Source organism: Tympanuchus pallidicinctus, unplaced genomic scaffold (assembly GCF_026119805.1).
Source record: "Tympanuchus pallidicinctus isolate F22 unplaced genomic scaffold, pur_lepc_1.0 scaffold6, whole genome shotgun sequence".
NCBI classification, from domain to species: Eukaryota; Metazoa; Chordata; class Aves; order Galliformes; family Phasianidae; genus Tympanuchus; species Tympanuchus pallidicinctus.
The window spans coordinates 17,930,943-18,075,121 of record NW_026294780.1 but is presented as its reverse complement, the minus strand read 5'-3'; positions in this window follow the sequence as shown (position 1 = coordinate 18,075,121).

Here is a 144,179-nt window from a genome sequence, read left to right as displayed (position 1 = left end):
CATCACTAAACCATGTCCCGTAGTGTCACATCCACACATCTCTTAAACATCTCCACAGAGATAGCAACTCTACCACTTTGTTGGGCAGCCAGTTCCAATAACAGGCCACCTCTTTTATGACAAAATTCTTTCTTATGTCCAAACTAAACCTATCCTTGCACAATTTCAGGTTTATTTTCCTTGATTTCTATAATTTCCCACCTGAGAAAAGAGACTGACACCATACTGCCTGCAGACTTGATTCAGCTATTTGTTGAGTGCTGAGATCTTCCCACAGCCTTCTTCTCTCTAGACTAAACAAATTCAGTTCCCTCAGTTGCTCCTCACAAGTCATGTTTCCCTTCAACAGTTTCTATGTTCTTCTCTGCACAAGCTCAAGAAACTCAACATCATTTTTTCAGTCAGTAGTCCAAAACAGAACATAATATTCAAAGTGCGGTCTCACTATTGCTGCAAACAGAGGAACTATCACCTCCCTAATCCTGCTGGCAACATTATTTCTGATTGTTGTGGTTTAACACAGCAGGCAGATAAGCATCACACAGCTAGTTGCTCACTCCCCCAACTCCCAGTGGAATGGAGTAGAGAACTAAAAAGAAAATAAAGTTGGGGGTTGAGGTAAAAACTATTTACTAAGACAGTAGAGGAAAGGAGAAATAACAGTAATAAAGATTACATGTACATATATTTACAAAGCAAATGATGCATAACACAGCTTCTCACCATCAGCCATCTGATGCTCATCCAGTCCCCTAGAAGTGGATGCCTCCCTTCCAACTTCCCAAAGCATTATAGATTTTACATGATGTCATAAGGCTTTGAATATCCTTCTGGCCAATTTAGGTCAGGTATCCTGGTTCTATCCACTCCCAGTTCTGAATATCTCTAGCCTCCTCACTTGCAGGACAGGACAAGAAACTGAAACATCCTTGGCTCTGTGCAGTATTGTTCAATAACAACTAAAATGTAGGTGTGCTGTCAATATTGTTTTTCTCCTAAAGTGAAAACATAACATCACACCAGACACTATGAGGAAAATCAGCTCTGACGCAGATGAAGCCATCATAGTGGTGCAAGAGTGGCCTTCTTGTCCATTTGGGCACACTGGTATCTTGAGTTGGCTGTCGAACAACACCTCAAGTTCTTTTCTTCTGGGAAATTTTCCACTGACTCTTCCACAGTCCTATACCATTGTATGAGGTTGTTATGAATCAAGAGCAGGACCTGACATTAACCCTTGTTGAATATCATACAATTGGATTTGGCCCATTGATCTATCCAGACCCCTCAGCAAAGCTTCTCAAGCCTCAAGAAAATCAACAGTCCCATTTAATTTAGTCCGCAAGTTTACTGAGGGTGCACTTGGTCTTCTCATCCAGATAACTGATAAATATTTGAAATAAAGCTGTCTCTAAGATCAAGACCAGGGGGATGGCACTAATGACTGGCCATCAACTGTATTTAACTCCATTCAATGTGACACTTTGAGATCAGCTTTCTAGCCAGCTCTTCAGTTTGCAAACTGCTTAAGCCATGAGCAAGCAGCTTTTCCAGGAGAATACAATAGACAACAGTACTAAAAATTTGCTAAAATCAAGGTACATAATATCCACAGACTACCCCTCATCTATACATAGAATCATAGAATGGCTTGGGTTAGAAGGGAACTTAAAGATTATCTAGTCTCAAACATGCTGCTATGGGAGGGTTGCCATCCACTAGATCAGGTGGCCCAGGGCCCCATCCAGTCTAGCCTGGAACTTACCCAGGGATGGGGCATCCACAGCTTCTCTGGGAAACCTGTTCCAGTGTTTCGCCCTCAGAGTAAAGATCTTCCACCTAACACTTAACATAAATCTCTTCTTTTAATTTTAAGTTTCTCCTTGTTCTATCACTGTCTCCTCATGTAAAATGTTGTCTCCCTCCTGTTTATAAGCCCCTCTTTGATACTGAAAGGTACGTCATCTTGTCATAAAAGGAAATCAGTCTAGTCAGGTAGAATCTAACCTTCATAAACTCATGCTGGCTGCATATGATTACTTAGCTGTCTCATATGTGCCATGTGGTGGGACCACTCAATAAGACCTGATCCAATAACCTTCCCTGGGACAGTTTTCATACTGAAAAGCTCATAATTCATAATTCAGTACTGCTGGTAAATTACTGAAAGCGGCCTGACGAGCACTCCCACTAACTCCTTCAATAAATACCCTCCAGTGAATCCTACCCAGCTCCGTAGATTTGTGAACATCCAAAGCATGAAGGAGCTCACCGTTTCCCACTGCATTATAAGAGTTTCATCTTGTTCCTGGATCGAGGTCCCCTGAGAGCAAATGATCATGCTAATAAAGAATTAAACAAAAAATGGCATTAAGTGCCTAAGCCTAATCCTCAATTTTTCTTATTATATTGAACCTCACATAAAATTTAGTCTTCAGCTTTTAGAAAAAAAAAGAATAGAGGAAACAAAAGGATTGTAATTACCATTTCCTCTTTTTCTTAGGTACATACTTTTATATATATACATTATATAAAATTAAAATGGGTTATAACCAAGTGAAGAGTATTGAATATACGCATTCCTAAAGGGGGTAAGTTAGTAGTTTAAAAATTGAAAATATTTAAGTTAGTTTAGGATTATTTTTTAAAAATAGTTAATAATATTTTTTAATATCTTGAACAGAATAATCAGAAATCATAGAATTGTACAGATTTAACTCTGCTAGTGATAATATTGGAATAAATATTAATGTCATATTTTTATATGTTATTAAGGTATTTCATAATGTCTTTTCCTAGAAAATAAGTATACTGTAACTATGATACATGGAAGATTTGCTTAAAACTTCTGTACTCGATGATTCAGTATCTTCTTCTAAGCACCCTTAAACACATGGGTCTGGAATATGCTTAAGTGAACATTCAAAATATTCTGATCCCAAGACTGCAAGAAAAAAACAAAGTCTGAATATACATTAAAATTCCATGTTGGCTAAATTTCATCAAACTCCTGTTGATTTGCTGCTTTCCTGATACATCTGCTTATCTTTTTTGCTTTGTCTTTTTGGAAGGATGTAAGGATGAATACTAGATACACTGAGAAATTAGTTCAAATTGAAGAGTTTCTCTTCAAGAGCTCAAATAGGCACCAGGCAATTTTTCATGCATCAGTGAGAAAGATTTGTGGTGTTTCCCAGTATGACACACAGTCACATGTTCCTTTGCTATAACTACACACTATGTTATGTAATAATATGTTGCTTTAACATTATGTTGCAACATTAGATATGGGCACTGCAATCAGTAGCAACCTTAGCTATGACACTGTAATATTCATGCTATCTCTAGACAGTCGTTGCAGTGTATATCTGGCCAGAAACAATTTTATTTCAGAACACAAAAATATAAATAAAATTTCAAATATTTTTTTTCCTTTTTAGCAAAACTAGGTTCTTAATTTAATTTTCTATACACACACATTACAAGATTATATATAAAAGTTGCTCTTTAATTCCATGGAAACAAAAACAGATACCAAAAGCAAAATAACACTATTTGATTGTTGCCTTTACTTCGGCAACCTCTGATTAATGTCCCGTCGTAAAGTGCTCAGACAGCCCCGGCCAAATCACACGCTTTATGACACCAATGTGGTGAGCGGCAAATGGCACTCATTGCAAGCAACACACTCTTCTTATAGTTGTCCCTTACATCACAGTGCTACCAATCACCCTTGCTACGGTTATCTATGCCCAATAGACATGTGGCATGTCTTGTCTTGCCATGTCTCATCATGGTTTCTCATGAGTCAAGGAGCCCCCGCAGAGCCTGATGACTGTTACAGCCCCCCTTTCACGTATTCGCTAACCATGCAAGGGGCCCACACAGATTACGCCTGGTGACCTTGACAGCCCCCGCTCTACGTATTTCATTGACTGCATCTCTAACTTGTGTATTTTGTTAACTACATTTGATACAGCAAAACTCAGCCACAAAATATTATTTTCCCACATAGTCACCACCATTACCTATGCATGTTTGTCAGTCATTAACAAGAGGCCACACTCAAAAACGCGCATGGCCATGTGGAATGTGACTTCTCTTTCACATCTCTGACACCACTGCTGAAATGCGCAACCCACCACCTCACTGTGTTCACATCTACTCTTTGGGCTCCATAAATGTTCAACAAGCATCAATGAAAGTCAAAGGATGTAATTTTTTCTCTTCATAATATGCACTTCTATGATAGGTGCTATTTCATCAGATTGACTTATTCAGTTCCTGTGAAACTGAAGTTGCTGGTTTCAATTAATCACCCTTTTCAAACAAAGAAACACTCATAAGACTATGTTAATAAAAATTCATGGATATTGTAACATAGAAAATTTTGTACCTTTAAGAATCGAATATTCATTAATAATCTCTAATAATAAGTCAAACTACTCATCCAAAACTAATTATAAAATCAACTATTTCATTATAGTTAGAATAATGAGGATAGGCATGATGACTATTGACTTTGCATTTGAAAACTAGTGACAGTAATCCTATTCATAAAATTTCAAATTAATAAAATATTTTGTAAAATATATATAGAAAATGTTTTGGTACCCTCAGGGAGATGACATACAATAAAAAAAGACTTTTTTTTTTTTTTTCCTGTGTCTTTTAACTTGAAATGTAAGAAGTGCCAGTTATATCAGTTTTTATTTAATTTCTCAATTTAAGATCAGTTATATATATATTTATGTTGCCTGCTGTTGTGGTTGATGCCCTGTCCCAGGAGAATTTCAAGGTGAGGCTAAATAAGGCCCTGGACAACTTGATTTCACTGTGGATATCCCTATTCATTGTAGGGAAGTTGGACAATGTGACCTTCAACTGCCTCTTCCAAGTTTAGTATTCTATGATTCTATAGAACTTCTCAGTTTTGACTAAGAAGTCAACTGACTGTTGAACTAGTTTACCAAATTTTTAGCTTGTAAAGTGAAAATCAGGTGCTGATTAATTTATAATTAAACCAGAAGAGAATTTTTTTTTAAAAAAGCACAAAAAATAACAACAATTTTATTTGTTGGTTAACCACATTCTTGTGATTAGTGAAAAACACACTTCTTTTTTTTTCCATTTTAATAAAGTAAAATAAAATAAAAAGTAAAATAAAATAAAATTAAAAATTTGAGAGTAGTTTTCAAGATTTCCGAAAAAATGATCAACTCTGTGTGTGTGTGTGTGTAATTGCATCTCCAATTATGGTTGACATAAATATGTTATCTGCAGATTTTCAAATGGAATGTATAGACTTGTAGTCAGACATTCAATTTAAAGGAAAATTTGATCATGCCTCTTTATTAGATTTTCATAGGACCTATCTTATCAGAGAAAGATATCCCTTGATTCACAATCATGCCTAATTCTTATTGTCACTTTTTTGGCAGTATGTACCTCTGTGGAAATTTTTTTCAAGGATGAAGCAGAGTAAGCAGAGAAAAGTAATAATAGATTAAAAAATATATCTGATGTGCATTTTGAGAACTCACTAAGAATTACAGCCAATTCCAAAGAAGACACTGAGGTTTCACAGAAACAAGGTCAAATATCCCACTACTTTTTATATTCGTTTTTGTTGTCCATATTTTTATGAGCATGTATTAAAAAATAAGTTTTGTTACTTATATACATTAACTATATTTTTTATGTTATACGTGGCCCATAACAATTCCTTTTGTTATCAACTCAATGCAGCCCAGGCAAGACAAAAGGTTAGACATCCATGGTCTTGAGAGCTACATGGATGCTCAATAAATACAATAGGAGAATTCAATACTTAGGAGAATGAAGAGTGGAATTTTAACTTCCTTTTAGAAAAGAGAGCTTAAGCCACAGTTCTTCCACTAAGGCTAATACGTACTAGATCTTCTAATCACTTAGGAGCTGTATAAAGGAAATCCCATCCCTTCCAGTAATTCATATATCTTGTTATGAGTCTTGTTAGGAGTCTGTGTTAGGAATCTGGCTAGAATATTCTGGACAAGCTGGTTGTTCTCTCTGTTGCGTTAATGCTCTTCAGAGATGTAGACTGCCCCTTCTGCCACCTGTCTCAACAAAATATAATGGAATATTGGTGGGTAGGTTCAGTTTCTTCTGCCATACTACCATCTGCCTCTGGCACTATGGACATGCACAGTCATTACACCACAAAATGAAGAGCATCTCAATAAGCTCATCTGAGCAAGTCACCTAATAGTGGTGACTATGTTGAAAAAGAGTGTTTTGTAGCTGAGAATATACTCTATGAGATCATGTTACTTTTTACATCTGTTGTACTTTCCATAGAAATAAATAGGAGGCATTATTTTTATAGCAAACTTCTTATAGCATGCTTCTATTAAGTGTAAGAATCTACTTTAAAATCAGCTCATTATCAGTCAGAATTTTTTTTTCAGTAAAATGATAAGAAAAATAATTTTTTGTCAAAATTACTCACAGCTTATGACCAAAAAACTGAAATTCACTGGGCAATTTATTAATATTCTCTTATGTTTATACTTGATTTAAATAATCCTTTCTTGTTCAGTCTCCCCATTCTAATTGCTATTTTCTCATTCAGATTACAAATATTTTGTAGACAAGTGTTTTGTAAAAGATATGTATGCATGTATTATAATACACTCTATAACAATAATAATGAGTATCTATTTTCTGTAGTTAATTACCTTGCCAAGCTTGCTTATCCAAAGAGAAGATATTATCTTCACAGTGGCAAAGAAAATGGTCAAGGAAAGTAACTGCAAGTCCTGTAGGGAAAGGAGCATCACTATTAAAGGACAATGCAGTTGCTTTGTAGACAAATATTTAAGAAGCTAGGACTTCCTTCCTTTCATACACCTTCTGAAATGTATCCTTTACTTTTTTTTTGCACTCTATTATTCAGTCAATGAGACTACTGCTATTTTGTACAATAAATGAATCAAGTACTCTTGTGCAAACAATATATCATCAAAACAATGTTGTCAGTTTTTATTACTATTTTTGAAAAGAAATCTATCTGCCTTATAATTTAAATCAATTGACATATTTTTCATTTTTTCATGTCTATGCTTATCACTTTCAATAAATATTAATCAAAATTATTTTGTGGGGCTTTTTTTCTGTGAAACACTTTCCCCATAAGAGTGGATGTAGTCTACCACATGAGCTGGACAGCGTTGTCCAACATTTAATTTAGATCAATTTTGTGATACCTTATCACCAACTGTTCAAGAACTATTAATATTTTTATTATGATTTTAGTTGCCGCACAGCAAGTGCCCTATAATCATTTAGCCACAATTTTTTAGCAATTCCCCTGAGTTTCATTTGATTAATTTTTGGAAAACTCGTTAGATACATATCTCTCTTCTGTACGTAGACCAATAAATCCATACTAGCTGGCAAAAATGTAGTCCAGAAGTATTCCCGTGTTCTATCCATTAATCAAAACTGTACACCATAACTATAGTATATAATTTAAAGGAGAATGTGTGAAAGATGCAGAAAGCAGTGCAGAACAAAAAATAAATGACTGAAACTGCTGCCAAAGAAATAGAGCAATGAATGTAATAGGAGTAGTGCTATATCATATCCTAAATCAGCTTGAATATGTTGCATAATTAACCAGATACTTATAACACAGTCCATTTTTTTTGTGTGTGTCCATTGAGTTGTGTCATACTTCTTGCTTTTATAAATGGTATATATTGGAAAAGGAAGACAACTATTCCCTTCTGACGTGATTTGTCAAATGGTAGTAGACAGCAGAATATTTCCAATTTATGATCCAAATTGTTATCAAATTTAATCTGTAAAGCTCAAATCACCTAGGAAATAAAGAATATAAAATGTTTGTCTTTAAAATATCCAATAAATAATATTTACAACAATGTTCTTTTCCAAGGTGTAAATAATTTGATTATTTATTACAGAAAATTCTTTTATATATTTGAAATTGTACTACATGTCCATACCATGGTTTTATAGGTGCAACCCGTTGCTCATGAAATGCAAAGTTTTAGCTTAGCCTACTGTCAGGAAAAGTCTGGAAAGAGTACATAGTGAAAAGTATCACAGTGTTTTATTATATTATATCATGACATATCTTTAAGATTACACTTCAAATTATTACTAAAATAGTAAAATGTTCCCTGATAAAAGTAGTTCTTACTCAGAAATACCATTTTTACTGCACATATTTAGCTTGAAATATCAATTAGCTTCTTAGAAGAGTTTGTTGTTTCATGTAGTCATTCATTTCATTTCATGATAATGTTTTATTGATGCAACTATTTACTGCAGGCTACCTATATTCATTTTTCAAATAACCAAGTAAGTCCATGAAATTATCATAGTTTTACATCTTACAGTTTAGTCATTTATATAGAACAAAATAACAGAATGATTAGAAGGAATCTTTAGAGACTGTCTAGTCCAATGTCTGGCTCAACAATACCAGATACGACAGGTTGTTCATGACCATGTAGACATGTTTTTTGGAGCTTTTGAAGTCACCCAGGAAGGGAAAAACCAAAACCTCTCTAGGAAACCACTGAAAGGGCTATCATCCTTATGATACAGAATTGCTTTCTGATGTTCGGAGGGATCCTTTCATGTTTTTATGTGTGCTCACTGATTCTTGTTCTGTAATTAAGAATTTCTGAAAAGAGCCTAATTCCAATTTCTTTACCCCCTTATCAGGTTTTTATGTGCACTGATAAAGTCCCTCTGAGCCTCCCTTTCTCCAGGTACCCAGCTCTCTCAACCTCCCCTCATACAGCAGGTGCACCAGTCCCTTCATCATTTTTGTGTCACTTCTTTGGAGTCTGTCCAGTAATTCCATATTTATCGCACTGGAGCCCTGAACTGAACTGAGCAATACAGATGTGACATCACCAATACTGCCTAAGTAAGGAGGTAAAAATCACCTCCCTTAACCTGCTACCAAAACTCCTAATGCAGCCTAGGATGTTGTAAGCTTTCATTGTCTCAAAGACACATTGCTGCCTTATAATCTACTTTTCTCCATCGGGACAAAAGAGGTCCTTCTCTGAAAATCTGTTTTCCATCCAATTGGGATCCTGTGCTTGTAAATGAGATTATTCCTCCTCATGTCCAGGACTTCAGACTTCCCCTTGCTTAAATTTACGAGATCCTGTAAGGCCTATCCAGGACCTTATCCAGTTTGTTGAAGTATCTCCAAGCAGCAGCACAGTCTTCTGGTATATTAATCACTCCTCATAGCTTCATCATTTGTAAGTTTTTTTTGAGGGTGCACTCTGTTCCATATTCTAGGACTTCCATGAAGAAAGGTTTTATCCAGTATTAATTATTACTCCTGAAAAGAAATCTTACTAGTAAAAACAGAGGAAAATAAGACATCAAGTATCTTGACCTTTTCCATACATTTTTCTCCAGGTCCTCTGTCCAGCTTAGCTGTAGACCTATATTTTTCCTTAGGCTTCCTTTTGATGATAATGCAAATGCCTGTACATGCCTTTTCTGTTGGCCTTCACATTCCTTGCCATATCCAACTCCAGGTAGATTTGACTTTCCTAATCCTATTCCTACATACTTTGAATACTATCTCTCTATTCATCCAGAGACACCTGCCTCTGCTTCCACATCTTGTACATTTCTTTTTTTATGTCTGAGTTTAGTAAGGAGTTCTTTGCTCATGCATGCAGGATTCCTGATGCCTTTGTTTGTTGTAAACTGATTGGGATTGATCATTCTTGAGCTTGGTGCATGAGACTCTTGAAAATCAACCATCTTTCTTCTCTTCAGGGCCATATACCATGTGGTTCTTAGAAGCAAATCAGTAGACAGACCAATGTGCTCCCTTAGAACCATAGAATCATAGAATCACAAGGTTGGAAATGACCTATAAGATCATCTAGCCCAATCATCTTCTCATCACCATTGCTACCACAAGCTACTAAACCATATCGTGCAGCTCCTCATCCAGACACCTATTGAACACTGCCAGGGATGGCAACTCCACCACCTCCCTGGGCAGCCATTCCAGTGCCTCACCACTCTCTGAGAGAAAAGTTCTTCCTCATGTGCAATCTAAACCTCCTCTGGTACAACTTGCAACCATTTCCCTGGGTCCTGTTTGTTGCCTGGGAGAAGAGGCCAAACCCTTCCTCACCACAGCCTCCCTTCAGGAGGTTGTAGAATGCAATGAGGTCTCCTCTGAGCCTCCTCTTCTCCAGACTGAACAATCCCAGCTCCCTCAGCTGCTCCTCATAAGACTTGTGCTCCCGACTCCTCACAGCTTTGTTGCCCTTCTCTGGACACGCCCCAGGGCCTCAGTCTTTCCTGTAGTGAGGGGCCCAAAACTGAATACAAGCCTCAAGGTGCGGCCTCACCAGTGCTGAGTAGAGGGGGATGATCACCTCCCTGCTCCTGCTGCCACACTATTTCTAATTCAGGCCAGGATGCTGCTGGCCCTCTTGGCCACTTGGGCACACTGTCGGCTCATGTTCAGCCGAGCATCAACCAACACCCCCAGGTCCTTCTCTTCTTCAGACTCATCCAACCACTCATCCCCAAGCCTATAACGCTGCATGGGGTTGTTGTGCCTGTGCCCAAAGTGCAGGACCCAACACTTGGCCTTGTTGAACCTCATCCCATTCACCTCAGCCCAGTGATCCAGCTTATCTAGATCCCTCTGAAGGGCCTCCCTACTCTCAGGCAAATTGACACCACCTCCCAGCTTGGTATCATCTGCAAACTTACTGAGGGTGCACTCTATCCCCTCGTCTAGGTCATCAATAAAGATATTAAACAAGATAGGCCTCAGTACAGACCCCTGGGGGACACCACTTGAAACGAGTTGCCAGCTGGCCTTAACTCCATTCACCACTACCCGCTGGGCATGGCCCTCTAGCCAGTTTCTTATGTATACCTGTCCAGACCATGGGCAGCCAATTTCTCCAGAAGAAGCCTGTAAGAGACCGTGTCAAAGGCTTTGCGGAAGTCTAGGAAGACTACATCAACAGCCCTTCCCTCATCTACCAGTCTGGTCACCCAGTCATAGAAGGAGATGAGGTTGGCCAAGCACAACCTGCCTTTCACAAACCTGTGCTGGCTGGGCCTGATCCCCTGGACACCATGCAAGTGCCATGTGATGTCACCCAAGATGATTTGCTCCATAACCTTCCCTGGTACTGAGGTCAGGCTAACAGGCCTTTAGTTCCCTGGATCCTCCTTATGGCCCTTCTTGAAGATAGGAGTCACATCAGCAAGCCTCCAGTCCCCTGGGACCTCTCCAGTTAACCAGGAGCATTGATAGATGGCCAAGAGCAGCTTGGCAATCACCCCCGCCAGCTCCCTCAGCACCCGAAGGTGTAGCCCACCCGATCCCATGGACTTGTGACAGTCCAGATGGAGGAGGAGCTCTCTGACTGTCTCCACCTGAATCACTGGGGGCATATTCTGAGCAGCATCCCAGACTTCCAGATCGGGGCATAAAAAGCCCAGAGGATAACTGGTCTGGATATTAAATGCAGATGTTAAGAAGACATTGAGGACCTCAGCCCTCTCCTTGTCCTCAGTGGTCACATTCCCTGCTGCATCAAGTATAGGATGAAAATTATCCTTGATTCTTCTTTTGCTGTTGATATATTTGTAAAAGGATTTTTTATTGTCTTTTACTGCAGTGGCCAAATGGAGTTCAAGTTGGGCTTTTGCCTTCCTAACTTCCTCCCTGCATATCTTAGCTACTTCTTTGTAATCTCCCCAAATAGCCTGTCCTTTCTTCCAGAGGACGTAGCCTCTTTTTCTCCCTGAGTCTCAACAGTAGTTCCCAGCTCATCCACACCGGTTGTCTACCCCTAAGGCTCACCTTACGGCACTCAGGGACAGCCTGTGCTTGTGCCTTTAAGATTTCTGTCTTGAGGAGCATCCAGACTTCCTGGGCCCCCTTTACCCTTGAGAAGTGATTCCCAGGGGACCCGCGCTATATGTGCCCTGAACAGATCAAAGTTCGCCCTCTGGAAGTTCAAGAAGGTAGTTTTGCTGACCACTCTTTTGACATCTCCCAGAATAGAGAATTCTACAATTCCATGGCCACTCCGCCCAAGACGGTCCCCAGCCTTCACTTCTGCCACCAATCCTTCTCTGTCAGTGAAGACCAGGTCCAGCGGGGCACTGCCCCTCGTAGGCTCTCCTACCAGATGCTTAAGGAATCTATCTTCCACATAGTCTAGAAACCTCCTGGACTGCTTCCTCTAGGCTATATTATATTTCCCACATATATCAGGGAAGTTGAAGTCTCCCATGAGAACAAGTGCTGGCGATCTCATGACTTCCGCGAGCTGCTCATAGAATGCCTCATCCAACTCTTCGTCCTGATTAACAGACCCCCCACCAAGATGCTGCCCCTACAGGCCTTCCCCCTGATCCTTACCCATAGACACTCCACTCCATCATTCCCAACCCCAAGCTCTTCAACATCGAGACAGTCTTTAATATAAAGGGCCACACCACTGCCCTTCTTTCCCCGTCTATCCCTTCTGAAGAGCTTGTGGCCATCTATCACAGCACTCCAGTCATGGGAGTGGTCCCACCATGTTTTGGTAATAGCAACAAGGTCATAATTAGCCTGACTCACAATCGCTTCCAACTCTTCCTGCTTGTTGCTCACGCTGCGTGCATTGGTATAGATGCACTTCAGTCGAGTCATCTGCCTCACCACGAGCTTAAGTATTGTTCCCCTAGGCTCATCTCTTGTGAGGCCTGTTGTGTCCTCTTTCCCCTTTAAAGCTAGTTTAAAGCTCTTTCAATAATCCCTGCTAACTCCTGTGCTAGTATTTGTTGACTCCTTTGAGATAGGTGGGTTCCATGGACAGACAATAGGCCAGGGGCCAAGTAAACTGCCCTATGATCAAAGAACCCAAAGTTTCTGGCTCGACACCAGCCTCCGAGCCAATTATTCATTACTTGTGCTTTCAGATCCCACTCAGAATCCCTCACTGCTCCCCCTGAAGGTATAGAGCAGAAGATCACTTGAGCTCCTTGAACTGCTCCTTGAACTAAATGCCCTAAACCCCTGAAATGTTTTTTCATAGTTCGTAGGCTTGTCTGAGCAATTTCATCACTGCCCCCCTGAACTATGAGTAATGGAAAGTAGTCAGATGATCTAACCAGCTTTGGGAGTTTCCTGGTTATGTCCCTGACCCAAACCCCAGGAAGGCAGCACACTTTCTGACGTCCCAGGTCATGTCTGCACATGGGGTCCTCTGTTCCTCTGAGAAGAGAGTCACCCACCACGACCATCCTTCTTTCTTTCCTGTCAGAGGCAGTCTCAAGGCGTAGGGGTGACCGCCTCGCCCTAGGCTCTCTCCTAAGCAGATCCTCCATCACCTCTCCAGTTACCTCCCCTTCAACTTCCATCATCTGGAACCTGTTGCTTAGAGGGAGCTGGGGAAGTGGCTAGGCAGGCAGGGGTGTCTCCTGTGCCACCAAGTAGGGACTCTCTTCCAACCTTCCTCATCAGTCAGGTCTGTCCGATTGTGACAGGGCAGGGGGTCCACCACCTTTCTGGGGGTATTTTCACAGAACCCTTCCCTCTGGTAAGCCAGTGAGTCACTCCACCTGTTGATCTCCCACCAGGCTGAGCAGCTTGTCCACCTGCTCACACAGGTGGAGTCCCTGCCACTCTCCCCGGGCAGTAGCAGGCTCAGGTACTCCCTGCAGCCAGAGACCTGAACAGTGACATTTCTCAGCAAGCTCTCTGTCTGGGTTGCCCCGGTCTTCTTAGAATGAGCCCACTGTCTAGCGGAGACCATGTCTCAGCCTGTAGTCTCAGAGACTGCCAAGGAAAGCCAGTCTCCTGAGCAAGGAGGGACTAACGCTTACAATTCTCACCACTAGAGGGAGCTGGGGAATGTCCCACATGCACAGATGTAGCACCCTATAGGAAGTGTGGGCTATGCTCACTCACTGAACATTCCCTTTCTCAGTGAGCAGAAACAATGGTTACTCATCTGGTGTGTTTCGTGAAATTGAAGGTATTTGAAGCTTATTATCAGGTATGAAGGTTAAGGGCAGGTGTTTAAACCATGCCACCAATGTGCCAGCTCCACCCCTGGTGACTCAGGAGCCTGCCCACAAGCTGCCAGCTCCCAGCACGAACGCAGTGCTGTTGCTAGCCTCAAAAACACCTTAAAAAGAGCTTTTTGATTGGCCTTTTTACACCAGATCCCTTGCCAGCACAGACTTACCTGCTCAGAAGCTCCACAGCAAAATAATGCTTCTGAAGAGCAGAGTTGTACTCTTGCTTTAGCCCAGGTTTCTCTTTGCAGAGCTTAATAATATGAGCAGTCAGTGCTGCCAAACGTGCTCCTGATATTCACATTCCTTCCTGTCCGTTCTTGTTTGTAAATATGGATTACAAAACACCTCTTCTCATTTGTTTCTCAGTCAATTCCATTACCAAGTTTTTGACAATGCTCTCCTGTAACTTCCTCTCTTGCTTCTGCCCTACTTTGTGGAGATTCATGCAGCTGTCTGAAAAATGAATTATTTACTTTTTCCTGATCAGGAACTTAACACATTGTCATCCATGTTAGTCTTCTTGATTTCAGTTGTCTAATAACCTATTCCTACATGGAGCTTCAGCAATCTCTGCTGCTCTTTTATATAAAAAGCAGCTTTGCCTTCTCACCTGTCAATATCTTCTATATCATTGCTTTCATTCATCAAATGCCCTGGTGATTACACTATATATACTAATCACATTCATCAAAGATTTTTCCTCAGGAAAAAATATTTTCCTCTGATTTTTACATAAATGAAAACATCTTAGATATATCTACTTAATTCAAAAATACCATATTGCCTACAGATCATGAGCAAGAAAATTATTAACTTCATTAATTAATTAAATTACACTAATTAAAAATATAAGCCATATAAATCTCAGAACGAATTTTGAATTAATAGAATTCCTAATTATTCATAATACATGTCATTTTAGTTCAAAGTCCTAGCTGTAAAAACCAAAATAGTAACAATGCAACAATTACCGAACAGAACTACTCCTGTTCTTATCTTCCTCCTAATTCTTTGTTCTGAAATTAGTAGTTGTTTCTAATTGTTATTAGTTTTGTTTCTCATTTATTTTGTTTCATTTTTCCAAAATACTTTCATAATGTGAAAGAACAACATTCTTTTGCTCCATACTGCATATACACTGTTATATGTATGTATTTTGTCTCATTTTCCATGTGTTTTCATTCTCTACGGCTAGAAGCAACCCTGCTGTTCTTGTTACCTCTCAGATTACAAGAGCATTTTAGATACAATAGCATTTTAGTTATTCAGATCGGTAAATGAAATGTCTGATACTGAGGCCTTAGCAGAAGCAATGTAATTTAGAGCCATTCAACCTTTCCTCTGATATAGCATAATCTTGAGAAGAAAATGTAGGGCCAAGTTCCACAGATTTACAACATCTTTGCTGCTTTCAAGACTGAAGATATTTTTATGTTATCAGGCAGCTACTTTGTACTGTCCCAGTTCAGCACATTAAACTCTTCCAAAAGTGTCCATAATGCACAGGGCTATTGAGCATAAATTGCATATGCTACTTTAAGAATGCATTAACTTTTCTTCTCATCTGACAAATGCAGATCTTATACAACTAAAAATTTATCTGGTACCTAGAGCATGAAGTAATAACTATTTAAATAAGAAATTTCTTTGACTTTTGGGAAAAATTCATAATCTCTCATTCATGGTTAAAAATATTTGAATATAATCAGAATATTTGTATCAACCTACACTTGATTTTGATTGTTTAAAATTGAAAAACGCTGCTCCTAGCACAGGGCCTGTTAATGTGAATATTCAAATGGTATTATTTTCTTCTACCAGAACTCAATGATTTTGTGAATTTTTCCCTACTTGGAAATAAAATGGTGTAACACAAGAAACCTTTAAGTGGAGATAATAGAAATTATCAGTTGAACTGTTTTTTTTTTGTGGTTTTTTTTTCCGTTTGTTGTTGTTGTTGTTGTTTTGTTTCTTAAGCCTTGAACTACAGGAGTTTGTAGCTTTACATCTGTTAGGTTTTGCATTTTAAAGTTCTTGCCTAAGAAACTTCCTTTTACAGTGATTCAGCCTTTGCTATGTAATGCAGTAGCAGTGTGGAGAAATAAGCTGGAACAAGAACTGGTAGAATTTTTGGTGAACAGAAAAATAAAGAAGAAATGAAAGAAAAAATGTAATTGAATCAACTCTGCTTTTTTTCACATATTTCTAGTTTTTTTTAGCAAAGATGAATCACATACATTTGGCTACTTTTTGAATGCAGTATCAAAATACCATATCTCTGTTATAAGAAACTTGTAACACAGTGATAAATGCATGATCAAAGAAAAAACACAGTAGAGATATTACTTGCTAAATATTACACAGCTGTCTGCTGGCAGAAACCTCCAACAGAACTTTTTTCCAGGCTTCCAGAATGCTGTTCCATGTTTCCAATTAGACATTGCTGTATTCTCTATGAAGAAAAGTTATATACTTACAAAATGACACACTCCATAGCATCTTTTTGGATGCTTTCTATTAGTATGAGGAAAATCCATTGACTGAATTTAGTGGTTTTTTTTTTAGTATAAATGCAGATAATCTAAATCACCCCACCCATTCACCAGCTTGCTTTAGAAATACATTGTAGTAGCTGGAATGATACTTTTTTCTTTGCTAAATCTCTTATATTTTTGCATAGAAAAAAATTGTTGAAGTATAGAATGCAAACCATATATTTTATTATTTTTATAGAATTTATTGTGGATAATGGAAAGCATCTTGAATAAGTAATGCTACCTTATGTCCTACAAACTACTTCTGGAAACTGAAATAATAAATCTCAGAAATTGTATATTAAAATAGTAAACTGCACATTTCTAAGATATTCTCATTTATTTCCATAAAAATCTCCCAAGAAACAGGAGACTGTTTGCTAAGGAGTCAAGCATGTGAGCCCATAAGTTATTGATTTGTCTACTGCTCACCTAGTTTGAAAATAGCATCAAACCTATAAAGAATAAAGCCTTGTACTTTAATGTGTTTTAAGGTTTACATTTAATTCATCCTCAACTACTGAGGCAAAAAGGCGTGTGAAGTCAGCTTGGCGCATTCAATTTTATAGGCGAGTATCTGAAATCCTGTTCTAATGTTCTGATGACATTATCTACTCAAAACTGGGTCATTTTCTGCTAGTAATTAACAAGGCTATGTATTCACAACGGATTTGTATAAAGGAAATAATAAACTATAAAATAGATGGTAATTAAAGAGAGAAATGGAGTCTGCTTGTCATAGCTACTGATTTGTCATAGACCAAAGCAGCAATATTGACCACACAAGCCACTTATGCATCTCTTGTATTTACTTTGTAGTAGAGCAAACTTACAGGCATAATGGATGGGAGGAGGGTGTGGAATTCAGATTTTGAAATGCATTATCCCACATCTCCAATTGCAAGAATGACAGCCCTATATATGTGATGTCTTACCCCATGAATATTACTGGCCATTGCAGTTGTCATACTATTAATATTGGACAGAAAATTTGGTTTCAGGTCCTTTCCCTGAGACATATATGAAATTTGAATCCATATTCCTCAAAGGAGTTTGGTAAATGTTGCAGATATGCCATAGGAAGCTTCTTGAGACTTATATCTCAGTAACAAGAATAGTTTCTTTACTACTCAATTAACTTCAACTACTTCTTAACGTGGACTCGTTAAGGTTGAAGCAAGAACCTCTAAAATGGAGAAAAATACATAGCTTCAGGTTTACATTTTGCTTTTACATCACGAGACTCAAGTTAGATGACATTGACAGCTGTAGTACTCTGTATTTTGGAATAATACCTATAAGTTGCATATGATATGCAATACTAAAAATTCCAGATTCCATGGACTACTGAAAATCAAGCAAACTTGATGTTCTATAATAAACAAAACCAGTTATCTTTGGTTTCTCATCTGGCCAAAGTTGTGTTAGTTACAGTAGCTTTTTCTTTCAGAAAAACAAAAAAAAAAAAAAAAAAAAAAAAAAAATTAAGTTGATCACAAAACAAAACCATCGGTTACTCTGTATTTAAAGCCCTCCAAGTGTAAAATTCATTTCAGTGTTTTTTGTACTTTAACAGTTTTGTGCAATGTAGAGATAAATATTTCATAACTACTTTATATAATTTTACACTTTTTAGAATTTATTGGGTTTGAAATTAGAAAAATTAGAATATTTGGTTTATTTTCTGCCAAGATTTTCCAGAGGTAATAGATTCAATGTCATAAGGATCAGTGAAAATCAAAGAGAGACTTAATATGAGCTACAACATGGTCATCTAAATCATGTTCTTGTGAGGATTTTGGCCCTTATTACAAAAAATTAATTTATACAATGAATTGTGATAGAAGCCATTCTTTGAGCACAAATCTTGGATAAAAACTTGCTAAATAAATATTTGCATCACTTTGTATTTAAGAAAACCAAAATCTTGAGGTTTAAAATGTACATGTAGGTATGTACAACACATACTCATGCAGATACATGTATATTGTACGTTTATATATAAACATGTAAATGAGATCTTAACTAACTGTTGAGTTATGGATTCCAAGTAAAATCATTCCTGTTGATGACCTAAGCCATGTCTATAAATTTGAAAGGAAGTGAAACAGAGTTGATGAAAAAGTAATCTCTTACACATTTTTACACTCCTTCAATAATTTTATTGACATGACAGTTAAGTAAACCATTTTCAGCAAAGCTTTCCAGACTTCCTCTATGAATGCCCACACACTATGGGAAATGTTGTATTGTGAGGAAGCATCGCAGATGGAAATCTGCTGTGTGGAGCCCCACACAAGTTGCAGAGGCTACTGAAGGGAAGGGAGAATCAAGCCAATTTGCAGAGGTAAAGGTTGTCCATCTGTCCTTAGATGTTGCTGAGCGGGAGAGGTGGCCAATGCTCTATCTTTACACTGACTCATGGATGGTAGCAAATGCCTTATGGGGGTGGTTACAGCAGTGGGAGCAAAATAATTGGCAAAGAAAGGGCAAGCCTATTTGGGCTGCTGACCTATGGAAAGATTTTCTGCCCAAATAAAGCATATGGTTGTAAAGGTGCACCATGCAGATGCTCATGTACCCAAGAGTCGGGCTACTGAAGAACAGCAAAATAACCATCAGATAGACTGAGTTGCCAAAATTGAGGCTCAAATAGACCTGAATTGGCAGAAAAAGGGTGAATTATTTCTAGCTCGGTGTGCCCACGAGACCTTGGGCCATCGAGGAAGAGATGCAACATACAAATGGGCTAGAGACTGAGGGATGGACTTAACCATGGATGATATTGCACAGGTTATTCATGACTGTGTAACATGTGCCTTAATTAAATAAGCCAAGAGGATGAAACCTCTCTGGGAGGAAGGGCAATGGCAAAAGTATAAATACAGGGAGGCATGGCAGGTTGATTATATCACCTTGCCACGATCTCGCAATGGTAAGCATTATGTGCTTATTATGGTGGAGGCAACTACTGGGGTGGCTTGAAACATATGCAGTACCCCATGCTACCACCCGAAACACCATACTAGGTCTCGAGAAACAAGTCCTGTGGTGACATGGCACCCCAGAAAGAATTGAATCAGATAATAGGACTCATTTCAAAAATTCTCTTGTAAGTACTTGGGCCAAAGATCATGGCATCGAGTGGATTTACCATATCCCCTATCATGCACCAGCTTCTGATAAAATTGAACGCTACAGTGGGTTGTTAAAAACCGTGTTGAAAGCAACAGGTGGTGGAACACTTAAGCACTGGGAGAAGCATTTGGCAGAAGCCACCTGGTTGGTCAGTACTAGAGGATTGATCAATCGCGATGGTCCTGCTAGCTCCCTACATACTGTCAAGGGAGATAAGGTTCCTGTAGTACATGTAAAGAAAATGTTGGGGAAAGTGGTTTGGGTCTTTCCAGATTTTGGGAAGGGCAAACCTCTTTGTGGAACTGTTTTTGCTCAGGGACCTGGGTCCACTTGGTGGGTGATGCAGGGAAACAGGGATGTTCAACGTGTACCACAAGGGAATTTGATGTTGGGAGAGTGTAGCCAGTAATTTCATGTATATATATAGGTTTGTGTGTGTGCATGTTCAATATTTGGTAATTATTGTTTGTATATATTAAGCATGATGTAGTGATGTAGAATAAGAGGCTGAATGTCATCATTTTGTGATTTTTGGTTTCCGGTATTCCACATCATAACATCATGTGGGGAATTGGGAGTTTAACTGTTAATGCTCAAGTTCTGGGTACCTGCCCGGAAGAGAAAAACTACATTCCCCAGAGACTTTGCGGTCACAGAGAGGAGATAGAACTCCTGGCAAGGTCACTTGATGGGCTCTTTTTCATCTGCTCTTCTTCATCAGCTCTCCTCCTGTCTCCCTGCTGCTCAACTGGACTGCACATCTCACCTTAGCTTCAAGGTGAGTCCTATCCACCTTTTGGACATTCTCTCTCTAATTAGATTTGATTTATTAGCTTCAATTCTAATTATATTGCATTAAGGTGTGTTATCTTGCATTCTGATACTATATTTAGTGAATTAGTTTGTTTCTCCTCAGATCATTGCCACTGTTTTTAATTATTTGGGATCCCCTGTTCCCTTTTCTGGAGGAGCGGATTTTGTGAAATCCCTCCACCCCGCTGGTCATGGAATCAGCCTGTAAACCATTGACAATATTTTTACATTGTTTGCTAATGTTCTCAGCTAAAGAGATAAAATAAGTAAATTGCTATCTGTTTGTTATAAAGGTTAGGTGGAAATGCCCATATCAATACAACTTCGTAGCTGAAGATTACGTTCCTTTAGAAATATCTTTTCAGATACATTATCTCTCATGGTTCAATTACAGAGAAGGATCATCAGAAATGCAGTCTCTGACATTGTTGAGTCTTGATCATGTGCACTTGCAATGGAGTAAAAAGAAACAGATTATTAATCAGCTTTTTGTTATCAATAAAAACAGAGAAGTTTCTAGAGCAGAGAAGATATTTGTCACATTCGACATGACTGATGATAAAGAAATGTGAGAACGTGAGCAAAGGACGAGCAGAAAATCTAATTGTTGGATTACTTTCAAGAAATAATCGGCCAGTTCTTTCCATGCACTGCAATAACTATGTAGGACTGTTCTTTATATACAAGCTATAAATGATATCTTATATTTCATGTTATTTGTTTATGAGTACCAAAAAATATTAGAGTATTTGTTCTGAGCCATACCCATGACCCCTCTGTCTTAGAGTTACATTTCTAAAAGTGGTCAGTAATGGTAGAGTGACAGGGCTCATTTCCCAGTAAACTATTTCAGCTTGTAGAAAATAGAAACAGAATTAGAGCTGAAAGACTACAGCTCATTTCAGATTTTGAACAAAATCCCTTTGGCTCTGTATCCTGCAAGAAAATGCCTGAGGATTTACACTTCAGATAAGAATTTAAAAGGTGCATTTAAAAGCTTGTACTCGACTATATATTGCAATAATTGTACTACTGTACATTTCCACTAATTTTGGCTATCTATTGATCCAGTCAGGTGATATAAGCAATTGTGTCTGATTTTTTTGACCAGTCACAAATATTATGAATGATATATCCTTGGGACAATTAAATCCAGCCATTTTAAGAATGTAAATGAATATTAGTAGAATTAATTTGCATAATGAATACATTCAGGAAAGTTGTGATCACGAGGATGTAGCAAAAAAAAAAAAAAATTAAATTCATTTAATAAATTATTCATTACTTTTTTTCTCCTAATTATTCATTCAATTCTGAATGTAACAAGTAAGAAGACACATGTTCAGCAATTTTATTTGTGCTGTTAAGTCGGTGAATCTCTTTCTCACTTCTGTGTATAGTTGCCTTTGCAATTCATTGTGGGTAGCTCATGCATTTTACTTAAATCCATTCTCAGTGTTTCCTGATGAGTCCTATTTCAGCCTCCAAAACAATGTTTACAAAGGAAGAAATTAGTTCTTTTTCAGGGAAGCCTGAACACTTTCACTAAAATATATGTAACAGAATCACATATCAAGTTTGTTCTTATGACTAAAATTGTTTAATTTCAGATTATTCCATTAGATTTTTTTATAGTGATATCTTGTGTGTCTTTGAATCTAGTTTTGCCCTTAGAGTTATACTATGTGTTTTGTTATGTGCCTTTGTAACAAACATATATATATGTGTATATTTACATTTGTTACAAAACATTGTAATTAGGAAGAAAGGAAGAAATAGAACACAAATATTGTAATATTTTGTGGGATCCAAATTCCACATCCAAATTCCTCTACTTTTTATGCCTTTTCAGCATTAACTTCTATTGAAAAGTTTCCTCAGGTATTATTCTAACAGTTGGTTATGAGATTCTGATAAAGTGAGTTGTTTAAGCAAAAGATAGACATTGAAAACATTTCCAGAAATACATCCGTGTGACATTTGCTGCCATGGTACATACCAGCCTGTTTTAACTTATTGTAGCTTAGTTCTAAGGATATAAAATTTTATATATATTTCATCTCTTTTGCAACAGTCTTCATCTAATTTAGATTATGATCATTTCTAGACTGTTCACTTGCTACAGTGCACATCCACAAATAATGATGTCTATTCACAGCACTCTAGAATTTATTTCACGTTACAATACATATTGTATTGTATAAATCATGAAGTGCTTCCATTATTCCTCTGGAAGTAGCTGCAAGGAGTGGGTCACAGATGCCCAACCTTGTTCGGGCTGCATTGAGTGAAAAGAAATTATTGTTGGCTGTGTATAAATGCATAACATAGTTAAAGTATATAAGTATCAAAACATCATTTTTTATATTTTTATTAAAAGTAATAAAAGAGAGAGCAATAAAACATAAAACTAGTGAGATATCTGACCTTATTTTTGTAAAACATCGATGTACTGCTTGATGGAAGTGATTACAATTCTTAGTAAGTTCTCACAGTGCTTGTGAGAGATTTTTGATGAAATTTTATTCTTCCTGTACTTCAACCTTGAAAACAGCTGTTCACAAATGTACCTACTGCCAAAAAACGATGAGAGGAATAAGGTATGATTGTGAAGTGAGGGTTATTTTTCTCTGTTAAGATAGGTCTTATGAAAGTCTAGTAGAGAGTCACAATCATTTTTTTCTTTGGATGGAATGTCTGAATGCAACTCTACATTCCATTTGAAAATGTACAGATAATGTATTTATGTTAACTGAAAATGGAGGTGCAAATACACACACACACACACACACAAAAAAAAAAAAAAAAAAAAAATCTTGAAAACTATTCTCAAGTTTTTTTTTTTATCAAAGTAGAAAGTAACATTGCATACCTTGAGTTAGCACTGCACTGCACCCTCCCCTTTTCTTCCTTTCAGCCCAGACAATGCTAATCACACACTGATTATCTGGTTATTATGATGAGTGTGTACCTGGGGCTGGGCAGAGCACCTTGAGAAGAACTAGTGCCAGGATGATGTAGGGCAGGCTGTAGTATGAGCTGTGCTTAGATGCATTCCTGCACTTTATCAAATCTTCTGAGGATCACTAATAAGCAATACTTCGAACTTTTTTCCCAGACACCTGAGAAAATAATATACTGACTGGGCTATGAGCTTTCTGTATTTATCTCCAAAAGATAAATAAAGTGGCTTAGCAAAACATGAAAATTTATTGGATAAAGAAAGTAAATAGATAACATAAATAAAATCAAAGTTATATAGAATGAACTAAAATGTTCCTTTTTTAAAAAATATAATCACTTGTATGGTCTCTTTCTAACTTCCAGATAAGAAATTTATTTAGTTATTTCTTGCTACCAACATCCTATCTAGTTTCATAGAATTCTAGTTTCAAGAATTTGTCATCCCTCTTGCTGAATACCAAGGAAGCCAGGGCTAATTCTTAAGTATCTAATGATCACCATGCACTCTAGATATCCTTTCCTTCCTATTAGCTACTCCTGTTATTTATCAATTTCTGCTTGATAATGAAATTACAGTACTGTGTAAGCCTACATACAATGCTTGCGTCCGAAGAAACTTTTTATTTCTTCCACCTCTGCATTTGATTTGCTACTTTTGAATAAGCATTCGTCACAGAATTGAATTGATTTGCACAAGCCTTTAAAATTTTTGCAGATGTTATACTGTATTTATAATTTTCTCTCAACCATTTTAACATGAATACACAAGATATCATAAAACATAAATTCAGATTTAGGGAGTTGCAAAAATCCACCTTGCTTTTTTTCTGTCAAATACCTCCCTTCCTTCTGAGTGCCAGATTCTTTCAGAGTGGGATGACAGAAATATGGAAATTGAATTTAGCATAATAGATGCTTCAAGATGTCTCTCAAAACCACTGTGAGCGTCTTTATCACTGGTGTTATTGGTTTAGAAGAGAGAAGGAGTAGTGTCAAAGTTGCAGGTATTTTGCATTCTTTCCTTTAGATTTTAATGAGATCTGGAAGGACTTTTAGGTTTTTTGTTGTTTTGTTTTGTTTTGTTTTGTTTTCCTGTACTGTCTGTATTTCTACTTATACCTTCCTCATAGGATAGTTTTCTTTGTAATCGGAAATATGACAGACAAAATATATGTTAATGTCTGGCTTGCACTGAAACTGTGAAAAATAAAATTATGCTGAAAGTACAGCAATTTGAATAAAATCCTTAGAGGCTGCAGAGTCAAAATGGCAGTTGGAAGTTGCAAAATCAGCCCCAAGTATCAGACTGAAACTGAATTTGAAAATTAACTGTAATAAGTATATAACATTTGGAAAGGCTGCATAGCTTTATTTAAGAAAAAGAAATCTATTATTCTATACAAGTTACAGATTCATTTCAAAATGATAACACCAGCTCACAAGCAACACAAAGTAGAGTAGAGATTCAAACTGTGGTAATGTTACAAAACTCAGATAAAAAGATACAGTTACAAAAACAACTTCTTGAATCTCAGTTCCTCTGTAAGTTCTTTTTCAATTGACAGTAAAATTCACAGAAGATTCCCATCCGTCTTCAAATTGGTATTTTGATTTTCAAGAAATTTGTTTTTGCTTTGGCAATAGCAGTCTCCTTTTGACCAGTATCAGTGAAAGGCCTGTCTTAGCCTTCAGTTTGGAAGAAATTAATGTCATTGTAGTCTTACAAGATACTCCTGAATACACACTTCTCATCATACAAATTTATTTAAACATGTGATCATACACACTGACAGCAATTCATCTTACTTGCATTTAAAAGCAATAAAGTCCAATATGCTCAAACAGCCTAAGGACCTGCAAATCTGCAGTTGTTCCATAATGTACTGCATATAAGAAAAGAATCTGAATAGTAGTGAAGATGAAGTTTTGTCTTAGTGAAGAAAAAAAAAAAATAAATAGAAACACAGATCAGTGCCTATTTCCTCCCTGTGAGGCTTAGCTACATAAATAAACATCCCAAATATAGGGTAACCACTTAGGAATTTGAAAACTAATGAAATGTTACGCTGAAGGGCAATAAACAGTTCTCTGAAAGATAAGTTGATTATCAAAATTAGATATCCTTTCCTTAGGTAAACTGGAAGCAGACTATGTCAAGCAATGAGTCTTAGCATTTCTGAAGAGAAGTCAAATGCCATTTTTCCTTACTTGTCAAAAGGAAGAAATTATCCTCCCCAGCTACACATTACTATCCACCATCTGTGTGACAGCTTCTCATAATTACTTACATACAGAGTCTTTGCAGAGTCTTTGATAAGCCTTATTCCTAATAAACAGAAAATAAAATTAACTCTCATATTTGATCAGTCACTGCAAAGACTTGGAATAAATATAGTTGAGTTTTATTTTTCTTTTTTCAGAAACCTGACAAGACATCTGCTGAAACACACACTTAGAAATCTTTCTTTAGAAAGAAATTCTAAATGAAGATACAGTCCTTGAAGACTGAATGTGCTACATGGTCAATTGAAAGGAATTGTTCATTTTTTGCTTTATGAAATTGATCAACATCTAAAAGAATATAAGAAAAAGCAGAATTACATGATAGTCAGGAATGTTTTCTTGCATTTTTTTGTCACTGAAATTAAAATCAACACCTTGAATAGGCACTAATAATGCATTCAGAGACTTTATTTAAAAAAAAAAAAAAAAAAAAAAAAAAAGATAGAAGGGAATGAAATAGATTTGAATAAAAAAAATAATTATATGTCCATCAACGCTTATCTGGAATGCTTTTATAGCTCTAATTATTGACTTTTGGTATGCATGTATATCATTTACTGTGACAAGAAATGAATGTTTTCCCCTCCCCAAAGGAAAAAAAGAGAAAAACTATAACATATGTGTATTTGTATATGTTATAGGCATTAAATATTTTACTGAGGACTAACCAATTAGATTAATAGTTACTATTCAGTCTTCAGTTTTGGACCTGAAGATTAAGTCCCTTCATCATTCATTTTAAATAAGTCTTTAGAAAATTTATGATATATAATTATGACATTTATTTTTCATTGAGTGAAATTTTTTTCCACTGAAACTTTCCTGTTGATTTCCAATATCATTTTTCCAGCAATATAATTTAAGCAATTAGAATAATAATTGGTTTAAAACACACAAGGCCATGGGCCAGAAGTGTGTTCTTGTGGCCAATAAGGCCACTGTTATATCCTAGCGTGCATTAAAAAGAGCAAGACCAGCAGGTTGAGGGAGGTGATCTTCCCCCTCAGCCCATTGAGGCCACGTCTGGAGTGCTTTGTCCAGTCTTGGTTTCTTCACTTCAAAAAAGCCAAACCAAACCAAAAACAGAAACAAAACAAACCAAATAAACAAACAAGCAAAAACAACAAAAAAACAGGGACTTCTAGAAAGAGTCCAGCAAAGAGCCACAGAGATGATTAGTGATTAGGAACATCTCCCTTATGAGAAAAGGCTGAGAGGTCTGTTCAGCCTGGAGAAGACTGAGAGGGAATCTTATCAACACTTATCTTAAGGGTGGATGTCAAAATATGGAGCCAAGCTCTTTTTTGGTGGTGCTCAGCAGTATCTCCTCCAATGTAGAGAAGATATTTGAAGATATTAAGAAAAGAAGCAGCCTGGGCTGCAATGACAAGCCCTGGTTGGGTTTGTGATCTTGACGAACTTGGGCCTGGCAAAGGGTGGAGTCAGAACCCCTCATAAAAGAAAGTCATTGGAGACTCTGGAGTGTGTTCAGAGAAGGGCAACTAAACTGGTGAGGAGTCTGAAGCACAATCTCATAAGTAGTTGCTGTGGGATCTGGGACTGTTCAGTCCAGAGAAAAGGAGGCTCAGGGCTGACCTTATAGTTCTCTACAACTATCTGAAGGAAGGTTGTGATGAAGTAGGAGTCAGCCTCTTTCCCCATGTGACAAGCAATAGGACAAGAAGGAGTGGCTTCAAATTACACCAGGGGAGATTCAGGTTGGGTGTTAGGAAAGAATTCTTCTCCAAAAGAGTGGCCAGGCTCTGGAATATTTACTAATTTTGCCTTTATTTGTTAAATACATTAATTTCTTTTTTAATCTCTAATGTAATTTTTAGTACCTTTTGGAGTTTATTTCTATATTTTCTGCCTTATTCTATGTCTAGAGAAAAAAATATATCAATCAATCAAACAAACAAATCAACAAAACAGGCTCTTATAAAATATTCTTAAAGACTTACCTGTTTTTACATTCAGAACTTTACATGTAAACATTTCTCAGCTTGAGAAGATTCTCATACCTTACGACTGTCAGGTTATTCTGCAAGTAGTTTTCTGAAATAAATGTAATTACTTCTAAAGAGAAATACTACTTTTAGTATTATGAAATTATAAATATTTATTCAGAAGTAGATGTTTGCAAACATGAGAATTCCTTATTTTCCTACTGTGTTATGGTCAGTACAATCTTTAATCTTTCAATTTCTTCATAGAAGGCCACCAGATTGGTCAGACATATCATGCCTTGGTGCCCTTGGTGAAGGTTTTTCAGATCACCTCATCTCTCATGTGTCTTAACATCTCTTCCAGGATGATCTGCTTAGTGATCTTTACAGGCATAGAAATGAGGCTCACCTGGGTTTTCCTTTCTACCTTTCTTAAAAATAGGAATGATGCTTCCTTTTTCTCAGTCACTGGGGACTTCACTTGACAGCCATGACTTTGAAAATATGATGGAGAGCAGCTTGGCAGCCACGTCAGCCATTTCCTTCAGAACTATAAGATGCAAGTTGCCTAGCCCGATAGACTTGTATGTATCTGGCCTCATGAGGTGCTCTTTGACTTGCTCCAGTTTTACAGTTGCTGGGATTTTTTTCCCCTAGTTGTCACCTAGAAGCTAAGAGAGGCATAAGATGCTGACTTTCATTTAAGACCACTCTCCTTAAGATCAAGGTTGTAACTCTATTCTTCGCTAATCTCTCATTCTTCAAGATAAGAAGGCATAGTCACTACAGCCCAAACCACCTCCAATCTCAACTTCTTTAATAATATCCTCTGCACTGGTGAGCACCAGGTCCAACAGTGCTTCACTTCTGGTTGGTCTGTCTAATACCCGGACCAGAAAGTTGTTATCAATGAAGTCCAGGAGTCTCCTGGATCTTTTGCAGCTTGCCAAATCACTTTTCCAGCAGATATCAGGTGTTGAAATTTCCCATGAAGATGAGAACCTATGAGAGTGACACCTCTTGTAACTGAAGCAAAAAGGCCTTGCCTATAGGTTCCACTAGATTAGGCAGTCTATAGTAGACTCCAACCACCAGAAAAAACGACTCATGATTATACTGTATACATTTATCTCCCAAACAGGGGATATTAATCTCAGACTACAACAATTAATACCCATTCTGATAAGATGTATTCTCAAATAGGCCCTGAAAACATTTAGTTCCAGTTTTCTTATCTACTCTGAAATACGAAACAAACCAAAAATTCCTAAATGTTTAATAGATTTAATAAGGGAGAGAAAAAGAAAGTATTGATTTTCAGATTCCTTGTCTTTTTCGTATCTAGTACACTTTCTTATGTTGACTGTATGTTTTTGTCCAATCTCATATGGAATATTTATTTTGTGCAAAAGATTATCATGATGCCAATTTGGTGTTTAGGCATTATGTACACATGAAAATATGTCAATCTAGATAACAGTTCTAAAATCTGTACAAAAAAAAAGTATATTTTTGATCCCCTTTCTCTCACAGTTTTCAGATAAAATTCCTTTTCAGTAATTCATTCAAGTGAAAATAAAACTTTAAAAAGTCAGTTGAAAGTTTTAGCAGAACAACTACAAGAAGTAAAGCTTGATTTTAACTAATATAAGATTAAAATGTCCTCATCAAGACAAGAAATACAAATTATTGGGTAAAAGCAACCAACATTTGTGTAAATTTACCAAGATAAAGAAGTTCTTCTATATGACTTTTCTATTTTAGAACATTTGACTTAAAGACAAAACTGCGTAAAATTTGAAACTTATTTGTCCACTTAGCAGTAGAGTCCATGAAAGATATTGAATGGAAATCTGTTTTTAGAAAAGTGTACTATATTTAAAGAAAAATACTAGATTAAATTTCATGAATTAGTTTATCTGAGGAGCTAAAAAAAAGTCCCTAGATATTAGATGTTATTGGTAATTACTTTTGACTTCTGTTTTGAGTTGTGTGACAAAGGTTAGTCAAGTTTGAGTTCAGCTGAATCTGAAGGGGTTAAACTTTTCGCTTTTCATAAAAGGTGGTTTGCATATGATTGCAAGATACTTGTCAGAGAGGTCCTGTGATTATTTCTCCTACGACGTTCTTTCTGCTTCATTCAAGATACTTCACTGTATTCGCTGAGAAAAGTTCTGATCTGCCTGATCGCTCACCGGCAACTTTCAAGTCATTCATTTGTGATGCTATTGTTTTTGCTCAGTGATCAATTTTTTTCCAAAGCAGAATCAAAATTAATAGGAAAGAATAAGGAACAGAGTCAATAATTATACAATGGCCACAGGAGTCATGAGATGAAATTATCTAATGTATGTAAGACTTTGATCTCAACTTTCTAGTCTCCTTTACCTGGTGACTTGTACACCACCATGTCCAAGACATGAGTAACCAGTTTCTCTAGGATAATAGTGTGGACAACAGTGTCAAAAATTCTTAGTAAAATCAAGGTATAAAACATCCAGAGGCTGTTCTTCATCCATTCTGCAAGTCATCTTGTAATAGAAGGAGACAAATTTAGTTGGGCAGGATCTACCCTTCATAAGCCCATGTGAGCTGCATCGTGCACTGGATAGGATTTATTTACACCCTTGCAACAAACTTCTTACGCTATCTCTTTTTACCTTCTGCATTAACTTCTAGACTGGGAGAATTGGCTGTACAGTTTGCATCTTTTATTATCTAAATTTTCTTGAAACATAAGAATAGTGTTTTGCTACCCAAGATAACTCAGGCTACAGGAAGGTTATTCAAAGAAACATAGTCCAGTGCCTTTGGCGATCATTTTTCAGTAATAGAAATCAATCTGGGTTTCTTTATCATGAGTAGCTTTTTCCTCTATTTCTAGCTAGCTAGATAACTCTCAGTCAGATGCAGTTTTTTTCTAGACTGGAAGAATAGTCACTGGTTATGTCTACAGCATTTTTTGTTGTTGTTGTTGTTTTTTGTTGCAGTACGATTGTTTGAATTGGAACACGTGGAGTTTTAGAAAGAAATCATACTGGGGATGGATTAAGTAAGGAACAGCCCTTGGGCCATACTAGCAATGAGTTGGGCAGGAATGATCAGCAAGCCCCAGAAGAAGAGGTGGCCAGCAGTATCTAGAGTAGCATCAGCAGAAGTGCCTCCAAGAGATTGAGGAAAATTTTTATCTCCTTCTACGCAGCACTCATAAGTAGTGTATCCAGTTTTGTGTCCTTTGGTACAGAAAAGACATAAACACACTGTAGAAAGCACAACATACAGGCATTAAGATGATCAGGGCTGGAGTAGCTGCCCTATCCGGAGAGGCTGAGAGACCAGGACATGTACAAATAGGAGCGAAGAAGTCTTTGGGACATCTCAAATCCACCTCCATTTGTAGAGAGGTGACTGTGAGAACGCAGTTTTTCTCTTCACAGTAGTGCATGGAAACAGGGATAAGAGGCCCTCGCCTAATTTTCAATAACATGAATAAAATGAAAGAAGTTCATATTGAATACAATTAGAAAGTTTTCTTGTGAGGGCAGTCAGGCAATGAGATACATAGAGAGGTCATGCATCCTTGAAGATTTTGAAGACTCAGCTGGATAAAACCTTCAGGATCTAGACTGACACTGCTGTAAGCAAAAGGTTGCAGAGGGATGCTCTGAAAGTAATGCCTCCTATTTTATTATGTTGATTCACAAAATCAGAGGTGGATGTTGGTGGTATGGCACTAAAGGCTGAACCTTCCTGCCAATATTCAATTACATTTTTTTGCTGTACAACAGATGGCAGCAGAGGAGCAGCCTAACAAAATGATGTCTGGAATGGAAGTATGTATGAAGCCAAGCGTGCCGCTGATTTTCTCCATGCAGAAAAAAATTCCACATGTTGTCATTCATTGATGCCTTCTGAATGTTTCTGGAGACAAAACAGTGGATGTGAGCATAGCAGGGCAATGGAAGATGCATTTAATCTGTGGCAAAAGGAACACGAAAGACAAGCCACATTCTGGATGGCCATGCACGAGTGATCACAACTCAAAATGAAGAGCTTCTTGATCAGCTCATCTTTGCAAATCAGTTAATGATGATGACTATGTTGAAAATATTTTATGTAGCTGAGAATTTGCTCTACTAGTTTTGTTGTGCTCTTTCCATCTACTGTAGTTCCCATGGAAATAAATAAGATGCACTGCTTTTGGAGTGACCTTCAAATGTTAACCTATGCTGATAATGAAGAGAATACAATTGTGGGCACTGACTCTTGTAGAATAGATGAGAGTCTATTATACTATGTCCGTATAGACAACCTGTAGATTGAGCTGTACTGTCTTTATCATTATTGTAGAATTTCAATTACTTCTATTCACAAGTTAAAAGGAATCCATATTCCAACAGTGGTTACATTCTTTGAATTTCTTCTTGTAAGAACATTTTCATACCTTAAGCTGTGAGTCTTTAATGAAAACTGTAAAAGCCGTCTATACAGTTCCTGATTTGACAGCCAGCAGCTGCTGTATGAGCTAGTACTATCTAAAGTATTTTCTCTCTTGCTTGTTTTGCCTTTGGCATCATCAGTTCTTCATCTTGTCCTGGAGTCAAACTATGCAAAATTACTGCTTATTATAGAAAGCTCTAAAATTTAAATGTTTTGCAACTGGACTTAGGTAATTAAACATATTAAACATTCTTAACATACTATTATATCTATATAAGAGCAAAAGCCCAGAATGAGTATTATCCAGTGACAGTTACAAAGAAAAGTATTTTACAGATGCCTACAAATAATTTATAGGCAAGTTTTATGAAACTTTTAATGTTGTCTTTAAATCTAACTTTACTGTCTTCTTCCTAACAGATGTTGCCTTTTTAAAAGGTTAGAATTAGCATAACCATGTGCAATTTTAAACAAACAACAGCAGCAACAACAAAAAATAAAAACAAGATACAAAAAATATATTTAATATTGTTAAATTACTGTATCAAATTTGGTATAAAAGTATGCATAAAACTTTAAGATCTAGAAATCTCACAATATAGTACTAACTTTAAGACCATTATTTGGTTCTAGAACTACTCATCAGTAGCAACCTAGTTTTAAAATTAAAATTAAAAATTATAATTAAAATTAAATTAATTCCAGGTAAGATTAGACAGGTCAGATAAAATATAGCTATATAAGCTTCCTATTTAAGGAATCTTTTGTAAGGATATTGATCTACCAAAACACATTTTGTGATAGACTTATTTGAGCCATCTATTAATACATGACACAAAGTAAGGGGCCTTCAAAACAATATTGTTCTTCTTTTTCACTTTGGATTGTTAAGACATGAAATGTAACAGGAAGATTGTTAAGTTTTCAAAAGAAAAATCCATTCTGTAGTACTGCAGCAAAATTTAAATTAGCTGTAAATTTTGCTTAGGGGCAAGGAGTTTAAGGAACATCTGGAGATTCTGAAATAACCTGTGTTCATTTATGTTATTCAAGTTGTAAAATCATATTCAATCTTGACCCACTCAGGAAATCTAACATAAACGTCCTGCTGATTTTGACAGTCATACAGCAAAAACACCCTCTAATGAGCATTTAATAGTCACCAAAAGTTCTGCATTAAGTACAAAGCCCTTTTGATTACTTATTCCACTAATTTAAAGTAAATGCTTTTACAGATGGCATCTGTTAGGATGCAGAGCGTGTGCTGCATTTATATGTAGCCATTGAAAATAAATTCCAGCTTTGGTATAAGGATTGTACAAAAAAGATCAAACACGAAACACTGAGTAAACATTTACTGGTGATATTTTTAAAGCTCTTCATGAAATCCTTTCCAATACCTGAATACAATAGTCAAAGTATATGATGTAATTGAGAAATATTTTGGCAAATTAGCACCTAAAGAAAAGTGAATGAGCAAAAGAAATTGAGCTCTTCAGTTTTATTTATCTTCTCCCCTGAGGTGCAAAAAAATATTATATTTCAGTGTTCCTTCAAACTATATTGGGATTACAGGGGAAAAAAAAAAAAAAAGAGAGAGGCAGGAAGACTGTTAGTTACCGTATGTTAATTAGAGAACAAAAGTAGATCAGATTTAAATGACCAAAAAACAGAAAGAAAACAGCAGTTAACTGCTGTTTTTGAAGAAAAAGGACTATCAATTATTCTTGTGTCAGTATCAAGAACATAATCAACAAAAGTTTGTTATTTAAAAGTATGCAAATTAACACCAATTTTTATGAAACATGTCCCAGATGACCAAACGTTAAAGAGCTTACTGTATTTTGACAGAAACACCTCCTGCATATTTTCAAATAATGAGAAATTGAGGGCCTACAGATAAATAGCAAAACACTATTTTTAAAGAGAATATCAATATATTTAAATGCAAAGTATGTCGTTTCTTTTTTTTTTTTTTCCCAGTAGTTGCTGTTCAGAGCTTTATTACTACTTACAAGCTATTACAATTATCATAGTGTTTTTTCTCGTACAAAACATATAGAAAGTATATTAATTAAAGAACCAGATTAGAAACTTCAGCGAAAAACTGTCTGATAAAATATCAAGGTCTACTACTGCCTGGAAGAGAGAAAAAATATTTATTCTTATTTAGTGAAACAAGAGTAATAGTCCCAAACTCCGAAATTTTTAAGTTTTGCTTGATCCTCTGTTCCAACACCTAGAGCTGTTTCTTGGCCTTATCTCAACTCAGAGGCAAGTATGCTATGTGCTACATTCCAGGGCCTTTTTCACCTGCTAATGAAGATTGAAGATTATCCTACTTTTATTCCTTAATGAACAACTAAAATTTCTTCCAATAAAAATGTAAGCAAGAAGAAGAGTGCTTTTTTTTTTTTTTTTTTTTGCTTACAGATGTGCGTGCACAGAGAGGTGGTGGGTGATGCATTTCAGCAGTGGAAACAAAAACATGAAAGACAAGCCATGTTCCAGACTGCTGTGCAGATTTTTACAAGTATGGCATGCTTCAGCGAAAAATGCATTGGTAATGGTATGTTGAAAAATAATTTTTTTGCAGCTAATAATGTTTTTTATCAAATAGTGCTATTGTGATCTTTGTCACCGGTGCCATGACTAATGGGGCAGGGGAATCCTGGGAAACTGAAATCAGTGGATGAGCCTAAAAAGAAAACAGTGGCAGTGATCCGAGGAGAAACAAACTAATTTACTAAATAAGATAACAGAATGCAAGTTAACACAATCTAATACAATATAATTGGAATCAAGGCTAATAAATCAAATAAAATGAGAGAGAAAGAGTGTCCAAAAATCAAAAGCCTTACTCTAATGCTGAAGGTGAGATGGAAATTAATAGGTAGCATTACTTACAGAGCAACCTACGTACAGTTGTAACATTGGAGAAGTTCTCAGGGAAAGCAATACAATGCAGAAAATAAATTAATGTTTGCTAACCAGAAAAACAGAAGACTATGAGAAGACATACAAACATTAAGGCTCAAGATCATAAAATTTTCTGAAAGGCAAGAAGAAATAATTTTTTTTATTATTCCACAAAAGATAACAATGGTGATGAAATCAGATTAAAACAAAATTTAAACCAAAAAGCCTTGAACTGGGAGATGTTTTTTTAATTTTTTGCACACCGGGGTGTATTAGAACACATTGCCCACAGATGTAAAGAAATTTTTAGGAATAAACTGGAAAAATAGCTAACATAGCAGCTCAGAAAGACTGACTCAGAAAACTAGACTATGCATGTCTCTTGAAATTTCATTTAATAAAATAATTATTGAAAAATATATATATTTTTTAATGTTAGTAGCATGTACATGATTATAAGCTTCTTAAAAGAAGTTATGGTATTTTTTGTGAAAGGTGACAAGGGCCCCATAAAAGAAAGTGAAAAGGCAAGAAGGCTTCACAGTGAGTAAGAATAGGGGGGTGAAGGAGGATAGTTAGAGATAGTTATAGAAGTAAGAATGTAGAGGCTGTTAGAAAATAAGGGATGGCAGACACTGGGTCTGAGATAGTGAGGGGGATGAAGGCCATGCCGATAAGGTTTGAAAACAACCCAGAGACAATTGGCAGGGGAGTGATTAAATGTCCACAGGGTGAGAAGAAACTGGTTTGGGAGGATGCCCCCTGGAAAGGTCAGAAGTTTATAGCGAGAAAGGTCAGAAGCCTTAGCAAGGAAAACAACAAATCATTCCATGACCCATTACGCATGTGCAAGAGGGGAGGGTCTGCATGCTGATGAACTCTCTGGGGTGTAACAAATATATATCTGAATTCTGGGAAAACTATTTATTATGTATTAGTTTGGCCTATATCTGTAGCAAATTTTTTCAGATGGTGTGCAAGTTACGAGGAACGATCCCCTTGCATCCAGTGTCTGCACAGCACTGATAAAACATGCCTGCTTTTATGACTACTTTGCAGTTATAGAGTTTGATTCCGCACATCATTTGCAATAGTCAAAATCATAAATTATAATTTGATAATAAGGTTTTTTCAATTCTGATATGATATTATGTTGTGCTGAAAAATTATCACAATATTTCTTTCATTAGTGTGGCCATATAACATTTCTTAAACAATTTCAGTAGGAGTGATGGTTTATATATTAATGAAGATTTTTATGAACCTTAAGAAAAAAAAAATAAAAATCTGACACATTATAGCACACATACATGTTCAACACTACATTAAATTAAATCTATAAAAGGAACAACAAATAGATTTTCTGAGCAGAACATTTCACTGGAAAATATTTAAATGAACCTCATTCTTGCTTGTAAAATAATCATGTATTGCAAGTTGCTGATGTAATTTCATTTAGTTTTATTAACAAAATTGTCAGTCTTTTTGAGGAATCATGTCCTGTTATAGTCAGAAAGAGTCTCTCTCAAAAAAAAAAAAAAAAAAAAAAATCATAGTGAAAAAAATTTATCTCAGATTCAAATTCAATAACAATTTCTCTTAAATTTAAAAAGAAAAAAAGTACAAAAAAAAAAAAATAAAAAAAAAGATAGGAGGAATATTGTGTGGGGATAAAAAAAATTTCCAGTGAAGAAAGGGTTCTTCAAATAAGTTTGAAACAAGGTGGAAATATGGCTGTGTAGGAATACATAAGGAAAAGGAACCACAGGAGGGTATTTGTAATCAGGAAGTAATATTAGTTTTAATGAGGGGAAGCAGCAGACAAGATAGCTTTTTAAGTCACCACCTGGAGGACTTTGAAGGAAGAGGAGAGATCAGAAAAGACATAACATTTTAATTTCTTAATGGATTAAAGGTTCTTGAGAAAACAGTGAGTCTGTGCACTAATCTGAGGGACATTCCTATTTAAAGTATCTACTGTGAAATCCAGAAGAAGGTGTAATTGAAGAAATAAAGACTGTAATCAGAAGTATTCTTTCTCCAGCTTAGACTGAGAGGTTACTAGTCAAGGAATGTAAGGAAGATAGAATACTAATGACCATTATACTAATGACCATTATATTAATCTCTAATTTACATTTCCCCCCTCCCCTCATCCCACTCCCCCGCTAAATCCATTGTTGTTAGACATAGCACTGTGGGAATGGAATGTTGTTTCTGCATTTGATATTAAAAAGAGCAATTGGTTTGAAGAAGTAGAACATAACGCATTTGTATTCTGTTACTTATCCTTAGAAATAGTTGATCTAAGAAGTAAAAATACTGTATATGCTAGCATGTTTTAGAAACATTATTACTGAATTATGTGATTAATTCTTTCTTGCAAAACTGTAATAGTTGTTAAATGTTTTCAAGCAATGCAAGTCTAATGTTAGGGATTAAAAAACATACTGTAGAGTTGTTCTGTTAGTATAAGAAACTCCCAGCAATAGAAAAACAGATTTAGCAAACATCAAAGAAGCTAGGGCCTCTACACAACACCGAACTGTCTCACTCCATGGGAAGGTTGGGATATGACAGGCAGGCATCAAGATACTCCCATCTGTCCTTCTCCCGAGCTTATGTTTGTGGAAGGGAGGACAAGCAGATATCTGCAAAACAATGATCAAGTGTGGAATAAGTTAATTGACTAACTACAGATTTATGCTTAGGCAGCAAAGATATATGTTTATCCAGTGTTTGCATGTTTAGTGAAGTGTCAAGACAATTGTGAACCTAAAGTACTCAGCCAATGAGGAAATAGGGAAGAAAGAGATAAGTGTTGGGCAGTAGGGAATAAAAGATGTAATGCTGTTTTCTGCATGCTCTCCTGCTTGCAGGAGGCCCACCATTGCATTTGCAAATAAAATCTGCTTTATCAGAGATACGGTCCTAGAAAATTATTTGCATATTTCCAACAGCACTATTAAGCAAATACTGTAACATTCATATCAGATCAAAGTAAGGGGAGTATATAGTGTAAAAGTGACATGACTTCTAAAAACAGCAATGGCGAAAATGTGGGAGCAGGAATAGTGACTACAGAATATATTGAAATGTTCAGAAAAGTAAAATTTATGTGTTTTATACCTATTGTTTTATATACTTACACACTTCACCTTTTAGCAGCATTTAACTCTAGCCTGAGATTTTACACAAGAACCCAGGTGTACATTGAGCGTAAGCCTTACTAAATCAGGGTTCTAACCCTTTCTTCTGGAAAGAACTTAATTTCACATTAACTGCTCTTTGAATAAATTCTTTGTTTTCTACTAAACTGTACACAATTTTCTGAGCTTTTCCTTGCCATGCATTTTGGAATTATAATGACAATATAAATTATGCCCTGAGGAGCAGCTCACTTGCCTCATACATGAATAAATTAATGTTTTAATGCACTTGATTTTATTATTAAAATAAATAAATAAATAAATAAATAAATAAATTTCAATCATTTTACCTTTCAAAGTGATTTTCTTTCTTTTTACATCCATAACCTCCTGACACTGCATGTATTTTCTTACCAATAATATCATTGAAATTAATAGATCTATAGGGAATGAAAAACCCGTCCGTAAAGTTACCATTTGAATAAATTCTTAAATCCAGAAATAAAAAATAAGCATGTACATACTCTGTTATTTATTAATATACTGAATTTCGATAGTATTAGATTACCAGTTTAAATCCTAACCTCTCAACAGTATTCAGTAAATGGTTCAAGGAGATGCATTCATCTTGAAAACACTAGAAGGAAGTTTACTATAGAAAAGAATGCTATTGGAACTTAGATTTGATTAATATTAACGTTTTCATGTTCTCGTCTTTTAAAATAATAAGACTTCTCTAAAATATTGAGCAACCAGCAAAGAAAAATTCTCCTTATAAATTTTGGTTTTGGATGGAACATCTGAGTTATATCTTTCTGGATGTATCATCCTTGCCACACCACTGGAAATGACAAGATCAAATAAGTTTGTACTTCTGTCAGAGAACAGATTAGATGTAAACAGTTGATGCTGTTTCTAAATAAAACTAATGAAAAAAAATCTAATAGAAAAAAGGTTTACAACTATAAATACAGAAGCTCTCAGTCCAGAATTATTCTCTGGATGTAAACTCAAACTAAGTTACTGTGATGTAATACTATTTGAATGAGAAAATTCTATTTTAACTTTAATTCTGAAATAAGGATTAAAGCACCTTGATGGCACACATGCACATTGCCAATTAAAGTACACATTAAAGTATGGCACTTTAAAACATTAATTTCTCTTAGACAATTTGGTCTTATCCACTGATTTTCCATCAGAATTTGAACTTGATTGTCAATTTCCTTTTTTTCTTATACAAAGAGAAAGTAACTCTGAGCTTCAGTATTTCCTTCAGTACCTCTTGCAAAGGAAATTGCATTTTTATTCACGTTATTGTAAGGTTGTGAAACTGAAAGCAATCAATTTCCTAACTACTCTTTGTTCTGTCAACCTAAATAACAAGAGTCTATTTGGATCACCCTACAAAACAATCATCCCATAAATGTCATCATCTGATAATTTAAACTACTTAAGTGACCAATAATCAGAGACTAAATGACTAAATACAATCATAAGTGTATCGTTTGTTTCCTTCAGTTGCTTCTTCTGCAAGAAGAGTCTAAATGAAAATCTGAAGCACCACATGAAGTTCAAAATAATCTATCAAACATCTGCAAAGTGGTTTACTTTACTGTCTTTTGGTTCTTCTTTTAGGGTAAGCAAAACAGCAGAATAGATCTCTGTGGAATGCTTCTAAAGGAAAAGCATTATCCATTAAGGCAACTGGATTTCACTCAGAGAGCACTGGAGACTTTCTAAGACATTGTATTGCATTCCCTGGATCATCATTATCAACATTATCAACACCAGCCTCAGAGGACCAATTTTGTACATCATTCACACCAAATAATCTTATCAAATGTTACCTGCAGAGGCTTCTAGGATTTCAGTTCTGTACGGAAACTTGTAATGTTCTTCACAAACCATGTGAACTTACAGATTTGTTTTACTTAGTTGTTATAACCTACTTTTTGTATATATATATATTATAAATATATATATACATAGTCTCCTCTACATATATATATTCTCATCTACTAACTGACATATGACTGGAAAGACCTTGAGAGAAACATGCTATCATAGACATGAATATTTCAGGACATTCTATTATCCTTATGCTTCTTTATACTTCATTTTTGTCAAAGCAAATGTACATCTCATAAACAGAAGTTACTAATCCTTATAGTGCATGGGGAAGATCAAAGGAAACTACTTTTGAAGCAAAGTCACTAAAACAGCATTTCCAGGATTAAACTGAATATTGGAGCTCTGGATGTCTTAATAGATACATTAATACTCCTTCAGTAAATGAAAAGACAGGTTAGGTCTCTTAAGAATTCGCTATCAGGGTTCCAAATATTACTTAAATATCCAAAGAATATTCATATTCTTTACGTTCTGTCGGATGCAATGCCTTTCTTTTTAATTCTAAGGTGTGAAATATGATAAACTGAAGGAAGCCTTGATCTACAGCAGTAAAATACTATGAAGTCATCAAAATAACAGTGAATTATTTGTTCATCATTTTCTGCTCATAATTTGACATTTTCCAGGAGAAAGGAAAGACTATATTACAAAAAGAGATTTATTTTCTTCTAAATAAGGATAGCTTCTCCTGGTGTCTCTTCCCTGGTGAATCCTTCAGCCTAATACTTTCGGAATAGTCTTATATAATATGAGAATTCAAATTTTATAACCCTTTTGTAGTGTGTATCTGTGCAATAGTTCTATGGTATGTTCTGTGGAGATTTTAAAGCAGTATAATGTTTCTTGTTAGTGAAGTGTAAATCTTTTTAAGTAAATAAGTCCTTTCAATTACTGTGCTTTAGTTTTATTCTGATTTTCTGAGCAATGCTACAATCAGCCCTGGATAGATTATTTCTTTACTCAGGTCTTTTTTTGGACTGAATATCATATGCGCTTCTTCTGTTCAATGATGCTATCGCACCATCATAGATAGCCAGCAGATTGCTCAGGCAAGATCTGCCCTTGGTGAAGCCATGCTTGTTGTCTCCTCAAGTTCAAGACTTTGTTTTTGCCAGGCCCATATTCCTTGATATCACAAATTTAGCCCCAGGGCATGGTCACTACATCCCAAACTGTCTCCACTCTTAACTATCTCATCCAAATTAGTGAGTACCAGGTCCAGTAATGCTTCTTCAGTCAGTTTTTCTAATACCTAGACCAGAAATTTATCATCAGCTCACTCTAGGAGTCTTCTGGATTGCTTGCAGCCCATCAGGTTCATTTCTCAGCAGTGAAATCCCCTATCAGGACAAAAGGAGACTCCCCTTGATCAGACGGCACATAGTAAACCATAAAAACTAGACGTCCTGAGTTGTTACTTCCTACTATATTCCTATCTTATGAAGATCACATTTTCTTAAATTAAATATTCTTCACATACAGCAATAAAGTAAGTGAAATAAATCAACAAGTTGTAAATAATTTATTTTAATATTTTCTTTCACTTCTAACATCAAATAATAAATACATTTTGGACATCAAAATGTCAGATAATGAATACGTAGATCTTATTCTATGTGCTAATCTGTATACCATATTGAATACTTTTCTAACTTAACTTTAATCATTAAAGACATAAATTTCTTTTCATCAGTATTTCCTTCTTGATTCTTTAATCTTTTGTCCATATAATCCAGCCATATCATACCATAATGATCTTTTCTTAACTTTGTGTAGCTATGATAAAATCAAAGAACAACAAATCTAACAGCAAAATAACATTGTTATTTTGAAAGCATCATTATTTGTGATTCTTTGATGATATTTAAATTTATTTATTAATTATTACTTTTAGGCTTCATACACCTTCCAACACTCCCCTTCTGTTCCCATTTAACATGCATCTGCATTTGTAACAGAAATAGCATTTCTCTTAGGAAAGATTGTTGCATTTGATGTTGGGCTCTCCTAGTAGCCTGGCAGCTCAGCTGCATGAGAAAAAGTAACTGAATCCTAACTTTGAGAAAACGTTCCAGTTATTTTCTGAACTAACTGACTCATCTTAAACCTATAGAGCAGAATAGCCTAAATGATATTGTGAAGCCACAGTAACCTTATTGCCATGAAGATTCACAAGGGAAACCCATAATTGTTACCTCCCCGAGGCAGCTGAGTATAGTGGTATAACACAAAGCAGAGCAATCAAATACAGAAAACAGTAACTTTTTCAACTAGAAAATGTGAAAAACAAGTTATGTCTATAGCATAATCATCACTGTCACTGTATTTGTGTCACCACTGTTTCTGTCATCTGTATTTGTCATCACTGTCACTCCACTGTTGTGGAGTCTCCTTCTCTGGAGATGTTCAAGACCTGCCTGAATGCCTGCCTGTGCGACCTGCTGTAGGGAACCTGCTTTGGCAGGGGGGTTGGACTCGATGATCTCTGGAGGTCCCTTACAACCCCTACAATTCTGTGATTCTGTGATTTTTAGGACAAAAAGCAGTCTAATGAAGATTTGTTTACAAAATAAACAAATAAATAAATAAACAAAAATAATTAATAAAATAAAAATTAATAAAAATAAAAATTTAAATTATTTTCAACCAAAATGATGAAAAACAGCCGGAGGAATAAGAATGCTGCTTCAAAAATGGATTATAATTATAATTTTCTATAATTAACTATTCTTGATTTTTTAACAAATTTATCTTTTATCAAAACTCTCATTCTTCATAGAACCCCTCTCTGATTCTTCTGCTCACCTTCTGTGTAAAGCTAAAAGAAAATTAAAAGTTGGCTGTTAAAATAGCTACATAAGTATGGCAAACATCCAAAATTTATGCAGTCAGATCTAGAGTCATCTTTACACTTGTGAAAATGTATGAAAAAGTATTTAGCACTCCAGAAATTCTACTTGGATAAGAGTTTACTTGGTTGAAGCTGATTGACAGTAGCTTTTATCTTTCAAGCTTTTAAAGGAGAATATGTGGTATCTGATCAATGGTGCTCCTCACATTATCCAGCCTAATACTTCTGTCAATGCCTGAGTCTCTAGCAATGCTACCCAGTTGGCGAGTTTCTCTACTACCTAGCCACACACTGTTAGCCTCATTGTCTCAACACTGAAGTAACCAGATGACAATAGGCTCATTTGGGTGGCGTGAGAAGTCATTTCTCAGACTTCCAATTTCATTCCTTTTCAGAGATCAATCAACAACAGTAACAATATCTTGCTCACCTCTTACTCTTTCAGGACTTCTTGTTGCCCTCCTGGGCATTGGTCCTTATTGAGGGCCCCTCCCCTGGACTCAGGGGCATTTCCCTGGATCTTGGATCCACTCCTCTGGACCTCTTTCCTCCTCTTCTCTTACAGGGACTGCTTCCTCTACTCTACCCTCCTCCTCCTTCTTCTGTTCTGAGTCCAGATTTGTTTCATTTTCCATCCTCTTACAGGGGCAAATGACATCAATTCTGGTGCCTCCTATTGTTGATCAAGTTGGTCAGTTTTGATGTTCTCACTCTCCAGCTCGGCTCGAGGTCTGTCTTGTTCGATTATGAGAGTATTTAGTTCAGATTGGAGGGTGTTTTGTTCTGTTTGAAGGCTGTCAAGTTTGGACTGAGGGGAATCTTGCTCAGATTTGAAGGTGTCTTCCTTGGAGATCTTCTCCTTTGGCTTGGAGACTTTCTTTTTCTGCTCAGAGACACTCTTTCCAGGTTTTCAGATTCTCTCTCCTGACTACAAGACTCTCTTTCTCAACATGGAGATTCTTCATCTTGGCTTGGAGACTCTCTCTTTGGATTGGCAGACTCTGTTTCTTCACTAGGAGATTCTCTTTCTAGACCTGAAGATTCTCCCTCTTGGCTTAGAGTCTCTCCTGGAAACTCCCCTTTTTGGCTTGGAGACTTTCACTCGTTTTGTATCAAGAGACTCTTCCTTTCAGCTCAGAGCCTCTCCTGGAAACTCTTTCAGCCTGGAAATTCTGTTTCTTGACAAGAAGACTCTCTCTCTGGAACTGGAGATTTTCCCTTATCAACTCTGAGACACTCAGCTTGGAGACTCAATTTCAGAAACTCTCCCTACTCTGGGATAGTACTGAGTAAGGCCTGACAAGCATTAGCCAGGCCCCAAATCATTTGTGCCTCCTCAGATCTGCCTGAGCCACAGCATCCCTTTCTCAAATATCTGTTTAAGCTCTCAGGGTCTTTCAGGTGTTCAGGAGTAAAGTTCCATGACACCGAAGATGTCCATCGCTTCCAAGTCTCTCCCAAGCCTCTGCACATTGCATGCCACTCAATATCCTCTGGCTCTGAGGAAGTGTAGCTTTACAGGCTGGTCTGGCCCAGTTCTGTGACCAGCGGGGTGGAGGGATTTCACAAAATCAGCTCCTTTGGAAAAGAGAAACAGGGGACCCCAAAATAATTAAAAACAGGCAACGATCTGAGGAGAAACAAACTAATTTACTAAATATTGTGTCAGAATGCATGATAACACACCATAATACAGTATAATTAGAACTGAAGCCAATAAATCAAATAAAATAAGAGAGAGAATGTCCGAAAGGTGGATAGGCTTCACCATAACACTGAGTTGAGATGCGCAATCTGGTTGAGCAGCAAGGAGACAGGAGGAGAGCCAACAAAGAAGTGTGGATGAAAAAGAGCCCATCAGGTGACTTTGCCAGGAGTTATATCTCCTCTCTGACCTCAAAGTCCCCTAGGGAATGTAGTTCTTCTTCTCTTCTGGACAGGTACCTGGAAGTTGAACATTAACAGTTAAACTCCCAGTGCACTACATGATGTTATGATGTGGAATACCAAAAACCAAAAATCACAAAACCATGACAGGAAGGCTTCCTCAGAATATTATAAATCCAGATACTGAATGAAATAAGTAAAATAATGAACAGTACGTTCAGGAAGATTAACGACACGATGAGTATTCAAAAAATGCATAAAGGATTCAAAGGAGAGACTGGGAGCCTGCTTAAAAATCACAAGTTCTGTAAAATTAGCTGCAAACAGGTTTAAAAGAGAATCTTTTTTTTCCTCTCTTTTACAGAAGCAAGATAGTAGTGCTCAAAGTTTACAAGTATCCCAGAATACTGGCAGTCCTACCGGACTTTCAAGGCCAAGTTTTTCAGCACAGAAACCTGAAGTGCTGATGAAGTTCCCTAACGAAGCTCTCTAAATGCAGAGAGGGATTCGTTCTAAAAGCTAAAAAGCAGTTTTTGCCCGCATTCTCCACCAAGAATGTCAGTGGTTTACAGGCTGGTTTGGCCCGATTCCATGACTTGTGGCCTGGAGGGATTTCGCGGATCTGCACCCCTGGAAAAGGGAAACAGGGGACCCCAAAATAATTAAAAACAGCTGTAATGATCTGAGGAGAAACAAACTAATTTACTAAATATGGTACTGGAATGCAAGATAACACACTATAATACAATATAATTAGAACTGAAGCTAATAAATCAAATATAATGAGAAAAATTGTCCAAAAGGTGGATAAGCTTCACCATAACACTGATGTGAGATGCACAGTCTGGTTGAACAGAAGGGAGAAGAGCCTGATGAAGAAGAGCCATTAGATGACCTAACAAAGCCTTATATCTGTTCCCCCTGAGCAGAAATGATAACAACACAGCAAATAGTCTTCTGGGGAATGTAGTTCTTTTTCTCTGCTGGGACAGTTACCTGGAACCAGCACATGAATAGTTTAACTCCCAGTGCAGTACATGATGTTATAATGTAGAATACCGATAACCAAAAATCTTAAAACCATGACAATTTTTTTTTTCTTATTTTTTTTGCTTTTTTCTTTTTTTTTTTTTGGTAAAAATGTATTCATGATCATTCTAGGTCAGATGTTGGGGAAATTTTTTATTTTTTTTTTTGTCTTATATAGGTAAGGCTGTCCTTTTGCACAGGCATATCCCCTACTATGGATTTTCTTAAGCATGCACTGGTATGTATCTTTTCCTAGGGTGTAGTTTATATAATTCACTCAAATATAACTCACTGCATTTTCAGATTTATTTGAGCTCCTAATTAATATTTCCTCGTAACTCACTGAAATCTGCATCAGGAATTTAGATCTCAAGAATAGTTTTATAAGGTTAACGAATCAGACTACAGATATTTTAAAAGGACTCTCTATAAACTCTACCACTTTGGGATAATGTGCTGCTGTGAAATGTTTTCAGAGTAGAGGTTGCTTTTTTGTGAGAATCCTTCTTTGTTGTTTTTTTTTTTTTTTTTTTTTTTGGCTCAAAGCTTGCTTCCTGAGGTATTTCTTGTGATAAGATTCTGACTGATTTGTTGAGGAGGCAAGTGATGGGTGATACCATGTGACAATCAACATCACTTTGGGAACGTTTGAAAACACATTCTTCCAGAGCTGCTTGCCTCTGGAAGAGAGTGCTCAGGAGTGTTTACTGGTGGAAGATCTGGCCTGAGACTAAACAGCTCCAGCTTGGTATGGGAAAACTGGGAATTATACCATCTTGTTCTGTAAAAAACTGGATGCAGATTGGTATACCTGCTCTCTCCTATCTGCTGGTAAAGCCCAGAAGATAAGAACAAAGCAGTTTCTGTTGAGATCCCAGAGCCAGAAGCTGATACTCCAAGGAGAGCTGACTCAACCACTTTGGATTTGAGCAGTCACTCCAAAGACAGCCGACTTCACCACTTTGGCACTACTGAAAAGTGGCCATCATCACCATGGTCACCGTCGTCCTCGACAGAAAACACTGCCCAGTGACCCACCACTACTGAAGATCAGTGGCTGAACTATGAACCACGCTGGATCCATGGTGGTGACTATCTCCCTCTTGCTTCCTATAAGGACTCCTTGCTTCTTCTTTTCTGTTTTTTCTATCACCCTCCTTCCCTTCCCCATTACCCTGATTCATGATAGTGTCCATCCTCCCCTTCCCCATCTCCCTAATTAAGATTTGTAATAAACTGGTTGGACCAACATTTGAACCATTGTTTCTTAATCTCAAGCCGGGTATACAGATATTAAAAGAACCTCCTCTCCCTCCTATAAATTGGAGAGAGAGAGACCTTTACAGTAATATCAGTCAAGATCAGAACTTCTGAAGGCCTTGTAATTATTCTTGATTGAAATCCATATATCTGAAATTGCACAGTAGTTCCATTCTCTCCATAAAGTAACTACGGTTAGATCATGCACTCTTTGTGCATTCAAACATATATTCAGGTAAATATATAGAAGTCTTTGCCTGGGGCAAAAAAATCAAGAACTGGCCTATAATAACACAAATAACTCTAGCTGGAATTAATTCCCTCTGACACTCCCCAGTGTGCACATAAATACAGGTTCACACAAGCACTGTTCTCCTGTGAGAAGATCTAAGGATACAGGCTTTGTTCAAGGAGTGCCATCAAGCATAGATGGCAAAAAAGCCATTTTCTAAGCCACAGATAAACAAAGAAATCATACTTAGCACTGAGCCTGTGACTTACAATAATGATCACAACTCCATGTCCATCCAAAGACCTTACGCTAAGCAGTACAGAAAATCTAGTACTTGAATGAATTTTATCAACATTTTACATTTGTTGTAAGTCTAGTATGAAATCACATCATAAGAAAAAATAGAATAAAATCTTATGAAATATATGCATCATTAAAAAATAATAAGGAAGTTCACTTTTTTATAGTAAATAATAATAACTTAAACATTTATATTTAGAATTCAAAGATTTAATCTAATTCATCACTTTATTGTTGTTATTATTTCTAAGCACACAGGAAAGTAATTCAAAAGCAATGGAGCACTTTTCTGACTGGATTAAAATTGCTTTCCAGTATAAATCCAATGTTCCAACAATTCAAGAGTAATTTTATCTCCCGTTTTTCTGTCATTTCACAATATCATTTTATTGTCCACCTTCCCCTTCTATTTTTAAAGCCGTTGCTTATATAAAACATTACGTGTAAGAAATCACTCATAGCAGAAATAACAGTAATAATGATCCCAAATAGCTATTCATCATTGTATTTGCCATTGCACTTTTTCTCTTCCTGCCCTGCACAAACATCTCAATGTGCCTGTGAGACACAAGGAGAGCATAAAAGTTGTGTGCCATCACCAAAAGGATTTCTACAGTAGACCTAGCAGACATAAAAACATAAAAAATGGTTTGTCTTGAGAGAAAAGACCTCGTGTAACTCTTCCGCACGTTTTTTGTGTAGGTCTGGAGAAAAGGTGAAAGGGAAAAATCAGTAAAACAAATGCATTGAAATGTAGCTTTTCACTTAAAAGAGTGAACAGCTCTGGCTTCAGTAGTACGTCAGATGAACACACACTCCATGATTTGAGTAATTTTAATAATTGATAAATGTATTCTATGTTGTATCTTTTTAATTTGTAAGGAGTTCATAATTTATTTTTTATTTTTTTATTTTTTTATTTTTTTTAGATTGGGTATCCCTGGTCAAAACTATGTAGTGCATGATGACAGCTCAGCTGTTCTATGTATTCACACAATGGTGTTTCAGTGGGCCTTCTCATCATTCTTGTGATGATAACCTTTTAGTTGATTGGAGCAATGCCAGGCTATAACTTAACATTTTTGTATTTCTGAGAGTTTACACTACTGAAGATGTCATAGAAAAAAATACTTACTTTCTTAATCTTTGCAGAAAATTTGTCAGTGTATTTGCTGATCTTACAAAGGATTATAAATTTGTTAAATGATAAAAATACAGATATGGAAATGTGTTATTTTGTGTGATAGAAGACACATGCTCTAACTCCCCAAACTCTTTATTTGTAATTCTGATGAGAGTGTTTCTAAGTCTTTTAAAATTATTCTCCATCCCATTACAAATGAATCCAGTTATCAAACAAACAGGATCAGACTTGGATGTTGATTTTAAGTAAAGATTTTTATTTATTTGTTTGTTTGTTTGTTTTTCTGTGACACATTTTCATAAACTAACTTCAAAGAAACTACAAAAAACCTGACAAGTTTGAGATTTTATTTCTTTTTTTAATAAAAATATTCTTTTTTAATAAAAAAATTTAATAAAATTATTTTTTAATAAAATGAGTTACTCAAAGAACAAATAATTTGCTTACTTGTCTGCCTGAATGACAAAAAATGTTTGTCTCACAAACTGCTACTCTTGAAAATTAAGTATTGGATAATATTTGGTAAGTCAAAAAATATTATTCTCATTGAAAAATAACTTAATTTGAAAGTTTTCTGTACATGTTAATATTATATTGCAGCAATACATACTATATCAAGTTGGAAAAGAGTATCCGGTGACAAAATAAGCACTACAAAACCAAAAGCTGTTTGAAAGTACAGTTGTTCTTAGCCTTTACTACAAAAACACATACACTCTTTGAATTATACATTCCTCACAGGTTCCAGCTGATCCACAGACCTATACTCTACAGTGGTTTGCAACTTTTTGTTTCAGTAACATCAGCATCTATTTTATATGCAAGTCGTAGATCTGTGACTTTATCGTAATTGTGCCCTGCCACCAGATACAGAAGCACTTTGTTCTGCCTCTTTTCATGCTAGAGGAGTTTTTCCTAGGGGTTGCTCCTTGTTCTGAAACATGAAAATGTGTGAAGCATAAAACTCCAGCTGTGAATACTTACCTCCCTGCAGTGTTAAAAAGTTCAATATACAAAACACCTGGTTTCAAGCAAAATGTACACTAAGATATATGGCAGTGAGACAGATTTAATATACCCCATAGGGCCCTCAAGCAGTTTTTAAATTAAAGAAACAACATAGCTTGTTTTTTTTCTTTTTCTTTTTCTTTTTCTTTTTCTTTTTTCTTTTTCTTTTTCTTTTTCTTTTTCTTTTTCTTTTTCTTTTTCTTTTTCTTTTTCTTTTTCTTTTTCTTTTTCTTTTTCTTTTTCTTTTTCTTTTTTTTCTTCTTCTTCTTTTTCTTCTTTTTCTTTTTCTTCTTTTTTTTCTTTTTCTTCTTTCTCTTTCTCTTTCTCTTTCTCTTTCTCTTTCTCTTTCTCTTTCTCTTTCTCTTTTGCTTTCTCTTTCTCTTTCTCTTTTGCTTTCTCTCTCTCTTTCCCTTTCCCTTTCCCTTTCCCTTTCCCTTTCCCTTTCTCTTTCCCTTTCCCTTTCCCTTTCCCTTTCCCTTTCCCTTTCCCTTTCCCTTTCCCTTTCCCTTTCCTTTTCCCTTTCCCTTTCCCTTTCCCTCTTCCTCTTTTTCCTTTTTGTCTTTTTTTCCCTTGTTCTCCTTGTTCTCTTTTTTTTTCTCATTTTTTTCCCCCTGGGCATGCCTTCCAGCTCTTTTACTAGCTTTGCAGACTTTTTGTGGATGCATTCAAGTAAGCCAGTATACTTTATATCACAAAGACCAGAATTGCATGCAACACTTAAGGTGTAGCTGCACCTACATTAAATACACAAGAGAATCTCCTCTTTTAGCTGAATGACTATGCTGTGCTTAATGCACCTCAAAACATGATTTGTCCTCTTCACTACTAGGCACAATGCTGGCTCATACTGGTTCCAGATCACTTTCTTTTGAGGTTCTCTCTAGCTACCCAACTCCTCATCTGTACTTGTGTCTGGCACATTACTCAATCCCAGATGTAGAACCCAGCATTTACCTTTGTTTAATTTCATGCCACAGGATGTCCATTATTCTAGATCTAATGTCCAATATATCTAGACCACTCTGCAAGGCCTCTTGTCCTTCTGGAGTCAACGGCACCTCACAACTTAGTATTATTGATAAACATACTAAGGATTCATTTCACTTTGCATCCAGATAATAGATGAAAATACTGAACGGAAGAGGATCTATGAGAACACCAATAGTGACCAGACACCAGTCAAATGCAGCTCCAGCTAGATGATAAATTTTGAAGCATGTAGGTGAAAATGACTGCCAGGAGACCAGTTAAACTTCATCCAGAAGCAGGGATTCCTCTCTTTGTTGTCCATACATGGACCAAAGCCAGAATCAGAACTCTCAGAATGCACAGCCTCTGTAGGGAAGTGCAATCACAGCTCAAATGTTTTTTTTTTTTTTTTTTTTTTTTCCTAACACATCACCATGAATTTAATTATCACATAACTCCTGTGATAGAAGATAGCCTGTCAGATGCCACTTCTGAACTGTAATGAAACACAGGTATGAATATGGTTAAAGAAAATAATGCAACCAGGAAGCTTAAATAATTCCCACTCATATCGTAAAGAAACTGGTAACAGAGTCAAGAGTAAAATTCATGCAGATATTTAAATAACAAGTTAAAAATTTTATATTGTCTATCCATAGTTTCTATTTTCAGTTTTCAACTTCAGTTTTCAAAAGCAGATTCCAATGTCATCTATATTTGGTAGATTTTTGCACTCTGTTTCTGCTAACACTTGGGATTTGCTAAATGATAGCCATTAAATATTATCATTTCAGTGGTCATCACAAAGAAAAATCAATCAATTAATTTAAAGCTTGTTAATGAATGCATTACCTTTATGTATCTCTTGAGATGGATAAAGAAAGAGTTATTGAAATAGATAAGGAATAGCTGGTGTAAATTTACCAATCCACATAAAAGAACATTTTATATTCCACAATAAATTTTTGCAGTCTTTCACACCGCTTTAAAACCATTCATACAGCTGCCTCAGAACTGCATTCTTTCTTTGTTGTGGTTGCATAAAATATTGTTTGAATTAATGTTTAGAAAATAATATTTTCCCACAAAATAGTATTTAAACCATTTTTTTTGTTATTAACAAGAACACAGTGATTTTGTTGATCATGTTAATATCAGAAAGTTCCAATCAAATTTTATGTAATAGCTACATTTGCAACTTCCTCAAAAGAGAACAGGATCCTGTAGCCTCTCCCTTCTTTCCCCTTCCCATTTTTGTTAATATCAGGTGCACATTTTGAAGGCAATATCAAGTACGGAACATGACAAAAAAACTCCATATGGTAATGTTGTCTTATTTTTCACAGTTTTACTTCCTAAACAACAAAATTATCTGAATTCTTACATGTTTATAAGCAATCAGAACTTTTTCCCCCATAAGATTAACAATTGATTTTCTATCTCAAGTTTGAATCATCACAACTTATACATATACATGCATCTATACATGTGCTAATGGAAGAGTCATTTTATTTTGATTGCAAGATTTCCCAGTGCTACTAAAATTTTAATTAAACAAAACAGCTTTCTAGGTTATTTTTAATCTTTTCTGATTCTAAATTAGGAATTTTTCCAAAGAGAATAATTGCTTTCATTTCAAGTTGTTGTGGTCTGCAGCTTGCCTTAGTGCTCTGTTGATCTATAAGCATTCCATAGGAATCCTATGTTCTGTGCAGTCCATTTGATTAAGCAATGTTTAGAAGAAAAGAGAAATAATAAAAACATTTTTTCTCATTTACAATGTGTTTAACAGAAAGAAAAAGTACTTAGTGTAGCAAGTACAAGAAGCTAAATTAATGCCAAGAAATATTAAGTTTAAAAGCAATAATCTCCCAAAGATAACAGGAAAATAAGAATTTGTAACATACCAAAATTATAAAAAGTAAAATAAAGAATAATGTTCTTTTCACTGGACATTATACTCTAGTAAACCTCTAAAAGGTTTAACCAGGCTGAGCAGTACTTATCTGATTAAAGTTATATCCTGATCTAGATAAATTAGAATTTTTTTGGTATTACAGCTTACTGAAATAATCATCATCAGTTATAATTACATTAAATAATTTCCTTATATGTCTGAATGGTGTTTGCAAGCTGATACTGATTTCAATGAATGTATTGAAATGTCTGTAAAGCTTAATCAAATCACTGACAAAAAAAAATTTTGACAGTGGAATAACTTTGAATACATACACTAATATATCACACATACTTCCAATTAATTATTTAAATAATTATCACTGATCTTTATATGATTACAGATTTTAAAAAGAAAATGTGAGACGAATGCCCAAGAAATAGCAAATTAGAACAGAAGTACTATGTTACACATGCATGACAGTTCATTCAAATAACAGAATCCTTATGGGATTTTAAAATATTTCAATAAATTCAGTGCTTTCCAAATATACACAAATGACATGCTCCCAAAAATAATCCATTTATTACTTGCACATTAAAAGTTCTTGAAAAGGTGGGGGGGTTTTATTTGGTTGGTTTTGTCTCTATTATGCTTTGCTTTTTTTTTTTTTTTTCTTTAAATACAGATTTTTGAGGATATTATTGAGGATACCTTCTCACAAAATTGCTACCTAACATAAATGATCAGACATATTTCAAGGTCCCATTGAATGGGAATGATGTTTTAAAATTATTTATATTTTTAGGTGTTTAAATGAAAAATCACATTCCTTGCTCCTAGCGAAAATTTTTATAAAAAATGTATCATTTGCTTAAGTGTTTGTTAATAAAAGTAAACTTTTCAGTCAGTTCAAATCCTAAATTGACCTTGGGAACAGGATAATTCAACTCAGAATTTCTCGTTCTTATATGCTTGATATGGTAATTTTATTACTTGTATTTCACAGTGACCAGTATATTAAAAAAAAAAAAAAAAAAAAAAAAAAAAAGTTTTTTATTTGGTAGCTACATCGTTATCTTATTTCTTTTGTTTGTTTTGTTGTGTTGTGGTTTTTTTTTTTCAAGTTACACAGTATTTTGCTGAAGGAGAAATTCTCATGCATTTTATTTTGGCACTCCCAGAAAACAAATTATCATTTCTCTATCAAGGAATTTTTTCTTCTTTTCTTCTAAGAATGTCCACATGGAACCTGCAGGAGATGATGCTTTTGTTTCTGTCATGTGAATTATTAGGATGATGTTGAAGAGAAATAAATCTGCATTTCTAAAAAAATTACATAAGATTAGGGAAGAATGATATTACATGTATCCTTTAGGAAAGTATGTTAACACTAATTCTTGATCTTGTCTATCTGTAACAGTCTATCATTTGGTGATAAACTTTTCAAGACATACTGCTTCCTTTGAAAGACTGAAAATGACCTCTGATCTTAGGGTAGCACTGAAAAACAATAGATCTGCAATCATTCTCATCTTTGCAACTTTTTTTTTGTGTGTGCATATTCAGAGGAAAAAAAAATGAATTAAAAAAGCAGTCATATCAACCAACCACACAAATAATAATAACAAAAAATACAACACAACTCCTGTAGATGTCAACACAATTAAATAGCATATTGAGAGTCCTAAGCATTATATGAAGATCACTTATTTAATAATCAAATTTTAGTAGAGCATACTATTTTTTACTACCATATATATATATGAAATATTTTAATTGTCTTCTTAGATATTTATTTCCGTGGCAGCTGAATTCTATAGTAACACATACTTTCTGAGGCAATATCTGAGAAGTGTTGGCATACAGATATCAAGAGTTGTTCTTACCAGAAGTGTGAATAAGCTCTTTTTGTTTTTGGATGTAGAGTGGTATTCACATATAGATACGAGCTATGTCACGGCACCCGATTTGTCCCATTGTACTGACATAATTATTTATGATATCAGAAATATTTTGATCAGCTTCCTGTAGAATACATTTAGAAAAATTAAAATATTATACATTCCTTTCCTTATAATCTCATTCTGCATATTTTTATTATTATTACTGTTCTTTACCACTTCCATTCTGCATCTTTACATTAGCTTGGTGTCTTCCTCCTACAGAGGTTTTTTTCTGAAGTTGTATTCTAATTAAGTCTGGCTTTTCTACATTTTTTATCTAAGCACTGACACAAAATACTAGCAATAACAATTTTTTTTTACTATTTCCTCACAACTTTACTTATAGTATCAATCTGGTTTACTGTCAACCAGACTCCAGTATTTGACATTACTTCTCATGAAAATCAAAAGGAGTCTAGGCATCCACTCTTTTCCTTTCCCTCCCTGGAAAATTAGGGAATGTATAAACAAATACCTTTATTGTCTTTGCTCAAGTACCTCAAACCTTTTTGTCTAGGGACTAGTTTACCCCTACTGTATCATCATGCTTACTTTCACAGACTACCTTCAAACTCTGCTGCAATCAATGGAGGTAATAAGAAGATAACTAAGTCAAATTTCTGATGAAGTTCATAACCTGCTTGTTTCCAGAGAGAAGAAAAAAGTTCATCAATTACTGTTAAGAATTTACAGAATATCATTTCTGCTTTAAGTTGCTTTTAAGGCATCATTGCTCGATGTCAAAATCTGATTCATGCTTGATACTCTGTGCATTTCTCTACATCCGAAAATATGTAGCAAAAATATTTAAATAGCATTTGTCATTTTTCCTAAAACGTTTAGTTTTAGTTCCCAAACAATTTGGGATGATTTCCACTTCTCCTTTCCTCCTCCAAATGTTTTCTGTAATAGTGGGAAAAAGTTCTAAGTTAAATATTTTTGAAATTCGAATTCTGAAAACAAGACAAATATTACTTTCTTATTCAGTAGTCATTACGCCTACAAGCAAAGTGTAATGACCAGAAATAATAATTTGAAATAATCTTTACAGAATCTATTTATCAAAACCTAAGATTTTTCTATTAAAAATGAAATAACATTTTTTTTAAACCTAAATTATATTACTGAATCTTCTTGAAAACTTAAAAAGTTTTCAAGCAGATCTGAACTGATTACCTATATCTTCTAGTTAAGATATATCCATGTCAACTCATTATGTGACATTTTTCTACTTCACATTATATAATTACATGTTGTATTTGTATAGGTAGTGTGTAGATTTATGTCCAGACAAGTAATTCTTTTTATAGATTTCGCCATGTTCAATGTCTTCAAATTTGCCAATAATAAATGATCATTAACTGTAACACATACAGTGATAAAGTAATGCGACATTTGCTGTAAAGAAAGTAGTAGGATGAAGAGAATGTATGACTCAGAATCACACAAGGATACTTACTGATCATTTTTAGGGTATATTTTTTGCACCACCTTAATTTAGGACTCTTAATAAAACATGTGGTATAGTCCTTTTACAAAACCTAAATGGCAAAATTAATTTCTGAATGCAGTAATGAGCTGATATAAACCATTTTCCAGTCTCTTAGAATAGAAATAATGTGTTTGGAGAAGAAATAAGAAGTACTGTATTATCTGAGTAACTAATGAAAGTGCTGAGAGAAAAATAGTCATGGAAGGTATGCTGCTTCTCTTAATGTACTGATGAATAAGCGCAAAAGTAAGTGAATGGAAATTCTGGATAAATGCATTAACCTGATTTTCTAAGGTGGGCAAAATTGGAGTACTTTCCTCTAGTGGTTCTGGTTGACAGCAAGTTGTACATGAATCAGTGGCGCTCCCTGTCAACCAAAAGGACCAACCATGCCATCATGTGCATCAGCCTCTGCACTGACAGCCGATCAAGGGGAAGGATTGTCCTCTGTGTCCTCTGTGCTACTGTGGCCTGACTTCAAGAACTGTGCACAGATTTGGAACAATATAATCTAAGAACCATTGGAGAGCATCCATAGGAGGGCTATAAAGACGGTGAAGGGTTTACACGGCAAAATGCGTGAGGAGCAGCTGAGATCCCTTGGTCCATTCAGCACAGAGCAGAGAAACTAAGGGGAGGCTTCATGACAGCTGTAACTACTCATAGGGAGCAGAGGGGCAGCGCTGACCTCTGCTCTCTGTGACAGCAATAGGATCCGAGATAACAGTATGGAGCTGTCAGGGGAGGAGCAGCTGGGGTTTAGGAAAAGAGTCTGCACTAGAAGGCATGGAACAGGTTGCCCAGGGCAGTGATCATAACCTCAAGCTGCCAATGTTCAAGAATTTGGAAAACACTCCATAGTTGGACTTGTTGATCCTTGTGAATATGTTCCAACTTTGGACATTCTATGATTATATGATTCTGTATGTCAGGTGGCTAACCTTAATATTAACTTGTTTTCCACCATATGTTAGCTAAATAAATATCTCTCAAACTTTTGATCTATCTCTTTTTGCCTTATATTTATGCCTCTTGTCAAACATTTAAAGATGAAAGTTGTTGACTGAAGGTAAAAATGGCATTCAATCTTTTCTGAGGTTACAGAGGTCACAAGGGCAACCAAGCTGTAATGGTCGTCTGTACTATTCAGTTTGTTCTTTGGTTTTGAGGCAAAACATATATGGTGTTTATTTCTCTGAAAACACATAAATTTTAGAAAAAAATCTAGAATAAAGTCTAGATGAGTAAAAGAACTCCTAAATACATAATCACAAAATCAATGGCTTACAAAGGTACCTTAGAATATTATTGTCTTATTTTTGAGGATACTTAGTGTTTGCAACATGAAGTTTTGTTTCTATCCAGCTTTGTAGAAGATAATGAATACTTTATTCTTCTAAAAACAACCTTCTGTCCCTTCCCACATTAACTGATAATGATATTAATTAACTGATAATTCTGACATTCCTGTACAAAATTCTGCCAAACACTATAAATTATTTTGAATTTAAAACTAGCACTAAGGAAAATAAGATGAATCCTCTGTATGCTCAAATAGCAAATAAACACAAAGTTATGGCAGACTGGAAAGTGAATGAATATATTTAAAGAAGAAAAAGTAAAATTAACATTTTTCTTTTAGTACATGGGAAATGATACCGTCCTCAGTGATAGAAAATTAATTCAACATACTGTTACACATATTATTGAATGATTTTCCAGGAACTTTTTTTTTTTTAATAAATATGAATTTTAATGTCACTGACATTTACATTAGAAGGAGGAATGCTTTAGCCACCCAGTTAAGATAAGTATAATAAGTATTTTTCCTCAGATTTTTATCACGGTTCTAAGTCTTTGAGAACAGTTTAGTACTTTCCATCTGAGTGTCAGCTCAGGATACTCTCTTTCCTAGCTCCATCATGAACTTGCTACTCTACCTTAGGTAGGCATATCCATCTTTGTCATTTTGAATGTTAACAGAATTTTTCAGGGTGTGTTTATGCTGTGAAAGCTCATTCTGTGTTACAGATAATTCAGATAGTCCTTGATTGCTGGCTACATATGTACCAAATAATCAGGGTTGTGTACTGATATCTGAATATCACTTTAGATTGGCCAAATTTGTCCCTTGTTCCCTCATCCTGTACGAGCTGAACTACAAAAATAAACACTGTATTTAGCGTGACAAAAATGTTTGATCTTTAAAAATAACTGCCAAATATGAAAAGGATTGTAACATTTCATACACTGCACAGTTGTTGTATTCTCCTTTCAAATAGTGAAGATAATTAGCCTTGGCACAACAACATATTGACACTGGTACATTGCTTGAGTTGTGTCAAAGTAACTCAGGTATCTCCACAAAATTGTCCTTTTCAATGCAAGCATACACAACAGGAATAAAATTTTCCCTTCCCATATTCTGCTGCTTAGATAAACTGCAATAGTAAGTCACTAATTAAAAAAAAAAAAAAAAAAAAAAAAAAGAAAAATTCATACTAGAAGACTGCACTTTAGTAGAGAGGAGAAAGAAAACATGAAGACACTAATCTAAAAAATAAAAAGAGGAAAATCATATACCAAAGTCATACTAATAATTTACTGTTCTATAATAAAATTCAATATAATAATTTAAAACAGAAAATGCAAATTTTTTAGATAAGATAGTAAACTATAAAGCAACCATGAGATTGAACAGCATTCCAGATGACTAAGACATAGGAGCATTCACAACCTAAAATAGCACATCTAATAAAAAAATTAATCATTTTTCCAAAAATACTTCAGAAAAAGTAATATGGAAAAATATTTTTCCCATGTAACATTCTCTTATTTTCCAAAGTTTCCTCTTACTATAAAACGGGCAGAGAAAAAATAATGCAGAGGTATGAAAACTTTTTAGTATAAATCATTTATAATTATATCACATACATATATATATTATATTTGTTTTACCTGTTTTTATTTTAAGTCTAAACAACTAAATATTGCTACAGTGATACTATCCCTGATAATGTCTGTATTACTACTAATATTGTATTTATATAATATATGTATACTAATATATGTATCACATACATACATATATATATTATATTTGTTTTACCTGTATTTATTTTAAGTCTAAACTTATAATTATATCACATACATATATATATTATATTTGTTTTACCTGTATTTATTTTAAGTCTAAACAACTAAATATTGCTACAGTGATACTATCCCTGATAATGTCTGTATTACTACTAATATTGTAAATGGACTTGATAATCTAAACATTAGCTTTACATGGTCCCTTTAGTTCCAAGTATACACAGGTATGTTAACATTAAGATTGAAAAATGAGATTTTATTGCTTTCACTTCAAATCAAGTAGTACATTTTTCCTAGCATTTTGAGTGGATTTCAATGGCACGTGGAAAACATTGAAACTGGAAGAAGTTATTCATTTGATATTTCCTTTCCTTTTTTCCAAGTGGGATTTTAGCAGGTCCAACTGGCAATGTGCTGTCTGGATCCAACACATAGAATAGTTATGCCCAATTTGTCTCAAAACACTTGTAAAACAGCTGTCAAAGTAATCTGAAAAGCTCCACAATAAAGACTTTTTGCTCTTCCTGTGGACAGGCTGTTAGTAACAGCTGGTGAGTTGCCACCAGTGAGTAATATGACCCTAAGCTTGGGGTTTGGCCTGTATCCCAGGTGATACTTGACCATCAATAAATGATTCTCGGGTAGATAAAGGGCTCAGCAAAACTCCCTATCAGAAAACAAAATTGAAGTGGCAGAATCAGATGTGACACAGAATGCTTACCTTTCCTCAGTATTTTCTACTCCCAGGCACAGTTTATGGCTAATGTTGTGACAAATTGTGTTGCAAGATCCTCTGTGTAGCTGAAGAAAGGTCTCTGTTTAATGCTTTGGCTATACTGATAGATTTGTACTGTGGAATTGGTTGCAAAATCTGTGTTTTGTCCTTTCAGGTAACAGGGAAAGAAATAAAATATTTTCAGTGGAGCATTGCATCAAAATCCCTTCCTGTCTTTTATCTCAATCCTTTGGGCTTTATTGTTGTAAGAAATTCACTTCTGCATTCTTTGTAAGTGATGTGTCACAGTGATTCTGGCAACATTATACCCGCCTTTTTGTTACAATCAAAATACATCAAGCCCTTCAGGTAGCAATCGTTATCAGTTTGAGAAAGGAATCAGGAAAGCTGGAGTAACAACATTACAATAATGGGAAAGATTAAGCAGCGCTAGTCATTTTAACACAACCCAGCTTCCACTTCACTGTGGGAAAGTAGCAATGAAAGGAGGGAAAAAAAATCTAAACCAATTAACGTATAAGTTTTTTAGTAGTGAAACAAACCAAAATCGATGACTATTAGAAGTGCAATATATGGTTAATCCTAAACCATTACATGGAGGGGGATGCTATATCTCCATCAACAAATTGTGTTATATATTCCTCTTTCTTCACATTACAGTAATTGACAAAAGTCACTGCTGCTAGAGGATTATTTTTAGGAAATGATTATGTGTCTGAGCATAGAGCGGGAAAAGCTTTTAAGCTCTCGCTGTGTGTGTGGCTGTTTGAAAGGTGGTTATCAGTATGTCAGGGTGTGTTGCTTTGGCGTCGTCTGGCTGTGAAGACACACAATGCCTCTTATGTATGAGATGCAAGGTGATCTCAGGTTTAACCAAAACCTTCTTACCTACCATTATGGGTGACATGTAGAGGGAAATTTCGACTAACTCATGTCTTTCTGTGTGCAATTCAAACAAATCATAACAACAAAGTCCTGTATCAAGTTGCCTGAACTCAATTTCTCTTTTACCAAGAATTCTTTTTAAATTGAAGAATGCTGGAGAATATTTCTAAATAATTTCTTTTACCCACAAATGTAACAGAAGTCAGAATCATGGATTTCTTAGTATTCATAAATATCAGTAAACACTTAAGCTAAAAGTCTGAGTAAGTAAGAGCAAACGTTCTTGAGTTAAAATAAGAATCACCTTTCTAAATGAGTTATCTACGTGACTGATACTACTTATTTACATACTTGAATGTAGATTTTGTGGAAGTAAAATGCAAGGTGCTGTTCTGTCTTTTGTGTGTGTGTGTATGTGTGTGTGTGTGGGGGGGGGGGGGGGGCTCATAACTTCTCTTGCCTTGAGGGAAGATACTCTTAAAATATTTATTTTATAAAGTGCCCAGAATATCAAGTTCCTTAAAAAGGGAAAGATGAGAATGTGCACAACTTTATTTAGATAAAAGGTTAATAATTTACTCCCTTTTTCCCCAGAGAAAATATTTTGTGTGTTCAATGAAGGCAAATTCTGCCTGAAATGGAAACTTCAGCGAACCTCTAGGATTTTCAATGAGACATGATTTTCTTATTTTCCTTGACAGCTGAATATTTTCATCTGTATTATGGGTATACTGACACCTCCTGAGGATATTGCAGCCTATTCTATACCAGTGAATTGAACTGAATCAGTGCCATAGGATCCATGTTATGCAAATGGACTACAACACAGTGATACCCAGATATGGTTCAGAGGATAGAAGACAGACTGTTCTGAAGGCAAGAAGAGAAAGCTGAGAGTTTGACCATATGAGTGTAATATATGCTAGTACATTTGCGCTCTGGGACAGAAGAAAGAAAAAGGCTTTGATCTGTTTTATCTCCTTCTGTATACTTTATAACTTTTCCAAAAGACATAACATATTAATTGTCTTATTTTTATAGATTTTTAAATTTAGTTTCCCCAAGAAAAGCTTTAAAAATTACTTTTAATTTGATTTAAGAGAATGTCCACATTATTTTTGTCAAGATCTATTTAGCTTTGTAATTTTCAAATATTGAAATGCAAATTTTTTTTTTTTTTTTACTGTAAAGATTGTAATTCACTAGAGAAAAAGTTACAGAAGAATTCAAAATGATAATAAAATATGAATGTCATTCTATATTATTACTGACAGTTTTCTCTACTGAATGTCATTTTCCTACAAAAATTTCTATTCAGTTGTGCTAAACATGTAAATGGATTGTTTTATTTTTAACAGCAGAATTTCTGTAAAAGCCTATCCGACTGCCTTTCCACAAGGGCTGCTTGGAATGTAATACCTCCTATTTTATTATGTTAGCGCACAATGTCAGAAGGGGATTGTTGGAGGTATTCCAGTAGATGTTGAATTTTCTTGCCAGTGTTCTGTTACATTTTGTTGCTTTGATACAGATGGCAGCAGAGAAGCAGTCTGACAAAATGGCATCTGACATGGAAGTGAGTATGAAGGAAAGGGATGACACCAAATTACTCCATGCTCAAAAAATTGCACCCACTGATATTCATCGACACCTGCTGAACATTTACGGAGACAAAACAGTGGACATGAGCACAATGAGGATGTGGGTGGTGCATTTCAACAGTGTCAACATTGAAATGAAAGACAGGGCACCTCACATGGCCTTGCACAGCTGTCATACCATTAATTTAAGAATGTCCTGATCAGTTCACTCACAAGAATTGGTTGATTATGATCAATCTAGGTTTGTGTACACAGCTGAACATTAACTTAATATGTTGGAAATAATAGTGGTGACACTAGAATATCACAAAGTTTGTGCCAAATGGGGCCCATGAATGCTCACATAGGACAGGTAAAAACATTGTAGATAAGTTTTTAAGGACAGATCAAATACAAGGCTGAAGGCTACAGTTTCCTGGATTGAATCATTTCCTGTGACAAGACTTGGTGTCATTAATATGAGCTAGAATCAAAACAGCAGTCTGTGGAATGGTAGCATTTGAATTCACCAACAAAGAAACAATACCAGATATAGCCCTTGATATGCATAGTCCTTTGGGATAGGAAAAGGGGGATCCTTCTGGATTTCCTGAAATCCAGACAAATCATCAGTTCTGAAACCACAGCAAGATTCTGTCTAAGCTGAAGGCTCACACTTCCAGAATCAGGCCAGAGAGGAAGACAACCTTTCTCTTGCAACACAATAATGCTGAGTTCCATACCAGCTTAAAGATGGTATAGCACACTGCAAATGTTGGTTAGACTGTCCTAGTACATTCACTGTATAGTCTCGATTCGGTGTCTTCTGACTTCTTTCTGTTTGGCCTGATGAAAGACAGACCACATGGGCAAAATTTTCCTAGCAATTGTGTAATCATAGCAGCTGAGAAATAGTGGGTCACCTCCACTGGTGAAGATATGTCTGAGTTCAACATGCAGGCTGTTGTTCATCGCTGGGGGTAATGCATACTTAATGGTCATGATTTTGTTGAAAAAGAGTGTTTAGAGAATTTTCTCAACCAAATAATGTTATTGTGCTTTTTACATCTGTTGTAGTTTCCAGGGAAATAAATAGGAGGTATTATTTTCAGAGTTACTTACATATTTTAATGGATTATCTTAATACTCTCACAAAGTGAGAATTTCACTGGGATGATTTATTCTAAAAGAAAAAATGTTCAAAATGAATACATTTAAAATCAGATTTAATAGAAAGATGAATATAATTTGATAACATTAATATGAAATTAATTAAAAAAGAAAAGATTCCCAAGAGAAACAGATAAAAAAATGAATCCTACTTAGTCTGTCATACACTTTAATTTTTCTCATTTCAATATGATGAAGTGGTAACAAAGAGGAACCCCTTTTGTATGTGGTATTTAAATTATGTTTGGAAGAAAGTTCTGTGTAAAATATAGCATGTATATAATAAGAATTGTATGATTTGTACTGTTTGTTGGTAGCAAAATTATGACATTTTCATGAGTACAGAGACATATCTCAAGAATTCTAGTTAAAACATGCACTGAGGAAATAAGAGTTAGCTGCTACTAACTAAGTATGACGTATAGACAAAGACTGTGAAAGTGATACTTTTTTTTGGTCTCTACTGTGAAATCACAGACATTAGGTTCAGTGAATGATATCTTTTACTTAGAATGGATTTAATAATATGAAGTAATTTAGAAGCCTGAGGTCACTATTTGTCTGTTTTTGAGAAGTTTGTTGCCTTTCACCTTTAATAATCCATTACTTTAACATAACCTGCATTTCATTATGTATAACTATGTCCAGCAATTCCAAATAGCAGTGAATTTCTGCAGGGTTCCATTATGAATCCAATTTTCTGCACCATGTATAATTTAACAGCCATTTTAAATTGCATTGACCAGAAACTTTGCAAGTGCATTTTAGAGACTAACATCCTGGCCCATCCATGAATCCTAGTTCTGTCACAGTGTAGACTAACAAAAACATTTGGAAGTACAGAGAAGTGTTCATCACTGCTCATTGGAATCAAGCTTTCTATACCTATTTTCAGATACAAATGCTTGTGTGTGACACACTCATCATCTATGGCCACTCAGTGATGTCACACCAAGTTCTGAATATCACTAAGTACTCATGCCATATTATTCACGCATTCTTATCACATCATTAAGAGGTGCTATTCTATTTAGTCTGTTTCTTTTTTTCTACTAAGCAGTTTCCTAACCTTGAGAAAAAAAAAAAAATCTTTTGTTTTAATAAATAGTGCTATTAATACAATACCCTGAAAAGCTACTCATAAGCAATGTTTGTCTTCATCTTTCTTCTTCAGTTAGTAAACATATTAATACAAAAAAACCTCAGTATTACTTCATCTAAGAGAAGTAACCTGTAGGATGAAGATACTGGTAGCGTGCAGAAAGATGATTCTCCTATCTGAACCACATGGGTAGTGATGGAAGAAGGAAATAAGTAAAATTTGCAAAATTAAAAAAAAATTGGGTTAGTAGCATGAGTAGCATTCTGCATTTGGAGAGTAGAGTTGCATAGGAACTAGTTTATTTGCATTCCTGATCTGTGCAAGATGTCATGCTACTGCATAGATTTTCTTATTCCATAGAAAATTTGAGTATCTCTACAATGTCCTTTCATACTGTGTTAAAACTAAAATATAGACATCCCAAAATATAGGTTTGGCTTTTTGTTTGTTTGTTTTTTTTGTTTTTTACATTTAAATGATCAAGGATTTTGTTGTTGTTGTTGTTATTAATTTGTTGATTTTTCCAGAAAGGAAAATGTAGTTTGGAATTGTATTTTTATGACTCGTCCTTAGTGTATCAATAGGACTTATAATAGTGAGTAAATGGAGAACTATGAGAAAATATATATATATATATGAGATTAGCAACTATCTTACTTTTTTTTCTCTCTTCTTTTTTTTTAATACAATAGGAGAAAATGAAATAAAAATATGTTAATTCTAAAAAGTAAGTTTCCTGATTATCATGTCTGCATCCATGTTATTTATTCTATCTAATTCATCAAGACAGAAGTATCCACTCAGAATAGACTACAAGGATGCTGTTTGCCTTTGTAAGGAAAAAAATTGTTCAGCAAAAGCTCAGTCAGAGTTGAAGCTGTAGGAGACAATAAAAAGCCTTTTAAAAAATATGTTAACAACAAAAGAAGGATCAAAGAGGATCAGGAACATTGATTCACTAGTTGATGAACATGGTCACCTTACATGATAACATGTCTACATGTTACCATTTTCTGATAACACATTAAACAAATCATCATATAGGTAGCTTTCAAAAAAAAAAAAAAAAAAAAGAAGATTACATATCTAGTTTCACTTCAGCTTCTGACAGATGATGTTCAAACTGAAGAGTATCTCATCATTGTACAAAGCAGTGTCAACAACTGTATTTACAACAGAAATTCCCAGAATTTATATAACATGAAATATGAATTTATATAATATGAAAACATATTTTCCTTCTCACATTTACAGTAAACACTTATCTCAAAAGTTCATTTCAGTTTTTGAAATGACTGAAAACATTGGTATGTGGTGTAAGCAATAAATAAGACAGTTTCCTATATTTGCTTAACTTACCTTTCATGCCTGCATTCCTATATGATGATACTTAAAATTAGAAATAATTTGTAATGTCAATAACTATAAAGCTATTAATAAATATTTAAAAATCATGAAGAACTGTAGATAGCTGTGAGAGACATTTCTACAAGAAAAGAAAACATTTGTGTAAGAATCCAATAAATAGCATATTTCCAACTTTTGCTCATGTTCCCCATAAAGATATTTATTGTAAAAAACAGAACATTGCTTACTTTTCAAAGACTGATTCTGAAAATAATTTTTACTCTTGACATCTGAGGGTAGTCCTGATGATAATTTTAAGAATGTGCATTTTCTAAACATACTCGTGTTTAAAAGCCCAAGCAGGACTGAACTGTAATAGTAATATAAACCATTATAAGCCCTCCAAAAGGCAAGGGATTTATCTTGGCATGAAACCTGTTTTGATAGGAGAATTAGGTCCTTACTGCTTATCTCTTATGATGTCATCTCTTACACATCATTGCTTTAAGAGATGACATCAACTCCAAAAAAAACCAACCAACCAATTAAACAAACAAAAACTAATTATTTCTCATTTTCTGATAACACTAACAATGCACAAAGAAAAACAGTTATACAAATTATTAGCATGAAAAACCAAGTGATAAATACAATTAAAATTGTCTGTGTTGGCTGAATCCTGGAATGATGCTGATCAACCTTGCCTATCACTTAGAAATTAGTGTTTAATTTTATTTATTTATTTTCTTCAGCTCTAAATCACAGGTCATATACTTAACCACTCAACTCCTTTTGTGTTTGTTTGTTTGTTGTTTTTTTTTTTAAATAAACAATATGTTCATGTGCCATTATTGCATTTTGTGGTCCAATTGAAAGGTGAAGGGGGGATGAAAGAACATGGTAAAGTTCTGTGTATTTACCCAGCTGCAAAACAATACACAGCTGTTAGCTCAGTGCAGACACATGGCTATTTCATGTTCATAAGTAGCGATCAGGCAGATAAGCATTATTCTGTGCCTCTTTCTATTGTTATTGAGCTAAATGTAATCTTATAACTTAAAGATCCTAAATTTTGAGTCTAGAATATTATAAAGAGGGATTTCTGTTAGCGCTCCTAAGCTCTGGCAATAGGCTGCACAAGTAGAGTGGGAAAACAAGTGGGCAGACATTTTCTTCAAGTTCCAGACTAGCAGTTTTCTTCCATTGCATCAGTCATTATTTTCTTTTATACTGTGCAAAGTGGTACACAGAAAACAGTTCCAAACTTGTATAGCTATCTCTACGGTTGAGACCGAAACACGAAAAGCTATGGACAATCTGACACTTCCAGTGACAGGTCTCAAATAACAAATATGTTTTTTAATAATTGCTCAGTATCAGATGGAGAACTGAAAAATTAATTATCATTTCATTATTTATCAAGAACATGAATACAGCTTTTTTAGTAAAAGAACTTGATGACTTCTATAAAATATTGTCTCTGCCCAATAAGATGAGGCTACAGTCTATCTCTACGAGCTATTTTTAAAATAACTGTGCCTTGTAAAAGTGAAGGAATAGCAAGATGAAAGCCCCTAAACACATGGAAAATAAAGACAAGGTGATTGGTGGTATCCAGCATGGCTTCACCAAGGACGAGTCATGCCTGACAAACTTGAAGGCCTTTTATGATGGAGTTACAGCAACAGTGGATAAAGAAAGATCAACTCACTCATTTACCTGGACTTGTGCAAAGCATTTGATACTGTCCCACATGACATCCTAGTCACTAAACTGGAGAAAAATTAATTTGATGAATGGGCCACTCCCTGGATAAGGAATTGGATGGATGGATGGTCACACTCAGAGAGTTGCGGTCAGTAGTTCAGTGTTCAAGTAGACACTGGTGACAGTGGCATTCCTCAGGGATTGGTGCTGGGACTGGTGTTATTAAATGTCTTTGCAGATGACATGGACAATGGAATTGAGTGCACCCTCAGCAAGCTTGCAGATGACACCAGGCTGAGTGGTGCAGTTGACACAGTAGAGAGAAAGAATGCTATCCAGAGGGACCTGGACAGGCTTGAGAGGTGAGCCTATGTCAACCTCACAAAGTTCCATTAGGTAACATACAAGGTCTTGCACCCGGGTTGGGGCAATCTCGAGCATAGATACAGGTTGGATGGAGAATGGCTTGAGAGCAGTACTGAGAAGCAGGATTTGGGACTGATAACAAGCTGGCAATATGGGCTTACACCTCAGAAGGCCAACAGTATACTGAGCTGCATTAAGAGAAGTGGGACCAGCAAATCAAGAGAGGTGATTCTGCTCTTCTACTCTGCTCTCATGAGACCCCACCTGAAGTACTGAATCCAGCTCTGGGGCCCCCAACATAAGAAGAACATTGAGCTGCTGCAGTAGGTGCCATTCTTCATCACTTTGTACTTTGGTATTATATATAGTTTATTCAAAATAAACTTAGTAGTGTCATTTGATTTTATAAAATAATAAAAATCATTTAAACATGTTTCTGTACATACAGAACATGAGTTGTCAGACTATCAGTGAATGTATTTCATATACTTTATTTAGAGAAAGATACATCTAGGATGGTTTTTATACACAAATGTAAAATAAAGTAATAATTTAAAAAAATAGTGAGGTGCACATAGAGTGAACACAACAGCTTCAGACTGGCTCCTGAGCTTTGTAGTAGCCTTATATATTCAGGGGCTAACAGCACACATGATGATTCTTCAAGTAGTTTTGCACATCTTAAATGAGCAGATAGCATTTTAGAATTTATTTGTAGTATCTTGTAATATATATTCTTTCTGTACTGTTCATATGCTTGAAGTCAATATATTAATGCAGTTAATACAGTAGTTAATATATTCAAAAAAAAAAACGAAACCCATGGGTTGATGAGAAATTATAATTGTCAAATTAATTTGTATATAGAAGTTAGCATTAGCCTAATATTAATCTGTAGGGGAAGCAAAAATATAGCACATGATAGTCAAAGACCATTCAAATTAAACTTACTAATAGTGAAACAGGAAAGCAGTTCCGCAGTGAAACACAGGTTTACCTATAACACAGCCTATTTCATCCTGGAGCTAAAAAGTTTTAGAAAGATGTAGATTTACTACACAGAATTAATACAGTCCCAGGAACAGGCTTAATTATACATAACTATGTTTTTTTTTTCCTTGATAAAAAACTGTTAGTCTGATTTTTTCCCTGGATTAATTTCCCATGAATTTTTCTATGTTAGCATTCTTAACATAGTTTAAATGCAATATATGACTGCTCTGAGATAGTTCAAAGTGAGTGTTCTCAAAATAGAGGTTGAATAGCTGTAAAAATAGTTTTCATTTTTAATTAAAATTTTAAAAGTGGAAAAAATATTAAAAATGGCAATGGAACCCTCGTCAAATTTATATGTTGAGGCTTGTGAAATTAAGACTACTCTTCAGATACATTATAGCCATTAGCTTGAATTCAGCTGTTTTTAATTTAAATCTAGTTCATGTGGAATCTTGGTGTCAGTAGCAATGGCAATAAAATGCTTGAAGAAATATGTCTTCATGAGTTTTCATTTCTACATGTGTATGTGCTCTGAACATAGATTTGAACACAGTTAAAATATTTATTGATCCGTCCAAAGAAAGTAAAGATACTAAAAACTTGAAGGAATATATATATACATTTTTTCAAACCATAATGTAAGGATGTGTAATTATTATGCATTAAAATAAAATAAAATAAAATAAAATAAAATAAAATAAAATAAAATAAAATAAAATAAACAAACCAACTTCAATAAAGTTTTTAGACATTATAACAGTAGGATCAGAATTTGTTTTGGTAAAGTGTATAAAGGAAATATGATCAATCTTCTGGAAAGCATGCTGCTTTGTGTGTGTTTTTGTTTATTTGGCTGGTTATTGCTTTCTTGAATTTTGTTTTGTTTTGTTTTGTTTACTCCCACAGAGTATTTGAGTATCTTAGGATACCACACATTTCTGGAATATATGGGGACATCATTAAAGTCTTGGATTCAAATGTGGTATTTTTATTAGAGTACCTCATACGACAACATAGTGTAATTTTTTACCAATCTTCTAACACAGGTTTATTTTGTCCTTATTTATTAGTTGCTATAACAGATCAAGATTTGTAGTGAAAGTTGACATAATAGAAGAGTAGTAGCATTAAAGGCTAAAGACAAAAGGAGGGAAAATCAATCACAAAGCTCAATAAAAACAAAAAGAATGACAAGTATTATAATCAGGAGCTGAATGATAAATCAAGCAGCATTTAGAATACCAAAACTGCTAAAGCTTTTGTGACCTTGACATTCTTCTTTGGATAAATTCACAAAGAGATATTTACCATAAAGTGTGCAGTGTAAGCACTTCTTGCAAACTCACAGCTATATAATTTCTAATAGCTACTGGTGAACTGAAATAAAATCTCATATTTTATTACATAATGAAGAATAATGTTCATAGATTTATTTATGTTATTTATATGTGTTAGATTGTACTAGGATTTCACAAATCAAAGAACATATTAAGATAGAAAAGCAATTTCATCTTTATGTGAGTCAATTCAGTTACTACACAGTAAAGCTATTGGCATGGACAAATATCCACACACACACGAAAATATTCAAAAGAAAAAATTTAATGTGAATACATATTATGTGCTATTAAATATCTAGAGTTCAGCCTTCCTAATTATAGATGGTTTCATTGAAATGGTGAAGTTCAATCATTTTTGCTTGCCTTTTTTTTTTTCTTTCCCCTTTAGTAGATTGAGATTTATACATTCTCAAACACTTTCATGAAATATACTTCACTGTTAAATTTGTAGCACAATTCCTGACCTAGTCTGATTTTGCCAGGCAGCATGGTCAGAAATAAGGATTCATTTAAACACTAGTGATCAATAGTGAATCATCTGAATACCATCACTTTTGTTTGTGGGTAAGAGAATGCTCTGCCTCAAGCAGTGTTTATACCATTTCATAAGCCTATGTGGCAACAGAACAGTCATTACTTTGTTTACTGGGGATCTCAGGGACAGAGGAAAATACTGAATAATTGTTATGACTTTCAGTATCACACTCAGTCACTTTATTTTGTGGCATTTCACTTATAATCTTATTAAAAAAATACGTATATTATTATAACAAATGTTCAACAGTACAACCTGTCAAACTTACAGCAAAAAGAGCTTATTAGTTTTATTTGGTGAGTCTACAATACACTTTGTTTAATAATATTAATTTATAATAATATACATCTTCTGACTCTTTTAATATATATCACATGTATTATCTAGCATTCCAAGTTTCTGATATGGTTTTCAATTGTTGTAATTACACAATGAGTTGGCATATATTATTTGAGAAATGTGATATTTAAAATATTTATCCCATTGTATACTTAACACCTGAATCCAAATTCACTTAGGAATTTATGATGATTTCTTATCAAAATCAGAACTTATGAGATAGGAAGATCTGATACACGAAGGCAGGAAGGTGAAATAAATTATTACTTTCAAAGTTCGATAACTAAAGCACAGAAAGGGCAAGGAAAATAGATGGGTGACATGAAATACTGAGGACCTTCAAGAGAAACATATATAGTCCAGAAGTCTATTTGTCTTCTTTGAATGATATTGACAGTAGGTCAACTTGGGTGAACTCATACATTTTTACAAGGTTGACATTCAATAGAGTTTGGCTTATGCAAAAAGTATTTTGGTGCTATATTTGCTGATACTATTATATTCCTTTCCTACTTGTTCTATGGCTTAGATTTAAGAATGTCTAAGAGTCTATCCAAGGACATATTTTTATTCATAGTCATTGTCAGAGAACCTGTGAAGCACAAATGCAGTGAACATACTCTCAGAATTGAAGTGAACAAGCTAATTAAAAGTTGATAAAAACAGAGAATCAATGTATGTCAAAAGTTATATTTCACTGTTTTGTAATCATTCTTTGATCTAATAAGAAAAAGTGTGGAAGCAGCAAAATGACTTACGTAAAATTGGGAAAACATGAAACAAGCAAGAAGCTACACATGACATACAGATCTCTAGCAGTGGGAACATATGAGAAAAAATATAAGGTATGCAACAAATACAATTTCCTACAAAAGACAATAAGCATTGTAAAATTCAACAAATGTTGCAGTGTAGAATGTAGTTTTGTTAACAGATGGTGACTGACTTACAACGTCTGAAGACATTTACACAGACACTACCAAAACTACCTGAAGAACTACACTATGGTGTGTTCAAATATTTCTACAATGGGCTGTTTTACTACTGCTTTGACATTAGCTGAAATTTAGAAACAAGGTTTTAAATATGTATAGTACAAATTACAAGTTACAGTATGTCATAAATATTCCTTTTTAAAATGCTTTCTCCCAGTATAATATCTAAACACAGTAAAAGACATCAGAGACAGTATAGAGTATTAATGAAATATCATCTATACTTTTTACTCTGCTAACAAATGCAACATATTGTGTTTTTTATCTCACTCCGTTTCTGATGTACCTAGACAACTATTAACTTATTTTTTATCAGCAAACTAAGTTAAAAGAATGAACTAGGCATAGTCTACCTCTGTTATTAATAAAAAAACTAGGAGATTTAATTGCCTTGAGGAGGCCTTCCCTCAGGAGGGAAAATTTTCCTAGAAAGTATTGATATGTCCAGTTTTTCTAGTACTTTCTAACCTGTGTCCAATCTGCTTTTAACTTTATTTATTTTACTGACAAATAAATAAATAAATAAAACGAAGACATTAAGCATTTCAGAATTTGTCTTAATACAAAGTGAAAGTTGAAGTTCTTCAGCCATAGATAAAAAAAATACTGAAAGCATGAGTCAAATTATTTGTTACGAATGCATTCTCCACTCAGGTACATTTATATATATATGTGTATAAGGTCACAGTTACATACTACTTATACTTTATTTTGAATGTCTAAGTTTGATTGAAAAGATGAAGTGGCCTGTGGCATATCTGCTTAGAAAGAAATTTCAGCCTAGCAAAAGACCATCTGTAACAGAAGATCATGACAAACAGATCTCATACACAGAGTCATATAAACTATTTTGTTTGAGGTATATATATATATATATGATATATATATGTGTGATATATATATACATGATAAATATATATATATGTGCCTATATATATATGATATATATATGTGTGATATATATATACATGATAAATATATATATATGTGCCTCATCTATGTTAATATATATATGTGTGTTATAAGTAACGATTTTAACAGATGTAGTTATGCCACTCCTTGTTGGTTTTTTTTTTATTATTTTATGAAAAGTAAGACCACAGAATTAATCAGCCCCATCTGCATGCACAAAAGACATGACACACAGAACAATAAACGTCTGAAACAAAACTATGCTTCCTTTCACAAGCAATAGGGGAAATTAATGTCATCACTAGGCTGAAGACATAAAGAGATTCAAAATTAAAAATTCTTTGAAAGCTTCCAACAAGATTCCTATAATCAGCTGGAAGATAAGTAATGATCAAAGCTTTTTAAAATAATATTGCTCATCCCATTAGAACTGCTTAAATGTACCCTATTATTCAACAGAAATTATACAAGATTACTGCACAAACTATGCCATTGTTTCAATAAGAAGCCCAGATGTTTTAAGGGTAGACTTCCCAATTTACAAAAGGTTAAAAGCCAAGACTAAAGAATAAACCAAATGAAACAAAAACAAGAGAAGAGAAAAAAAAAAAGAAAAGAAAAAGAAAAGAAAAAGAAAAGAAAAGGAAAAGAAAAAGAAAAAGGAAAGGAAAAGAAAAAAAAAAAGGAAAAGAAAAAAGGAAAGGAAAGGAAAGGAAAGGAAAGGAAAGGAAAGAAAAGAAAAGAAAAGAAAAGAAAAGAAAAGAAAAGAAAAGAAAAGAAAAGAAAAGAAAAGAAAAGAAAAGAAAAGAAAAGAAAAGAAAAGAAAAGAAAAGAAAAGAAAAGAAAAGAAAAGAAAAGAAAAGAAAAGAAAAGAAAAGAAAAGAAAAGAAAAGAAAAGAAAAGAAAAGAAAAGAAAAGAAAAGAAAAGAAAAGAAAAGAAAAGAAAAGAAAAGAAAAGAAAAGAAAAAAAAGGGAAGGGAAAGGAAGGGAAGGGAAGGGAAGGGAAGGGAAGGGAAGGGAAGGGAAGGGAAGGGAAGGGAAGGGAAGGGAAGGGAAGGGAAGGGAAGGGAAGGGAAGGGAAGGGAAAAACAACTACAAAAAGGAAATAGAAAGAAGAAAAGAATTTAAATTCTTCTCCTCAAATTCTCAGTTTCAGATTGGTATCTGAGGATATTCCTAAGCAGAAGTCCAGAATAATTTATGCTATAAAATTTTGCTAGGTATTTCAGATTTATTATCTGATACTCTACGTAATCTTACATTTCAGATGTAAACATCACATTTACATGTAATTTTACATTTTATATTACAGTAACATTATTATCGGTTTACATTACAGTAGCATTATTATCAGTAAGAGAATTCTTAACACTTTTGTTACTAGAATCTTGAAGTGGTCAACTTGTCTTCTATTTTAAGCACTCAGAGCTAGCTCATATGGCATTATTTATTAGCCTCACTTGTAGACTGTGGAAGTTTGCAGTGTTTCAGAAACTGCTTCATGTAAGCTGTTTCAAAAGGAATGTCAATTTTCATTACATGAAGTATGTAAACTCAATTTGATTGTCACATCTATTTATGTAGATTTAGAGATACACATGTATAAGAACATCTATTCTGTGCCTTGGATATCCTTGTCAATGAAAGTGCCATGCAAAATTTCATATAAACTCAGAGCAGCACTATACTCCCCTCAAATACTCCTACCCAAACAAGAATAACACTGTTCAAATCAAATCAACACTTCTCCATTTTACAGATATCCGAAATACATTGAAATTGCTATCACCACCAATTTTCATGATCTTGAAACGCCTTTTAACAGTTCTGAAACAGCAAACCCTAATATTTTGTCTCATAGCAGATTGTTGCATAATCCCCACAAAAAAAGGGAGATATATGTGGACCAACTTGGTCATGTTAATAGAAAATAAATATTTCCTTTAACAGAAGTGGCAATGGTAAGAACCCACCTGAAGTACTGTGTTCAGTTTTGAGCACCTCAATACAGAAGGGACATTCAAGTGCTGGAGCAGGTCCAAAGAAGAGAAACAAGGCTTGTGAAGGGCTTGGAGAATATGCATTATTAGGAGTGACTGAAGGAACTGGGGCCATTTAGTCTGGGGAAAAGGAGGCTGAGGGAAGACGTTATTGCTGTTTTCAAATACCTGAAAGAGCTGGTGTCTTCTCATTGGTGACTAGTGACAGGACAAGGGGAAATATCCTCAAGTTGTTCCAGGAGAGGTTTAGGTTGGATATCAGGAAAAACTTTACGAAAGGATGTTTAAGCACTAGAATAGTCTCCCCAGGCAGGGGGAGTCAACATCCCTGGATATGCTTAAAAACTGTTTGGATGTGGTACTCAGGGACATGATTAGAGGAGGGTTGTTGGAGTTAAGGTAGTGTCATTGTTTTATGATTTTTGGTTGCTAATATTCCACATGATAACATTATGCAGTGCACTGGGAGTTTAAATATTAATGCTCCAGTTGCAGACACCTGTCTGGAAGAGAAGAACTACATTCCCCAGGGTACTTTGCAGTCACAGAGAGGAGATATAACTCCTGGCAAGGTCACCTGATGTGCTCTTTTTCATCAGGCTCACCTCCCTGCTGCTCAACCAGACCGTGCATCTCTCCTCAGCATTATGGTGAGGCCTATCCACCTTTTGGACACTCTCATTATATTTGATTTATTAGCTTCAGTTCTAATCATATTGTATTATAGTGTGTTATCTTGCGATCCGACACTATATTTAGTAAATTAGTTTGTTTCTCCTCAGACCATTGCCACTGTTTTTAATTTTTTTGGGGTCCCTCTTTTCCTTTTCCAGAGGTGCAGATTTGCAAAATCTCTCCACCCCACTAATCATGGAACCAGGCTGAACCAGCCCATAAACTGTTGAGATAGAGCTGTATTTCCATTCTGGGAGCAGTCAATTCAATGTGTACTGGACATCTCTGCAAATGAAAGCAAACTGTGGCCTGCATTCTGCTGACATAGGGGTTTAGAAAAATTAATTGAAATCATTGAGTAAAATATCAGTTGTGGTATACCAATTTGCCTGTTTGGCTCCAGTTCGTTTTGCAGTTCTAACTGACATGGCAGCACCCGGTGGTTACATGACTTATCAGAGCACTATAGTTCACTGTCAGTCTCCAGTATCCACTGGACTATTGCACAGGCTGTCTGCCACATTATTACTAACCTCTGTCAGCTTCCTGCATAGTTATGAGTCATGTACACCAGTTTCTTCTGACACATTTCTGGTAGCTCCTCACATTCAGCTTTGTGTATTGACCCCAAGCAAGCAGCAGATCAACAGTCCAGTCATCTCCTGGTAGAACTACCTGAAGATCTTTTGGGATGTCTTTTGTGCACTGCATAATTTTTACTTTTTCTTTGTACAGTTGATGGTGGCAAACTGGAGGAAGGATTATACAAATGTTGGAAATAGTTCTAATTTCAAGATGAATTAAAAATTTCTTTTTTCCAACTTAAAATATTTCAGTGGAGAAAAGTAATTTTTAAAATTGCTAACTCACTCTACTCACCCTTGACTGTACATTAAAGTATTATTAAAAACCACTTGTATTTAGTTTCTACTTACTTTAAGGAATGCATCTGAAATATGGAAGCGAAAGCAATTTAATAGCAAAATGTTACCCTCAGGTCACTTTTGCAATTATACATTTGTTAAGAAGGAATTATAATTTTATGTTTCTAATATGAAAACCTCGAATATGAAACCACAAGGCAGTAATGTTAACTATAATTAAAATCTGGGCAGAAAATATACATCTTTATTTGGACTTTAGACTTACTTTATTTCTATCTTGCTATTTTGTCTCTGAAAGACATTCAAAGGCATTAATTTGAATTCCTTTATGCTGATGAGTATTTCAACATCTAAACACCTAAAAGTGTCTTAGGTGGATATATCTGCATGGTGCTTGCACACACAAAATGGTCTCTATCAATCATTAATCAATAAGTGAGTTTTCAATGTAAAAAAATTGTACCCCAAAATCTTCAGCTAATGCAGAATTTGCTACTGTCACCATAGACATTTTTAGAACAAGAGGGCTAAAAATAAACAAGGTATAATTACCACTTACCACATGAATTTCAAGTATACCTTTCTTGGCATAAAATCTTCTAAAACACTGTAGATATTCAGCTAAAAATCTGTTGTTGTTGTCCTAAATATATTCCTTTGTTAAAATTATACTGCTAGCCCTTTTGGGTATTGACAGCCTATTATTTTTCATATGTGCCATCTTTATCCAGGAAACTGAAAGAACAACTAATTATATACTTTGCAAATGAATGTAGCAGAATAGCTTTTGTTCATCAAAATTCTTAAGACTATTCATCATGAATGTAGAATTCACTGGGATTTTTGTTGTTGTTTTTAATGTACAGCCACTTAAGTGACATGTGAAGTTTGGCATTTGAAACTAATTTTGTACTTTGCTTTGGAGACTATAAATTCAGCCAGTCTGTTTAGATGCATTACATTTGTACTTAGGCTGTAATTGGTAATCTTGCAGAAGCTTTTTGTGTATTGTTTTGAGGTGATTGACATGGGCACTATTATTTTTAAATGTTGCTTGCATAGTTTTTAAAAGCTATGGTAGTAAGAAATTAAAATGAACTTCAGTAAAATAACTCCATTAACAAAATCTTAATATTCGGGAAGGATTGTTTTATACCTAAAAATTCACAATGATTTTGCAAAAATAACTGCACGTAAAATACTTTCTAACTCATTTTTCAATGTTACTGAGAAAATAAAAATGAAATTAAATAGAAGACATCTGAGACAAAAACATTCATAACCATAGATCTTCAGCAGGAATAATCATTATGCATATAGGACTGGTCAGTCTGTTTAAGAGGGTATACATTTTAAATTAGCATACATCAGTAAAATTTTTCAGAAAAAAAAGTTAAGTTTCAACAATGTCTTCATTAAAAATCTAGTTGGTAGGATATAGTACATGACCAGAAAGTCTTCTGATGACTGTGGGAGGAGTAGAGGATAAAGAAGAGTATTTCAGAATGACCTCAATTTCTCATTTGGAGAAACTGGCTGACAGAAAACCTCATGAAGTTAAAAAACAGGAAGTGCTAAGTCCTGAACAACGACAAGCACAGATTAGTACATGCTGGGTGGAAAACAGCTTTGCAGAAAGGTCCTAGGGGTCATCAGCAAGTTGTGCATGAATTGACAGTGCTTCACAGATAGCAAATACCCTCCTGGCTGCCTTAGGAAGTATGTTGCTAGCAAGTGGAGGAAGGTGATTCTTCCTTTCTACTCAGCATTTGTGAGGCTGCAACTGGAGTCCTGTGCTCAATTCTGAGCTCTCAAGAGAGTCCAATGAAGGACTACAGATATGATGAAGGGAATGATGCATCAGTTCTAGAAGGAAAAGGAGGGAGAACTAAGGATGTTCAGGCTGGAAAAGAGAATCTCTTCCAAAAGGAATCTCTTCCAAGTACCTGAAGCTTCAAATTGGATAGAGTCAGTCTCTTTTCAGTAAGTGCCAAGTGAGAGGACAAGATAAAAAATGGACACAAAATGAAACACAGAAACTTCTGCATGAATATCAGGAAGTTTTTTTCCTTCTAGGTGGTTGGACATTGGCACAATTTGCCAAGTGAAGTTGTGAAATTTCCCTTCTTGGAGACCTTTAATAGCTAACCAGATATAGTCCTGTAGTTGTCCATTCAGTCTCCCAACAGGGAGACTGGCCTCCAGAGGTCCCTTTCAACCTCAGGCATTCTGTGATTTCTGTATTTTATGTAAAGCATTCAGAAGAAATAAGTACAGTTTTCTGATCATGCTCATCATTATATAATGAATCTAAATTTTTCTTTTTTTAATTTTCATGAGCATTTTTATCTCTCATGAGCTACTTAAATCTTTTCCTTTAATTAGCAACTCTTGAAAAGGTATATTTTTTATATTTGTCTGGGACCACATAAAGGTTGGTCAGTTTGATCTGTACTTGATCTGAACAAGTATATGCTTGAAGGTACAGATTTCCTACCTTACTTAAACCAGAAAAAAGATATCTCATACAGTTTATAATATTATTCCACAACTGTAAAATTCAGTGTATAATTACTGTTTCTTTTCTTATTTTGAATGTGTTCTTTTTTTTTCCTGTTTGTAAAGTGATTTTCATTGGCATTCATATCATTAATCTTCACAAAGCTTTGCACTGCGAAAATTACAAATCTATTACTTTATTATACGGCTTGGAAGATACTGTAGGCTGACATTCTGACAGGTTGCTTGCATACAAGTGACTGAAATATTACTAGCAGCCTTCTTGATTTTATATTTTCTCTGCCTTACTTATTTTCTTTCAATAGTACTGATGTTCATTATATACTGAACTGCTTGATTTGAAAGCCTGTGATGTACATGATGTCACTTGTCCTATGCAACTACTTCTAGCTATATAAATCAAGTTGTTTATCAAACCTAGAGGAACTGGGTCAAAACCTGTGTTGAAACTTAGGCAGTGTGCTGAAATTTTTCTGTAAAGAAACTGCCTTGTAAGTATTGCCAGTGAAATGTAAGTTTTCCTGTGCTATTTATATTCAAGTGTAATTCTTCTGCAGAGATTTGTATACCTCTCTCTAAACAGTCTGAAAAATCTGTTGATTGTAATTATCAGGATCAAGATACTAAAACAGACAGAAAGTGGATCTTAGCCTGTTGGAAGAATCATGAGTTCTTCAGTTGCTAACTGCACTGTGCTACTGCAGTTTGTAAGGAAGACAACACGTAGTGCCATTCTTATCAAGAAGAAAATCTTCTTTTGCTCAGCTGGATGGTTATCTGAATGAAAAATAAGTTACAGGTAAAAACAAACAAGAAAAAAAGAAAAACAAAACCAACTAACCAGCAAACAAGTAAAAAACTTTAGAAAAAGTCCTTTCAAATGATCATCTTTACTATATGAAGTTCTAGAAAATATATTAACCCAATTTCACAAATATTATTGCTTTAAATTCATCTGACCTATCTTAGATAACCAAGAATGAGATGAACCATATCCTATATGTGCTTTGCCATCTGTGTAGTGAAACAAAAGAATAGAATAACTAATTTCTGCACACGGGTTGAAATAGTGACTTTGTTGCTTAACCTCTCTTGACCTGCTGCCAGTACATTGTTTAATGCAGCCAAGGTCACTGTTATCCTGCTTAATAGCAAGGACACACTTCTGAATGTGTGTTCAACCTGGTTTCCATTGGTATTTCTAAATAATTTTCTACAGATCTGCTTTCCAACTGGGTACATCCAGCATGTCCCTATGCAAGGAGTTGTTCCTCTCCAGGTGCAGGACAATGCACTTGCCTTTGCTGAACTTCATGAGACTCTAGACAGCCAACCTCTGCAGCCTGTTGAGGTGTCTCTGGATGGCAGCATAGCTCTCTGATCAGTTATCCACTCCCACAGATTTCAAGTCATTTGCAACATCTTTCTCTCTCAATAATTATTATTTTAAAAGTCAGGTATTATCTTATTAATAAAAAGAATCTCAGAGTTTTCTTTTTTAATTAATGTTTTATATTTGAGATGCATTTAATACTCTTTGAATGAAGAAGAGTTTTTTTGCTGTTGCTTTTGTATTTGATGCTTATGTGTCTGACAGATGTAAATAATAAGAAAATACATCATATTGGTGTGCTGAAAGGTGGAAGGTGATAAGTAGTGTCTTGGGAATCTATAATGATAGTGTTGATACTGGCAGCAGTACGACAAATGTAACGATATAGCTAAAGAGGAATATACAAAGTTCCTGCTTTCAGTGAATGGATTTTCTGTGCTGGGGTCTCTGTAATGGAAAAGGTCAAATGGGAGGAGGTAAGTCTTTTTTATAGTGAAGGTGTACACTTCCATATCTCTCCTGAGTGAAAGAGAGAAAACATTTTGTGAAGGCATGACACTCAGGGCCCTCTACCAGCCCCTAGAGTACAGACAAGCACTGAAACCTATGAAAGCAATCTTCATGCCAACTACCAGTCACATTTAATTTCCTTAGCCCCTTTAAAATAAGGCTGCAAGATTATGGTAGCTCCATCTTCAAGCGGTTCCTGTGCCCATGCAAGGAATGCAGTTGAATTTTCCTTTAAGTGCACATAATGTTCGTGAATTTGACTGTGATTTTTTGAATAGCAAATCAATTCCTGTAGAAAGCATGTTCATACAGGTTAGTGTTTCCTATGGGATTTTATTCATTTTGTCACTTTTAATGTGAGACATATGTTTCAAGTAGATGAGATAAACAGGTACTTTTCTTTCTAAAACAACTTGTCAGAAAATAGAGGTAAGAATATGTAAAAATTTAAGAGTACTGTAACCATGTTTAGGAGCCAGTCACCTTGTCAATTCCAACATATAAATTGATACTGAAAGTTCTACAAATAAACTGTATAGATTGTCAAAAGTAAGTGTCTGCTATAAAACTACATTACAGTAATGAATTTGCCAGGAACGACTAGGTTTAGAAGATTGCCTACATACGTACAACTTCTTAAAGACTGAAGAGAAAGAATTACTTTTAAATATATTTAAGAATATATATGTATATACATATATTTCACATTATTTTCATATTTTTATATATAACATCTTTTGTGCTTCACAATGATACAACACTTTTAACTTCTTATATATGTAATAACATTGTACAAATTTTTATTCCCTAGAGTTTAACTGGCATTAATAGCTCTCTTCAGCAAAAAATAAAGATCCTTTCCTTTGTATGATTTTTTAAAAGTTTTTTAAAAAGTTTAAAACTTTCCTATATATCATTAAAAAAAAAAAAAATCATGAGAGAATAGACATACTTTCCAAACAATTCTACTTGATGACAAAATAAGTTACAATGAACAACAGGAAATGAAAAATAAACGTGTGATTTGAAGTCATACAATTGCATTTAAAAATAATTAAATTAAAAATATTAATTGCAAGAATCTTCTTTCAGCTGAGAAAAGCTTTTGAACGAACTGAATAACCTGTGGATCTGTTCTTTTTCTCAGCTTATCAGAAAGAGGTTGTGTTGTCCTGAAACCTTAGGAATTTAAACAAGAATAATAGAACCATAGAATAATTTAGATTGCAAGTGACTTTTAAAGACTCAGCAGTCCACTCATCCTTGCCACAGGCAGAGACACATCTCAGCAGACCAGACTGCCCAAGGCCCCATCCAAACCTGGCCTTAAAATTTTTCTGGACAAGAGCCTCTATAACTTCTCCAGGCAACTTGTTCCAGTGGTTCACCACTTTTGCTGTAAATAATTTCTTTTGTTTATATAATCTCAATCTATCTTCTTTCCATTTAAATTCATTGTGTCTTATCTTTTTGTTATATGCCCTTGTAAATAGTTTCTATTTTTTTTAAAAAAAGTCTTCCTTAGGTATTGAAAAACTGTAATAAGATCTCCCCAGTGCTTTCTCTTCTCCAGGACAAACAGTACCAGCTCTTTCAGCCTTTCCTCATAGAAGGTGTTCCAGCTCTCTGAACATCTTTGTGGACCTCCTAAAATAATTTCATGAGTTTTTTTTTGTGGATGCCCCAGAGCTGAATGCAGTATTCCAGGTACAAGTCTCAGAAAGCTGGAACAGAGGAGAGCAATCACCTCTCTTGACTTGCTGATGATGCTTCTTTTGATGTAGCCAGGATACAGTTGGTTTTCTGAACTGCAATACCACACTAAAGGCTCATGTCCAATCTTTCATCCAGAAGTACCCTCAAGAGTTTATCCACAGGACTATTATCAACTCATCCATCTATCAGTCTGTGCTGATGTTTGGATTGCCCCAGCCCACGTGCAGCACTTCGCACATGGTCTTATTGAACTTCACAAGGTCCGTCTACCCCCACTATTCAAGCCTGTCAAGGTCTTTGTAGATGACATCCCTTCATGTAATGTTAGAAGAAGCCATTAGCTTGCTGGCAATAGTTTAGTAAATATGATGAAGAAACAGCAATAAAAAGAAGGACTAAGAGATATCACACTGATAAATGGCATAGAAGGCTGACGTGGCTAGGAAAAGAGAGTAAACAGAGAGGAAAATAGTAAAATTTAAGAAACAAGTACTAAGGATAACCTTGCTGTTTTCCAATGCTTTTTCTAGTTCCTCCATTCTGATAAAGAGAAGGTTTTTATACTTAGCAGTGTAAAATACAGCAACTTCAGAGTGGGGAGAGTAATGGGAGTATGCAACAGTTTACGGGCTGGTTCCGCCTCCTCCTCTTTCTTCTGTTCTAAGTGAGTCAAGATTCGTTTAATTTTCCATCCTCTCACAGGAACAACTGACATTGATTCTGGTGCCTCCTGTTGTTGATCAGTTTCGATGCTCTCACTTTCCAGCTCAGCTCGGAGTCTTTCTTGTTTGATTATGAGAGTGTTTAGTTCAGATTGGAGCATGTCTCACTCAGTTGGGCGGGTGTCGAGTTTGAACTGAAGGGAATCTTGCTCAGATTCTAAGGCATCTCATTGAGATTGGAGATTCCTTCTCTCAGCTCGGAGATTTTCCCCTTCAGCTTGGAGACTTTCTTTCTCAGCTCAGAGACGCTCTTCCAGGCTTTGAGATTCTCTCTCCTGGCTAGGAGACTCTCTTTCTCAACCCGGAGATTCTCTGTCTCAGCTTGGAGACTCTCTCTTTGGATTTGGAGACTCAGTTTCTCAATTAGGAGACTCTTTCGCTCAGCCTGGAGATTCTCCATCTTGGCTTGGAGTCTCTCCTGGAAACTCTCCTTTTCAGCTTGGAAACTCTCTCTCTCATTTTGTATGTCTCCATGAGACTCTCCCTTTCAGCTCTCAGACACTCTCTTTCAATTACACAAACTCTCTCCCTTTCTGGGATAGTATTGAATAAGGCCCGATAAGCATTAGCCAGGCCTCAAATCATTTATGCCTCCTCAGATCGGTCTGGGCCACAACATTCCTGTCTCAAATAAGCATATGTTTAAGCTCTCAGGGTTTTTCAGGTGTTCAGGGATAAAGTTCCGTGACACCGAAGATGTCCATCTCTCTAAAGTCTCTCCCAAGCCTCTCCACACTCTCTGTCATTCAGTACTCTCTGGTTTTAGGGAAGGCTTCCTCAAAATATGATAAATACAAATACTGACTGAAATGATGAACAGTACATTCAGGAAGATTGGCAGTGTGATCAGGTGACCATTCAAAAAATTCATAAAGGATTCAAAGGACAGACTGAAGTCTACTTAAAAATCCCAAGTTCTGTGAAATTAGCAGCTCCCTCTGCAAACAGGTTTAAAAGAGAAAGTGGAATCATTTTTTTTCCTCTCTTTACAGAAGCAAGATAGCAGTGCTCAAAGTTTACAAATATTCCAGAATATAGGCAGTCCACCTGGACTTTCAAGGTCAAGTTATCAGTGAGCACCTGTGAAAGAGATAAACTTTCCCAACAAAGCTCTCTGAGAGCAGAGCGAGATTCACTCTAAAAAGCAGCTTCTGCCCACATTCTCCACCAAGAATGTCAGTGGTTTACAGGCTGGTTCTGCCCAGTTCCATGACAAGAGGTGTGGAGGGATTTCACAGAATCCATGCTTCTGGAAAAAGGGAAACAGGGGACCCCGAAATAAAAACAGTGGCAACGATCACACTGACTTACTAAATATAGTATCGGAATGCAAGATAACACACCATAATACAATATAATCAGAATTTAAGCTAATAAATCAAATAAAATGAGAGAGAGAATGTCCGAAAGGTGGATAGGCCTCACCACAATGCAGAGGTGAGATGCGCAGTCTGGTTGAGCAGCAGGGAGACGGGAGGAGAGCCGACGAAGAAGAGAGGATGAGAAAGAGCCCATCAGGTGACCTTGCCAGGAGTTGTATCTCCTCTCTGACTGCAAAGTCCCCTGGGGAATGTAGTTCTTCTCTTCCAGACAGGTACCTGGAACTCGAGCATAAACACCTTAACTCCCAGTGCACCACATAATGTTATGATGTGGAATATTGATAACCAAAAATCATAAAACCATGAGAAAAGTGCACAGAAATAGGAGAGCACCCTGTAGTGCACCCATATGGAATCAGTGTCATCTGAGTTCTGACAGGAAAGAGTAGGAAACACTGCTGGCACAAGGGGAAAAGCCATAGAAAAGGCAATCAGCTAGCATTCTGAACACTGTTGCTACAGCTCTGAGCCAACTGTTGGAAAGCCAGCTTTGTCTTTCTTTAATTAAGTACACTCCTAGGTTTCTACAAGGTAACATTAACACAAAATATCTGCTTATGCACTTTAGCACTTTAGCAAGTATCTCAATCATAAGCTTTATAAAGTTTAAGTGCTTCTTATGATGCTAATTTCTTCTTTTGAAAAACAAACGAACAAACAAAAAACCCACAACGGAAACAACCACCAACAAATGAATTTGAGAAAACAGAATTTTAATCTTCACAGTTGCAATGTTCTGTACTGCTTTACATTTGCAATTAATTACACGTAGCTTTAGCTTTCTAAAGGTTTCTCATCTGGCATTCCTTATATTTCCTAAATTTGCCAAGAAAATAAAGTTTTTATTATTCTTAAGTTATATGTCAATGATAACACAAACAGATATCATTTATAAGCACTTAACCTAAGAAATCAAAGTCAGTTATCTTTCTGGATCATTTCAGTAAAATTGAATACAGCTTGGCAAGCTCTTAGGAAAAAATAAACAGCCCTCTATATCTTGTCATTTCCAGCAGCTCTATCAAATGTTAACTGCAGTTTATTAAAATATCCAGCCTTCTGGTTAAATTTAGATGCTATAGACTTTTCCATACATCATAATAACTGCACATATATTTAATGTATTTTCACACCCACCATGAATACAAAATGTAAATACATATAAAACTGCTCTTTGTAAAGAAAACAACTGTACAATTGTAATTTTAATGTTGAGAATTGTCATTTTTTTTCAATACATAGGGCATATTGTCACTCCTTTTAAATAAATATATGCTGATATATAATCCATTTATTTGTATCCCAAATCTAAAAAAAATGTGGAACATTTGATGGATAATTTGGCATGTCCTTCATAAAGCAGTCACTTGAATAAATGCTCCAGTAAATTTCAAACTAGATGATTAGAAATACAATGCTTCAATACTGTAATACATTCCTCAATACTCAGTGTGTGTAATGCATATGTATATTACATAAATATTTCAGTTATATTCAGGATTCTTAATTTCTGAGGCACGGACACATAGCTTTTGCTGGTGTCAGTAGAAACATGTGAGCAGTCCAATGCCATTTTTTTCTTCTAGTATCTGTACTCTACTGCAGATGGTAGTGTCAAACTTATGGAAATTATTGTAGAATTTCTCCAACAGCAGAAAGACAGAGACAGTAGAAAGACCATTTTAATTCAGTATACCGTTTTACTCTCACAATGATTTCATTACTAGAAATACTTCATAAGCTTGAAGTGATAAATATTCATGTGAATTAAATATATTCATTTAGTAGAATTATTCATAGTGTGAGAAATTATGTAATCACTATCTTTGGGAATCAGTGGTAGCTTCAATTGAACAAAGATGGTATGACTTGGCCTGTGTTTTTAGAAAGATAAATAGCCTGTGTACAGCAAAATGTCACTTTTTTGTGCTTCAGTGATTCCACTTCTCTTTCCCTCACACAAGAAGAATGTATTTCTTCAACTGAGGTCATCTTACATCTAACTGAGAAGGAATATCATTTTAAGAGTCTATACCTGTGTCACAATTGCTCCAACAGGAGTAGGTTTTGGATCAAAATAATTTACCTCTTCTGAGAGCCTATTTGGGTACTGTGAGGTAAGAAATTTTCTATTGCTTGAAATCTTTTTGACAGGTTCTGATAAAAGAGTCACGATCAGTTTCAGAAGTAGTTGACTGCATCAGTTAAGCTTTACCAGAAACACCTGAAGAAAATGTGAGGAAGTATAAAAAGGAACATCTTGCAGGTGTTTGCAGTCCCTGATTATTTTCTTTGAAACCACAGTCAGACTAATGGCTGCAAGTTTCAGATATTAAATAAGAAAGAAATTTAACTTTTGACTTTATTTATTTTTGATCCAAAATAGCATTCTTGTTGGAAAATATCTTAAAGTAAAAACCTTTCCTTGTGTAATAAGCATGTTGCAAGTATTGAAGGGTCATCAGACCTAGCATTTTTCATTTACTTTAGATATTGAAATAACTTCAGCACATATTGAGCTCTGAGCAAAAAAAAGAAAAAAAATTAGTTTTCCAATATCCAGACATGTGCTATTGTGAGAGACAAGTAGCAGAAGTAAACTCTTCATGGTCTATATATTTGACAACTGCTGCATATTACAGTTGTGGAACACACGCTATTTGAAGGCAAAGCAATCTCAAGTTTGTAGGAAATTTAAATTTCCTGCTATATATTCAGAGAAAAATTGGCAGATTGTAACTGTAAAAAAACATAATGTTCCCCAAAGAGTTTTAAATTAATGTTTTCAACTCTTTAGTAGTCCGTGCAATCCACTGAAAATAATGTTTGATAAATTTAATACTGCTTGCTTACAGATGCATGTCTAATGCTTGCAGAAAGTTGTGTCCTGCATTTGGGGTGACATCTGACTAACAGTGCTACCGGAACTGTGCCACAACAATCAGAAATTTATGATTTTATTCTTAAGAATTCCTGTTGAGATTTATTTTCATATTTGCAATTGTGGAAAGTTAATTTCAAAGAAAAAGAGTCAGCACAGAACTAAAGATTGTGCATTTGTATAGATCAGGCATATCCAACCCGGGGCCTACGGCCTGCATGCAGCCCAGCACAGTTCACAGTGTGGCCCAACACCTCTGCATGACTTAAAGGCAGTGGCTATTTCCTGTGGAGGGGCCATGGGCATGTGCCCATCGCTCAGCAACAGCCAAACTGTCAGTGCACTATTAACACCGTGTCAAGTGAAACCAGGACACAGGGAGGACAGTGCCGGGCTGTACTGATAGAGGTATAGGCACATAAGTGTATGCATTTGAATACACTGGCTAAACACAGGACTCGGAAGAGTGAAGAATACACAGACATGCTTTTTGTTTTGATAAAGGAATTTGAAATAAGAACCATAGAAACATAGAAATTTTAGAGATGGAAGGGACTTCCAAAGGCCATCTAGTCCAACTCCCCTGCAATGAACAGGAACACCTAAAGATCAGTCAGGTTCTCAGAACCCCCCCCAAATCTGACCTTGAATGTGGACAGGGATGGGGCTTCCACTACATATCTGAGCAACCTGTTCCAGTGCCACACACCCTCACTGTAGAAGACTTTATTCTTATATCCAACTTAAATCTACTGTGTTAATTTGAAATCATTTTCCTTTGTCCTGTCATCTCAGACTCTACTACCTTTTAGATAATGAAAGGTATTTAGATAATGAAAGGCCGCGATGAGGTCTTCCTGGAGCCTTTTCTTCTTCTGGTTGAAAAGTCTCAGCTCTTTCAGCCTGCCCTCACATAAGAGATGTTCCATCCCATGCATCATTTTTGTGGTCCTTCTCTGGACACCCTTCAGCAGATCTACATCTCTCCTCTACTGAAGAATCCACACATCTGAATGCAGTACTCCAGGTGAGGCCTCACCAGCACAGAACAGTGGGGCAGCATCACCTTCCTTGAACTGCCAGCCACATTGCTTTTGATGCAGCCAAGCATAAGGTTGAATTTCTGGACTGTGAAGGCACAATGCTGGCTCATGTCCAGCTTGCCATCCACCAGTACCCTCAAGTCCTTTTCAGAAGGGCTGTACTCAATGCTTTCCTGTCCCAGCTTGTACTGATAGGGTGGGGTTTCCTTGACCCAGGTAAAAGATTTTGCACTTGGACTTGTTGAACCTCATGATGTTCTTCCACTCCCACTGCTCATGCCTGTCTAGGTCTCCCTTTCCTTTGGGAGTGTCAAACACACTCCACAGATTGGTATTTTAAAAATAAGCATAGATTTACATTCATGAGACCATCTTCAGTTGATATAAATATGTGACCTGAAATATTCAAATATAATATACAGAGTTACAATCAGATATTCAACTCAAAAATCTGATCACATCTCCTTACTGGTCATTATAATCCCTGTATTAGCAGAGAAAAATATCTTTCACTTCTCAATCACAGCTTATTTGGGTCATTGTTTTTTGTCAGTGCATACACTTTGAACAATTATTTTCAAGGATGAAGTATGGGAAGAGTAAAGTTTCATCAAAATCTCTAATGAACACCTTGCAACATGGTTACATCTACATCATTACAACTACTGCCATTGAAGCAGACTGGTGTGTTAGTTTCATAATGTAAGGTCAAATATCCCACCAGTTTTATGTTTTTGTTCTTTTCGCTGTTTCTCTCTTTCTCTCTTTCTCTCTCTTTTTTTTTTTTTTTTTTTTTATGTTCTAATAAAAATATTTAAAATTAAAATGTTTAATTACTTGTTTACTAACAATGCTGTATATTTTACAAGGGCTGCTCTAAATCTAATGCCTCCTGTTTTATTACATAGGCCTGTCAGAGGCAGGTGATGGTGGTATGGCAGTAGAGATTGAACCTTCTCACCAATATTCCATTACAATATCTTTCTGTGTGATAGATGGCAGCAGAGGGGCAGAGTGACAAAATGATGTCTGACATGGAAGCGTGTATGTAAAAAAGGAGTGGCACTGAATTCTTCAATGCTGAAAAAATTGCACCCATTGACATTCACTAATGTTTGCTGAATGTTTACGGAGACTGAACAGTGAATGTGAGCACAGTAAGGCAGTGTGCAGATTGTTATGAGCTCATAGAATCATGATCAGAGAATCATAGAGTGGCCTGGGTTGAAAAGGATCATAATGATCACCTAGTTTCTATTCCCCTGCAATGTGCAGGGTTGCCAAACACTAGAACAAGCTGCCCAGAGCCACATTCAGCCTGGCTTTGAATGCCTCCAGGGATGGGGCAACCACAACCTCCTTGGTCAACCTGTTCCAGTGTGTCACCATCCTCTGAGTGAAAAACTTCCTCCTAATATCTAACCTAAACCTCCCATGCAGGCTCTTGGTCATCATTCGTGAAAATGCATAGCTAATGTAGCAACTATGTTGAAAAAGAGAGTTTGGTAGCTGAGAATTATCTCTATTACTGTGCTCTTTGTAACTCTTGTAATTTCTGTGGAATAGGAAGCAATACTTTTGGAGCAAGTTATGTACATGTTGCCCAAGAAAATTTTTGATCACTAAATGCAGCCCAGGCAGCCTAGAAGGCTGGAAATCCATGGTACAGATCCTTGTCAACTAGAATAATTATATAATATTTCTTAAAGCATACAGAGGGTTTTTTCATTTTTTTCTTTTTTTCCTTTTTTAATGACCATTGACATTTTTCCTTTGAAAGCTTGTGAGATTTCCTAGTGTTTACAGCAAGGAACAAGTCAGGGAGAACTCCACAATGGCAAGCATCAGCAGCGGAGTGAAAGAGGGCAAAAGGACCTGTCTCAAGGTTTAGTCAGTTCAGAGAAGAGAGAGCAAACTGCTGTAGCCAATTTACATAACTTTGCTTTGTTGTGAGGCATAGAATGCTGAATTTGTCTTATGAGAAAGTGTAATAAGAATATTTATTTCCATGTAATAAATGTAGAGACTTAGTCAATACCAAAATAGCCTAGCAACAACATGAAAATCAAAAGGCATCTTAGTGAAGTGTGAAAATGAAAAGTGTGATCTAAATGACTAACATATCTTTGGCAGCTTCATTTAGTACACTCTTGTGTGGTAGCACAGGACAAAGTTTGTCTGTGGTGAAGAGTTCACTAATGTTTAGGATGCAATATAGTGCCTTTGTTAAAAGCTTGTTTCAGACTTTTTTCCTGCAATTCTTATAGGTATTTTTCCCTTGAAATATGTACTTTGAAAAGAACATAACGCATATTTCAAAAGGTATCCTTATGTCTGACCAGTCAGGGATAGAGTTACAGCACATTTCTAAGGCCTTCTTTATCCACAGTACAAATAGACATCATTCACTGATAGGAAAAGTTCTGAAGAAAATCAAATAACTGGTTTCTATCTGCTAACTAGTACTGAAGAAATCATATGGATCTGTGTTTTTTTGTTCTATCTTCTGAAAAATGACAAGTCCATGGTGACTACTGAATGGTATAGCTTTCAAAACTTGTTTTCTGATGTTATTGTCATTCAAAATTCCTGGATTTAGGAAAGAATACTTTTCTTTTTTCTTTTTTCCTTTTTTTTTTTCTTCCCTTTCAGTGCAGTTCACAAGCAGTCCATTATAGGTTTTAACTCGAGCTACAAAGCTTTTGAGAAATATTTTATGGAATAATAAGAACACATTACAATATCCATCTATTTTATGCCCCTTAATTTCAGTCTATCAAGATTAGTGGACATTCTGAAGAGTAAAGCATTCATGTGATTTATCATATATGGTGTAATCATGTTAAAGACACAATTATATGCTTATACATTGTAGTTGTTATCTATTACCTTTCAAGAATAATGAAAGATGAAGCAGATCAAAGCTCAGGAACCAAGGACTGGAGTACACAAGAAACTCCGAATAACTTAAAACTCCATGTCTTTGCAGGGTACGTATTCACTGATCATCAAGAACTTTCCTCTCCATATGAACAGTTATACTTGTCAGAGGAGCTGATAGACTGAATCTTGAGTTCAGTCAACAGAGCATGATGACACCAATCAGGTTATTGAGCTAGCCAAATTAATATAAAGTACCTTAAGAAGCTGTTCCTTACTCTTCTACATCTAAATAAACACTTGGAGATTATTCACTGCAATCAACCCTTCCCTTCCCTTCCCTTCCCTTCCCTTCCCTTCCCTTCCCTTCCCTTCCCTTCCCTTCCCTTCCCTTCCCTTCCCTTCCCTTCCCTTCCCTTCCCTTCCCTTCCCTTCCCTTCCCTTCCCTTCCCTTCCCTTCCCTTCCCTTCCCTTCCCTTCCCTTCCCTTCCCTTCCCTTCCCTTCCCTTCCCTTCCCTTCCCTTCCCTTCCCTTCCCTTCCCTTCCCTTCCCTTCCCTTCCCCTTCCCTTCCCCTTCCCTTCCCTTCCCTTCCCTTCCCTCCCCTCCCCTCCCCTCCCCTCCCCTCCCCTCCCCTCCCCTCCCCTCCCCTCCCCTCCCCTCCCCTCCCCTTCCTTTCCATCCCCTCCCCTCCCCTCCCCTCCCCTTCCTTTCCATCCCCTCCCCTCCCCTCCCTTCCCCTTCCTTTCCCTCCCCTTCCCTCCCCTCCCCTTCCCTCCCCTCCCTTCCTTTCCTTCCTTCCTTCCTTCCTTCCTTCCTTCCTTCCTTCCTTCCTTCCTTCCTTCCTTCCTTCCTTCCTTCCTTCCTTCCTTCCTTCCTTCCTTCCTTCCTTCCTTCCTTCCTTCCTTCCTTCCTTCCTTCCTTCCTTCCTTCCTTCCTTCCTTCCTTCCTTCCTTCCTCCTTCCCTCCCTCCCTCCTTCCCTCCCTCCCTCCCTCCCTCCCTCCCTCCCTCCCTCCCTTCCTTCCTTCCTTCCTTCTTTCCTTCCTTCCTTCCTTCCTTCCTTCCTTCCTTCCTTCCTTCCTTCCTTCCTTCCTTCCTTCCTTCCTTCCTTCCTTCCTTCCTTCCTTCCTTCCTTCCAACACATTTTTTTTTTTTTAATCTTCTCACTCCCCATTTGGGATTCTGAAGTTGCTAGAAATAAAATTTATTTTATAAAGAATGTCCACGAAGTATCAAGTGCTTTTATAGTAATGTTAATTAGTGATAATTACTCCATTCTTGCAAAACATAAAACTCAATAAGAATTTATATAGATGGCAGTCATTCATTTTTTTCTCTCACATGAGATCTTGAAAATTTTCATTTGCATGTTTCTTAAACTGAAATGACAGAAGCCTGTTCTCAAGAATTTGATTAGCTAGGAGAAATTCAGTTTGGATCTGATTTTTATGAAGAGATATATGTTGAATATTTAAATCACTTTTAAGTACTTACTGTATAAATATATAAATATAAATAAGTGTAGAAAGAAGAGTTATTCTCTATCATTTTTTAGAACTCATTCCAGCAGCTTGTCTCTGAAGTTAAATAGAGCTGTCTTGATTGTTTTTACACGTAGACTTCCTTGAACATTAAAAAGAATGATAATTGCCTGATTATAAATTCACTGTTAATATAGCCTGAGAGCTGAGAACATTTCACTCCAGTAGTTAATTTAGTCTGTGGTAAATTCTCACTGTTATTTAATGTCATTTATCACCTGCTGTTTTGTCTTACTGTGAACATCCTGCCTGCCCTGTACAGTCTACAGTACATGGACCTTCTGTGACTTTAATGTACTCAGAACAAAGGCTCCAAAGTGCTTCTATCGGGAGGATTTGGCAACTTGCCACAGATATATTCAAGCCATTTTGCTGCCTGTCAGTCAGTGCTTTACAAATTGAACTCTGAGTAGAGGTAAAAGGGGTCTATGAGGCATTTTTTTTTCTGGGAAGAATATGCTAATAAAGAACCATCAGCAGGAAGCAGGTTGTGTCTGAAAGAGTTTTGTCAACTCTGAATTAATTTTGTGTGTTAAGAAACACGGGGGTGCTTCTAGAGTTAGTCTGTGGTAATTAATCCTTCCTGTTTCTGGAAGAGCAGAACTGTAATAAATGCAGCCCAGATTTAACAGATGCATGCACACAATGTATGCTTTATGAGGAGTAAAAAAAATGATGGGTGTAGAACAAAAAATGTTGATTAAGAAAAACCAAAACAGTATGGAAAGTACTGAGATTGGAATTCCCAGTGTATATGCAAATACTGTATTCCTTTAAATGTTAGCAGACAGTATGGCTTTGGAAACATCTGTCAATGTGGCTGGATGCTGTGAAGAGACTGAAAAAACAGATGTTACTTGTACTTTAAAAAAAAACTACAAAAAATAGAGAAGCGTAAGATCTGAGATGCAGTCTGCTTTATCTAAGTGGCAATGGAAGCTGTACTAGTAAGATATACAGTGGGAGAGAGCAATTCTAAGATTCTTTGTAAAGGATTGTAAAATACAAACATTCAAGATTTCTACTGCAATGAAATTAGTATGACTTGAGTACTTTTCCATTCTGTGGGAGCAAGATGAGGAAATCAGAGTGGAAAGCGCATTTGGTGCTATGTAAAGAGTTTTACGAAGCATATGCAGTATCTTTCTAAAATATCTTAGTCATATTGCCACATATAATGTGAATTCTGTGATGTATGTTATTATGCAGAAAAAAACTTCAGATTTCACTGAAGTCCATTTCATCCTTCTGTTGTGGTTTTGGCTGAAATGGAGTTACTTTTCTTTATAGAGGATTGAATGATGCTGAGTTTTGCATTTTTTGGTGGAGGTATTGGTGTTTTAGTTGTTGTAGAATGGTGCTTATACTGAGCCAAGGAGTTTTCTACCTCTCATGCTGCTCTGGCAGTGAGGAGCTGATGATGAGCAAGAAGCTGAGAGAGGACACAGCCAGGAGAGCCGACCCAAACTGGCCAAAAGGATATGCAGTACCATACGGAGTTATATTGAACAGTAAAAGTTGGGGGAAAGAAGGCGTGTGTGTGCATGTTCAAAGTGACAGCATTTATATTCACAATAAACTGTTATACATGTTGAGCCCTGCTTTCCTAGAAGTGGCTGCCTTCAAGTGGGAAGTGTCTTTCTTTGTTTGCTCAGTTTTAGTCATTCTAGTAAATTCTTTATTTCCATCTATGAGTTCTTGTTCTTTTACCTTTCCAGTTCTCAACCCAATCCTACTGTATAGGGAGTGATTGAGCAGCTAGTGGTGCTGAGATATCTGTTGAGGTTAAAGCATAACCAATTGCACCTCAAGAAAGAAGTCTTAAAGGCACTATGTCCCTGTGCCACTAGATGAGCTGTTGTGGAAGCAGCTGAAGGAGATGGGATTGTTTTGGAAAAGATGAGGATCAGGGGAGACCTATCACTCTCTACAGCTACCTGAAAAGAAGTTGTAGCAAGATGAGGGTTGGCCTTTTCTCCTGTGTAATTAGTGATAGAACTAGAGGGAATGGCCTCAAGTTGCACCAGAGAAGATTCAGGTTGAGTGGTACAAATAATTTCTCTGAAAGAATTTTTAGTTGCTGGAATGGGCTGCCCAGGGAGGTGGTGAAGTTACTGATTCTGGATGTGTTCGAGAAATGTTTAGATGATGAACAAGGGACGTGGTTTAGCTGGAAGCGTTGATGGTAGGTGGATGGTTGAACTGGATGATTTTGGAGGCCTTCTCCAACCTTACTGATTGTATGATTCTATGATTCTATGAAATTTATAGCATATATCAATTGCTCTTTGAAAGGAAACATGTAAGGGGCTCTTATTCTTAAATAGATGCTCAGGGGAGAGGTGAAATCACAGATTCCTTCCTTTCAACCTTAAAAATTACTTGCCCAGCATTGTTACCTTGGACTTCTTGAAGTGTGAAGCTGTAAGCAGTTGCCAGGATGGTATTTCCTACATCTCATCTCAAAGTTTTCAGGCATGTGGCACCAACCACACCACTGAGGAACAGGTTCCAGTGCCTCACCATCCCCACTGTAGAAGCCTTTTCCTTATATCCAAGCTAAATCTACTCTCTTTGAACTTGAAATAATTTTCCCTTGCTCTATCAGCACCTTGCAGCCTTCTTCTCTCCAGGCTGTACAGCTCCAACTCTCTCAGCCTATCCTCACAGAAGGGAAGTTTCATTCCATGGACCTTTTCCCTTCTCAGGACACCCTTCAGGAGGTCTATGTCTTTCCTGTACTGAGAAGACTCTACATCTGGATGCAGTACTCCAGGTGAGGCCTCACCAGTGCAGAACTGAGGAGCAGGAACACCTCCCTTGACCTACTGGCCATGCTGTTTTGATGCAGCCCAGGATACAGTTGGCTCTCCGGGCTACAAGGGCACATTTCTGTCCTTGTCCAGCTTGCCATACACCAGTACCATCAAGCCCTTTTAAGAAGGGCTGTGCTCAATGCTTTCCTGTCCCAGCTTGTAGTGATAGTGGGAGATGCCCTGATCAAGGTTAAAGATCATAGAATCATATAAAATCATAGAACGGCCTGGGTTGAAAAGGTCCACAATGATCATCATAGTTTCGACCCCATATATGCTATATGTAGGGTTGTCAACCATTAGAACAGGCTGCCCAGAGCCACATCCAGCCTGGCTTCCAGGAATGGGACTTCCACAACTTCCTTGAGCAACCCGTTCCAGTGCATCACCACCCTCTGTGTGAAAAACTTCCCCCCTAATATCTAACCTAAATCACCTCTGTCTCAGTTTAAGACCATTCCCCCTTGTCCCATCACTATCAACCCTTGTAAACAGCCATTCCCCTTCTTATTTATATGCTCCCTTCAAGTATTGAAAGGCCAAGATGAGGTCTCCCCAGAGCCTTCTCTTTTCCAAGTTAAACAAGCCCAGTTCCCTCAACCTTTCCTCATTGGAGAGGTGCACTAGCCCTCTGATCACCTCTGGTGCCATTCTCTGGACTTGTTCCAAGAGCTCCATGTCTTTCTTGAACTGGGGACTCAAGACCTGGATGCAGTACTCCAGATGGGGCCTCACAAGAGCCGAGTAGAGAGGGACAATCATCTCTCTCTCCCCGTTGGCCATCCCTTTTTTAATGTAGCCCAGAATACAGTTGGCCTTCCAGGCTGCAAGTGCACATGACAAGGTTGGACTTGATAACCTTTGAAGGTCTTTTCCAATCTGAGTGCTTCTCTGATTCTCATCTATCAGGATCCCCAAGTCCTTCTCCACAGGGCTGCTCTCTAGGAGATGTTACCGTGGTATGTATAAATACCTGGGATTGCCCTGACCCAAGTACACCTTGCACTCAGCCTCATTGAACCTCATTAGGATCTTGTACTTGGATCTGCTGAATATCATGACGTTCACTTGGGCTGCTCTACTCATGTCTGTCTAGGTACCTCTGGATGGCATCCCATCCTTCTGGTGCGTCAACTGCACCCCACAGCTCAGTGTCATCAGCAAACTTGCTGAGGGTGCACTCAACCCCACTGTCATTGATAAAGAGCATCTGCCTCAGAAACTGACCTCTGGAGGACACCATTTGTCACCAAACTCCATCCAGACATTGAGCCATTGGCCACCACTTTCCAGAATTGATCTTACAGCCAGTTCTTCATCCATCGAACAGTCCACCCATCAAATCTGTATCTCTCCAATTTGGAGAGAAGGATATTGTGGGGTATCATGTCAAAGGCCTTACTGAGGTTGAGGTAGATAATATCAGTGGCTCTTCCCTTGTACATTGATGCAGTGACACCATCATAAAAGGCTACTGGATTGGTCAAGCAGGATTTGCCTTTGCTGAAGCCATATTGGTTCTCCCGTATTATCTCCTTGCCTTCCATGTGCCTTAGCCTAAGACTCCGTGATGTTCCCCAGCACAAAGTGAGGCTGACAGGTTCCTAGATTCATCCTTTATACCTTTTTTAAAAATGAGTGTGATGTTACTTTTTTTCTAGTCAATAGGGACTTCACCTGACTGCCATGATTTTTCAAATACCATAGAGAGTGTCTTGGTGACTACATCAGCTAACTCCCTCAGGAGTCTGGGATGCATCTCAGTGTGACTTATAGACTTGTGGATTCAAATTCCGCAGGTTGACACAAACCTGATCTTCAATTACAAGCAGGAGGGATGTTGCTTCCCCAGTCCCCTGCTACTAAACCAAATGTTTGAGAGCTGTGTGAAAAGCAAGTAGACGGAGCAAAAAATTGTTAAGTACTTCAGCCTTCTCCTTGTCTGTTGTTACCTGCTTGCAAGGAAAAAGGTGACAGACTCTTTAGCAGGGTCTGCTGTGATAGGACAAGCGGAAATGGCTTCAAACTAAAAGAGTGTAGATTTAGCTTGGATATAAAGAAAAAATCATTTAAAGTTAGAGTGGTAAGGCACAGGGACAGGTTGCCTAGAAATGTAGTGGAAGCCCTGTCCCTAGAGACATTCAAGACCAGGATGGATGAGTTCTTGGTAACCTGATCTCACTGTAGATTTCCCTGCTCATTGCAGGGGAGTTGGACTAGATCATCTTTAAGGTCCCTTCCAACTCAGATGTTTCTATGATTCTGTGATAAATGATATGGAATAAGAGGTGATATCATCTAGTTTTAGCTGGGAGAGATTTAATTATATTTTTTTTTTTCTTCATATTATCCTATTGTGCTACGTTCTGACTTTGGGAGAAAAACAATGCTGATAACAAACTGATATTTTAGTTGTTGTTAAGCAGTACTGCACATACCCCAAGGACTTTTTAATTTCTTGTACTGCCTTGTCACTGAGAGTGGGTTGGGAGGGGACAGACCCAGGACAGATAGCAGATTTTCCATATAAAATGTCATCATGTGAAAAAAATTCTACTTCATTTTTATTTTCCTGATTTTCTCCCCATCCTACTGGAAGGGAGGAATGAGAAAACAACTGCGTGGATCTGAATTGCCTGCTGGGTTAAACTGCAACAAATGGTATCAGGGAAAGAACTGAAAGGAACAATAACTTGAGGATTTAGGTAAGGACAATTTAATAAGGAAGAAAGAAAAAGAGGAAGGAGAGAGAAAGAAAAAAAATACTAACAGCAAAAGGAATAAACAAAGCAAATGATGTGTCATCATCCATCCTATACTCAGCAAATCCTTGACCAATGGCAGCTAATACCTCCTCCCAGCCAACTCCAATCAGTTTTTATTATTAAAAATGATGTCATAAGGTACAGAATATTCCTTTGACCAGTCTGTGTTAGATGTCCTGATTCTGTCCTCTGTGCTTCTTGTGTATCCCCAGTCTCCTCAGTGGTAGAGCAGTGTCAGAAACTGAAATGCCCTTAACTTAGTGCAAGCACTGCTCAGCAGCAACTAAAACATCAGCGTGTTATCAAAATTATTATCATCCCTAATCTGAAACACAGGACTATATAATCATCTATTGACATCTTTATAACAAAGCTGAGGAAGTGTGGGATAGATGAGTGGACAGTGAGGTGGGTTGAAAACTGGCTGACTGGCAGAGCACAGAGGGTTGTCGTTGGTGGTGCAGAGTCCAGTTGGAGACCTGTAACCAGCGGTGTTCCTCAGGGGTCAGTGCTGGGTCTGGTCTTGTTCAACATCTTCATCAATGACCTTGATGAGGGGATAGTGGCCACCCTCAGCAAGTTTGCTGATGATACAAAGTTGGGAGGATTGGCTGACACGCCTGAAGGCTGTGCTGCCATTCAGCGAGACCTGGACAGGCTGGAGAGCTGGGCAGAAAAAAAACAGATGAGGTTTAACAAAAGCAAGTGTAGAGTCTTGTGTCTGGGGAGGAATAATTGCATGCACCGGTACAGGTCGGGGGATGAGCTGCTGGAGAGGAGCTCTGCGGAGAGGGACCTGGGTGTCCTGATGGACGACAGGTTGGCCATGAGCCAGCAGTGTGCCCTTGTGGCTAAGAGGGCCAATGGCATCCTGGGATGCATTAAAAAGAGCGTGGCCAGCAGGTCAAGGGAGGTGATCCTCCCCCTCTACTCTGCCCTGGTAAGGCCTCATCTAGGATGCTGTGTCCAGTTCTGGACTCCCCAGTACAAAAAAGACAGGGATCTCTTGGAAAGAGTCCAGCGGAGGGCCACAGAGATGGTGAAGGGCCTGGAGCATCTCCTCTATGAAGAAAGGGTGAGTGAACTGGGTCTGTTCAGCCTTGAGAAAAGAAGACTGAGAGGGGACCTGATCCAGGTCTATAAATATCTAAGGTGTGGGGGGCAGAATGGTGAGGCCAGACTCTTTTCAGTGGTGAGTGGAGACAGGACAAGGGGAAACGGACACAAGCTGCAGCATAGGAAGTTCCGCACAAATGTGAGCAAGAACTTCTTTACAGTGAGGTGACGGAGCACTGGAACAGGCTGCCCAGGCAGGTGGTGGAGTCTCCTTCTCTGGAGATGTTCAAGACCTGTCTGGATGCCTACCTTGCTACCTGGTGTAGGGAATCTGTTTTGGCGGGGGGGTTGGACTTGATGATCTCTGGAGGTCCCTTCCAACCCCTATGATTCTGTGATTCTGTGATACTAGGAAGAAACATAAGAAAATTAAGTCAGAAAAAATTGTGATATAGCATCAGAAGAAAAAGATGAATATCATGGATGGGTAAGAGGGAGTGAAATGAAAAATGTTTGAGTGTTACAAATAGCTGGGAAGGGTGAAGAAAAAAATATAATAACTGTCAGTAGCTAGTTATTATGAGTAATAACATACAAGGTCAAAATTACATATATAACTAATTTTGGTATGGATATAAGAAAACTGGCACCAATGTTGAATATAATTACAGGCAGGTTGTTTATGTGAGTAATTTGAAGGAAGAGGATGATGAGGGCAATGGAAATGAGCATGAGGAATTAGAGCAAGGGATAACAAAGTGTGCAGATAATATAACTGGGGCTATCTGGGGATACCTTCTGCAAAGCCTTGGACTGGATTACTAATAGTAGAAATAGAATAGTAAATCAAATTAACTATTCTAACCATGCCATGTGTTGAATCTGTGTCAACATCCAGGAGAAGGGATAAGTGGAAGTGGAGTGTTTGACTGGATAGCAGCATGCTGGGGACATTTTCATATCATTGTGACAGTGCTCATTTTGGCTTCACTTTATCAGCTTAATGTTAGCAGACATCAAGATGCACTGCTTCAAGAGCAGAGTAAATTAATCCTCATGCTCCATTTACACCCTCTTCTCTATCTTCACTATGTGAGAAAAAGGAAAATGTACTTTTTTCTTTTCAGTCACCCATTATCAAATAGAGCCAGTGGGTAGTTTGTTATTTATACTGGTGTTCTCAACTAAGATCATTGTTCACACAGTTTTGAAGAGTACATTTTATGTAATAGCAAGATATCTTTGCTTTGAGTGTAAGACTAATTTTATCTATTTCCTATCAAAAGCATTTTAAACAGGCAGTTTCCTTTTACTGGTGCATAGAATCATAAAATCATAGGTTGGTTTGGGTTAGAAGGAATCTTTAAATTACATCTAGTCCCAACCGTGCCATGGGCAGGAACAATTTCCATTAGGTCAGGCTGCTCAAAGCCCCATCCAATCTGCTCTTGAATAATTCCACAGAGAGACAACTTCTGTCATAATGGACAACCACTGTCGTAATTAAGAATTTCTTCTTAATATTGATCTAAACCTACAATTTTTAGTGTAAAACCATTATCCCTTGCTCTATCAATACAATCTATGATAAAAAGTCTCCCCTGCAGGCTTTCTTTAAATACTGGAAGGCTACTACAATATCTACCACAAGCCTTCTCTTCTCTAGGCTGAACAAGGCCAGCTCCATTAGTCTTCCCTCATAAGAAAAATGTACCAACTCTGATAATCATCTTGGCCCTCCTCTGGACTTCCTCTAACAGGTTCATGGTTTTTCTTATAGGCCTTTCTTATCATTCAGGCCCAATATCTGAATACAGTTCTTCAGGTGACATCTCACAAGAGTGAAGTAGTATTACTTCCTTTGACCTACTAGCCATACTTCTTTTGATTCAGCACAGAATACAGCTAGTTTTCCGGATTGCGAGACTGTATTTCCAACTCATCTTCAGTTTTTTTATCCACCAGCAGCTCTAAGTCTTTCTCTGCAGCACTGCACTCTACTCATCTGTCATCCAACCTGTATTTACAGGGATTGCCCTGACTCGGGTTCAGAATGTTGCACTTGGACTTGTTCAGCACTATGAGGTTTCCATTGGCCCACTTTTCAAGACTGTCAAGGTCCCTCCAGATGGTTTCCTTTCCCTCTAGCACAAACTTGCTGAGGACATATGTTCATGTCATTAACAGAGTTGTTTATTAACACCAGTCCCCTGAGGGACACCACTCATGGCAACATCATCAAACCTTTAATCAAAAGTCTTTGAACGTGGGCATCCAACCACTTCCTTATTCATCACCTACCAAATCCACACCTCTCCATTTTAGAATGAAGAATGTTGTTCAGAACAGTATCACAATTTTTGCACGAGTATGTGTAGATGATGTCATTCACTAAGATACATTCATGTACCTGACATTACTTTCAAAGAAATCTTTCTGCCATTTTGGTACTCTCTTTATATAGTCATCACTACTTAGACATTTAGTGAATCATTACCAAGCCATTACCATTCATCCAGCATCTCTTAATCAAAATACTAACAATATAATATAGTTTCACAAACAGATTAATTAACATTAAAATACATATGCTAGATGTGAAAAAGTACAATATGGTATTTTGCTATGTAATTTTATTATCTTGTTCCTCTGGCTGGCAGCCAGAGGCTTGGATGGATACACTCTTGGCTGGGTAAGGAGCTGGTTGGAGGGCCGGGCACAGAGAGTGGTGGTAAATGGAGTCAAATCCAGCTGGCGACCAGTTGTTAGTGGTGTTCCCCAGGGGTCAATGCTGGGGCCTGTCCTCTTCAATATCTTTATTGATGACCTTGATGAGGGCATCGAGTGCACCCTCAGTAAATTCTGCACCCAGCTGAAGGAGCTGGGAATGTTCAGCCTGGAGAAGAGGAGGCTCAGGGGAGACCTCATTGCTCTCTATAACTTCCTGAAGGGAGGTTGTAGTAAGCTGGGGGTCGGCCTCTTCTCTCGTGTCATTAGTGATAGGACTAGGGGGAATGGCTTCAAGCTACGGCAGGGGAGATTCAGACTGGACATTAGGAAGTATTGCTTTTCAGAAAGGGTGGTCAGGCACTGGAATGGACTGCCCAGGGAGGTGGTGGAGTCACCGAGCCTGGGGGTGTTCAAGGAAAGGCTGGATGTTGTGTTGAGGGACATGGTTTAGTAGGAGCTATTGGGAATAGGTGAACTGTTGGACTGGGTGATCTTTTAGGTCTTTTCCAACCTTGGTGATTCTATGATTCTATGATTCTATGATTTCTCAGTTGCTCTACTGCAAAACATACAATTTCCTAATCTTTCTAGTTTCCATTGGACTATTTGAGTTTCGGCACATAAAATTTATGTTCTCCATCCTTCTTCCAATTTCCCTTCATAACCTAGCCTTGTAACTCATATGACAGTTCTGAGTAATCTACTGTTAAGTACATGCCAAATTTTATCTGCACAAAGCCAAGCAAGATGAGCTGTTGTAACAGCTTCATTTTCTTTGCTTATCAAGAGACTTGATAGAGTTTATTTTCATTTAATTAGCAATTGTTTTTCACAATGTAAAAACTTAGTGTTTTCAGACTTCAGCTCCTGCCAAATATGGTAGAAACCAGACAGAATCCACTTATCAAAATGAATAGATGAAAACAAAACAGAACAAAAAACCCCAAATTGCCAAATGCCTTTTTTTTTTTTCTTTTTTCTCATGATATTCAGCTAATATTTCATGCACTGATCTGCACTGACCTGCACTGACCTACACTTAAGGAGCTCTCAGCTTGAAAAGCACAGTAGAAAACTGCAGAAAGTGATCCATGTCACTGACAGTATAAAGAAACTTCTAAGAAAATTATGATAATTTCTTTAACAATTTAAAGCACTCCAATGATTTAATTTCACATTAAGAGTAGATGAAATGGTTCTAAGTGCAGGAAATTTGCATCTTCAAAAACAGAGCATCAGAAGAAAATGTTTTCTCATAATGTTACTGGTTTTGTGTTTTGAGCTGTGGGCCAACATTCATATGAGAAGACTTCTACACTACTTAACAAGGCATGTGTTATATGAATGGTGGATTAGGGAAACTTGAATGCTGTTGCATCTGTCCATTTGATGAACTCGAGGTTGAAATTGCTGTTTTTCAAACTTGATCACATTCGGACTCCTCATTTCCCAAAGATTAGATCTTCTTTGCCACTACTGAATAAAGGAAAAGATTAGTGTTACTTCCAACTTCCAACTTCTTAGTCAAGACAAGATTTCTATGGCATGGACAGCTCCTGTGGTAACAGCCATGACCATCTTTGCTTTTGAGTGGTCTCCCTGTGAAGTTTACTTTCCTGTACTAGTGTCCACAGATTTATAGTGATATATTTTTCCTAAATGATTTTTCTCCATTAGCTGCTTTATTTCAGCTTTTCCATGTACAGTGTTACAAGCATTGCAAAGGGGGGTGGCTAGAACAACATTTTCTAAAGTATGTAGGTTGCTCTGAAAGTAATGTCTCCTATTTATTTCCATGGAAACTACAACAGATAAAAGAATACAATAATACTGTTTGATAGAGCAAATTTTCAGCTACAAAATACTCTTTTTAAACATAGTCACCACTGTTAGCTATATATTTTCAATAATGATGAATAAGAGCCCACATGCCATGCTCATGAAATCTGCACCAAAGGAGGTAAACTACTGTCACTGTCACCACTGCTCAAAGGCACCACCCATCGCCTCACTGTGCTCACACCCACTGTTTGGTCTCCCTAAATGTTCAGCAAATGCCATTGAATGCCAACAAGGTAATTCAATAATACATCTTTGCTTCATATTCACTTCCATGTCAGACGTGATTTTGTCAGACTGCCCCTCTGCTGCCATCTGTCTTGCAGCAACAAAATGCTGGTGGAAAGGTTCAGCCTTTACTGCCTTACCACCAACATCCACCTCTAATATCATAGGACAACATAATAAAATAGGAAGTGTTACTTTCAGACCAGATCCTGCTGCACGTTGAATTGCATTCAGTAAAATATAAAAGTAAGACTTTAAGAATTGTGTAGTGCAGATCCAAAAAAAAAAAAAGAAAAAAAAAATCATCCAAAAAAGTCCTCCTTACACACAACTTCATTAGATGAGTTTACATTTTCTGTGGTGTGTAATCCTGCAAGTTTCATCTGAAAAGGATAAAAAGTACAGTTTGCAGTTTGCTGAATTGAAAGTGTGGTTTGAAATAACAGAAGATATATTTACACAGCAGTACAGAGGCAGATTCAGGCAAACTGTTCCAACACAGCAGGTTCAAGCAAATACCAATTGAAAACCTCTTCAGTCTCTCAGAGGTAAGCCTTAATAATTCTCATACAAACAGGGACTAAACTGGGTAAATACCCTGTCTATTATAATGGAACACAGGAAAGAGTAACTTCTCTGCCTAGAAATATACTTAGTAAACTGAATTTGTATTCACTTACAGTGTTAATTGATTTTTGACTTCCAAAATTATGTTTCTTTCTTTTGTCTTTATTTGTTTTTATTAGTTTTGTTGTTCTTTTTTTTTTTTATCAAACCAATAATTCAGAAAACAAAGTGAGCACATCCTTGTTGCACACTTAATTCCTTACTTTTTATTTAGTCACACTATGGCTTCATTTACTTAAAGTTGTAGTACATATTTTGTATTTTTAATTCATTATGCCCTTAGTACAGCTCTTCCTATATAAGAGGAAAACTACAGAAAACTGTGATGGTGTGCTCCTTCCTTCCCCCAGCCTTCTCTTTTGGCCTGGCCATTTCTCTCAAATTTTAGTAACACCCTCCTGCTACATACTATAAGTCAATCATCCTACCACAGAAGTAGTGAGTAGCCCAAGGACTGCTTGAGCTTTAATCCTCCTAATGAGACTGCATGTAATCTCCCCAGCTCCTAAATATTGTGAAACTTGAGTGACTATAGTTTCTGGATAGAATACGTGGAATAATTCTTGGAGGTTACTTACTCCATCTTAAGGTGCAACATTAAAGAAAGATCCAGGTAGAATGTGGTGAATATGCAGGGTGCTTATTCCATGATAATTCTATAAGTAACACAACCTGCCATGTCAGATGTTATTAACACTAGGACAACTTGGAATGCTGACTCTAAAGGCTACAGCGCAGAAGATAGAGTGCAGGGAAAAAAACCTGGCCAGACTGTGATAACAATGTGGGGATGAGAAAATGATGATACTATGGAACTGATAAACTGCATAGTTACCACCCTGAATCAGCAGCTTTTTGTTTCTCTGTTGCACCAATCACAGCAAAGATTTGTATGACTAGAGTCATTAAAGCTTTTCCTGAAAGGGTTAAGAAAATAGCATAGAAATACCACAGGAGCAAATGAATTCTGGGGAAGATATCATTGCAGACATGTTGAAAAGACACCACTGACTTCTGGGATGAGCCAGTGAGTTGAGCCTCTCTTCCTCACTCTGCCAAAGGAATGCCAGTTGGGTAAGATTCATATATTGCTTATAGCCAGCGCTTCTCTGGGAAATTTAAAAAATCTCTAGTGAGTTATTCTGTAATTTAGCATGTTTACAGTCAGCTCTATCATTCACATTCTTGATATTTGCACATTCTCTAAAGACAGTGTGTTTGTCATTGGCAATCCAAAAGAAATTGTAATCTGTTGCTTCAGTAAACAACACTTATTAATTAATATAGCCATGTGAGTTCTCAGTGAATGTGACTGCTCCTTGAAGGTGGCCATGTTAGCTCATTTGAATGTAACTTGAATTATAGCACTAAACTGAGTAATCACTCGATCTAAGCACAGAGACCCCAATCCCTCTAAAATCTGAAGACAAGCTAGAATGTAAGGGGTTTATCTGCTGCCTAACTACTTCAAAAGAACAAAAACACATGAAGATTTCCCACAAATTTAAAAATAACAGATAAGAGAACACCGCATTTTAGCTTTTCCAATATTATTGCTGTAAAACATGTGATGTGATCTAAGCAATGTAGAATGAGAGAGCTTTTCCTGTGTTGGAAAAGTGATTTCTTCATTCCTGTATATTAATTAGCCTTCCACATAATAGCAAATAAGATTAATAGGTACCAAAATGTTATTTAATATTCAACACATTTGCTTTCTTAATTTACAGACATATCAGCAATTAAATCTCATTTATCTAAAGCAGTAAGGATATATAACAGTACATAAAAGGAATTTTTGTAGTATTGCAAAAGTAGAAGAATCTAATTATGCATTTACTAGTTTTCAAATGTCTTTTTTTTTTTTTTTTTTTTTTTTAAAAAAAAAAAAAAAATATGGCAATGTACATATATAATTTTTATCTGTCTCTCCCCAGGTATTTAAGGCAAGAACTGACAATTTTCCCTAGAAATAGGGTGGGGGAAGAAAATAAACTTCTTTAATGTGAAATGTCATTTTCAAATCCTGGACACAACAGTTTTTCTTAAATTGAATGATAGAAGCAGAAAATATTTAATTAACAATATCAGGGCTTCTTTAATGCTATACTGGATCTGAATAACATGCATAGAATATCTCTTAAATTGAACTTATGTAGGTGGCTCTGAAAGTAATACCTCCTACATATTTTCAAGGAAGTTACAATAAACACAAAGAGCAGAATAACACTATTTGATAGACTTGATAGTAATTCTCAGCTACAAAACACTTTTCCAGCAGAGGCATTACTTTCAGAGCAACGCCTCATATATGCAGTTACATATATGCTCATTATAAGCAAAAATTTATTTGCAAGAGACTGAACTAGACAATATTTATTGCAGGAAAAAATATTAAAATTCTTGTTAATTTGGAACACAATATTGCTGACATCATATTCAAGGAGAAAGATATTCAGAAAGCAGAAAACAATTTTTAAAATTCACTGTGGTTAATAACTTCATGCATATGTATGCATATAGTGATAGAGAACGTAAAAGTAAGACTTGAGCACTAGGCTAAAAGTACAGGACAAGGCAAAGCAAATAGTAAAACTCAATAGAGGTTCTCATTCCTTTATTATCACTGCATTGGCACCTATGTCTTACTGCCCCGGGCAAAGGAGATGATACTGAATTATAACTATTAGGCAAAATCAAATACATTAAAACATGACTACGTTCTCATATCTTCTATCTCCCTTTTTTCCCCATAGCAAATGAAATAAAAGTTTCCTAGGCTTGGTGAACTTCATGTAGTTCAGTCAACAGTTTTAACATCGTAAGTAGAATACTGGATCTGTGCTAGTCTGTTAGTGTCTTAGTTAACATCTTAGAAACACAGGTAAAATAAGGTCAAAGCTAAGATGACTTAAAAGTATAATAATCATCTTTGAGCTATTTCAGATAAAAAGAAAAAAGCAAAATAATATGTACATGATATATATATAAAATACATAACCATAATGATATAAATATTGTATTTTAAAATTTATCCAGATTTTCCAAAGAATTCATAAATTCTCCTTGCAATATGAGGTATAGCACTTACTAGATCTGTTTATGAATCTGATGAAGAAACAACTTGTGTTCTATTTCTTTATACAGAGAGAAGGGGGGAAGAGAAGTGAGACTTTCAACTTGGTGAATTACATTTTTTTCTCCATACATGAACATGAGCAAAGATTAGAAAATACTTATAATAATAATAAAACATCTTTTTTCTAAGATTGGTTGATTAGTTAACATTTTTTGTAGTAAAAAAAAAGTTTCAAATTCTTCAGTTTCTCCCTTTTTCTTTCACAAGTTATTAAAAAAAAAGATTCCAGGCAAACTGAACATGAATATTGATAGGCCTCCAAAACTGACCTGAATAATCACTAACCATGCTGAAATATATCATGTAATTGTTTTTTTCTTGTTGTTGTTTGTTTTTTTAATTGAGAGTATCCAGAGAAAAAAAGGGATGCTTTAAGTTGCATAGAGTGTACTACAAATAGAACTAAATGAACTCTTATACTATAAATTGTAATCACATGTGTATGGGAACTGGTGAGTCATAGCCTGAACCACTGGGGAAAGCAGTGAGTCAGCCACAGGAGCACAGGTAAAGGCAATTCACCTGTGTGACCAGAAGGGGTGGAGCCTGGCTTCACCTCTCCTAGACTCCATTTAAGGGCTGACTGCCATTGGGAAAGGATCTCTTTCTGGAGGTTGCTCTCTTTGGAGTTTTTTTCTGTAGGCCTAGAATACATTTGAGCATTTTCATTTATTTTTGATTATCTCTTTCCACTGTGATAATCCTTCTAGTTATACAGCCTGTAAAATACCAGCCTAACCATGCCTCTCTGCTAATTTTGTATTTGTTAATTGTATAGCATGACAAGTGCCTATTAAATCAAATAATCAACAGATATCCTAACTATGAAAAAGGTGTATGTTCCATAGTTTACTTCTAGTCAAAATTCATATAATTAAGTAAAACTCATAACTTGGTATATATAACATTAGATCTCTACTGATAAACTGAGGATTTTTTTTCATTTGAACTTAAAAAAAATTAAAAAAGAACCTCAGTTATGCATTCATACAATATCATGAAATATGAGTTACTGCAAAAGCAATCAGCTTAGACAGCTCATTAATCTTTCTCATACAAATATTGTGATCTCTCTATCTTCCCTCAATTTGTATGTGTATGATTTAAAGACCAAAGATAGGATTACTAGTTTCCATGACAGCTTGAGATACAATGTGTTCTGCAACATGATGAACAATTAAATTGTGATTTAATTTCCCTTATTATTTTATGGTAACATAACATCAACAAAATAAATATGTTCCGATTGTGCTATGTAGGCAAAGCTGTTTCTTTCCTTAACACTACACTGATGCATTTGCTGAAATTAAGCAGATTTCCACTAGTCTAAATAATCTGTACTGACGTGGTATGCTTTCATGGAGCCTAAGATTATGTCTCCATAGCTTTCATTTTCTAACGATACCCAGACCAGCTCCCATGGAGCTATCTTGTATACCGGAAACAATGCAGCTGCAGTGCTCCTCCCACATTATGTTAAGAGACTGCTAAATTGGCTCCAGTATTTGAGCCAGCTTGACCAGATTTTGCTGACTTGGATATTTCTAAGTGATACTACTCTGCTAAATACTCTCAAGAAAATCTTCCCATTACTTTCTGTAAACTCTTGGCCACAGTCTGACACCCTGTAGCAATGAACTGTATACGCACGACATAAATAATGTAACTTTAGAAAGAAAATATTATTCTTAAAATATAAAAACAGAATCTTAAATAGCATTGACAATTTGTATATAGTGTGTATAATACATTGTTACATTATATGTGTATTACAGTCATAGTAAAGATCAAATACCTTACTCAGTTTGGAGGTCAGGAACAGAATCTATAGTTACCAGCACTGATTGTTGAAATGGCTCAGAGCTCAGGCATTCACTTTGGAATGTACTCACCTTTCCCCTTTCCCCTTACCCCTTTCCCTCCCTCCCCCCCACTTAGAAATAGTACATAAACATGATGGAAGTAAAAGAAATTCCATGTTGGCCTGTGAATACAGAAGACCTGTGGCCATTGCCTCTCCCTTCCTATAACAGAAGACTAAAGAGAGTTTGTCTCTATTTTGACAGACTCACATAATTTCAGGGCTTAGGAAGGACTCCTAGTGATCACCAAATTAAACTTCCCTGCTAAAGAAGATTCCCTACAGCAGATCACACAGGAAAGCATTCAGATGGGTCTTGAATCAGAGGAGACTCCACCACCTTTCTGAGCAGCCTGTTCCAGTGCTCCATCACTTTGACTGACATTTAAGCTTCTCAGCATGAATTAAAGATGCAGGAAGAAATTGTCAAAAGTCAAAATCCATGAACAACACAGTCATTAAATAACCAAGAACGATTAATCATAAACGATAGAAAAGTCCAACTTTCCATGTTCTATTATTAAGGCATTTTTGAACAGTAGCATTGTTCTGGTAACAGCACTTCCACTGCATTCAATGGGAATTAAACAAGAAAATTTTGTAATATCAAGACATAATTCAGTATAAGATGTTTCTTAAACAGATGAGAAGCATAACTTCCAGATAAACATGTAGAAAAGAGAGTTTTGGAGTACCTGGAAGGATCCTCCAGCTCTCTTGTCTCCTCAAATATTTGTCTGAATAGCACCAAGTGTGGGTTAGTATCTCAATATAGCATTAGTGGCAGAAGAATGCAAAGATTACTTCTGTCTTGGTGTTAATAAGCTTTTCTGCTTATTAGTTGTCCTAGGGGGGAAAAAAAAAAACACATAACAGCACAAATGGAGTTAATCAACCCAGTCAATACACCAACTCAGAAAAAAAAAAAAAAGACCTTGACAACCATCCCCTTCCCCTGATGCTGCAAAAGTAGCTTCTGTAAATGAGGATAATCAACAGCAATTATTAGCAATTTACTACCTAAGATCGTTGAAAAATAATATACAGAAATCCTAAAAATCTCATTGATTAAAATATAACTGTAAAAAGTGAATACATTTATCTGATGAGACAATCTGTATCAGTACAATCTGGAGCTATCTTCTTTTGTAACTTCTACACAGAAGAAGTTGAGTTATGGCCTCAGTTACGTCCCCATAACCTCAAAGTTCATTCAGATTTCATTTTAGTAGGAAGACCAGGGCCTTGCATAGATCTGCACACTGCAACTCTGCATATCTGAATGAAATCTGCCTTACATTGCACTTGCTGTTCTTTCCAATCTTCATTTTAATAAAATAAAAAAAAAAAAGAAAAGAATCCACACACACAAAACAGAAATAAGTAGTACTCTAATAATCTTTCAGCACCAAATACAGATGGTATTTTTCAGCAGACTTGTTCGAAATGTAAAACAAGACATTGAGAAGATACATGTAGACTTGGGAAACAAAGTGGATGAGAGAAATAAAAGCAATGAGTAGGTTTGTTTTTTGGTTTTTTTTCTAGTAATCCCAGAGAATTCTCAGTGAGTTTATTTGGATTTTCAACTGGATACAGATATTATTGTTTATAATTAACTGTAAAAATAAAATAAACTCATGTTGCAATAGAGTGGAAACTTAAAAACAAAGGCTTAAGATTGATATTCATTATTGATCCAGGCAGTTTTTGTAACTCTTTTACTTAGAGAATTGTTTGAAGAGAGAGGCTGGAAAGGGGAAGCTTTAAATTATTGTACAAGCTTGTATTTCTGGTATCGTGCACATTTATTTGTCTCGTAATCAGTTATTTAGTTCTAATGTGTTTCTTGACCTAATAAATTACTGAATACTTAATTAAAAAACAAATTCTAGATTTGTCTCCTGCCAGAGCAGGAGATTTGGACCAGATGTCTTCCAGACATTCCTTCTATCCTTAGCTGTTCTGAGATCTTGTGAAATAATCTACTGCTTTCTGCCAGGAGAAGAAGACAGTATAGTGTAAATCTTTTAATATTTTTGTTTTTCCTAAACTATGTGGTAAGATTTGAAGAATTTCTAGGCTGCTGTTGGAATTTACAGCCAAGTATCTCTATTTTTTTAATGTTAAGTATTTTTAAGAGCTTTGAATTTTTATTGATCTTAAACCAGTTGCCTTGCAAAGAAAGTACAGAAGACATGACATTTAGGAATATTCAGCTACATCTTCATTCTGGATTTGAACATGTGAAAGAAGGATCTTTTTTAAAAGGATTGCAGCTATACATATTGACACATTAAAATATACATATAAATTGCAGAGTAACAAGAAAATCATAATTTCTTAAGTGAATTGGATGGAGTTCTCGTTCAACACTGATAAACATTGCTGGTAAACACTGGTGCACACTGGAACATCAAGAGAGTACTAATACTTGTTTGTTTTAAGGAGGGGGGGGAGAAAAGAAGAGAAATCAAAACTGTACTCCATATCAAACTGGATGTTTCAGAAAATTATTTTATGCAAATATAATTGCAGTAAGCTTTAACTGTTCTGTGAAAGACTTTATTTTTTTATATTATGACTGCTAACACTATAGCTAATAATTGCAGTATTAGAATGACAAAGCTTTACTTGAGACATTTACGGAACTTCTAGAGAATTCATCATAACATGGACTCATTCTGCCTTCATAGGATAGTCTGTTCCCCTGTGATGTCATTTTTTGAGATGTGTGTTCCAAAGCCAAAATTTGACAGTTATTATCTTAATATCTCACCTGCTATGGCAGTGACAGACATCAGGAGATCATTTCACCAACTGCCAAAGTGCATCCACATTTTGGGGAGAAGTTGCTCTAGTGAAAACAGTCTTCATGTTGCTACTTAGCACAATATTTGGTATTTTTTAAATTTATCTGGTTGTTCTCTGATTATTTAGACAAAATAAGGGGAGAGGGGGAACTTTTACAAGTAAACTGGGAAATCTGTGTCATGTCTTCTATGCCCTTTGCATTTCTACACTGTGCTTTGGAAAGAATAAGCAACTATGATGCATATTCACACTGCAAAGAAGCCTTTGAAATCGTACCTGAATAGAAATATTCAGGACTTCTTCCACTAACTTCAAGTGAACAAGACCATTTTTTCTCCAATCAACAAGCATGGGAAATCTCTGTCCTGCAGGATGAACATTAGATATTTTCTATCATTTCACAAGCTTTATGTAAAATTTAGTGTACAGTGGATGCATCAGCAGTTTTGTTTATACTAAATCACTAGCAAATAAAATATCAGCCTGAGAACAGCATTACAAAATTTACACGTTGCCTTTTTAAAGTAAGTCACAAAGAGATTTACTAATTATAACATTACCTCAAATGTTATCAACTAAGGCAAAAAGGCCTGTATTTTATTTCTTTACTCCAATAAACAAGATCTTTCCAGATAATTTTCTTTGCTAGTAATTTGAGACAGGATGGATTCCAAATGAGTTATCACATTAAAAATACCTAAATGAAAGTTTAGTCATCTCCCAGTTCAGTTTGGATTTAGCTGAGTTGGTGTTCTCACAATTCTGTGTGCTTCCAAAGAGAGAGGCTAATCCTTAGGAATTTAAGATAACCACTGGGTAAATTGATAATAGCACATTTTTATGATCTTGTGAAGTATAGCCACAATTAAAAGGTTCCTTTGTGGACCAAAGACAAAAGCTTTGCAAGCCACAGATTGTCTGCAGGCTGCAATACAGAGAATCTTAAGCTGGTGGATATTGATGTAGCTGTATTAAAGTCAATGGCATTAACACCTCTTTTATACCAGCTAACAATCTGGCCTATGATCTGCCCCCTACCCTCTCCATTATACACCATGTTAACAGACTGTCAGACATCGCCTTGGGAGAAAATGTATATCCTGATAGACAAACCAGTATTATATTTACACAGATTTCCAAACAAAAAGTCTCATCTGAAGCTCAGTAAGATAGAGAACAACTCTTAGAAAAAGTACTTTTTAATTTTTTCTCTCTTCCTTTTCCCTTTTTTAAAGGGAAAAAAAAAAAAAAAAAAAAAAAAAAAAAAAAAAAAAACAGTAAAGCAAGAAAGGCTAAGGAACACTCAATAGAGGTATTATTTCCCCTCCTGCACAGGTGGTAGGCTCAGCTTTTTTTCCCCAGTGTTAACAGCCAGTACAGCTGTATCAGAGCATGTATAATTAATTAATTATACATGCCTTAGTATATAATTAAGTTTAAGGGGGTGTATAGGGGGATATGTAAGTGATTTTTATAGAGGAAGAGGAATAGAAGGCTTTCCTATTTTATTCACAGTTTGTAGGTTTTTCTACCCCCTGAGGGCAATGCAACTGTCCTCTGTAATTGAGCCTTCAGTTTAAAAAAAAAAAAGTTAGAACAATACTGTCACTGAATAAAGAGTCTGTGATCCATAGAGTTCAAATTCAGCTAAGTTGTGTGGAAAGAAGTGAAACTCTGAATGTAGCAGAAGTGAAGATAGTGTCTGCTGAATAATTGTGGAGTGCAGAGCGAGACAAAGTATTAGTGTTTCTGCAAGTGCAGCAGTGAAGTTCACCATAGGCACAGGAATTTATTCATAGTGCAGGGTCATATGTACGTGGCATTTTTCTTCTAAGTGATAAGTGAACTTACCCTTACTAGAATTTATAAAGCTGTTGAGAACTAACTTTCTGGAAGTTATGCTCTTGAATATATTTTTTTTTGTCTATTGTATGATTGCAGACATCCCATTAGTGGATAAACTATAATTCATGTGTTTTAATTTTTATAGTGTGTATTTAGGAACACTGAGATAACATCAACTTCCATCTCCTCTTCCATATGGACATCATGAACATTTCCTTTCAGTGATTATCTTGCAAGAGAAATAGTGAAGTTGATAGTGTAATATGCAGTGGAGTGGTTGTGTTTCTTGCGTCTGTTGTTAAAAGGATAACAAACCTTACCTCTTCCTATTTTATTTCTATTGCACTGGAAAAAGTGTCAACGAGTTCATGTAGAATTTTCTTCTAGCATTAAAAAAAAAATACAAGGGAGCCTGATTATTTTTGATTATTTTGTAAAAGTATGTAAATAATGAGAAGAAAGCAGTTTTGGTCAAATGACTGCCAATTCTTCTGTATAGATTTGGCCTTGTTTGTCAGCTGTACAACATTATATTTATCTTTGTTCTTCCATCACTGAATACGTAAAGATACCTTTAGGTAATTTCTCAGACAAGAAATTGTGAAAACATATTTGTAATTTGTATCTTCAGTGTATCACAATACTACTGAAAAACCATGTGCTTAAGTCTCTCAAAAAGTAGTCCCTGCTTTTTATTGTCAGGGAAACTACAACCTATACAAAGAGCACAAAAATACTGTTAAAGAAAATTCTCAGCTACAAAACATTCTTTTTCAACATAGTCACCACTATTACCTATGAATTTTGGCCAGCAACAAGCAAGACCATGCTTCCTGAGTTTGTGGAAGTCTGCACCAGCGGAGGTGACCCACCGCCACTGCAGCTGAAACGTACCATCAACCACCTTACTGTGCTCAGATCCAATGATTGGTCTCCATAAACATTCAACAGTGGGTGTTACTTCTGTTGAGTGGAGTAATACTATGACACATTTCATTCTCTCTTTCATGCCAGATATAGTTTTGTCAGACTGTCCCTCTGCTGCCATCCATCACAGGGCAAATAATGTTGGAGGGGAAGGTTCAACCTCTACTGCTATACCACCATGTCTACCTCTGACACTGAGTCAACAAAATGAAACAGGAGCCATTACTTTTGGAGCAGCCCTTGTACATAGTATAGTTTTTGCAGTTATTTGGTCACAAGGAGGTTTTGGTTTTTTTACTATTTGAAAGGATATGTCTGATTGTTTTGTACCACGTGAATGTGGTTGAATCCCTTATGCCAAGTCAAATGTGATTTCCACAACATTATTTATGATTTTATGTACTTTTCTAAATGAGCATATTTTAGGTGTACATGGAATGCCAACAGCCCCAATTGCTGCATCTTATGTGATTTGGCCTCTGTAAGATAGCAGCAGCTTTACATTCACAAAATGTGGTCCTCATGGGGGATTTCAACCATCCTGATATCTGTTGGAAGGACAACACAGGAGGGCACCAGAAATCCAAGAAGTTCCTGGAATATATTTATAAATTCTCTTCCAAGTGGTACAGGAGCCAATGAGAGAAGGTGCTATGCTGGACCTTGTTCTCACTGGGAAGTAATGTGAAGCTCAAGAGCAACCTTGAGTGCAGTGACCACATACTGGGGGAATTAGAGATCCTTAAGGTGTCAGCCAGGTTGCTACGCAGTACTTCAGGAGAGCAAACTTCAGCCTCTTTAGGGAACTGCTTGACAGGGTGTCATGTGATAAAGCCCTGAAAGGAAGAGGGGCCCAAGAAAGCTGGTCAGTATTCAAGGACCATCTCCTCCAAGCCCAAAAGCAGCCCATCCCAAAAGAAAAGAAGACAGCCAAGAATGCCAGAAGGCCACCATGAATTAACAAGGAGCTCCTGGACTTAAGCTCAGAAAGAAAGCTTACAGGGAGTGGAAGCAGGAACAGGTTGCCTGGAAGGACTACAAAGAATTTGTCCAAGCAACCAGGGATCAGGTTAGGAAACTAACTAATAATTACTAATAGTAGAGGAGACAAGAGGCAGCTTAAGCAATCTAAGCATCAAGTGTAAAATATTGCTGTCTATAACCCTTTGGTATGATTCCTGTGCAGTAACAGTACTAATGCCTCATCTTTTTGTCTCTTCTTAGAACAGTGTCTGAGCAGTTTAGAAAATGCACTGCTGCCCTGGAGTTCCACACAGTTTGCATTACTGTAAGTCTTGTACAGGCACCAGTGCCATTAAACATGGTACTGCTTAAATGACTATGAAACCAGTCTCTGGGGAATCTTTTCATATCCTGTACTTCCATACATCCCATAGTAACTAATGTGGGCTCAGTATGACAAAGTTATGCTGTGGTACTCATTACTAGTCTCAGACTTTGCCTCTGATTTTATTCAGAACAAGGAACTTGGAGGTAGCTTGTGTGAAGGAAAAAAAAAAATACACTTGACACTTCATTTTAAACTGTGGAGATTTCTCTTGTTCTACAGATTAAAATATTTATCTATTGGAATCTGGGGCATTTTACCAAAACAAATAGAAATTGCAAGTAATCATGCTTTTTCATTTTTTTTCCCCTCCATCAACACCTGCTGTTTTTGTTGTTTTTTCTCTTTTTAATTTTTATTTTCTTTGATTGTATTTCATGTGGGTAAATAGACTTACTTGTAAACCTGTGAATCTGAATAGAGAAGGGATTGTTTATAATGTTTATGATGTTTTTATCATAATGTAGTTGCAAAGGAAAAATATTCTAGTAGTAAATCATGAGTCAAATAAGCCATATATTTATACATTGCTGCACAATCTATACCTGTGCAATAGTGAATGTGTACTTCTCATCTGCCAGTTCTTTTTCAGAGAGAAAGTTTAAGACACTTCTCAGTAAAGAGTTGACAAAAACTCATCTCAATATTACTTAAAGTGCTGTTTGGCAACTTATATTTCACTGGGTATTTGAATACATTTAGGAAGACTCAATTGCAGAATGCAATCCACTACAGCCTCATTGTTCTTATTACTGATTTCCATTCAACTACACACATATTTCTGTATCAGTGTTGTTCTATTTTATATATTTTTTTAATATAGATATTTTCTTCATTAAGAAATAATGTTTTTGTTTTTGTTTTTGTTTTTTTTCTTTTCAATTGCCTTTTGAACTGACTAGTTTAAACTAGTAGTTTAAGTGGAATTAATTCACTAAATTCTCAAACTTTTCTCTCAGTAACATCAAAAGTCTGGTTTCATGAACAATGCTTTCTTTAAGACAGTTCCCCTCAGCAGTAAGTTGGAATACTCTGAGGTGAATAATAGCTTAATTTTGACAGCCTGCTTAAATGCTTGCCTCCTGTTTTAGCTTGACCACTTCTCCTTATATAGATAGTTACACACACATATGTATGTATGTACATATATGTAACATACATTCTTACAAAAGAATACCACAATAACGATTTCACTAAAACTACGTTAACAGTCATTTAATCATCTAAAAGATTATCTGTTTATACACAGCATGGTTTCCAAAAGCATAACATTTCCAAAAAAATCTAATTCTAAAAGTGATGGTGCATAATGAATGTACAGATGTTACAGTTACAAAATATACCAGAGAGTCTGGCTATGCAGTTATTATACCAAAACAGAATAGAATACTTACCTGCATCCTGGGCTCACTATAAAACTCCAGAGAAAGGGAACTCCAGGAAAGATCCTCCCCCCCGGTAGTCAGCTCTTAAATGGGTTTAGGAGAGGTAGAGCCAGGGTCCACCCCTTCCAGTAGCACAAGAGAATTACCTTCACCTGTCCTCCCATGGCTGACTCATTGCTCACCTCAGGTGATCAATCAGAGATTCAGGCCATGATTCAGCAGTTCCATCAGTCCCATGTAGACCACCACTGGGTGTTGTACATGATCTGACAGTAACACTGGAATGCTTTTGGTGACATTTCATTCCTTCTGGTGATCCTGAAGGCTTGTAGACTCACAGGGAGTAACACAGATGTTTCAGAGGTACCAGGAGGGGAAGGTCTGCTCTCCAGGGCAAGATACAGTCCGTATTTCTATCCTGAGCAACATTTCAGCTTGTACTGGGGCATGTCCTGGCTACCTGCATCATACCTTCTGGCCAGATGCAGCTGCATAATTATATCAGGCACCCCCTTTTCCTTATGATAGGACAAGGGGAAATGGTCTTAAACTGAGACAGGAGAGGTTTAGGTTAGATATTAGGCGGAAGTTTTTCACTCAGAGGATGGTATGCCTCTGATGATCAATCAGAGGTGATCAATCAGGACATGACTCAGCAGTTCCCATACAGACATGTTCATCAAAGAATGCTTTAACCAGACTGTCTGTATTTGTCTTTGGGTAGTAAGGAAATATATTATTAGAATCATGCTCTATAAATCCAATCAATCTATTATGTTTGTTTGTTTGTTTCCATCACATCAAATTTCTCCCATATTAGTTTCTTTCATTTATTGTTAATGCTACCTAAAGACTAAAATAGAAAACTTAACCATGAACAGATGCAGGAGTATATATAGATAAAATGCCAGAAGGCTCTTTAAATGGAAAATATTGAAAATATTTCATATTTTAAAATATTGAAGATTTATTAATCCATCAATCAACTCTACAGAATCAAATATAAAAAGAATTAATAATGTGCTTCAGATGTAACCTTTCTACACTTCTTCTTTTGCATTTTCTACTCAAAAGTAAAAGTACGTTCAGTAGATTAAGACCTGGTAGGTTGGATGCAGCCAAAGAGTTGTGATTAATGATTCTATGTCTAGGTGAAGGCTGGTCACAAGTGGTGCACCTCAGGGGTTGGTCTTGGGATCAATGCTCTTCAACATCTTCATCAGTGACATAGACAATGGCATTGAGTGCGCCCTCAGCAAGTTTGCAGAAGACACCAAACTGAGCAGTACAGTCAATAGAGTGGAAGGAAGGGAAGTCATCCAGAGGGACCTGGACAGGCTGGAGAAGGTGGCCATGAGAACTTAATGAAGTTCAACAAGACCAAAAGCAAGGCTAGGACAATCCCAGGTATTTATACAAGCTGGGAGAAAATCTTGAGAGCAGCCCTGCAGAGAAGGACTTGAAGGTCCTGGTGGATCAGAAACTGAGCAAGAGCCTGCAGTGTGTGCTTGCAGCCTGGAAGGTCAACTATATCCTGGGCTGCATTAAAAGAGGAGTGGCCAGCAGGGAGAGGGAGATTATTGTGCCTCCTCTACTCGGCTCTTGTGAGGCCCCATCTGGAGTATTGCATCCAGATCTGGGACCCTCAGCTCAAGAAAGACATGGAGCTCTTGGAATAGGTTCAGAGAAGGACCGCTAAGATGATCAGAGGTCTGGAACACCTCTCCTATGAGGAAAGATTGAGGGAACTGGGCTTGTTTAACTTGGAAAAGGGAAGGCTCTGGGGAGACCTCATCTTGGCCTTCCAATACTTGAAGGGTGTATATAAAAAGGAGGGGGAATGACTGTTTATATGGGTTGATAGTGATAGGACAAGGAGGAATGGTCTTAAATAGGGGAGGTTGAGGTTAGATATTAGGAGGAAGTTTTTCATGCAGAGGGTGGTAACGCACTGGAACAGGTTGCCCAAGGTGGTTGTGGATGCCCTACCCGTGGAGGCATTCAAGGCCAGGCTGGATGTGGCTCTGGGCAGCCTGTTCTAGTGGTTGGCAACCCTACATATAGCCTACGTGTATGTATGTGTATATATATATATATATATATATATATACGCATATATATATAGATACGCATATATATATGCATATAGATACGCGTGTATATGCATATAGATACGCGTGTATATGCATATAGATACGCGTGTATATGCATATAGATACGCGTGTATATGCATATAGATACGCGTGTATATGCATATAGATACGCGTGTATATGCATATAGATACGCGTGTATATGCATATAGATACGCGTGTATATGCATATAGATACGCGTGTATATGCATATAGATACGCGTGTATATGCATATAGATACGCGTGTATATGCATATAGATACGCGTGTATATGCATATAGATACGCGTGTATATGCATATAGATACGCGTGTATATGCATATAGATACGCGTGTATATGCATATAGATACGCGTGTATATGCATATAGATACGCGTGTATATGCATATAGATACGCGTGTATATGCATATAGATACGCGTGTATATGCATATAGATACGCGTGTATATGCATATAGATACGCGTGTATATATAGATACGCGTGTATATATAGATACGCGTGTATATATAGATACGCGTGTATATATATATATGCGTGTATATATATATATGCGTGTATATATATATATGCGTGTATATATATATATGCGTGTATATATATATATGCGTGTATATATATATATGCGTGTATATATATATATGCGTGTATATATATATATGCGTGTATATATATATATGCGTGTATATATATATGCGTGTATATATATATGCGTGTATATATATATGCGTGTATATATATATGCGTGTATATATATATGCGTGTATATATACGTAGGCGTATATATATACGTAGGCGTATATATATATATGCGTATATATATATATATGCGTATATATATATATATGCGTATATATATATATATGCGTATATATATATATATGCGTATATATATATATGCGTATATATATATATGCGTATATATATATGCGTATATATATATATGCGTATATATATATGCGTATATATATATATGCGTATATATATATATGCGTATATATATATATGCGTATATATATATATGCGTATATATATATATGCGTATATATATATATGCGTATATATATATATATGCGTATATATATATATATGCGTATATATATATATGCGTATATATATATATATGCGTATATATATATATATGCGTATATATAACCCTACATATATATGGAGTTGAAACTATGATAATCATTATGGTGCATTTCAAGGTTTTTGTTTTGTACTCCAGTGCTCCAAGTACCTTCTCCATTATAGAGTGCTTCATTATACAATTAGTTTATATCATCCTGACATGCAATGACCAGTACTTTCATCAACTTGACATGTTTTTCTTCAAGTCCCGGAAGCATCTGTTCTAACTAAACTATTAAAAGTATAATAGTCAAGCCTTTACTGAACCTAAGAGTTCAGTGGAGTGGATGGATCTACATAGCAGACTATCAGTAAAATTAAGGCAGTCCAGTAAAGGATGCAAAACTTCGCCTACATAAAATTTGATTTTAGAAACTGGCTTATTTCTAGATTACAAGAAATCTAGGTGATACTTACATTGATATTGCAGTGATATATAAATAATATTTAAATTGTACTTCTGCTCCCATTGCAGTTTAGTATACTCCTAATAAAGAGCTGTGTCATTTTCTGGAATTTATTAAGTTAATTCATATAGAGAAAAAAAAGCATATCAAAATCTACAAACTATACATGAAGTTCATCATGATTTTTGAATTTGTAACATTAGAATAAATAAAGCATTAGTATTTATATATACTTTGTATCATGTAAAATAACATATATACTTGTGCACATATGTGTTTGTATGTGTATTGCTGTAGGAATTACGTAGGAAATCAGCTTTTTAAAAAATATAAATAATATTTAAATTTCATATCCTACAAGGTGATTGGCTTTTTTAATCATACACTGGAACAAGCATTTTCCAGACAGACTTGAATTTAACTTAGTTTTTCATTTTTTAATAAAAATAGAAAGTTAGGAGATTGTGACCTTAACCAAAGCAGGAAGGAGCTATTTGTAGTGACCATGGTGTAAGTAGTTACTAATATAAATGTGCAGCTGAGGCAAGGACATGAAAAAGGAGATTAAGTAAACTAAATTTCTAGGATATAACATAGTTATGATTCATAGTCATAACAGCAATTAGTTTTTGATCTCAACAGACCAATTTTGGTTGTTAAGAATAAACTGTAAACTTTCTGAAAGCGGTACAGCATAAAATCTTTAGCTTACCTTAAACCATTTTTTAGGCATACAGATAAATGCTAACAATGTCACATGTTGGTAGATTTTATGATTTTAACTATAGCTAGCTGCTTCTTCCCTGGGCTCCCAACGATTAGAAGATATTTTGTAGCATCATCAGTCCATGTATTTTTTGCAAGAGCCATTACAGCTGCTGAGTTAATTGAGAACCACCTCACTAGGTAGTAACTTTCATTCTTTACATTGTGTATAGCTAGAAAGATTATCTATTGGAAAGGAACAATTGGAAATGAATGGAAAAGCTTACCTATGTCTTAGGCTTGCAGGAAAAACTCCAAGCGGAGTAATCTCCAAAGAGAGATCCTTCCTCAGTGGCAGTCAGCTCTTAATTGGGGTCTAGGAGAGGTGGAGCCAGGCTCCATCTCTTCTGCTCACACAGGTGAATTACCTTCACCTGTGGTCTTGTGGCTGACTCATTACTTGCCTTGGGTGATCAATCAGAGTTTCAGGCCATAATTCAATAGTTCCCATACAATATAAAATATGAAATCAAATCTTCTGTGATTTCATTCTTAATTCTCTGAAAGTTCAGAATAAAATGTTTATTATTAAAGAATGTTTTAATATTTTGCAAATCTTTTTAATATCTTTTGCTAGAGAAGAGAAAAATATCCTTTATATTTATCATAACATTGATTCTTTGAAGTAGAATTAGTTCTTCAGATTCTGAAATGCCTATACAGTTTTTTTCTATTTTCTAAACATTAAACTTACACATTTTTTTTCTTTTTTGTAACTGCTCAAGTGTGATTGACATGGTCTCTTATCTGTAGTCCTTTGACAATGACAGCTCACAAAAACAAACTAAACAAACAAAAAGCAAACAAACAAAAAAACACCACTATGAAGTATCCAGATACAATACTTGATGAGAAATGTTAGGGAGTAAAAGTTGCTCTTTGGCTTGAGGAGATATACAATTTTATGTTAACACACAGATCAACCCCGTGTGTTGCTAACACCTTGGAAAGATAGACTGAGTTTTCTGTGGTCAAAATAAGAACCTAACACCTACATCACTCTAGATTAAACTGGATTTGATTGACTTTTTCTGTGAATCTTATCACGGAAAGTGAGAAGCTTTGTACTCAGAGCAATTCTCAAATGGTCTGAATCTCTCAACAGCTAAGTCAAGGAAATCCATCCTCGTTTTCCTTTAATTACCTTAAAAGCTTATGCAGTATTATGTTGCAATTGCATTGGCAGAAAAATCCCCTCCTTACTCCCTCGCTCTTTTGTGCAGATTACTCAAAGGAAAAATTTCACTTATTCCAATGAAACTACTCCAGAATATGTAATGCTATATAATAAAAGTAAGACATATTCACTTCAGCCCTTTGACATGAAATATTAATACATATGAAAAAAACATTGATTGGCATTTATACACTTTTGGAAGCTTGATATTTTAAAGTCAGTCGTCTTGTTCATCAAAGCAACACAGCGTTACTTTTAGTTCGAAGACTTTCACTCATCAAGGGCTCTAGTCAATAAGAAATGTAAGTTACAGAGGATCAAAACCAAGAGCTCCATGGCCACAATGTCTAAATGTGTTCTGGATTAAATCAACATCACTAATGAGTCTTAAAAGTTATATATTCTTCAAATGCTCTTTGCAGGTTTATTACGATCAGGTTCACTTTGTTCACAGTCTCTTGAGGTGTTACTACTTCACAAAGTTGTCATATCTAATTGATACTGTTGCAATTTTTCACAACTAAGACTATATTTCCTTTTAACTTTACAGTGCACAGGTTTGGTTTGTTTCCATTTTTAATTCATATGGAAATTATAGATTGAAAAGAAAAAAAAAAAAAAAAAAAAAAAGAGAATTAACAAATAACCACAATGTAACTATTTTCTGTCGTCCTTATTTATGTTAATCCTTACCTTATTCATTATTGTATTCAGTGAATTTAAGGACACAGTGTAGGGCTGTCTGGTGTGAATAAGAACAGCAGAATTTACTTAACAGGTGTTTGAAATAATTAACTATATATTGAAATGAATAATGAACTATATATTGAAATATTTAACTGCATTTTTTTATTAGAGCATTTATTTATTAGCTAAAACCCTTCATTCTTACTATTATTGTAGTTTACACCTACAATCTTACACAGAACCAAATATTAGAATCATTTTATCCAGATTATTGATATATATTCCAAACTACAATCTTCCATCCTATAAATTACTCCTGAAGTATGTTAATGTTTCAAAGATTTACAGCAGTGTCTGATTGTTTCATTTAGTTCTCTAATAACTGCATTAGTCAACATGTGTGTTTTAGAGTACTTGGTTACACTGTAGTATTCATCTACTCTTTTTTTATATGTATTTTTGTCATGAAAATGTCTTGCAGACAATCCACTTTCACTTTTTAGACTTACTGTGGTGTTGGTTTTTTTTTTTTTTCATTCTGTATAATCTCTTCGTGATTTTAAAAGAGCAAACATTTGATGATTGTCTTTTACAAATGAGTTGAGTAAAAAAATTACCATCTTAAGGATTTTTAATTTTCTTATAGGAAGGAGGAGTATCTTAATTATCTTATTTTCTTTATTGATCAAAAAATGTTATTAGATTTTAGCAATGCAGTGGCTCATCAGATGGATTTGAACCTCACAGAACAGTAGAAAACTGAGTAAGAAGTTTAAGGATTCATTATTATTCCTTGTTTGTTTGCTTATGATTCTCTTCAATATTATCATACTCTTGCTTAGAACCAGTGTTACAATTATACTATGTGCTTAAATAATATAATCCACACATCTGTTCATATATATATATGTATGTATATAAAATTATACAAATAACAATATAAATGTATATATATACACATAATATACAAAAATGTATATGCATATATATACTTATTTTTTATCATTTTACTTTTTATTATATGTTAAATTATAATTTTCTACTGTTGTGCACAGGCTTTGGAAGATATGTATAAGTATTATATTGCTTTTAGACATATAAATAAACAAAAGATGTTTGTCAATAGTTTCTTCCTGGACAGGTTGTTATAACATTGATCAAGATGCCTTTCAGCCCAAGGAAGTTTCTGATTTGTTGAATAATTTCTTGAAACTTTTCAAAAATTATTTTGTAAAAGTTATCTTTTGTTTTTAAAATTAGCTAGAAATGAGGATTATCTGTTGTATCAGTTTCATTCTTTATCCTACGCATTAATTTAAACTATTAAATCCTGTTTGGATACGCTGTATTCTGATACCTAAGCTTATATTCTAGTCCATTTATTCATTTATTTATTTGCATAAAAGCCTCCAAACATAGATTTAGATTGCCCTGCCCACTACCATAACTTTAAATCTCTCCTGTTTTCAAAAGTAACAATTTTACCATTTCCATTTTTTATAACCATGGAACTACATCTTTTCTTCAATTTCCTTGAGCGTTTTGGTTTACAATTAAATTGCTATTTTTCTTGCTACAGATACATAATACTTTTATTTTCAAACTTCTATTTCAGATTGAGAAAAAGGGTATTTTATCAGAGCAGCTTATATACTGCCAACAGACCTTCCAGTCAAGAGTGCCAGTGCAGTATGGTATTTGATGGCCTAAATCATTGGAGCATGTGCCCCTTCTTTTACTGTCCAAATACAGAAAAGCCATTTTCAATTAATTTTTTACCACTGTTTTGTAAGTGCAAATAGCCATGTTTGAAAGACTGCATTAGCCTGTTCAAATTATACTGAAAGTGCCTGAAAGAAGCTTGTATTTTTTGAAAATTCTATGTAGAAATATTGTTATGTATTGTTCCCAGACGTAAAAAAGTTACAGACTTTTTGCCCTTCCCAGGCATGGTCTGGCCAGCTCTACAACAGGCAGTACTTCACCCAATAATAAGGTAGACAGCAGCCACTTAAATGCAAACAGAAGAATTACACTTTGAAAATATCATTGGAAAGTTTTTTCATTCACTCCTTGAATTAATTACAAGTGTGTGAAGATCATGAATTCTCAAATCCTAGAATATTTCTAAAATAATAATGCCTATTATTTATATCGTTCATTGTGACAATAATCTCTCTTTAAAACAACATTTCTGATATTTCCAGGGATGACATCTCAGATTCAGATGTTTTCAATAAAACACCTGGACATGCAAGGTTTACCTTAATTTTCCAGAATCAGCGACTCCAATAACACTTCTAAAACTATGCACCAAAGGAATGACACCTAAATCACACACCAATTTTCTCTTAGATCTATTAGTTTAACTACAAAACACAGTTTAGAATAAATTATACACGTAACACTGTTAGTCAGAGACCTGGGAATTAAGTTTAAAACTAGGATATTTGATAGTGTAATACACTGTGAGATTAGAATTAGCTTGGGTTTAATAAACTCTGATATGTAAACCTCTCCATATAAAAATGAGCAGAAGGAATTCAGATAAGACATCTTAGTAAACACCTCCTCCTTTTATTCTCCTACAGTGATGTTAAAATACAGTAGATATGAAAGATATCAGAAAGTTCAGTGCCAATTTTCACTGCTGCTACCTCTAATATTTCTTCCAGTTCTCCTAAGTATGAATGAGATTAATCTTACCTAGGTGAGGCTGATGTCTAAAGAAAATAAAGCTGAGGCTTACTAAAATAAAAAGTCTCATGGAGCTCCTTCCATACCTGCTTTGTAGAGCTGAGTATATTTACAATGCTTTTTATAGCACCTCATTTATGTCCTGATGCCACTTTACCTGAACTTCCAATTATTTTTGGAGTGCTCTCAATGATTATTGACATTAACCTAACTACTTACCATGTTGTAAAAAATAAGTCTTCTTTAAACACTTCTCTTTCTTGTGCTGTGCTGTAATGTACCTTGGTAGCTGGTGGATGAAACTCAGAAAAGAGTATCACGAAAGAACCCTCTGAATTTGCAATCTCTATATATTTTCTGTCATACTAAGACTCCAGTCTTCTTTCTATAATGATTCCTACATAAGAAAGCAGTATTATTGTAACATTATTAATTAATTAATATTAAATCAATGTAAAGTATAGAATCATAGAAAGGTTTGTATTGGAAGGAATGTTAAAAACCCAACAATTCAAACCCTCATACTGTAGGCAGGGCTGCCATCCACCAGATCAGGCTGCCTGGGGCTCCATCCAACCTAGCCTTGAACGGGAATGGGGCATCCATAATTTCTCTGACAGCCTATTTCAGTGCAAACCACACTCTGAACAATGAATTTTCCCCTAACATCTAATCTAAATCTTTCTTCTACTTTAAAAACATTCATCCCTTTATCATCATCAGACCATGCAAAAAGTCAGTCCCTATCTTTTTGGTAAGCATTTTCATAAGTACTTCTTAAAGTACTGGAAGGCCACATTGAGGTCCCCACAGAGCCAACTCTTCTCCAGGGTGAACAAGCCTAACTCCCTCAGCCCTGTTCATAGGAGAGATACTCCATCTATCTCATCATCTTTGTGACCCTCCTCTGGGTCTGCTCCAAAAAGCTTCAAGTCTTTCTTGTTCTGGGGCCCCGAAAGGAGATATATTTTAAAATCATGTCCTATGGTTAACTATTTATGCTTATTTTTAACATACTAAGTTTAAAATTACTAAATTAATTCTTTAAGCTCAAGTTCTTTAGTAAATAAGTTTCATTTATAATCTCTTCAATTGTAATACTGTAAAATTATTACAGATTATATCTTAGTACAGCATGTATTTTATTATGCCTACCTTCTTTCTTCCCTATCGTCTTTCATTTTTATATTCTTTTTGAATAAAATTTCTGCAGCATATGTCCATTTGTAGATTTTTGGTAGTAAAAAACCGAAAATACCTTAGTATAATATGGATTTTATTCTACAGGTGGGAAAGAGATAAATAATTAGTATATAGAGAAGAAAAGATTAAATCTTTTTAAGGTTGGCAGCTTAGTTCCTAAAAATGAAATCATTTTCCAGTTTAATTTGATTTCCTTTTATAAAATATATATAAATATTCTTACTTTATTCTAAATAATATTTTCAATATCTCTTATTGCTACTCACCTGTAATCACAATACAATAATTAAAGGTCACTATTTAGAGTTATATGTTGTAGTGAAATATCATGAGTGAAATATTATCCCCATAGGTTATATGAGGCCATTGACTAAATTTTCTTCCTGTGGCAGAATAACCTTTGGCTGTACAATTTGTCTTCTTTAACAGATAGAAGCAAAGACAGTGTGATCAATAAGACAGTGCATCTTTTCAAAAACTGTTTTCCTGAAAGTGCAAAAAGAAGAACTCTCAGTGTTGAACAAAGCTCTGCACCACCAAGTAGAAGTTGTGTTAGATGTATTTAAAAAAATTTGTTTCCAAGTGACAAGTTGAGTGCATGGCAGTTTGTTACAGTCAGTTTACACCTGTCACTTATTGAAGTTATTTGAGATTCTGAAAATTCTCATAGAAAATGTCCAAAAGCTACAGTAATTCCTACAAAATATTAGTCTCTGAATTGCAGTCCTTGATTACTCTACAAAAAGTCTTCCTTGCTTACAGTAAGTTCTTTCTGAGTTAGGAGTGAAGGTATAAAGATTTAAAACATAGAGAAATATATTAATGCACTTTGTGTCTGCTTGGACAATCCTGCTCTCTGAAGAGATATAGAAGAAAATTGGGAATTCTAATAAACAAGAATTATTAATTGGTATACTTTTTTTCATTTCTAGCCTAAAATGTAACTGCAAATTTAAAAGTACCTTTAGGGAGTAAAGCTCTTGACTGAAATGATTAAATTCAACTGTTTCTGGTCAAACTAGACTTAATAAGAAATGCTAAATGTTATCCTTTAGAATGAATGTAGTAATTTCTCTTTGAGAAAATTGCTGTTAGAAGGTCAAATAAGGCTTCTTTTTTGTTTCCATCTCACCTTAATAGTTGTGCTGGAATTTTTTTTTATTTTTTTATGTTTTTTTTTAATTTTATTATTATTATTATTATTATTTTCCTGTGGTGTTTCTTTACATCTGTCTCAATACACAGGAAGTAAAATCTGGCCTTATTCCCAGATATAATATAAATAGTTCAAGAACCAAATCATTTTTCTTCCATTAACTTTGACGTATTAGTTATCAATAGATTGTACAGAAGGAATTAAAAAAAAATCCACTCCGTGTACAAACAGAACTACTCCTCAACATCTAGAAAAGTCTAGGACGTAACACCATACCTGTTGCTTACACTGATCCAACATGGTAGATGTAGCCTCTTAGGAATGAAAACAGATGAGACAACAGAGTTAGAATCCTGGCAACTGACTTTGCTTTCCAGATGGGGAATTTATTTTCAGCAGACATCAGAACAACTTCTGCACTGTAGAACCTGAAACATGAAGATATCTCTCTCCTCATTCGCTTTTATGCTGTTACCTCCAAGTGAGTGATTTCTACTTTTTTTTTTTTTTTTTTTTTTTTTTTTTTAAGGAAGGTAGGTAGCGATACGACAAGGGAGAATGGATTTAAACTGACAGAGGGAAGGTTTAGGTTAGATGTTAGGAGGAAATTCTTCACTCAGAGTGTGATGAGGTACATGCACAGGCTCCCCAGTGAATTTGTGGATACCCCCTCTCTGGAAGATTTCAAGGTCAGGCTTGATGGGTTCCTGAACAGTCTGATCTAGTGGTTGGCAGTCCTGCCCATCAGAGAGGTTGGAACTATATAGTTTTTGAGGTCCCTTCCAACCCAAACCATTTTATGATCCTATGACCTAAAAGTATTTCCTTGGAGAGCATGATGAGAGTCAAAACCAGCATGTTCATAATGTATAAGCAGACAGAAATGCATAATTTCAGCCCTGACTACTTTGTTTTATAAAATTATGCTAGTACTAAAATTCTTTTCTGAGAGATATAAAATAAATGCAGAGATTAAATAAAATACCTCAGATAGGTTGCTTATGTTTCTATTTTATTTTCATACCAAACATATTTCTGTAGAAAAACATATTCCACAGGAAAATTAGTTCATTAAGAATTAAAGCATACTATGACCATTAGCTATGACCATCAGTTTCCCAGCTATCACTTCACCCATCAATATCCATATCTTCAGTGCTGTCTCGTCCCATTTATTTCTTTACTATGGATTACAAGTTTCTGTCTGTTCTCATCTGCAACACAATTTTATGTATTTTGTACTCAGTTAAACTAATTTAACATATTCATTTAAGAAAAAGTGGAAAAATTCCACCATCTATTCTACTTAAAGTATTTTGATTTCTTTATCTTTCCCTCTATGTATTCTCATGACAGTTCTTCACAGTAAATGTTTTTGGTTGTCTTCAGGACTTCAGACTTCAGGTCTTTCCAAGCAGGACAAATAATAAATAATACAGGAGTTAATCTGTTTTTGTTTTATTTTCTCCCAAAATGGTTTCAGTATCTTTATTAATACATGAAGACTTAGAGGAATTTTCAAATGCAGTGTATCAAGTATGTGTAAGCATAACATGGACCCTTGTAGGGAGGGGCAGAGGGGACTCCTGTGTCTTTCTTAGATGTGTATTGAATTCCCTCATTACGACACTCGAGTGAATGTTTTTCAAACCCTGTGACTGTTAAATTATTCACAGAAAATGAATTACTTCTTCATCAGTGAGAAACATAGTTTAAGCAGGCAGGACATTGCCTTAGTTTTCAGTTGCTATCACTATTTTTAAATGACATAATCTGTCATCAAAAGTATATTTATGTTTGTTATTTCAACAGCTACCAGCTTTGCTTTATACTTTTTTGCATGCAAAAAGTACTAAGAGTACTTACCTCATCTTAGCTAACTCCACCTTGCTTGAGATGCTCCTTTTCTACAATCTACATCAATGCCATTATACAAGCACAGCAGGAGAAAGCCACAAATCTAGTGAAATTAAATCACTCACCATAGAAACATCTTGAACAATAGCATGAGAATTTGGAACCAACCAATCATGTTTCGGCACATGGAAGAAGGAAAAAAAAAAAAAAGTTGCAACAAAGATAAGTGTATGGCAGAAGCAAATAATACAGAAAGGGGAAAAAAAAAGATATAAGCTTCAAAAAGGATTTATCCTTTACCGAATCATTTTACTATTATTCCCACCCCTGTATCTCTTTCAAGTAGCTGCAAAATATCACCATTATTTCTTGAAGGAGAAAAAATACAAAGTGACTCACCTTTTGCAAGTGCTGTATACTTAGAGAACGATCTAGGCATATGCCAAGCATCTTTAAAGATTTACACCATCTATAAGAACACTCAGCAAGTCAGGATCAATTCCCTACTCTTACCATAATTTGAATCAAAATTTGTATTGCAATCAGTGGTTCAAGGGTGTGGAAGATTATAGATGTGCGTTATTTTTTCTTGTTTTGCAAAAAGAACAAGAAGTTGTATCTCCTTCACCTTCGAAGAGGAGAATACTACACTGAGCTGTAAAACTAAGACGTATGAAAAACAAACAAACAAACAAACAAACAAACAGAAAAGAGTTTAGCTCTTGCAGATACTGTTGTGTTAGCTTTAAAAAACATCATAAATCTAAATTCAGAATGGTAGAGGAATGATCTTAAGAACAAAAGCAGGTATTAAATCTATAATTATAAATTATTATAATTTATATAATTATATAAATCTGCCCTCTTTGAAATAAATTGCTAAATTTCGAAGTTCCAAGCTTGAAGCTACAGTAAAGCCATTTAATATTTACTTACATAAATAAGCAAACAAAATATTAGAAGTTTTTGGCCAGTGATACGCATTAAAGACCAGATTCTACCAGGCTTTTTTACAATGACTAGCATTTTACTTTTCCCATAATTCTACTGATCTCACTAGGATAATTTCAAAGGAAGAAACAAGTCAACGCAAGTAGGTTGACAGAGTTTCCCTCTAAATTCTCATCTCCCTTACAGCTAGTCTCTGCAGGTCAATACTATACTCTGCCAAATGTCTGAATTTATAATTTGTAAAATTCCACCTTGCTTATTTCTCAAATCAGCAAATACTGTGAACAGTAATTTACTGTATGTATTTCTAATTGTAAAATTATACCCTTTTGGAAGGTGTCCACTAATGAAAAATGATAGCTATCTCTTTGTAATCTTCAAGCCAGCAAAGGGAAGGACTGAAAGACAAATATTTCACGTAATTTATAAGCACAAGTAGTTCATAATTATTTTTTTTTTTAATAAAAATGGTAGCAAAAAATTTAAATCACCTGCAAGAGCTTATTTCAATTTTAAAGCTCTCAGAAACAGAGGTCTTCAACACCACATGTGGGCAATGAGTATATTCCTAGGCTAAATACATATGTATGAATGTTGTCTAATATCAATGAGTTCATTTCTAAGAGAGTTTTTAATAGATTTTAATAGTAGTTTAATAGAATTTGGAGGTCAGTGTGCAGCCACTTACATGAACAACCCTCTAGCTAATACTCCTGTAATGAAGGTAGGCATTTTTTCAGCATTATGTATATAAAATCTGTTTTTAATATCTGTTGTATTTTGTTGTTGTCTATTGCCTAAGGCTTATCTGTTCTACAGAGTTTGTATTGTATCAATATTCTTTTGCTAATGTCAAGTCACTTAAGAAAACACTGAAACACATGTAATGTTCCTGCAAGAATAAATTAAATATTAAATGGTTCAGTGTCCTGACCTTTCAGATTAAAATGCAGGACAATAAGTACACTTTGTAAAACATGGAGGATAATGGCTCTGTACATTGTTAGAAACACTATTTCTTATCCCAATTCACTGCAGGAGAGTTGGACTAGATGTTTATGAGTTCCTTCCAACTCAACATACTCTAGGAGTATTAGCGAGACAGAAAGTTATTCCTATACGTGCCAAGCCTTCCTTCTTAAATAGTTTTCTAACAGTCAGATCCTTTTATATGTGTATATTTATATACATATATGCATTAAATTCTCTACATATAAATAATTAAAAATTAAAATGAAAATGTCCAGTGGGAGTGGTAGACATAATCACAGATTTCTTGTTTTACATCCCGCTAATAAGAAGTTATTTTACAGAATCAGAATCACAGAATGGCCAGGGTTGGAAGGGACCTCAAGGATCATGACTCTCCAACTCCCCTGCCATAGGCAGGGCCACAAACCTCCCCATTTAATACTATACCCAGGGCCCCATCCAAGCTGGTCTTGAACACCTTGTTGAACAGGGGATGAGACATCCACAACCTCTCTGGGCAGCCTGTTCCAGTACCTCACCAATCTCATAGAAAAGAACTTCCCCTTGTCATACAACCAAAGTCTTCCCTCCCTCAACTTAAAACCTTTTCCCCTTGTCCTGCCATCATCTACACTTTCAAACAGTTGGTTCCCTCCTGCTTTTAGGCTCCCTTTAGATATTGAAAGGCTGCAGTGAGGTCACTCCATAGCCTTCTCTTCTTCAGGCTGAACAAACCCAGATCCCTCAGCCTGTCTTCATAGAGGAGGTGATCCAGTCCCCTGCTCATCTTCGTGGCTCTCCTCTGGACCACTTCCAACAGCTCTCTGTCTTTTTTGTACTGGGGGCTCCAGACCTGCACACGGTACTCCAGATGGGGCCTCAGAGGAGCAGAGTAGAGTGGGACAATCACTTCCCTGTCCCTGCTGGCCACCCCTCTTCTGATGGAGCCCAGGATACTATTTGCCTCCCGAGTCTCAAGGGCACCTTGCTGGCTGATGTTAAGTTTTTCATCCATCCAGACCCCCAGGTCCTTCCCCACAGGGCTGCTCTCAAGGACCACTCCTTCCAGTCTGTATGGATGCCTGGGATTCCTCCAGCCCAAGTCCAAAACTCTGCATTTTGCTATGCTGAACCTCATCAGTTTCACCTGGGCCCACTTTTCAAGCCTGTTGAGGTCCCTCTGAATGGCATCCGTTTCTTCCACTTCCACACCACTCAGCATCGTGTCGTCAGCAAACTTGCTCAGGGTGCACTCGATTTCATCACTGATGTCATTAATAAAGATTTTAAAGAGCACTGGTCCCAAGATGGACTCCTGGGGGATGCCACTCGTTACCGGCCTCCACCTGGACATAGAGACATTGATGACCACCCTCTGTATGCAGCCTTTCAACCAGTTTCTTATCCATCGAGTCCACCCATCAAATCCACATCCCTCCAATTTGGAGATAAGGATGTGATGGGGGACCATGTCAAAGGCCTTGCTCAAGTCCAGGTAACAGACATCAGTTGCCTTTCCCTTGTCCACCAATGCCTTCACTGCATTATAGAAGGCTACCAGATTGGTCAATCATAACCTTCCCCTGGTGAAGTCGTGCTGGCTGTCACAGATCACACATTCATTCCTCATGTGATCAAGCATATCATCCAGGATGATCTTCCATGATTGTCCCAGGCACAGAGGTGAGACTCACCGGCCTGTAGTTCCCGGGGTCCTCCTTGCTCCCTTTCTTGTAAATGGGAGTGATGTGACCCTTCTTCCAGTCATCCAGGACTGACAGCAATGACTTTTCAAATATGATGGAGAGCAGTTCAGCAAACACCTCAGCCAGCTCCTTCAGAACCCTGGGATGCACACCATCCGGCCCCATAGTCTTGTACACATTCAGTCTCATGAGGAAGTCTCAGACTTTCTCCGCCCTTACAGCGGGGTTGGATTTATCACCCTAGTCCCCACCTAGAGGTTTAGGGATGCAGGGCTCAGGGACGTGAGAAGTACTGGTATCCTGGCTGCCAGTGAAGACCAAGGCAAAGAACTCATTCAGTACCTCAGTCTTCTCTTTGTTCATTGAAGCAAGTTCTCCTTTTACATTTACCAAAGGAGGTACACTCACTTTGACCTGTCTCTTGTGGCCAATGTACCTGTAGAACTTCTTCCTATTGTTTTTCACATCCATCACCAAGTTCACTTCAGCCTGCGCCTTGGCTTTCCTGATCCTACGTCTGCAAGTCCAGATGACATCTCTGTATTCTTCCCAAGTGACATGCCCTTGTTTCCAGAGTTTGTAAGTACTTTTCTTCACCCTCAGCATGCCCAGCATGTCCTTACTGAGCCAGGGGGTTTTCCAGTTTTCCCAGTTTCTCCTCCTTTTTTTTTTTTTTTTTTTTTTTTTTTTTTTGTCAAAGTGGCATGTACCTCTATATGAGTAATAGTTCATTTTATATGGAAGACGTGGAAATATAATAATACTGTGGGGCAATATAAGAATTACATATACCTTTTAACTGCACACAAGAAAATCAGTAATTATATTAGTATTGTATTTTTTCTTTCCTCCAATACTCTGCTTATTAGTTCTTATATTCTAGAGATATATTTGAATACCCCCAGTCTTTGTAACTTCCCAACTTCCACTAGGTTAAGCACAGCCAGAACTGATCCTGATTCTGTAATCGTGGATAATGCATTTAAAGATCATTTGTATGACAGTTGCTTGTATACTGGGAATGACCGAAAGCCCAGTAAATAAAAAAGATTATTATTGCTGGTCTTACTGACTGTTAGATCTGATACAAGACATATCTAAAATATTTCTAGTTCTATAAAGGGTCAAAATACATATCTCATTGTGGCACCATTAATTTTATTTGAAACATCTTAACTTCATTTTGTCTGAAATATGAAATTATGGCTTGCCTAAATTTTTTTTTTTTTTTAAAGAAAACATATTAAAACCAATATTTTTTAATTGTCTGCCCTACATTTGGACATATTTTGTTAAGCAGGCTGAGTGGCCAGTGTCAATAGGCAGCACTTTAAAATCTATTTCTTTCTGACTCAGAATAGTTTCTTCCACCCCTGGGGACACTACTTGTGTCTGGCAAGAACATTTCAATCTGACAGTTCCTGACTTTCATCTGGGAGGAAATAAAGGCAGAACTAATGGATGTGAATGAGTTTAAAAGCTAGAGAACTTATCAATCACAGAAAACAACATCTTTTTAGGAAGCAAATACTTTGGCAAACAAGAAAAGAAATCCAATATGTATTTTTTTCAGACACCGATAACTACTATCAGTTTTCTTGATATTCTGAGCTCATAGCACTCGTCAGCACTGATTATTACATGAAATTCTTCATGCACTGCATGAAATGCATCATATACAGCATTCCAGACATTTTGAGGTCCCAGTTTAGTTTTTAACAGCAATAAAATGTTGTGAGCCTTTTTTTTTTTTCCCCCCCAATCAATATGAGGTTGTTTCAATAACAGCTGAATAAAATTGAACGAAACTCTTGGATCTGAACCAAAAAATTCAATTATACTTGCACAGTTTTTGTACAGCTAATCTATTATTGTTCAGCTGGGTGAGAGTCCATGAACATATTTGAAAACTTGCATATTTGCCATGATAAGGAATATGGCATCACATTGCTTTGCGTAAGCAGTACATTGCCTATTCCACAGAATTTACAGGAATGAAGTTAAAGGAGAACACTGTACTACTACCACAAGATTTATTACTCAAATTGTTTATTTTTTCATTTGGCTGAACAGGTATTAAATACAAATATTATCAGAAGTAAATGTTGTGATAGTTTGGAGAACAAGATAGATTATTTTTCACCTTTCCTGACTTTCAATATAAAATATTGAAAACTTTCTCAAGCCAGACTTCAGATTTCCTTATAAAATTAAGGAAAAAGAAAGGTTTAAAATGAAAAGCCTAAAAAGTAAGAATCAATAAGTGTCAATTGTTTACAGCTACAATTAGCTTAATTTCCAAACTAAATAACTTTGAAGTATAAAACTTCACATTTTCAATAAAAATGTCAAAGTAAAGCATTCTGATAATTCTCAAGGCTTATTTCCCTAATGTTTGGAATTGACAGAAATAATGAAAAGTAGTACTGGCGAATCAGCATTGTCAGTGACAAATATGTGATGAAAACATCTCAGGCTCTCTAATATTCATTGATTTATTATCTCTGCATGCTATAAAATTGAGCTGGCAAGATCCTTTATCTGTTTTTGCAAGCTTGACTGTTTACTACAGGAAGTACTTTCTGAAACCTAAGAGAAAAATGACTTCTCTCAGGCTTGAAATTTCATTTTTCTTTAAAATCCCTTAACATGGCTAAATTCACTATTGGAGTTTTATTTAAAGTGGTCAGGATTACATAGCAAATTAATTAATTGCCAACTATTTGCCAGTCCGTTATGTTTATCAGCACTTACTACACATACACAAATATTTGTCTCATGTTAAAAAAAAGAGTTACTTTATCCCACTTGAGGCAATAAATACAGCTTTATTTATATGCCTCTACTCCCTTTAACACATTGTTGGTGCTCTCCATTTCCTCACCAGCATGAAGTTCACCACAGAGGGTGCAGGTTTCCACAGCAGCTCACTCCCACTGCTTTTTACCTGCAGCTTTCTTTGTTCCTAATAGAATGCAGTTCTCATCAGCTCAGCTGTTTTCTTTTTCTACATAGGTAGTCCTCAAGGCTGTCTTCAGCACTACAGCAACAAGATCAGCACACTCTTTTAACAACATTGTATCTGATTACAACATACAATCAACTCAAACGAAGGGCTATCAAGGCAAGTTAATATTCAGGTGAACTCCAAGGTACCTGGCTGATCCTGCCTAGGTAATCAGTGAAGAAAAAGAGGTTTTTCATTACCAGGAATAAGAGAACTCCTGGGTGCTGTAGCTGAAAGTGACTGGTTTTTGACAGTAGGCAAGACAAGGAGTAGGCAGATATCAAAGTTACAGTCTCGCTACCCCATGCAACAGCTAGAAGTATAATGAGCCTGTGCACAGTTTACTCAGACCTGGCTTGAATAGAGTGTGTTTTTGTCTTCTCATCATGTTGTCAACTTCTAATCTCTCTTAAAAATCTTCCTAGGGGTGAGGAGGGAAGGGCCAGGAAGACAAGGCCAAGCCCAAATTCATAGCACGTCTTCTGTGGCCTTCCTTCTATTCTTCAAGCTTGAGTTGACTACTTCTGAATATTTTTCCTACCAGCAGTTCTGTGGTTCTGAATCCAGTACCTACACATGTATGGAGTAACAAGATGTAGTCTATGTACTATTACTGTATTCTACTTCTTGTTTTTTTCCCTATGGTGCTACCTACCCTGTCCTGAAAGCTGTGTTACAAATGAACAAAAGGAACATAAGTCAGACGACAAAAAAGTCTGAAAAATTGCTGTTTGTTTATTTCATAAGTTAATAAACAAATAGATTGTTAGATAGATAACCTGCATATATATATGTATTTCTTCTGTCAATGGAAATGTTTCCTGAAAAATTATTTTTCCCACCTTCTTTCCTAAAAATCCTGTAATACTTTAAGGGTGAAAGTGTTTCTTGTTTTTGTTTCTGTTGTTGTTGATGCTGTTATTTTTACTTTCCCCTCACAGTTTTCTAAACAACAATTTCTATCTTCCTCAGAATAACCCTGGAAGTGAAATCCATCCCCCTCTTTTTTTTTTCTTTTTTTTTTCTTTTTTTTTTTTTTTCCTTTCCCCACCACCTTTAACAAAACTCCCAAAAGATGGATAATTTCTACTCCTGCTGAATGGATTAGTTAGACGAACAATAGTCTCACTGAGATCTGTGGGACTTCATGCTGGGGAGAAAAGATGGGGAGAGAAACAGATGCATACACATACATACATGCATGCAAGTGCACAACAGTCTTTATATAAATAAGAACAGTCCCATGCATTTTTAAAGTATACTCAGAAATCACTGAGCACATTGTCTAGAAAGGTCAGAATGTCAATTTTCTTATCAATTAAGCTAGGTTTTGTGGTGAAAGTCTTACTGTTCCTGTTATCTACAGGCTATTGGTCAGTAAGTGATACCAGCTGATCTCCAGAATTCACACCTGGCAAATGTTACTGTCAGGATTTTCCGTGTACCCTCAGGCTTATTACTGACCTTTACTGTTTAACCCATTAATCTAAATGTATCTGACAGACAGCACTAGAAACATTACAAGCCAATTCTCTGATTAAGGAAAATATTAGTCACTTTCACTTATTTGAGAGATTTAATTGAAGCATACGGTAATTAATATCCATTAAAACAATCCAGACTAACCTTTGCTTTTAGGCCGGGGTCTTATAATCTTTTCTGCCATTAGGCAAACTCCAGAATTTAAGATTTCCCTAAACAAGACACCCTGGTTGAAAGACAGTTAGGAGGTTGTGGACAAATTTTACCCCTCTAATTTTAAGGTCATGTTTATCCATCTTCTGTGCCCCTCAGAAAATGCTATTTCAAGAGCATAAATTGAGAATTGTTTGAAATGCTAAGTGAATCAATAAGGTCCTAAACTGTGTCTGGCAGAAAATATGTGACCTACAGGCACTTTTTGTAAAGAATATGTTCATGCTGAATCTCTTCTTTTCACAGGAAGTAAACTTCTATTTCTCACTTCTTCCTCTAAAAAGCTAATATATTGCAAAGTATGTTGAATTTGAATAGAAGTTGCACTCAGTGTGCCTTGTGGGTCCCTTCTAACTCAGGATACCATATAATTTATGACTTTATGAATGAAAAATCTTGATTGTCAGTATTGAAACATTTTGAAATATAGTAAATGAAAGTGTTAAGTTTTGCAAAATTAATGAGAGTTCTCCTTAAAACAATAGGATTGACAACAAACTCATCACACTATTTCAAATTACATGCTGCAAGTTTAATGTACCATCAAAATATACAAATATATTTATTCCACATAAAATGTTTCTTTCTATATAATCTACTATTCTATATACAACTGTTCTAAGGATCTTGTTTTAGGAATTTTTAAATGTGAGGAAATTGGATTCTGTACATTGGGGTATTTGCAAACAGCATTTTTCTCCTTTATAGAGTGTTAGCACAAAAGTCAGAAAGCAAAGTTCCCTGTGAACCAGTTAAACTGTGCTGTATTTCAGGCAAATACTTTTGCTGTAATAGAGATTATTTTCCCCTGATGATTCTGCCTCAGTCTGTATGACAGTAATATGGCATTCCTAAAACTAAAATAGCATATTCCACACTTTCCTCCCAACCCCTCCCTCACACCTCACTCCTCCGCCCTCTCTCCCCCCCCAAAAAAACAGCAACAACGAACACGTGTTTTTAATAACACAGTCCATCTAAAATAGCAATAACATTTTCTATTACTACTTGGAGCTCTGCTTTAAAGACCTAATTCTAATTCTCATGGATAGGTCAAAAGCAGTGCAACGTGTAATATAATTTAGGATTTAGGAAGTAGAGTGGCGATTACTGAATGAAAACCTCCTTTAAGGAGAGAAAACCTCTTTACTTTCACATTTTTTGTAACTGAAACCAGTGAAATTCAATGTCAAAAAAAGTATATATATTAATATTACACCAAGCTGGTTAACATACAGTATAAATTTTCTTTTACTGGCAAGTGGATTTTACTTGTTTCCCTGAAAAACATGAATGTGTGTATACACGTATGAATATAGACATTCTGATTCTACCAAAATAAAAAATACTTATTTCCTGTGAATTTTATAATCATTTATATTCTTCATCTTCTGCCCACTGTTGAGGATAATTATGTAGCAGCTAACCTTTCATGTCTTATCCAAAAAAAAAAAAAAAAAAAAAAAAAAAAAAAGACTATTGAGGGATTAATCTTTTCGCAGTCGCAGAGATTTAAGATTAAGATTGAATATGTTTTTAAACTCTTCACTATCAAGAAGTACTGAATCTGCTGAGTTTTTGCTGTTCCTATTGTGGTGTTGTTTTTTCAACTGTAACAAACTTGAGTTTCAATATTTAGTACTTCAGTAATTGCTAACTTAGCATGCTGTGGATTGGAGTGAAGAAGGATGTGCACCTTAGATGCAAAATATTTGGCACTTTTTTCTAATTATTACATCCTTGTTTTCTACAGATGTTAATGTGATGATGTGGAAAATAAGTATAGAAATGTCAGGAAGAGATATTCCAATTTTCAGATATGTTTTGGCACAGTTAAATGAGAGGATCATGATGCATAGAAATCACTATACAGAATGTGAATTGCTTGTACTAAATTACAGTGTTAAATGCTAACAAGAACATGTAGCATTGCAAAACAATTCACAAATTCTTGGATATATGATAACTAACAGTTATCATATTATATCACGAACAGACTAACATTACTAACTTAAATAACTTAAGAGAAAAAGTATGTGATGGCAAACTAGATAATCCTTTTTTCTCCTACTGTTTTGATCTCTTCACATTTTTACCGTAAGTGGTAAAGTTTCCATCTCTCTCCAGATGATGCTTCCAGTCATTCCCCAGACTGGAAGGCTCTCACAGAGTTTCTGGTAGTTGTTTAATGTGCACGTACTCTCTTCTTATCTATCACAACCAGACTGTCTACAGAAACAATGAATGTGGACCCTTTGGAAGTGGATTTACAGAGCAGAACAGTTAGTGTTCTGCTAACAGGACCTGATGACCATAGCGGGTGCAATATAAATTGTTTTTACTTCAGTGTAGTCCCCATCTGGCCCCATGGGTCCAAACACTCACATGCATCTGAGGTGAACTATCTGAGCTCCCCAGCTTATATACCTCTGTTTCAAAGGAAGCAAATGCAGTTTCTGCATCTTGAGATCTTCTGTGACATGATTCCACATGAGCTGGGGCAAACAAAATGTTACTTTAAAAAAGTGTTCTTGACACAAGCTAAAATGTTTATGACACTTATATCTGCTAGAGAATGTGGATATGCACCATTTGTATTGAAAACTGCTACTTTATTTCAGAAATAAATTCTGTAATTTACATAAGTATATGAATGCCTTCTAACTGAAACAATAATTCCATGGGAGAAAGTACAGTTTTGTAACAGTGCTTGCTGGTGGTAGGTATTTGTTTAAATTTGGTCCAAAAAAACTATTTCCAGTTTATGACAAACATTTTATTACAGACCTAAGCTTCAAAGCTGTTTCACAAAGCCAGTTGTTATTAATAATAAAGCATCTCCAGTAAAAGTGGCTATTGATAGTCATTATTCAGTAACTACAATATAAAATAGTTCCAGCTACTGCACTGAAAATATCTCAGCTTCAGTATTTTACATGCAGAACAAATTTATCACTTAATTCTTCTTTCCAGAAAGACTAATTAATATTAAATCTTTTGAATTTCTGTAGATAAAACTGGCATCTGAGAAACTAGTATGGTATCAATGTGCTTTAAAATAAATCTATGATAGAGATTAGTATCTTTTGTGTAATACTGTATGCATTGCATTTTGTAACGTTTATTATACAAATTGAAGTGAATAACAGTATGCAGTTTAACATCCTATGAATATTTTTTAGAATTCTCCAACAGTATTTAATATGCTAACCAACTTCACTGAAAGGCATACAGATGTGGAAAGAATCTGTCTAGGGACTTTAATTATCACCTTGTCAAATTCAAATTATTATCTTGCAAGTTAATTTCCATAAAGTATCCTCTTTGCTGTTGGATGATTTAACATGTGTCTGCTTTTTCTTATCTTATTTGTATCTGTCTGGAGGCTCTAAACCTTTCAAAGTAGGCAAGCTCTTCGTCAGATCATGATGTTTACCATAACTGATTTTGTCAAATATATTTTTACAAACACTCAGTTTTGCCAGAGATGGGTCTGTAAAATGAGAAGAAAAACTGGCATACACCACCAATAATGTTACATAAATCAGAATAAGACTTCAACCATTTCTAAACAAGTTCAGCTTACAGTGAAGAATCAAAGAGCCTGGGAAATGATTTACCTGACAAAAAAATCTGGAGAGAGTCATTCTTGGATGGTAAATCATTTGAAGTTTCAAGACGCCCAGAGTAATTTCAAGTTGTGAATTGTGTGGATATGATCTTCTGTGCTTGTGTGTGTCATGACAGGGCGGAAAATATCCTATGAATATTTAACAACCGTGTTTATTTTACTTGTTCAAAACAGTGTAGCCATGCAGATAGAGCAAGACAGAAGAATGTCTCATTGGATA